The sequence below is a fragment of the Opisthocomus hoazin genome, chromosome 4 (genome assembly GCF_030867145.1).
Source record: "Opisthocomus hoazin isolate bOpiHoa1 chromosome 4, bOpiHoa1.hap1, whole genome shotgun sequence".
NCBI classification, from domain to species: Eukaryota; Metazoa; Chordata; class Aves; order Opisthocomiformes; family Opisthocomidae; genus Opisthocomus; species Opisthocomus hoazin.
The window spans coordinates 24,732,386-24,876,564 of record NC_134417.1 but is presented as its reverse complement, the minus strand read 5'-3'; the positions used below and the strand labels follow the sequence as shown (position 1 = coordinate 24,876,564).

General features: G+C 40.3%; 3 protein-coding genes across 7 annotated transcripts; 2 read left to right on the top strand and 1 right to left on the bottom strand.

Moving 5' to 3' along the window:
- Positions 1-45,393: 45,393 nt before the first annotated feature.
- PDCD10 (programmed cell death 10) lies at positions 45,394-60,451 on the bottom strand. 2 transcript variants are annotated; one of them, XM_075418374.1, is made up of 8 exons: positions 60,323-60,451; positions 53,740-53,954; positions 53,048-53,101; positions 51,578-51,695; positions 50,774-50,900; positions 50,321-50,399; positions 49,940-50,022; positions 45,394-48,236 (listed from the first exon to the last, which is right to left on the bottom strand). In XM_075418374.1, the coding sequence occupies exons 2-8, from the start codon at positions 53,833-53,835 to the stop codon at positions 48,155-48,157; spliced, it is 639 nt and encodes a 212-aa protein (XP_075274489.1). In that variant the 5' UTR covers positions 53,836-53,954; positions 60,323-60,451; the 3' UTR covers positions 45,394-48,154. The 2 variants fall into 2 exon arrangements, with proteins under 2 accessions (XP_075274489.1, XP_075274490.1); XM_075418375.1 differs by lacking the exon at positions 60,323-60,451 and adding an exon at positions 59,667-60,222.
- A 179-nt stretch (positions 60,452-60,630) lies between these two features.
- Positions 60,631-113,878, top strand: LOC104334393 (neuroserpin). Of its 3 annotated transcripts, none has more exons than XM_075418371.1 (9): positions 60,631-60,695; positions 87,841-88,108; positions 89,864-90,094; positions 92,995-93,189; positions 94,031-94,235; positions 101,837-101,934; positions 107,973-108,059; positions 109,367-109,456; positions 111,087-113,878. In XM_075418371.1, exons 2-9 carry the CDS (start codon positions 87,859-87,861, stop codon positions 111,161-111,163), a joined length of 1,233 nt encoding a protein of 410 aa, XP_075274486.1. In that variant the 5' UTR covers positions 60,631-60,695; positions 87,841-87,858; the 3' UTR covers positions 111,164-113,878. The 3 variants fall into 3 exon arrangements, with proteins under 3 accessions (XP_075274486.1, XP_075274488.1, XP_075274487.1); XM_075418373.1 differs by having other exon boundaries at positions 60,675-60,764; XM_075418372.1 differs by lacking the exon at positions 60,631-60,695 and adding an exon at positions 60,969-61,243.
- A 13,757-nt stretch (positions 113,879-127,635) lies between these two features.
- Positions 127,636-139,549, top strand: LOC104334448 (uncharacterized). Of its 2 annotated transcripts, none has more exons than XM_075417383.1 (7): positions 127,636-127,768; positions 132,810-132,960; positions 134,030-134,123; positions 135,161-135,222; positions 136,159-136,301; positions 136,996-137,193; positions 139,199-139,549. In XM_075417383.1, the coding sequence occupies exons 1-7, from the start codon at positions 127,743-127,745 to the stop codon at positions 139,308-139,310; spliced, it is 786 nt and encodes a 261-aa protein (XP_075273498.1). In that variant the 5' UTR covers positions 127,636-127,742; the 3' UTR covers positions 139,311-139,549. The 2 variants fall into 2 exon arrangements, with proteins under 2 accessions (XP_075273498.1, XP_075273497.1); XM_075417382.1 differs by having other exon boundaries at positions 135,161-135,279.
- Positions 139,550-144,179: the final 4,630 nt, after the last annotated feature.

The following is a 144,179-nucleotide window of genomic DNA, read 5'->3' as shown; positions in this document are numbered from 1 at the left end:
TTGTAACTTCTATCTACCATTAAGGACTAAAAAAAAAAAAAAATAATCAAATTATCCTCTATTGAAACAAGAGCATTAAAACTATTCACTGAACGCCTGCATGACTGAGCAGGTTTACCCTGCAACCATTTATTTACATATATACAGCAGGCTGATCTTCAGGGATTCCTTCAGTCCCAGATTAAGGACAAGATTCTTTCTTCTCTTGTGCATATATCCTGCCCACTAATGTCAGACTAGTTCATGAATAAGAATTAAATTATATTCACTGAGCTGTTACTATGACACCTGATAGTATCTCATTTGAGCAGTGTAGGCTGGAAGTCTGTACTACTTTCTTTGGGAAAGAGGCCTGAGGAATTAACTTCTTAAGAATTTCATACACTCATATATTGTTAACAAAATGATGAGTGTGAGCTCATCAGAATGTGGATATGCTGCAGAGATCAAAATTGCTGCAACCATTCAGGCTGAAAGTTCACTTGCATTTAACAAGCTATGAATCCAGTATGCGAAGGCTGAGTTTTATTCCCACGTGACTATTAACACTGTAGAGACTGTTAAAAATAATAAAATCGAAGGTACGCAATACTCGCTGAGCCCGGCTCATTACTGCTCAGGCAGGAGACGACACCCTTTGTGCAGAGTAGGGAACCAAGAAGCAAAAAATTCAGGACAAGTGTTTGTCCAAACTGTGGAATCTCACCTTACAGCTATAATTAGACGTTCTTAGCTCTTGCGAAAGCTACGGGAGTTTGTCTATTGATTTTGGTAAGCTTAGGATGAAAGTTGCAATGATTTAAAGGATTAGAATTTTAAAGATGTAAGCTGCACTTCTGGGTTCAGTTAATTAAAAGGAACATTAAACTCAATAAAACCCCAAAAAGCTAATTAAGACATTACCAGGGCTTAATACTTAAATGGTGTATTTCAAGTATAAGAAAGCAACTTAAACACGCACTTAAATGTGTAGAGTTTTGTCTAGGAATTGTTGTTTAACGCCGCAAAAAGAATCTGATACCAATTTACTGACACCTCGCTCCAAAAGGCAGCAGAGAGCCGCTCTTGGCGTCAACAAGAGATGGTTCAAAGCCTCAAACAACAAATTGCCTGGCAGTGCCTCTGTCTACAGCACAGCCATTGCAGGAAAAATTTCAATAATCAGTGTCCTTGAGACGGGACAGTCTCCACAATACGTTAAAAATACTCAGTGGCACAAACTGGACCGATGTGACAGAGATTCGTATTAACAGTCCAGCTGCTTCCTCTCTATAGCAGTCACTGAGAAGCCAAGTCCACTTGGAAATAAAATACAGCTTTACTAATAGCTCTATGTGTTTAGTTTGATAATGGTGATATTCACACATAGCAATTACACTTCATTCCAGTTTTGCTTTTAAAATCGCACTGCCCCCACGGTTTTTATGACATTACCTTTGTTACCTCTCATTTTGAGCAGCTCACAGTGATGAGGGAAATGCAAGACTTACTCTTCTTCTGCTTGGCGAGAATAAGCTTTGGATAGTTAAAGCTAATGTAGTGGGAAAGTTCTGAAATGCTGGAATCATCTACATTAAAAGCACGGTATATTACACCTTGTCTTTCACAAGAAAAGCAGAGAGGCAGAGAGAGACAAGGAGTGAGAAAGACACCGCCAATGAAATCCTTACTGAGAAACAACATCCCTTGGTCAGATGAGAACAGACACCCGATTAAAAAAAATTAAAGCTCACATGACAATTAATTCAGCTTCGAAGTATTTAATGTAAAGATTGCACATTTGGCCTTGCTGAGTCAGCTGCAAAGCATCTGACACAATCAGGTTCTTTCACCTCATTTCTCTCCACGAGCTTAGCGATTGACCTCTGCTATCCATCTCCCCGAAAGCTGATAGTGTCTCACAGCCGAGCACCAAACACTGACCTTCAGAGAGCCGGTGTTTGTATCTACAACCCATGATCAAGTGAATCTCGTAACGTGTGTGGCTAGAAGTGTCGTATATCCTTCCCACCATAGTCAGATTGCTAGCTATTGTGTTTTGAGAGGAGGTTTTCTGCAGGATAGGGACAAACTGCAAAGCAAATTGCAAAGCCATCAGAAAGCCTCATCAAAGGTGCGAAGACACTAATGAATGCACAAGCCAACTTCTTTAATGAATCAGATTTAGCAGTTATGCAAACCTTGCCAAGAGCCAGCTTGACTTGAGCAGTGGAAAGGTCTCACTGAACCAAGACGATGCCTGGATAGGAAATACCTATTTTAAGGAGACGGATACTGCTGACATTTTATTGGGACTTTGCTTGTTTAGTAGGAACAGGTAAAGCAGAATGTTGCATCTGAAGGTGCTTGGAAAAGGCAGAATTACAGAAGTAATTGGGTTTTTCCAGCTTCCTTTTTAGTACTGTGTTTACTTTTAAAACATTTCCAGCTTTGATCTGTTTCATCAGAAATTTCGTTTTAATAAGCAATTAAGCCATCACCAGGCACTTACACGTTCAGCGTTGGTCAGGGAAATGAGGAAAGCTTCTGATGCTGCTGGGTTTTGACCATAACTACACTAAGGAGAAAATTGCTTCTCAGTTTAGCTGAAGCAGCCTCTTTCCCAGCTTTCATTCTCCAATCTCCAGTCGTTTGACAGTTGAATGAAGCTCGTGCTTTCCAAATGGACTGAGGGAAGTCTCTCATCTTGTTAGACTTGGGCAGAAGTCATCTGGTACAATATATAAATCTCTTTTTCCTCTCATACTCATGGATATATTTTTTTAAAATGTGTTCACAAATTAAAATCCTTTGTCTTCGGCCAAACAAATTCAGAAGTTGGTATTTCAGACTCATTGCTTCAATTAACCTGTAAAGCTTGATCCAGTGCTTGATGAAAGGACTTCTGATTTTTCCAGTCAAATTCAGTGGGTTATGGAACATGCCCTTACAAGGTGAGACGTTGTTGAGATCAGATTATATGTCTTACTACTTACTTGAAGCCTCAAATCAGCTGCTAAGCAATAAATCTTGGAGTTCTGCATTACCTTCATCTCATTTTAGCACAGATGGTAAAAGCTAGTGACCTTTATTTTTTGCCTTTCTGTCCTGAGAGCTGGAGTAATGAGAATATAATGAAGGTCTACTTATTTTCCAGGAGGCTAGGAAGACTCAGACTTTTAGAGCACCACTCCTCTATCTTTTCCCTAAAGCATTTCTCAGGAAGAACAACAAAATCATATTTGTTCGTGCCATCAGTCTCCTTGAGGGCTCCAATATTCAATGACTTAAAGGCACCTTAAAAATCCAGGTTTACTGAAAAAGCTAATGCAGTCGTGTGTCTATTAGTTAACTTTTCTCATCTAATCTTCATAATATTACTCTACCAGGCAGACAATATAGTTACAGGCAAAAAATGTTCAGGACCTGTAAACAGTTGTGTAGGATAAAAACATGATTAGTTTTTGCTCCTTAAGACACAGTCAATTCTTTACTGTCTTTTAGGGGGGAAAAAGTTACCTTTCTTTCCTAGAACCAGCTTCTACTTCAGTTAAAATCCAGAACTCTGCCTGCACTAGATGGGATCCTTCCCAAAGGAGATGAACACAGCTAGTACAGCAAGTGCTGGGAAATGGGGCCACCCTCTTGAAGATAACCAGTAGCGTTCATTACTGCTTTGTTTTGTGAAAACAAGTCTGTAGCACGAAAAAATTAGGTGCTATGTTTGATTTGTTGCTGAAATATTTAGATGTCGTTCGAAACAGTGATAATAAGAGAGCCAGCTGGGCCCGTATCAAAAGCAAAAATGTTTGTGGCGCAGCTGAACTAAATCTGAACCTGGGTGCATGTCCCATCGCTTGCGGACTGCCCACGCATGGCAGACTGGGTGCAAGCATCTCCCTCGAGGTCGGGCTCGCAGGAGGAAGCTATCCCTGTTGATCCGGGGAGCTGTTATCCACTGTTTGCTTGCTGATACCCACGTTTAGATGCTGCACGTGCTGTCACCTTCAGTCTTTTTCTTAGCTATAGAACTGGGAGATTCATCCATGTTTGAGAAGCATTGGGAGGGGGAAATATTTCACACATATGTATATATACACACATACATACACATAGCATGAAGCAGACCTTTCAGGAAGACTGCAGAATAAAACCTTTCTTGCCTGCCAACTAACTAGTAAGCTTTAAACAGCCACAAGAACACTTACGTAGTGCTCTGCTCTGAGACAGATACCTTTATAACAGAGCTGAAGAAAGAGGTTTGAAACTATAACTATCCTTCAGTAGGCAGGCTCTTACTTTCTTGTTTTTTCCATTCTGAAAAGACAAATTAAAAACCAACCCCCGAATATTCTGTGCTTAGACATACATGTAGCTAGGGAAATTATGTCAAAATAGCCATTTACCACTTCACTGCTTCATGTTGTTTTGGCGTGTGAAAGTTTCTTTCCTCTTTGAATTTTTCGCAGAAAAATGAAGCACTTTTTGGCTAAGGCATAAACAGAACATGCAGAGGGTAGCGTGTACTCTATCCTTACCCTGAGATGGCCGCTCCTTTCAGAAATAACCACAGTTTCCACAACAGGATGAAAAGATGCGACCTACAAGTCTGTATGCAAGCCTCTGCAGCTTCTGTTTCAGCAAGCGTAAGCAACAGAATTAGCTGTAGAGACTTACGGCCGGATCAAAAGCGCTTTAAATCCAAGAGAAAGTTTCTTCCTGATTTTGGAGGCCTTCAGACCAGGTAAATAGCCATTTGCAAATCATATGTGAAATGACCTGCTCATACAAATACAAGCTAGATGTTTAGCAAGTGAGACAGAAATTCGACTTACGTAATAAGGCTCCTGATCGTCTTTTTTTAATGAAGCTTTAATTATGTAAAAATTAGCAACTGGTCTAGAGGTTTATACATTACCATAAATGTCTCCCAAAAAAGAACATAGTCTCAGAAATGCCTCACATCACTGAAGCACTGGAAACTAGGACATGTTGATGTGATCCCAAAGCAATTTTTACTAAAAGCACTGTTTCTGAGCAATCTGGCTCTAACAAAAGAGCGAATCCCTCGTGAGGCCACTTTCTAGTAAAATATTTACCAGAACCCCCAAAAGCCAGTTTCTTTTTCATGTGCTTGTAAAAATGTACCAAAAGTGGAGCAACTTCATCTATTTATCTTTAAGCACTTCCAAAACTCAGACAAACAAACCTCTGCCATCCCCTCCGTGAAGCGATCTACCAAGGTACCCACCGGGCTGGAAGGTGGGAGATGGGGCTGGCACCTCTCTGTGGCCGTCACCTCTCCGTGGCCGTCACCGCCGTTGGGAAGAGGCAAAAAACGCCAATGCCTCGGAAAAATGCAGACCTCAAAACAGCACTTATTTTGCAGTTTGCTATTTTCCTATCAGAATAATAAAAACTATGGTGTTGGGCCCAGTCCAGATCTGATTTCTAACTGCTTCCTAGAGTGAAATCTAAGGGGAATGCGCTGAAAGTAGATTCTACATTTGGAGTATATTAAAAATGTTTTTCATTCAGTGTTCTTTTTATTTCCTGCTCAGTCTTAACCAAATACTTTATCTCATACAGAAATGACCCCGCATATAACGAATCACAGAATCACAGCATGGTCAGGGTTGGAAGGGACCTCTGTGGGTCATCTAGTCCAACGCCCCTGTCGAAGCAGGGTCACCTACAGTAGGTTGTAGAGGACCTTGTCCAGGTGGGTCTTGAATATCTCCAGAGAAGGAGGCTCCACAACCTCTCTGGGCAGCCTGTTCCGGTGCTCCATCACCCTCAGAGGGAAGAAATTCTTCCTCGTATTCAGACGGAACTTCCTGTGCTTCAGAAACTACCTTCAATTTAATTCAGATGGTATTGCTGAGATTAAATTTGTCAATGTTCTCTAAAAAGTATTTTCATACTGTAAGTGTTTCAAGATTTTATGCTCAGCAAATGTAATGCAAGGAAATATTTTAGTACAATCGCATTTCACTCTGCTTGTATTTCATATAGTCCATGCTACAGAAGGTTATTGAAGAACGAAATGCTTAAAAGCATACCAAAGCAATAAAGATTAATACATCAGATTGTCAGCAGGTCTCAATATTATCTTTTGCAATAGCATCTGAAAACCACACATCATTTCTGAGGAAACAGAATCCCTCAATGTAATAGTAAAGCCACATATGCTATATCAGCAAACAGGCGTTACACCATCCCGGGCCCTTTCCATCTGAAGGAGACAATTCCTAGCACAGAGCCAAGATGCTCTCAGCACTGGCTGAGAAATTCCATTTGCTCTTTGCACATCGCATGAATCCATGTTCCTAACTGAACAGTGGGGAAAGCAAAGGATGAAAAACTTGAGAAAGCACATTAATTTACTGCAAAATATAATTTCTGTTATGTGACCAAACAAATGGTTCACATTGGAAAAATTTCAGTGTTTTATTATAACACAAAATGTTGAAGTCTTCCAACATTCTCAAAAAAATTTGGTCTGAAGTATCCTATATTTTTTGGCTTTTTTTTATTTTTGACATAATAGGTCAAAATGTACCACTGCATAAGCCCACCTTTTAGAAGTTACTTACAAGTAAAATTACTTTATCCTCCATATCAAAATTAGGAGATTCTTCTTCAAGAAAAAGAGTCGCTTTTCTTTGCGTCTTCATCCTCATCGGCCTTTTTTCTTGGACTTGTTTTTTGCAAGATCCTTCCTGTGAAAGGCAAGAAGATTTTTGATTTGCTGTTTTTCTTCCTAAAAGTATGGAGCAAAGAGTTGCTTGAAGCTTGAATAATTTCTTGTAGTCTTCAAATAAAATAGGCAGACTGTCCTATATATAAATATATCAGCTGTCATCTTTTTCTGGAAGGGAAAAAAGAGACAAAGCAAGCAAGCACATACCTCCCCCGAGACACCCATAGAGCTGTAGTATTTATTTCTGCCATGGCAGTCCTTAAAAGTGTTGTTTTTCAAAGTCAGAATAACTGCTACACCACAGCTACTTTTTATTTGTGTTTCATATTTCTACCCAAGTGCTGCCTAAAGAGGGAGAAGTTACTCCTAAGGTATTCCGGCCTTCTGCAGAAAGAGCTCGTAGGGCTGAACAGAAGGAGCGGGCTGGGGACCTTCTCACTGGGACCCAGACAGCCATCCCAGTCGGAAAAGAAAATACCTGGGTACCTGAGTACAGACAGGAGGAGTCTGGAAGCTTCCCCGGGACCATCGCTTGCTGCTTGGGATCCTGGAGGATTGGTAAGGAAAAGTGTCCTCCTGCCAGTCCCTTTTTGGGGTGGGTGGGAGGGAGAGAGAGTTTTCCTTTAGCTGCCTGGTTGAACACTCCTCAGGATCAGTTAAAGGGCTCCCGTGGGCTTCACTCTGTAGCTTTGACCTGAAGTTTGAAGCTTCGCTCCATTTTTCCCTTCACTAAAAAGAAATAAATTTTTTAAAAAGCCACAAGTAAAACGCAATTCCTTTGCACTTCTCCTATCCATCTAGAGAACAAAAGATAAAGTGGACTGATTTCCTTGCACTCTGCCTGTATTTTCTGCACTTCCACTTGCCTGACCTGTTAGGAGATACTGACTCGCGTCAGCCGTGGCCACGATAGCAGAGCCAGCTCCAGCACGAGCATCCCACCCTGCCAGCAGCTGCCTCCCTGGGGGAAGGCAAAGCTTCCACGGGAAACACGGCTTGCACCACACTGCTCCTGAAACACGAGCGTGGCCAAATGGGCAGGCTGAGCAACTCCACGCTGAAGGATCCTCTGTTGTGCATGATCTCGTGGTTTCAGTCACTTTTTAAACATCGAACGGGACAAACCTGCAAATAAATTTCATCCAGATGAAATACATATTGCAAGTTGGTTGCTAGAAGCATTCATTTCCCCCAGCAATGCGAAATGCAAAAGAGTTACAGCACAAAAAACGTTCTTTCAGAAGTTAAACTTTTATTTTCTATTCAGGAGTATCATGATTCAAAGTAAATCTCTGTGCAGTTTTCTTTACAAGAGCGAAAGTAACCAGTGACACTGCACATAGATTGGGGGGGGGGGAGGGGGGGGAGAAGAAATCAATAGCCCTGTGAATAGATTTCTTTGAACACTGTAAATAAATCCACAGCTTTTCACATCGTTTTGTAGACATATGATGCAGCTTCAAAGAATGCCCAGTAAAAACAGCAGAGAATATGTTTTACATTCTCAAGGCAGAAAACAGCTGAAGATACCGGTACAAAACCAAAATGTGCCATGACGTATATCCAATGCGACCTCACTGACTTTAGAGCAATTTCATGGGCTGTAAATCTGTACATATTATGATTCATACATATGCCAGACTGGGTTTAGACTGTTTAAATTCCCTGTCAGTATCAGTTATGGTCAAATCATGTCACGTAAAAAGTGAAATGGATCCACAACAAGACTTAATGCTTCGTTGTTTGAAAAAACTATTCCAACATGCAATTAAAAACTCCAAGGTCTCTAATTGAACCATTTCTTCTGGGAAGAGAAAATTAAAGATCGTTACATACTTAATAAATCCGAGTCATTAATAAACCCTCTTTTCACTAAATTTCATTTTATTCATTATAGACAAATTGAGCCAAGCCAGTGCACAAAAAATACTTTAAAACACCTGTCAGTGAAATATTCCTTCTACCATCTATAAAGGAAAGCCTCATAACAGCTTGCTGAAATCAGTGTCAGTCATTAATATCGCCTGCAGACATTGTATGCCTTCTAGAGTCCTTTAAGCATAACAACATTGTGGTTTTAGTCACTGCCTATCTACAAGAGATATTCCCAGCTTTTATCAAGGAGCTTGTGTTTGTAAATAGGCATTACAAAAACTCACAGCTAATTTTCCCATTTTTGTACTTAACTGCTTTATGAATCCCAATATCTTTTGAAGAGAATTTGCACATTCATACAATTTTATTATAACGAGCTAAATTCTGCCATCCTTCATCGTGATAAAGCGAATCACGTCCCGGAGATTAATCACTGAATTTCAATGGAACCATTCATTGACTAATGATCAAACTCAACAAACAAGGCGGCAGATGGTGGCCATGTGAGATTTCTAGTGCCTTCTTTAATGAGCACAAAACAGAGTCGCTACCTCATTTGCACATCCCAGCCACTACGTCAATGAGTTGTCTACACACAGGCAGCTGTCTGAACGGGAAGAGTCTTGCCTAATTACAGGGCCAGCTCCTCAGCTAACGTAAATTGGCCTTGCTCCTTTTAGATCAGCAGAGATGGAGAATTTACAGCACCTAAATACTGGGTTCACGACTTCTGGCAAGGGTCCGTGGGAGCGCGGGATCAGCAGCAAGCCCTCTCCAGGGAGCCCCAGGGCTGCAGCACCCGGCTCCTCAGCACCGTTGGCAATAGCTCTGCACCAGCTCGCTCAGGATCCCGGCAGCGGGCTGAAGAATAGACCCCTAAAAGCTCAATAAGCTTATTGTTCCTTTGACATATTGGTGACATTCACGGCATTGGAAGCCTTCCTCATCTAAAATATTTAGCTCCTTAGCAGCAGTCAAACAGATATGCATCCTCGCTGGCATCTACACGCAGTAGATCACTTATTTATTTCTTACAGCCCTCCTGGGTGCTGTATGCGCAGAGACAACTGCATTCCTAGAAACGGGCATAAATATCTGTATTTATATTCCCATCATACTGACTGGGGAGCTGGGGAGAGGGAGCTAGAGTGAGAATCAGAGAGAGAAAACAGCTTGACAAATACTCTCAGTACACTTCCTTCAGTGGAGTACTAGACTCCGTTTCTCGTCTGCTGTGCCACGGTTTAGAGTGGGCCATAATTACAGACTTCCAACTGGCATGATGATTATTATATATTAGATGATAGTCTGAAAAGACTGTCAAACCAATGAAATTTTCAGGTTTTGAGTAGCCTCCAGGGTAGGGCTCTGCAAGACTCGGTTTCGTGAGCAGTTAGTGTTATTTATCGTCTAGAGCTAAACAAGGCAGAAATTAAGGGAGCGCTCCTCGCTGAGGGTAACGATATGAAAATGCTGATGCAGGTCTGTGACAGCAGACAGAAGCAATAGCCCTGAGAAAATATTGACAGCGCGGAGGTGAGCAGTGCGAGCACACATCCTGTCTCTCTGACAGGACAAAGGCGTAAAACATCCCCCCCCCCCCCCCCCCCCCCCCCCCCGAGTCTACACTCAATTACCAGTAATTTAGTAGCACCTGGGATATTATATGCACAGGAAAATATTGCAGGTCGCCTCCAGTTCTCAACAAAATCACTTGGATAAGTTGCTTTTTTACCTGATTTGGATTGCGGAGGCTTTGGAGGATTGAAGCACGGTTTAAGGCTGGCATTTTCCATACTGCTGTTCCAAACAACTTTTCCACCATAGCTCCCTGGACTAAACAATGCTAACTTTAATTTAATCAGCCCATCTTGAGCCAAACTGACAGGAAAAAAAAAAATTGCCAGAAGTAATATATACATGAGCTATATGAAAGTTCACCTTAAGAAGGTTAACCGAACTTGCAGTCCTATACGGGTGTAATGCTGGTCACTGCAAAAAACCAAACAAACAGGAAAAAAGTGATTTTATAAAGGTCAGACTATTAAAATACTGGTAAACATTTTCTAGGGAAGTGAGAAATGGGTCTTAAGGCCTTTGCTGTTCTGTATATCACTAGCAACTCCCAGTCCCCCACCCTTCACCCCTCTCTCTCCTTGGAAGGGAAGGGGTTTCCTTGCAGGTTCTTACCTCGGAATGAGCCCAGCGTGTATGATTTAAGGGTACTGCAGAGTTATGGCACAAATGTGAAGCTCCGCGTTACAAGGCTGACATTTGGGACGGTCTCAGAAGTGCTCAGTTCTGGCTGCCTGTAGACTTTGGGCTAGTTCCCTGCCCAGAATGATTCCCTCAGTCCTTGAGACGGGAGGATGGGGGAAGCGGGAAGGAGCGAGGCATTTCCCACTGCCCCTGTTAGGCCAGTGAGAAGGTACGTTCTCAAGGGCTTTCAGTCCTGCCTCCCAAAAGTCAAGGCACGAGCTCTGGCCTGCGTCTTCTTTCAGTGCCTGTGTAATTGCCAGTTCTATTACCAAAAATTGAACTTGCAATCTTCAGTATCAAAAAAGCATCTAAATCAAAGGCTGAAATGCTTTACCTGCTACAATGCTGCCGGCTATCTCTGCCACAATGAGCTGCTAAGGAACACACGCCAGCTAAGTCCGTGAGTTATTTAAACAGCTAAAAACATACCGATTCAAACCGAAATGAATGAGGAGTAAAGATTACATATAGCATTACATTTGAAATATTTTCAAAACTTTTTGTGTGTACATTGTACTTCCATGCAAGATTTGCTACACAGAAAATGTCATTTTGATGCCCGTACCCTGATATGAACCCGACTTTCCTTTCAGTCCCTCTGCCGCAAATTACAGACATCCCTACGCACCTCGGCCGAAAAAATATATATATATATATTTGAAAAAATACTTGTCCACAGTACACAAACTCAGTATAAACATACGTTTGTCCTTGACTCTCAAAATGAGCTGATTTGGTCCCGTCTAGTAAGTCACACGGCTTGGCCACCAGCCAGTGCCTCGGCTCTCCGCGCAGCGATAGAGCCGGCCTCGTGTGATAACGATGGCACCTTCCCGGCTGATCAATTAGGCAATAAACATTCTGCTATCTGTAACGAGAGTACGTGGCAGTGAAACGCAGCACAGAGGGTACGATACTGATACCGACCCCCCTTTCCCTTCTTCAGCTTGAACAGAAAATTGCTTCACGTTGTTCAGGTGGAAGCCCGTAATTACCCTCATAAAGGAGGCACAAATAAACCAGTCACAAACAAATTAATCTAGTCACGCCTTACTACTACCGAGAAGTGTTTTACCAGTATTGTCTTAAACATGATTATTATTTCTAATAGGTGGAACTGAATTTTGAACTGAGTTGCCATAAAAATGCTGTCTGCTGACAAATCAAAGGATAAAACAGTAACTGCCGCAAATACTATTTCTCTACCAGCACTGAGCACAGCATCCAGCTTGCAGCAGTATGAGCCTTACGGGATAGATGTTCTTGTCAGCAGACATAGCAGTGGTGTTACTGATATTGTGGCTACAGTGACCCAAATATACGTATAACCATAGAAGTATCTCATAACATCACAACATATCAGGCCCACCTCTGTGCCTGGGAAGATGATGGAGCAGATCCTCCCAGAAGCTATGCTAAGGCACATGGAGGATGGGGAGGCGATTCGAGACAGCCAGCATGGCTTCACCAAGGGCAAGCCCTGCCTGACCAACCTGGTGGCCTTCTGTGATGGAGTCACATCAGTGGACAAGGGAAGAGCTACAGATGTTGTCTATCTGGACTTCTGTAAGGCCTTTGACACAGTCCCCCACAACATCCTTCTCTCTAAATTGGAGAGTTATCGGTTTGATAGGAGGACTGTTTGGTGGGTGAGGAATTGGTTGGATGGTTGCAGCCAGAGGGTAGTGGTCAACAGCTCAATGTCCAGATGGAGATTAGGGACAAGTGGTGTCCCTCAGGGGTCTGTACTGGGATCAGTGCTGTTTAATATCTTCATCGATGACTTAGTGTCATTGAGTGCACCCTCAGCAAGTTTGCAGGCGGCACGAAGATATGTGGTGTCGTTGACATGCTGGAGGGATGGGATGCCATCCAGAGGGACCTGGACAAGTTTGAGAAGTGAGCCTGTGTGAACCTCATGAGGTTCAACAAAGCCAAGTGCAGGGTCCTGCACCTGGGTCAGGGCATGCCCCAGTATCAGTACAGCCTGGGAGATGAAAGGATTGAAAGCAGCCCTGCCAAGAAGGACTTGGGGGTACTGGTGGCTGAAAAGCTGGACATGAGCCACCAAGGTGCGCTCACAGCCCAGAAGGCCAGCTGTATCCTGGGCTGCATCAAGAGAAGTGTGGTCAGCAGGTCAAGGGAGATGGTTCTGCCCCTCTGCTCTGCTCTGGTGAGACCCCCCAGGGAGTCCTGCATCCAGCTCTGGAGCCCTCAGCACAGGACAGACATGGAGCTGTTGGAGCGGGGCCAGAGGAAGACACAGCAATGAACCAAGGGCTGGAACCCCTCTGCTGTGAGGAAAGGCTGAGAGAGTTGGGGCTGTTCAGCCTCGAGAAGAGAAGGATCCGGGGAGACCTTACAGCAGCCTGCTAGTACTTAAAGGGGGCTCATAAGAAAGATGGGGACAGGGTTTTTAGTAGGGCCTGTAACCATAGGACAAGGGATAATGGTTTTAAACTAAAAGAGGGGACATCTAGAGTGGATATAAGGAAGCAATTTTTTATGAAGAAGGTGGTAAAACCCTGGCACAGGTTGCCCAGAGAGGTGGTTGATGCCCCATCCCTGGAAACATTCAAGGTCATGTTGGATGGGGCTTGGAGCATCCTGGTCTAGTGGAAGGTTTCCCTGCTCATTGCAGGGGGGTTGGACAAGATGGCCTTGAAGGTCCCTCCCAGCTCAAACTGTTCTATGATTCTATGAACATCTGTTACCAGCAAAATACAGTGACATCCTAACCTCAAATCACACTCAGACCTACCACATGGTTATGTAGATGTTACCACCAGAAGAAGTGGTGTCGATGCTTTTCCAACTATCAGTGCTTAGGAAGATGTCAGTACTTACACAGAATTGTGCAAAAGCCAAGGAAGATTCAGTTAAGCATTTCATTGATAGAATTAATTCCATTTCTATTTATCTATTGATTGCAAAGAGACAAACTGAGCCAGATCGCAAAATTTATGTCTCCACAAGGGATCACAATAGCAAGATTATATAGGCTACAGGTGGACATGGCAAAGTTACACATCAGGGAAAACAGACAACTGGCGTAGTAGCTATGATAATTTAATAAGACCATGCTAGATAGAAATAGGAGGTAGAAATAATGAGTAACAATAATATTTTCTTTAATTTTACCGTTTGCTGTTAGGAAAGAAAAAAGGCAAGTCAGTCAAGTGATCCCAGCTGAAAAGTGATAGGCTCAATAGCCTGCTAGGAAGAAAAACAGCCTGATCTTCACCAAAATAGAGGCCTTTCAGTCCTGTCAAATGTGGAGCTTACAAACACAATTTAGTCTGCCTGCAACGATATTTTACATAATACAGCAATGTTTTATTGTCTGTAGATTGACATTGACTTTCTACTCACCGTGCCAAATAAAACTTCACTTCATTGAAAAGAATCAAAGCCATTGTCTACAACTGGAGGAAACAACAAGTCATTGAAAGGACACCGCAGAAAATAAAACAAACTCCATCGCTCTAACTAGAGCCATAAGTGCCTGTGCAAGAACAGAGATGAGTTGTTCTCAGGCAGAAGCCAGCTGGGACATTGGCCTTGTAGCACACCAGAAAGCCCAAGAGGACTGACTGGCTCCAGAAAGCTCAGGCAGAAACGCAGTGCTCGAATGGTTCCAGGGATTTGTTTCATCTAGTTGTCACTCACCTGTATTTTCACTGTATCTAAACCAGTGTCCTTGTCTCCTACTATGGTCAATGGCACTTCAGAGAGCTGTGTGTCCCACCCACGTAAGCAAGCTGAGAACATAGTCAGCCAATGCTGGTTGGAGACAAAACCTTTCCTTGCTGGAGACAGAAAATAAAGAAAAAAATAATCAAGACAAGCATTTAGATGATTGAACTTGGATGAGGTGAAGTTTAGACCCAGGTCTCAATTAAAAACCATGTAATAATGAATATTATTCTCGGTTCATTGCAAACGTCATGGATTCAGAGGCTCTGGGGGAGTTTTAGCTACTTACAAACCATAGTTACTTGCAGGCATGTGTGAACAGTAACAGTATATTCCCACCTTGCAGGTGAGAGTTATTACATAAAACCAATAAGTACTATAAAAATGCAGTGCCAAACAGAGAGAGATAATAAAAGGCATTTTTCCCCGTTTCTAGTGCATGGCCAATACATTGTACCGAGTGTGCTTTTGGCCATAACTGGGTATTTGCCTTGCTGAATTTATATTCTAAAAGGCACAAAGATATCTGTTTTGAAAGTTTCAAAGGAGACAAAGACACAAAAGCAATTTATTCCTTTTTTTATTCCTCACCTCACAGGGAACAACTGCTGTGTAAGTCATCTCCTTAGATAAAGCAACATCTGCATTCTTTGAAATTTTAAGTTTACAAATGAATTGTTTGCAAATTATGTCTCAGTATTTTTCATAATAATGGTATAAAAATTTAGCAGAGAACTGCTGTTTGTAATTTCAGTTCTTTGATGATCTTGAACAATTTTCAAGTGCACTTTCTTCTCTGCTAGAAAGCAGAGAGAAGAAAGCCTTAGCAAGTCAATCCTGTGGCAACCCCACGCTGTAAACACCAACCTTACAATAGCCGACTATGGACAGACCCATGGCTCGAAAGAGGGTTTGTCATGCAGAACTGGTGCCGTAGTTTGGAAGAGATCCGGTAAGGCGTTGCTTCAGCTGTGCCACAGCTTTTAAAGCGATATTCGGTGATGTGCAGCCAGACCTAAACCTGCTTCCTGCACTGAGTCGCCAACCAGCCAGAGAGGTACTAAACTTTGAGAAAATTAGACTTGGACTTTTGTCTTAAGAAAACTGAAGCAAACAATGTATTTCAACAGCATATCTCTTCCTGCTTTTTCTTACAACACGTACAGTACCTGTCCCAGCAGGTAACCGTTACCATCCTCCATGGCACCAAGATCTGGGAGATGCCGACTGCTCAGTCCTTTCCAACGCTAGGTTTATGATGACAGTGAAATCAAGCTTCTCATGAAGAAAAAAACTTCATATAGGCAAAGCAGAACAATGCTTTAGTGATTTCAGAGTCAGTAAAGCAATGAAGGAATATAGCAAAAAAATAAATTATATAAACAAACAAAAAAAAAGCGACAGGAATTACTATGACTAAATTACGTATCTCCCATTATGGATTTTTTTTCCATGGAGACAAAGAAGAAAGGAGCACTGGCAGTGTCCCCCCCTTTTTTGGGCAAAGAAACAGACAAAAAATAAATCGCATGTTGCAGGCCATAAAGTCAGACGGTAAGAGAACTGTGTGTCAGAGGCAGGATATGAACCAACGATATGACGGAAGATGTAAATTTTATCCAAATCCCCGTGCTTCTGTTTGCGCGATTTAATGCTTTGAAGGAAACTCCCCTGTTTTCAGGTAACCCCATGCATTTTCGGCAATTCTGACACCCCCAGAACACGGCAGACTTACTGCTTTTACGCAGAAGCATCCATTTCGCGTGCAGTAAAGCTAATGTGCAGGGACATGGGGGAGTTCAGCATGTGTTAGAGGGATTGCTCTGGCTACACACGCTGCCGGGGACCGCAGGATGCTATCAGCTTGGCTGACAAGTCAAAACACTAACCAGTGCTATGACAATTAGTCCTCTTTTACCTAAGCAGCGGCACTGATAGGTACGTGGGGCCTCTGTTCCCTTTCGGGGGGCTGCGGCCACCCTTCCAACTCAATGCCTGGCTGTTTCCTCAGGCACTGCTCATAGGGCTCTAGAGATACCCACTGATCTCCTTCGAGTAGCCGAAGGAAAAGTCAGGTCACCAGTATGCCCCATCCTAGATCAGTGCTCATCTGTGCTCAAAGATGCTCACATTGCATGCAGTGATTGGGGTTTTTTCCACGTCTAACTGAGTTCTCCCTGCACTAGCCCAACATTCATGTGAAAACCCAGTAAAATAGGGTCTGTACATCGCCACGCACCACTATGTGCTTTTCCAAGGTGGATATTCACTCATTTACAGTCTGGCTTCTACAGATTAAAACAGCTTTTCAAAAGATGCAGTTTGGGGAAATATTGGTAGTACATGTCATTTTAAATGTAATATAATTTGTGCAGTGATAATTTATATTGACAGTAATTTGAGAGAAGATGTATTCACCATTAAAGCTGGAATGCATCTCACCTATTGGTATTCCAGCTCTGCGCGTTTCACGGCAGGAATCTATTTCAAAGGTGTTGCATACATTTGCTTTAGGTAAGTGAGATTCAGGGAGGCTTCATCCTCATGCTTTATTTACAAGACAGTAAAACTGAAATAAGGAATTCCCTTGCTGTATCATCCCTGCTGGAAACACTTGACCTCAGCTTCAGGACAGTAATTTAAAACCCTGACTGTTCTTAAAATTTGGATTTCGCCTAGTTTATTCTTTTAAGAGCACCACCATTGCGCCTGCTTTTTTCTTATTATAACTTTAAAATAGGGCTATGGTTTTGCAATGCCACTTTTTAAAAGTCGAAATGGAAGACAGCTATAATACATAGATGACCTCCTCGACCTAATGTTCTAAGACAGAACTTTTGTATTTAGACAAGTGCTAATGTAGCATTAAGAGAAGCCTCTTTTCCAGGAAACGCATATTATTATTATTACTATTTATCAGGGCTCGCCACTTCTTTGAAGTAACCTCTCCCTGCGAGCACTTCTTGTTAGACAAAGCGGAGAGTTTAATTCGCATCAGCATGCTGGATAATGGGGAAAGGTGTAAGGGCAGGCGCCTGATCTGTGTTACAAGACTGAGATCAAGGCAGCAAGAACAAAACATTTAAAAGACTTTGCTGTTGCACAGAGAAGCTTCTGCCGGCAAGGTGCCACCAAATACCAGAACTACTTTGCACTGGCACGTACCATTTAGGCGGCCGCATTTCCTACGGCTACAGAGCGTACACCCAACCTTCAGTGAGTCTGTGGTAGGCTTACCTCAGTCCTTCTGGCCAGTCCCTGGGCTAAGCCAGATGTACAATGTTTTTGGAACCAACTCTAGTGACTTTCTAAAGCATCACCAGGTAAGTTAAGCAACAGCACTGTCTAGCAAGCAAGCACCATGCCAGGAGCCACAGGACCGATTCCTCGGCCAGCTCAGCTGCTGGATTTGTGCATTGCTTTTATTAAGCTAGTGCTCTTTCCACTGCCACCCTTTTCTCTGCAGCACTGTGAACTGTCTGCATATGGATTTGCTACTAGCAACTGCGGAGGTATGTGATGGGTTTTACTATAGAGCTAGTAAATGAAGTTGGATGCGTCAGCGCTGGCCCCCTCTGAAGTCAGTTTGGGCAGTAGGTTAGAAAGAGTTCATAGAATCATAGGTTGGAAAAGACCTCTAAGATCATCAGGTCCAACCATCAATAGTGTGCATTCAGGTTAAAAATTAACAGCGCTGCATACTGGCCAGCTCTTTGTGAAGCTGCTGTTTTCACCTGGAGCATACATGCCGAGGTCCAAGACTAAAATCTCCTTAGTTGATGTGGTGGTTTGCAACATGACCAAATGTTTGAGACCGTGACAAACCTGTTTAATTGTTGTTGCCTTTTTACACACTAACGTTTGAACACACACTGCCAGGGTAGAAACTAGCAGGTTCGGATCTTTACCAACATAGCTCCCATTTAAAAATATTTATCTTGAAGTGACCAGTGTATTCACCAGTTGATGACACATCTCTCTCACTGATGAGCGCTCCAACTAAATGTCCTGCTTTGGTTTTCACGAGTCTCATGCTACACAGAGCATGGCATGCTCTAGGCACTGCTAGAAAGCTGCACTAAAGGGCACTGAAACCCATGGAGGTCCAGTCCTTCTATGGTTTCTGACACAGCCTCTCTCATTTAGCTGACTGGAAACAATTGAGTAAGAAAAGCAGGATTTCTACCATATGTTGCACAGTCCTTGAAGCAAGGATTATATGTCATGGTTTATGTGTAAATCTAGGGTTTTAGACGAGCAATGAAATCAAACTCCCTTTTCCCAACAGCATTATGGCTTCAACATCTTTCTCAGGAAGGCAGTAGAAAACAATACATTATTGTTTTGACATTTTGTATCTGGGTAAGACTGCGAGAGAAGCCGATACCTTGAAAGGCTAAAGGAGAAGGACAATCTGTCCTACGCCTTTACGGTTCCATCTGTGCTCCCAGTTAAAAGCCTCGTCTCACTTGCATCCAGCGCCACGGTGCTGAAACTCAGCATCCCCATGACAACCCATAAATGGTTTGATTTTCTGCCCACTGCCAGTAAGCAAGAAGATAACGGTAGATCCTGTGTTTGAGCTAATTACCTAGGGGAAAGCAGAAACTGTGATGAAATATAAAGTCTTCCTATATACATCTTCATTACAGTAATCTCATACATATTTGCTCTGAACGTAGAAAATACTAAAATCTGAAATGCAAATCACAGAGCAGTTGGCATTGATTTTTGTTCCTCCCCCTTGCCCTTTCCAATTCATTAAAAAGATTTCTGATCCCACACTATTAAAGCTCCCGGGAAGACAGCGGACTCGTCCCTTTGGAGTCATCAGCAGGGGTAAAGCAGAGCATCACCACAAATGCAGCCACACGTCAGTTCCAGTTTGGGAGGCACGTCTAGAAGAGGCTGTTCGGGGGTTAGGTAGAGCTTCCTTATTTCTCTCGAATGACCCACACCTTGAGCAATGAATCACCAGCCCCTGAAAAGCAAAAATTCAATGAGACTGAGAAGATAGCAGCTGCACTTTAGAATTCATCTGTAAGACCAGATGCATGAGTTAGGAGAAATTCCATTTAAAATCCACCACGATTGTTTCTTTTCTGTGTTTTTGTCAGTGGATGTGAACTTGCTCAAAGACAACAAATTCCTACTACCCACCAGAGTCACATCTGATCGTCTTACTTCACTCCAGGGTCAAGAAACCATCCTGCAATGCATCAGAAATTGTACTATCTCAGTTATAGCCCTATTTTTATAAAATAAAACCGTCAGGCACTTGATACTTAAGAGGCATCACGGTGAGTCTTCTACACGTCAGCTCATGACGGAGCCACTGCTGGGATGAGGGTGCTTCATACTCCCTCAGCGTTGTTTCACCTCTCCAGTAAAACACAGACACTGCACTGTCCATTGCAAAAATAACTCAGGAACTCCTCCCGAAAGCAAATGCATAATACCTTCCAAACTCTTCTCACAAAAGTTTCTCACTATTTCTCTGATTTTTTTGAAAGACAATCTCATAAGATGTATTTCTTCATAATGCTGTTCAAACCTAGGAAAACATCCTGGGTTTTGCAGCTGATGCATACAACTAAAGGGGAGAAACCTCATGTCATTAACTACTGCTTGATCTTAACACTTAAGGCCATAAATATAATACTCATCTATTCTAGCAACAACTGGTCAAAACTATGCGAAATATTTTCTTGTATACTCATAAAAAAAATTCATTGAAGTGAGGCAGTGTGAAGCTGCCCTTTAGAAGGTCTTACTTAATTACTTCAACCTATTTGAGAAGCAATATAATTCATGCTTACCAAATCACAAATACTGCTTCTGCCCTTAAAAACATCTCAAGCAGAGCAAAAACTAAATTCTGATTACGAGCAAATTTCCTTTTAACACAAATGTTGGTATCTTCTTAGGTATTCTAAGCTCTTTGGCAATTATTGAAGGATATTGAGAGGGTACAGGTTGCTCAGAAAGGAAAGGGAGGGGAAAAAAAAGATCTCTCATACATGAAGAAATTACGCACTTTGTCAGAAATATGCTGGTGAAGTTACAGGGAAAAACAGAGCATGGGAGCTATTACAGCTCACCACAGATCACTAATTTCAGGAGGTTTTACACACACATACACCTATATATAGTGCTTTATGAGCAACTAGCAGGATCAAGAGCACTGAACAGTACGATGACACAAAAATGAAAGGACAAGAATTTTTTAAAAGCTATATAAAAAAATTAAATTTAAAAAATCCAAAGCACACTGCAACAAGAAACCACTTGTCAGAGTTAAAGAAAAGAAGAAATCATTCTGTAAGTGCGTTAGGAATAAGATGAAAACCAGGGGAAAATATTGGTTCGTTACAGAGAGAGTAAAATATTGGCAATGCCAGGAAGGCCAGAGCGTTCCATGCATTATTAAATTAGTCTTATTAAGGATGTCAAGCAGGTGGTTAACACCAATGACAGAAGGGTAAGAGCTCTCCCTGAAACAGGGCAGATCATAATCGGACAAGACGGATGTTTTCAAGGTCTGACCAGTGAACCTCAAAATCTGAACGATTCTAATTGAGGAATTGCGGAAAAAAAGCACAACAGCAGGAAACCTTCAAAGGCAATTCTTTTCCCTGTCTGCTAGAAAAGGGAGAGAAAAGAGATGAGAAAAGAAAAACAGGACAGCATTACTTCCATCCTGGGAAAAAAAAATGATCAGGAATAATATAATCGTATTACTGGTAGGCAGCAAAGGGTAAGAAGAGGCGAGCGGTGGCCATCACTCACTCGTCAAGAACAAAGTGCTTCTCGTTTCCTTTCATAGCAACAGAACAGAAAGAAGCACTTAATTTCGTATGTCTTGATGTTAGGCAGACGTTCTCCTAATTAGTTGTCAAGATGAAACTGTTGTAGGAGAGGGGTGAAGCAGGTGGACGGTCGCGGTGATTTACAACCGGGGCATGCTACGTCACCACACGGGCAGAGATCTGGCTCCGTTCTGTGACTTCATTTACCGTCTGGGTGATGGGACGGATTTGGTGACACGGATCTGGGAGGTACCACCTGCCGGGGGAGACAGCATGAGAAATCATGATAATTTTAGCTGTTATTCTCTTACAAAACCCAGCAGTTCACCAGGTATTTACATATCTGCAATATTTGTGAAGTATTGGAACTGGTAAGGCTTCCGCTGCAACACCAGTCCAGTGCTGGAGAGAGGTCCGGAGAAGGTCCGGATCGAGGAGAGCGAAGAGGCAATGGTGTGCGATTATTTTAGCACAGAGGGGACTGCGGTAAGGTATGATAACAATCTCCCATGACCTGGAGGCTGCTGACCATGAGGGGGGAATTGCCTTTGTCCATGACCGTGGGAGGATGGGCGAGCATTGGGGACCTCAGATTGCATTAAGGAAAATCTAGTTAGACATTAGAAAAAGCTTTCTAAAAGCTTTTTTTTTTTTTTTTTAGGAGAACATAGGTCTAGAATAAATTATTTGAGGAATTAATGGAGATTCTATTACCAGAAATTTTTAATATGTTAGAACAACTTTTAATGGCAGAGGGCTGCCTCCCGGGACCCCACTTCTCCTATGTGGCCGGCGTCCAGCAGGCAGAGGCTTATGATCAACTCATCCAAGGTAATTTAAATGAGTGTGAGAGATAAGTTCATATCCAGTGAGAAAGAAATGGAAAAAAAATATTTGAAAAAGATAAATTATAAGAACTGACACCAAGAAATGTAATCTCTGTTGCTGACTATGCCAAGGCTTCAGATAAAAAGCACAACAGACCCAGAAAAAGTGGTTGTACCCCAATATGAGAGAAAGTCAGAAAGATGGGGAAACTTGTTTAGGACTGGGCAGTTTTGGTTACAGCTCCAGATGACTGCTAGAAACTAAAGCTATGTTATTGTTCTTGCAAGATTTCATTACCAAAGCAGAAAAATTCAAGATTTACTTCACCTAACAAGTGTTTCATGTCAAAGTTAGCAGACTGGTTACTTCTGTGAACCTTCTTGAACCTGTTCAAGCTCACCCATGGCCAAGGTGGGAGCGATTCTGGACATGATCGTTAAGGATGGTGAAGGTAGCATTGAATTTAACACGAAATTATACACCTCACTTCCTAGCTTTTGCAATGACCAGCTTTCTTGGCGAGAGCTTATAAGAAGGGCTTCCACCCCCCTGTTTTTAAACCTATTTGTAATAGATATTTTTATTAATGTATTTAATTACAAACAATTTTCAGTGTATAGCTGCGTAGTTAAATCTTACCTTTTAAAGAAGGCGGGCAGTATCCTGACTGAATAACTCCGTTTCGGCAATACACGCTGGTGGAAACGGAGCATGTTGCCCAGCTCTCCCTGCCCCTCTGCCTGTGGAGGCACTGTGCCAGCAGGATAAGAAACGGACTTTTATATAATTAGATTCTGTATCTACTGATGGCAAACTCCACAGATGTACTTACTGGCAGACAGACGCTGCTCTGCTCAAGAAAATTAGCATCTGAAATTGAATGAGCAGAAGACTAAATAGCAGAGGGGGAAACAAAACACAGGGCAGGGGATATCAAAGGCCCACACACCAGGGGAAGTGAAGATGCACTCTTACATCCCAGAAAATGCATGTTTCACTGGTACCTGCCCTAGATGCCCTCATCATCTTCACATCTAAGCATGACTCCAGATATTAGAAAGCAAAACTATCTTTAGTAATAAAATACACAAGCTGTAGGGCGATAAATGAGGCTTAAATCTAGACAGTAACTACCCTAAATATCTGAGGGAAATAAAGCTGCAAGCTAGAGCACATCCATTTATAGACGCGAGACAGATATGCTCTGTGGAAGAGGCTGATTCATCTAAACAGACTACCAGACTTGTATTTTAAGCTTCTCTGAGATGATTCTGTTCTCCTTCACGTGGGCATTATTTTATTACAAGCTTTCTTGAAGAAATGCTTCATTTCAGAAAAATGAACTAAAAGTGCAACATTTCATGTCAAATCCATAATGCTCATTGCAGGCAGAATTAGCTGTGGTATTTAAGCATTTATTCCCAAATCACCATGCAGCAACATCTTATCTTGTTCCTCTGAGCCTCTCCAGTAAGTTCTGTGAAATGCTGTATGCAGAAATACGAGAGAGATTGATAAATGGTACACAGCAAGCAAAAAGATTTCTAACAATCAATAACTATCATTTTCTCCCAACTTCAAATAGAGAACTTCTCAAATTTTAAATTTAGGCTTAATTTCACAAAGGAATACTTTTGAGAGAAAGCTCAGACTATTTGAGGAGTAGGTGTTTCTTTTTGGCCAGGGCAAGATTATTTCCATGGTATTTTTCAGTGTTATTTTAGTATCCTGAAGGAAAAATCCTTTCTCCCATTCACAGATGTCAACATCTCCATCGCTCCTTCTTTAAGCATGACAAATACGCGGTAAGAGGGCCAAAGAAGCAGACAGTTGAAGGAGACTGAGCTGGAGAACCAGCACGCAGCCCAGCACTGGCACAGGTTTCCAGCTCAAGGGCTGCTCAGTGCTGCCGCGTCGGTGTCGCCTTCTCAGCAGCATTTTGTATCACAGATCACTGTCTGCGTTTGGGTATTTCACTTTTCAGCGTTACATCAGAACAAATTCATTATCCAAATTCAGTAACATGTCTCACTTTAGACTAGCACTAGCAAAAAAGGCTTACAGATGGTTTTGTGAAAGCATCCAGTGATGCTCCCGTCTTCAAGGAATCAGCCATCCTTTCCTTTTGATTCTGATTTTGTGGCTCACAGAGACTTCAGTTTCAACAGCTAAACTGAAAACATGTATCCCTTGAAAACAGCGTTTCTCTTGCTAAGTAACACTTATTACTAACAAAATTAATTTTATACTTAATATTCCAAATCCCTTTGAAGTCTTAAACAGAAAACTTACAGGAAGTGGTCCATCGCCCAGGGAACTTCTGCTGGTGCCACGATAGACACGTACGTAGGTTTTATAGCATTCGGGTAGCAAAGGAAGAACTCTCAGACAAATATAAATGGAAGAGGACTTCCACTGCCAAAATACAACAGTCATAGCTGAAAAACAGGTAGAGTACCAAGGCTAAAGACTCAGATTTTTCGCTAACTTCTCCAGCTATTGCACAGAGCTAGGCTGACCCACCATAGCTGAAAATCATTCCCTGTGGTCGCCCAGTTATCCCAACATCAAGTCCAAGTCCTGTATCCCCTTATCTGCTCAAACGCCGACTTAATCCGGATACGTGTTCCTGTAAGATCTTGCAGAAGGTTGCTATTACCTCTCCTGGCTCTAAGCCGGCACCCCTGTTTTTCTATTATGGCATGATGAATTTATGCTGAGCTCGAGACAAACAATTTTGCGCTTACATGCTGGCAAGTGACATTTTGATTCAGCTTCCCGAGACAGGAAAAAAACTCTCCAATGCCGATCTCGCCTTCGGAGCCTGATCCAAACACAAACTACACTTGAAGATGATGGATTTCAAGTGCACTGAAAGCTGTTTAGGAAAGACAATTCAGCCCACGCTCTGCAAGCATCAGCTACAACGATTCTAAAAGCTGTTTTAGCACTGAGTGATGACTGACAAAAAAAATTGTAAAGGGATAATTGCTAACCATACAGATTCCTGTGAAGAGATTGCATTAGTGTCCCCATTAATGAAACAGCAAAGTAACTTCTTGTAAACAGAGTTTAAAACAATCTTCACTTCCCTCAAAGCTTTAGGAGACGTGTTTAGGAAAGATTTGTTGCTTTAACCTCAAAACCCTCTGTCCAGAGGGAGAGGATTCTGAGCTGTGCTTTCAGACAGGTGGGCACAGATAGATGGCTTCGACAGCAAACTAGATCACCGGCTGCTTTTCTTTGTGGTTTTTTTTTTTTTTCTTTTTTAATCAGATTGTAGCACTGCTGCCATGCTACAAACATTCATTTGCACCAAACAAAGTGATGAAAAAAGTCACGCTACCCCACGTCGGAACACAGAATGCTCGAAGGCTTGCATCTCCAGTGGTGGATAAAAGATGCTGTTTGGGCTGAGCTCTAGAAAACGTTATCAGAGGCGTTCCCCCGTACAGCAACCTCGGCTCTTCATTGCAATGCAGGTAGTGCTTCGGTACCAAAGACTGCAGTGCATCATTAAAGTACTGTGAAGACAAACAACACTCACGCTGCATACCAAGTGGTGTTACGTTTAACTGAATCATTTTAGTATGAATACATCCAGGTCTGCCACTGCCAGCCGCTTGGGTAAAACGGGCTGGCAGAAATGGATCTGCACTAATTACGTTTCATGCATATTTCAGAATTAACCTCAGGGATATGGAAAGGTGGTAATAAAGAGGAATTTTATAACCAAGTTCATTTGCAATTGGCAGCCACATGAAGACTAGCTTTCCTCAGAGAGAGCCCTAGTACATCCCAGATTAGGAGTTTTATTTCCATTATGGCTGTTTCACTGGAGCACAGGACACATGAAGATTTTGTATCTGTTTGAAACACCGAACCTTTATCAGAAACTAAACCCCCTTCAAAAACAAAAGGCTGGAGGACTTCAACTAGTGTGCCAGTTCCCCTAAAATGGAGGAGAAGCAGACTACCCGTATTTCTCTCCAGGGAGTGCCACAAAACATCACAATTAAGCTACATCAGCATGAGATAATTTCCTATCCACAGTAAAGGGCTGTTTCTTTTCATCCCGCTGAACTTTCCGACATCTCTTCCAAGTACACACTTTCAAGCTTTTGTTCCAGGGCAATGCAGAAAGTTCAGTTTGCGTTTTTCCTCCACCTGCTCAAAGACCAAATTGCACAGGACACAACTAACAGCCTTCTCGCTGCCTCTGACCCTTCTACTAGTTTCCTGAGATCTTTTCATGAGATAAAGGGGCATCTCCGAGCTTCATTAAAATAGAGAGAAGAATGGGATTTCAGATCTCTAGAAAGAAGCCAGCAATCTTCTGGATGCGCAGCTGATGCTGAATGCCCCAGATCCTCAACACCTGTGAACATAATAGAGAAATCACCAATTATCTTCAGTTTTTTGGTTCAGAATAGGATTCAGAAATGAATAGCTCGCACTGCAGAAGGTCTGCTTTGCTTATTATTTTCCTCATTTGCCACTAAACACATTTTGGGTTGCTCTCTAAAAAGTTGTCAACCACCATTTTCCATTATTATTTGTTTTGTATCAATAGCCAGGGCCCTGTTGTACTATTATTCATTGCATGAATGCACATTATATTCCAGTGGTAGCCTGTTCCTGCTCCGCTACGTTCTATCTTGTGGGTTTCACATTCCTTCACAAAAGATGTTACAGTCATCATACGGAGCTGCAGAGAGGTTCGTGACTGGGGAGACGCGTGGTGGTGAGGCAGGGCGGTGGGGACGCCTGTAACAAAACATCTGGTGCAGCTCGATGATCCCCGCTGGCCCTTCTAACTCCTCTGTTCTTAAGGCTCAGTCTTTGTCTAGACAGGCTTAGGTACAGCATGTTCAAAGCAGGGGGGCAAAAAGCAAACAGGTGATTTATCCAAGGTCACGGTTTGCGGTCCATCCTGTTTCTGATCTCAGTGCAATGCCTCAGCTAATGAATCACACTCATTTTCTTTTCCACAGTTCGTGCCTTTCTTATTTGATGTGTCTGCATTGAAACGTCTTTGTTTTATAATCAGGTAAATGAGAGGAAGCAAAGCCGTTATGTCTAAAAATCTCTTGCACACAGAAAGAAATTGGAGTTATTAGAGGAAAGTTGAAGCATCAGCACTGGCAATATTATTAAGTAATTAACCTGCAAATATTATCCGTGAGCTCTGCAGCCAATAAGGCCAGCTGGGAAGCGATATTGTAAAAATCTCCTGTGGAATAGCATGGGGGCTGATGCATGAGACGAGCAGCTTAGATGGAAATATCGTGGTCTGTTGGGCACATAAATGAATAGGCAATTTCTAAACCAATATTTACTTGGTCAAGTAAGTTTAATAAGTCATGGCAGTAACAGCTACAGATTGTAGGAAATTGCCCGTTCTGCAGGGATGACAGGGGATCCATTCTTTGCAGCATTCCTGAAAACATGCAGCAGCACCATACCCATAACTAAAGGCAGACAAGTAACCGTCAGGGAGGCTCCTTCAAACAGGGCTGGCCATGAGTTTTCCCTGGGTCCCTTTCTGCAAGAGGTCATCCAGAAGAGGCAGAGATTTTGTTTAACAAGCGATTCCTTTTCTCAGAAAACGAGCGGATGACATCCTTGTTCTATTACCTCAAAATCTAAATGCTTACTATAGTGGTAATCATAGGTGATTTTTTTTTTTAATTCCATCTTCACTTACCTGAAATTTCAACAAACATTTTCCAAACAGAATCTTCTCTTTTTGCAAGCTGATTTGTCTTTTGCAATCATAGCTACCGCTTAACTGATGCCATAATTCACTCTGATGAGTAATATGCATACAGGTAAAAGAAATATTGGTACAATACACAATCGTAGCCACCATAATAAATCATGGTAGATTAGTAGAGAGAAATAATTTTAAAGTTTTTAGCATAACAGTTAAGATGAGTATAGGAACTCCTTGGGCAATATTGAAACACATAGTTGTAAATGAGACTCACTCATGCTCAAAGGCAGCACTAGTATGTTGATAACACTGGTTGCACTTGAAATAAAGGCCTTCAATGAAGAACTGTATGCAACTATGGGGAAAAAAAAGAACAAACCACCAAACAAGAGATCAATCTATACAGAACTAGGCATATAATTGAGAAAGAGATTAAACTTCACCTGCAGGCTGACACCAAGACCGTTAAAGAAGCTTCCCACATTTCAATGAACTGCATTTAGCTTGAGTCAGTCCCAGAGATGCTGGATCCTCCAAGGTCCCAAGTATTCATACTTCAGTTCCAGACTGCTCACAAGCTTAAGCGCGCTTCTGGAGACCTGCCAGAGTTCTTGGCATATATTAGATATGACTCCATGGAGAGCAAGGACACGTACGTGACAACATGCTGGGTAACGTACATTTAATCCTGCGAGGCATTCAGTGGCATCAGCCCTCGCGGGCTCAAAGCTGTAGGAGATCCAGTCTTTTAGAATGGACCAAGAAAGGAATCCACTGCGGTGAAACACACTGCACTGCTCTGTAGTATAGACGGCTTATGTAGGTAGGATCCATATAGAAAGAGTGAATGCTGGCAGCTGACTTGGGAACCACTACGCCTAGACCACTGCCAGGGAGGTTGTGGAGTCTCCTTCTCTGGAGATATTCAATACCCGCCTGGACAAGGTCACCTACAGCCTGCTGTAGGTGGCCCTGCTTTGGCAGGGGGGTTGGACTAGATGACCCACAGAGGTCCCTTCCAACCCTGACCATTCTGTGATTCTGGGATTCTGTGAAATTACCTCAATTTCATCCACACTATCAGGTGAGTTACTCTTCACTCAGCAGAGCAAGACCAGTATCTAATGTTTACGATGGACACTAATTACTCTTCCACAAATACGCGGTTACTCTACAGTATGATGACGACAGGATCAAAAAGTGTAACTACCTGAGAAATGCCCACGTTATTTTTTTTTCTAGTTAAAGCCCAATTATATTTTTAATTTTTGCTCTGCAGTCCGCGCGGAAAGACAGATGAGGAAGTTTAACAGCCTGACTGTTGCTCGAGGACTTGAAACTGCAGGGCTGTAAGTGGCATTTATGAGAAGTTGTGTTTCACAATCTCAGTAATTTGCAGTTTGTTACAAAGACATAAACTCGTTTCTGACTAAATTGTATTGTAAGTCACGCTCCTCAGAGAACGTCTGACTAAAAGGTGACGTTAAAGTAATTTCCATAACATCAAACTATGCGACAAATTAAAGACTTCATAGAGGAGAAAACTGGGGAGAAGGAGGAGGCTGAGATGGAACGAATTGCTTTACGTTAGTGCTCAAAAGGGGAAAATTCAGACATTGCACTGAAAACTGCAATGCTAAATCTCTTCTTAAAAGCACAGCCTTTGATTTTTAGCTGTTTGACAATGTCTTGCTCCATTTTTAGATATTGTTTTTCAGCAGTGCCCAGGTATTCAGCAAAACGTCCTCCAAGGAGCAGACACCTGGCCGGTACACACCAGCACAGCCTCCGAGGCTCGGGAGTTTCATTGCACAGGGATCTGGCCCCCAAAGCGATCTTGCGAGAAGCAAGATGAGAAACAATTCTTACATCCTAAATAACGAACTGAATCTGCATGTAGTCCAGCAATCATAACTGCTCACTGCAATAATGTGCTATTCTGAGGGGAAAGATCATTTGATCATTCAAGAAAAAAAAAAATTTGCAGCCTTCCTCTTAAGAGGAATAGGATGATCATTCGAACAAGGGAACCAGAGCAGGGAAGGTATAACTCATACCTGTCAAAGAAAGACCTCACTTAAGTTTGGGGGGGGGGGGGGGGGAAAGGTTCTGTCAATCTTGAAATTTCAGATCGGGACATTTATCAAGGTAGCTGCACCAACTGCAGCATGCAGATCCCATCTCCCTAACAGTCCCTCTCTGGCAGGTCTTTACATTTCAGTATCACTGCTGTGGCTGTTTTCCTTAATGACACAGAAAGGGAGGGGTTCTTACGAGAGATCGAAAGAACTTAACGTACAACTTGGGTATGTGCAAATAAGGGGGTGACAAAGTGTGAGAGCCATTGCAGGCTGCCAACATAAACAGAAAAAAACCCTGTTTTGTGTAGTGCAGTGATTATGAATGTGAGGAATGGTATGCAGCAAGGATGAGGGTAATTTATCCTGAATATTAGAAAAAGCTCTAGCAGAGAGACTGAATTCTTGTTCTGTGCTGTCAAGGGAATGGACTAAGTGACATGAGAGGGTTTTTTTCCTCCTGTGATTTCCATCATCTTATGATTCAGTGATATATTTCTGTGCTACCTTTGCATTTCATTCAGGCCATGCATAGGCACAGTACTAGAGCAAACCTCCTCAGCCGGTGGTCAAAACCTCTGACGCTGTGAGCAATATATTATAAAGTCTTTGCAGACATTTAATAATCTCTCACTTAAATGCAGTAATGCCAATTGGATATTTTCTTGTTTGATAGTTTGTATTTTCTTCTTACAGTTCCTACTGGACAGCTGTACTAAAACTAGCTGCCCTAATGATAATTGCATACCTAAAACATTCGAGGCCATTTTATAGATGTTCTTGGGTCACTACTGTCCTTTCACCTGACTATATATTTTCCACCCCATTTATGACCCTAAAACATACATGAATGCCATCATAACCTCTCTCAGCCTAGAAAGACTTACCAAAAAACCGAACACTTTCTGCAAAAGCTTGTGACAAGAAGAATGAGAAGGTTTCTGCCCTCTCATTTACTCAATTAGATTTTTCTCATTTTAAAATTAAACGCTATTACAGATCTTTTTATCAAAAAATATTTTTGACGTTATGTTTAAAGTGTCCAAACATTAGTATCTCCAAATGTTAGAGTGACTTCATGCTGATCAGAAGCTTTGTATGAAAGCTTGTAGGTAGCAGCGCTCATATACAAGCACTCCAGTACAGCCTGTACTGAGAAGAGTTCTTGCTGGAATTTGGGTTACAGAAGCAAATCTGTTTACTTGCAGAAACAACAGCCAGAGAACAGCCACCACAAAGAAAAAATAATGCATTCAAGAACTTACGTATCTCTCTGACAAAACGGATTGTACAGAAACTTCCATGAATCAGTTACTGGTTATTGTTGCTACCAACTGGTAGTCGCATGCCTGATTGCTACAGGCATCTGCTCTAATCTATTCTCAGTTGACCCCTTTCACCCTGGAGACTCTAAAAGGGCAAGAAAATAACTACAGTATATTTTCTGTTGCTCACAAACCTAAAATCATATTTACCAAGGAGCCAAACCAGCTTTATTCAGAGTTGTATCCATGCCACCAGTTCTTAAAGATCCCCAAATGTCTTGATTGTTACTGTATTTTAACTAATCCATCTGTAATTATCATCACAAAATAAAACACATTCAAATAATAATTCTTGTCAGCCTTGTCTTTAAAAGCATAGAGAGAACTCTGAAGCTGACACAAAAGCGTTCAGACTCAGGAGACCAGTCCTGATCTCACCATAAATATTGAAAGGCTGTACCAATGTGTAATAATGATGCAGTCAGATCAGTATTTGTAAAGAAATAAGAGGCACATACATATTTTTAACTTTAGACAGAACTGATAGTTCCAGAGACTTCCCTGACATTCAGGGATGGGTTTATTCCACTGTAAGGGATGAAGCACATATGCCACCACTTGCTATAATCTATAACTGTAGTGACAGGACTGAATTTCATACATTCTATTTAGCTCAAAAAAATGTAGTTCCAATACTTTTCAATTCCCTAGGGAACATAGAGTGGCATTGCCTTCTCTGTGGGTTTTTTTTGAGCTTTGGACACCTGAGACCACGAACTTCTTTCAGGCCATCTATTGAATAGCTGTCGGATGGTAATGATTTTTGGTTGCTGGGCTCAGCCTGACCCCGTGATCCTGGCCAAAAGCTTCTGCATCTTATTAGAAATCTCCTAAGCAATTTTCTTACAGCCCACATTTTTGCCTTAGTTTCTTCAGTTGTCCTTTGCTAGCAAGAAGTATGTCCTTTGGGCAGGGGGTAAGGGGAGGGCGGTGGAGAAGGAAGCTAGGAATACAATCCCATCTCTTCCTGACAAATTCCTGTCTATACTTCGTAAATGCTGACTCTTTCATTTTTAGATTAACTAAAAATAGGAGAAATAAAGTGAAATTCAGCTTCATAATACTTGTATAGAAAAATCACAACTGATTCTTTTATTAATGCTATTAGTATTTTCTTATTGCTATTTCCATTTGTCTATATTTTACATTATCATGATAGTCTCGACTTCAAATGATATATCTGAAGAGTAACTTATTTCACTCATGAGAATGAGGATCTCCACTTTATGAAATGTAAGTATACCCTGATTTTCTAAGGTGCTAAGCAATCCACACTAAATGCTTTGCCAGCAGGACAGTAAGAGCAGAGACAGAATGACTCATGTTGTGTCTTGGTAGCTGAAACCTGAAGGAAACAAAACAAAATCATTTTTCTCATCATGATGTATAAAAAGTCTTCAAGCTGAATCATGAGTTTTCTGCTACTAGAAATGTTTTAATTCAGACTTGAAAAAACTGCCTGAAAATTAATGTAACTTTTTTAAAAAGGGTAAAACTTTTGCAAGTGTTGAGCTAAGTAATCTTGATTTTTTAAAAAATATTATTCCCCATATTTGCACTTCTATTTTGCTAGGTAAGTGTAAACTTTGATCCATTTTTTACAGCTAGTTTCAATCAGTCCAAAGTGGCACTTTCTATTCCAAAAGAATTTTGTTGTTGAAGAAGCCTGCTTAGCTTTACACGAGAATGAGCCTTCAGTACCTCTATTCAATATATCATCACACGCTCCAGGTCACAGCCCCCTTCCAAGCAATTTACAATTTATAAAGCCTCTACAGAGCGATAAAGGGAACTGCCTTTGTCTTACACCCCTGTAGTGCATCACATACGGATACACAATGAGTTTACACTACCAGGCGCTTAAGCGTTTACTCCCGTAGGAGCACCAGCTCGATCTCTAGCTGTCTGCAGCCAAATTATTCACTTAGAAAGCAAGAAAAGTCCAAACGTCCCCCCTGCCACACACGTGCACACCAAAAATAAACAAAAAACCTACAGCATTCTGTAGTGAAGAAGTGAATTCCTGGCCCCCACCAGTGACCAGCAAAAGCATGTGCTGGGTACAGTGCAAATATTTGTGTGGGCAGCGGTCACTCAATAGCCTTTAACCCTCTTCCCTTTGGTATAGATAAGCCTCGGGTATTTATAGACGTTATCTAATTTCCTGTCCCCAGAAACTCTCCCGCTCAGTTACACAATGCCTTCCAAGAACTCAGACTCCACCTAAGGCCATTTAGGTGCTTTTTCCTTGTAAGGTGTTTGGAAGAACACACGACTTCTTCCTCATATAAGCAGGAACCCCCACTTTTAGTAGCTAACATAACTGTAGTCATCCTACAGTCATAATAATTTGATCAATTGTATCAGCTTCTAGTGGACGCAATTCTTTTTACCTATTATTTTACCTCTATTTAAGTAGAGATTCATAATCTCTCTTCTGACCTTGATTAGATTTTAAACAAGCCAAACCCTTAATCTCTCTTCACAAAAAGATTAATCAATTCCCTTGATCTTCTTAACTGCACTTCTCTAGTTCCATTTCTATTCAAGGCAGTCTTTCCGAACAGAGGTAGCCAGAACCATACATGGACTTCTCCAAGTCATCTTACCACTGTCCGTTATAATTATAAAACACTTCCCTGACTCTAAAAGTGTTGGGGATGCTTCATCTACTCTGTTTCAGGAGAATAATCATGGGATGCTTTCTCTGGCTCTCACACTGGGGACCACCATCGTCCTTCAATCAAGACATACCCCTGAGATGTTCTGCAGGTAACCAGTCTGCCTAGAGCCACTGAGATATGAAAAAAAAATCTGCCTGTTTTCCAGCGCAGGACTCTAAAAATGTCACCTTCTGGTCTACCGGTCGTCAGGCTGCTTAGAAGTGTTACTCTGTAGCACAGAGAAAAAGCACTAATTGTTAGTTACTACATGCATATTACACCAAAAAACCATTAGGGCAATGATTTCCCAAGATATGCACCACAGTTTCATTTTTTATTTTAAATAGACACGGTATTTAAGCCTTGATTAGGCAAAAACAAACAATTTGGCATAGTATAAGCACATATTTAACCACAAAGACAGTATGTACCAAAACATCTTCAGAGCTGGGTCTGTAAGGCTAAGGTCCATAAGGTGCTTAATGTAAAAACATTTGCTTCCATCCCTTCTGACACCACCACCTTCCTCTCACTTCCCTCATTTTCCATTCCATACTACGTGGGTCAACTTGTCTCAATTATAAAGTGCAATTTTAATATGAAATTGTTAAATGAAATTGTACAGCAGAATTGCTGCCATCTCCTGTGAATAGCTTCTGAAGCAAAAGGTTAGATGTACTGCTTTAACACAGCCAATGTGCCCCGCTCTCCACTGTGTTCACCCGGGTATCAGCGCGTAATGCTAACCCAGGCGTAGGAAGAGATAGAGCGTATGACCACACTACAGCTGGAAGTCCAAAGTCAGCCTGTTCCCCACCTTACATTAAGGGATTTTTTAAATTCTTATTATTTTAATTAAATTTGAAACTGGAAGTTATATTACTTTTGCATGAGTTTTCTGTGACGTCCTGTCCTAACAGTCTTTATCACTGAATTCAAACAATAGGACCTTTTTCCCTTACAGAGACAGGCTGGACTATAAAGAAGTGACATAATTCAATAGTTTGGACAAAAGAAACCTAGTTTCTACTTACATTATGCCTGTGATTTTTGGCAAAACTCTGTCCTACTCTGTGAGTCATGCTGTTTTGAACTCCAAGCTCTTTCACCCCTGATTTGTTTTGTATCTCTGCACAAAAGGAAGCGTAACAAGACCCCATGCTGAACTGACAACTTTCAGTATTACAGTGCAATAAATAATGCTGTATTTCTGGAACAAGTTTTAAACAGAGACCACCTAGGAATCGTGTTTCATAAGGATTAAGAGCTCCTACTGTATTCTTAAAACAGAAAAGATGATAAATACGACATTTTGTTCAAGCTTTCAATCTTTACGAAAAAGATGAAGCTCAGAAATTCTACCTATGGCATAAATAAAACCTATTTAAGCATATAGGTAGGGTGGGTAAGACCCTCTTTCCAGTTCCCATTCCTCACTTTGGCAAAAGGGATCTAGCACATTATTCAGCAGCCCCAGAAGCTTTGTATCTGGACAAAAGCCGTCATCTCAGCCAGCATTGTCTCAGAGGGAGACGTGTGTTTGGGGACTGACTGATGCCACTGCTTGAAGCCAGGAGAGCAAGGGCATGCGAGCAGCAGCAGTAGGTTGGCTGTAAGATGTCCAAATAACGTCACAGCCCACAGAGGAGCGCAGAGCTGCAGGGAACCGTAGATCAGTTCCACCTGGCACCTTGGCAGGTACTGCAGTGAGCAATGAGCAATTTAAGATACCTTCGCATTTTCCTGCTCTGGGAAGAAAACATTTTAATGAGATAGAAAAGATTTTCACCTTCCACACAACTGTTTTCAACAACTTATGACTATTCTCCCCCAGTATTTGCTTCTCTGATTTTCTTCTGGCAATGTAATCTATGGAGAAAAGTATCTGAGCTCTTTAGCTGAAAGATACTCACTTATTTACCTCAATTCTTAAATATTTAGAGGATACCATCTAGTTTTTGAATGTTCCCATACTGCAAGTGATTTGCCTTTGCTCACATTAAAAGGTTTCTCATTCTAAAGACTATGCAGCACTCTCAAATATGACAGACTCATTGGCTTGCAAATCTTTCCTTTATGCTTGGGAAATTTTATTATTATTACAGTAATGTAGCTGAAATCAGGGCCCCGTTGTGTGTACTACTTAAATAATGAACAGGGAACTGAGGCACGGAGAAATGAAGCATGTTGATTGAGGTCAGACAAAGGTTAGGATCGCTGGAACCGCAGTGACTGTTTGAGACAAGGCCACCCTTGTTCTCTGCCGGTCTTTGCCGTGATGTCAAAACTGCACTGAAACTAGAGCCGAAGCGACTGATCCACCGCTTTTAAGAAAAAAGGACCACTGACACCAGCCACAGGGCAGAAACATGAGAACAACGAGACGAATGCACGCACGAGTGTGGTGTAGACTAGACACGCATGGCCTCACGTCCCTGTTCTGCCAGGCTCTGTCCCAGCTACTACTTTATCCTGCCAGAACAGGTAGGAATTCAAGCTACCCACTAGGCCAAAGGAATGCTGACTGGCAATTCCCAGCAGACATTTCCAGTTGTGTCACATGCAACGCAAGATCTGACTTTGTTCATTTAAAATGGGAAATAAATCTTGTGGTGCCACAAATTTGCTGGCAGTTTCAAGATCAAACGTCTGATTTTTGTCGTTGAGAAGACCTAGGAACGGGAACTAGGTGTTCCGTGAATGGCTAAAAGATACTGAAGGGGGTTTATATTTATTTTTGAAGTGCCACACTGATGGCAGTTCTGACTTGAGTATTGAAAATATTGTAGCACAAAGGAGGGATTTTTCACAATAAGAGAACTGGCCCTCTAACAACAGTGATCCAGGAAAAAGGAAACTGAATCCTCTCTGCACCTGCAAGTGACACTGGGGTTTGATTTTCCTTTTCAACTTAAGAGTTACCTGTCGAGTGATGTTCTACACATTGGGAAAAAGTTGATATACTTTGGATATACAGTTATATAGTGTTTCATAGAATCAAAGAGTGGTTTGGGTTGGAAGGGACCTTAAACATCATCTGGTTCCAACCCCCCTGCCATGAGCAGGGACATCTTCCACCAGACCAGGTTGCTCAAAGCTCCATCCAACCTGGCCTTGAACCCTGCCGGGGAGGGGGAAGCCACAGCTTCTCTGGGCAGCCTGGGCCAGTGTTTCACCACCCTCGTGGGGAAGAATTTCTTCCTAATATCTAATCTAAATCTGCCCTCTTTTAGTTTACAGCCGTTCCCCCTTGTCCTATCACTACACACCCTTGTGAAAAGCCCCTCTCCATCCTTCCTGTCAGCCCCTTCAGGCACTGGCAGCTGCTCTAAGGTCACCCCAGAGCTTTCCCTTCTCCAGGCTGAACAGCCCCAGCTCCCTCAGCCTGTCCTCGTAGGAGAGGTGCTCCAGCCCTCGGATCATCTTCGTGGCCCTCCTCCGGACCCGCTCCAACATATCCATGTCCTTCTTATGTTGGGGGCCCCAGAGCTGGACGCAGGACTCCAGGTGGGGTCTCATGAGAGCGGAGTAAAGGGGCAGAATCCCCTCCCTCGCCCTGCTGGCCACGCTGCTCTTGATACAGCCCGGGATACGGTTGGTTTTCTCGGTTGCAAGCGCACATTGCTGGCTCGCGTTGAGCTTCTCATCCACCATCCATTTTTTGCAAAGCAAAGATACAGCTTTTTTAACTACAGGCACACCAACACTATGAGTAAGCTAGGTTGGAAGAAAACAATCGCAGGAATTACAGCCATGCTAAAGCCAGTGCAGATTTCCCTACACACCAATGCTTCCCTACAGAAACAGGCTTCCAACTGTCAAATCTGGAAATCTTTTAACACTGACAGAGGCAGCTCTCAGGGTTAAGCTTCCAGTGCCACAATTTTTGTAAGGAAAACTTCAGTACTTACTTTAATACTTAATTATGGAATTTCAAACATTGTCTTTCATAGCGTACAAGTTCCATTCACAACAGCATTAATTCTTGTGTCCAGCTTTGAGTTCTTTCACTGAGATGTGTCAGCAGAAAAGCAGCCTGTCACTGCAGACACTGAAAGACAGAATTTGAGGCTTAGCACCCCTGGGAGATGTAGATTGTGTGTCGGCTCTAATAGCTCAGGGATGAAATGCAAAATTATCTCCTTGGTTTCTGTTAATCCAGCAGCTTTTACAACTCCTTTGCTTCATGGGCAGGCGAGATCATTACAGCAAAGCAGCGACAGTCCTGCAATTGATCCTAAACATGACCACCCAAAACATGTAAACTCCCCACGTTAAACTATGCTAATACACTATAGTTTACAGTTTGTATACCGTGTCGTTAGACTACACCAACAGTACCGTAAAAGGCAATTAGAAGAGAAGCAATGTCATTCCAACAACCAGTAAGCATACACAGTATATATAACCAAAAATCTTAACTAGCTTCCATTGTGGTGAGTAGCCACACAGAATCACAGAATGGTAGGGGTTGGCAGGGACCTCTGTGCGTCACCTAGTCCAACGCCCCTGTCGAAGCAGGGTCACCCAGAGCAGGCTGCAGAGGACCTTGTCCAGGCGGGTCTTGAATATCTCCAGAGAAGGAGACTCCACAACCTCCCTGGGCAGCCTGGGCCAGGGCTCCGTCACCCTCAGAGGGAAGAAGTTCTTCCTCATGTTCAGACGGAACTTCCTCTGCTTCAGTTTGTGCCCCCTGCCCCTTGTCCTGTCGCTGGGCACCACTGAAAAGAGCTTGGCCCCATCCTCCTGACACACACCCTGCAGACATTTATAAGCATTTATAAGGTCCCCTCTCAGCCTTCTCTTCTTCAGGCTGAACAAGCCCAGCTCCCTCAGCCTCTCCTCATAGGAGAGATGCTCCAGTCCCCTCACCATCCTCGTAGCCCTCCGCTGGACTCTCTCCAGTAGCGCCTCAACTTTCTTGAATTGGGGAGCCCAGAACTGGACACAGTACTCTAGATGAGGCCTCTCTAGGGCAGAGTAGAGGGGAAGGAGAACCTCCCTCGAGCTACTGGCCACACTCCTCTTAATGCATCCCAGAATGCACATATTCATGAACTTAGACGGAAACATCTTTAGACGTTACTTCAAGGTATAACTAACTTGAAGTCATCATTCCCTGACACTCTCACCCCTCCCCAGAAAAAGATAGCCACAAGACTAGCACTCACCACTTTGGATAGTTTTCAGAGGCCAACAAAACAAATGCCAAGGCCAAGTTTTTCATTCACTTCTACCACAATGGTCTCCTCCAAATAGCCTTTTGGAAATACAGAAATGACAAGCAGTTTTGCCTGCAAGGCACACAAGTAGCAGAAGGTACAGGTTCTGAATTAGCTTTTAAGAAGTGAGAAAACCCACAAAGCTGCCAACTGCTAAAATTCTAAAATTTAGTTCCAGGTACTTGATTCAGAAACACTGACTATCTGGAGTTAAACAGAAGTGACAGTAGTTTGCAGCTGGACCGTTCTCCTAGTAAAATCCATTTACTTCAGGCATTTCTGATAGTGAACTTTTCCATTTGTTCCTAAAGTTAGGCTCAAAGGACAGTGACTAATAGCTTGGAGAAGAACTGAAATTGGAGCTCGCAGTCTGAACACACAAACCGAAACCCAGCGACTGCTGCTATGAAAATTAATGGCAGTGCGTAGGTGTGCCTTGTACAAATGAACTCCATCCATTTTAAGCTGCCTCAAAGGCTACAGGAGCAGAAGACTCTGGAAACAAATAAAAAGCCTGTGCTGAAAGTTATGCCTCCGAGCTACGACTGTTGCCTTGCACAGAGCGGGGAGCCACACGCGCTCTCCAGTCCACCTGCCCTCAACCCCAGACCCAGAGACCACAGGTGCTTGCTCTGAACACAAGAGCTATACTGAGAGACACATTTGTGGCCTGTAGAAATAATGATTTTGTACCATAATCATTAAATAAACAGTCAAGAAGTCATGATTCTTCTTACATTTTAGAACTGCATTATATAGAGTGTGGAGGAAGACGCGCTAGCTGTTCATTGAGTGTTCCAAGAACTGGGCAAACAAAGCAGCAGCAGCTCCTACTGGGGGGCTGCTGGCTTCCTCCCCCAGTACAGAGAGCAGAACACCGAGCGTGTCCCGCTGGGCTCAGCGTCCTTGCAGCTGAAGCACTGGTACAAGGTTACACATCACACTTGACACCTCAGTAAATGAGAATTGGCCAGATGGCAGGTTTGATCTCTTAATTATTCCAGTGCATCAGCCTCGCCATTTAATTTGTGTCTAACGGACATGATTACAGCAGGGTTTTTTGCACCTCAGCTGTATTCTTCTTATGCTGTACTCTGCTAATGCAAGTTGCTTCTGTATATTGGCAGAGAATCACTGGAGCATTATTGCATGTTCATGAGAAAAAGCTCCAGAAAGAAAGAGGTCAACAGGTTGAACTCCACTTACCTTGGCATCATCCTCAGCGGTTCTTGCTTGTATTTCATGATATAAAGGTCTCTTATGCTGGAAGGAAAAAAAAAATACTTAGCTTTTGTGTCTCGGTAATGTGGACATTCGGTTTTGTCTTTGAAAAGAACATCTCAGCTCTCCTTCAGCTATTTGACAGAAAACATCGACTTGCACAAGGCTTTACTGTTAAACGTTTGCTTTGGTTTTGATATTTAAAACCACGTAAAAAACACAAGTAAAACTCAGCTCCAGTTATGTTTTCCTTTGCCCCTTTAACTTTGTAACTCTTATCAAATAGAGACAGATACCATTCTTTTCTCCACTTACCTGCAGCAACCAAGGCTCTTTGTGAGGCTTCAGAGGAACTTGCATTAAATTTGAGTTTGACAAAACTCCGATCAGCAGCCCAGTTCCCTGAATAGCGGTGCTGGGGCAACTGGTCACAATCTGCCTACAGCTCTAGTGTTGCATGCATGGGAATTTTACTTGGATATAGCTATTGTAGAGGCTGTCTAGACTCAGAGGAAGCTTACAGCTCGGATTGAGTTTTGCTTCTTAATCTTCCTAGGCAATATTTATTATCCTTACTGCATTACATCCTTGACAGGAATTTCTGAGCTCCCATTACAAACCGCTTCAGAAAATTCTGTTTGTCACGCATTAAGCAGATGTAGAAAAACCACCCAAAATTATTAATACCGCATGGCTATGCAAACAGCAGTGAAAAATAGTTACCACATTTTCCTCAATAAGCGAGGCAAAATCCTTCCAATTAACATTTTAATTAGAAAATTCACTTACCATGAAAATGTCCTGCATTTTCTTAAAGGTTATAACTCAGTCTGCTTTCAAATTCCTCCACAGTATTTTTCACTGTGGCTCTATCAGAGATTAGATACCCAGGAGCAAAAAGGGAGTTTAGGTGAATTATACTTGTAGCTCATACTTGATTCCCTGTATTTTAAAACTTCAGGCACTCAGGCTTCCATTTCACCCATCGCTTGTCCTTGGAGACTAACACAGCTTTAGGGAAAAAAGCAATTACCTACTGTGAAAAGTGTAGTAGTTACAGTTATGAAATAATAAAATGTCAAAGATATGTCTAATTTAGATATAGTGTTTTAAACTTTATAGCTTTGTAGAATAGTACAAAATCTTCTTTAAAAACATTACATCCATCAGGTACAATGACCCCTTTGATTGCGATGCCGAATGCAAGTTCACAAACATCTGCACAGCATATCTGAATGAGCATTAGAAAACAGCAGCTGAAAATCTGTTTTGCTCACCTCGTCACCAATAATGGAATCACAGCACTAAGAAACACATTGCTTTCTGGAATACAGAAGAGTTTAACATGCACTTTCGCTTCCCTTCCTCTTGGTGCTCACCAGCGTCACCGTCCCCACCTAACCAGCTGAACTTCCCTCCATGGCCCTTCTTTGGTTACTTGTTAAAAAAAGGAAGCACCAATGAATCTTTAATAGCAAGAAACAAATTCCAAAGGAATAGCAACAGCAAAATCTAAGCAAAGGAACTTTTAACCAGAATTTTCTGACCAAACTAGTCTTTACCCAACAACGCACGTTTTCTGGAATGACTCCTAAATTGCAAATTCTCAACTGCATACGCTGCCAGGTGTAGTCTTACTGATTTTAACGGTTTGACCTGTGATAAGAAGCACTGCAGGGCAGCAGAAAAGGGGAAGAGATTAAACCTTTTATCCTACAATTGTATACTCTGATAGTGTCCAGGTATTGTTATCGCAGTTTAAGCTTTTTACGAGTGCAACGCAGGCACAAACAATTCTGGCACCTCAAATGTTGCCAAGCTGCACTCCTCATCCTTACAATAGGTATTAAAAGAAGTGATGTGGTTGCACAGATCTTGCAAAAATAGTTGTGAAGCAAGCATGCAATATATACTTAATTAGAGAAGAGAATCACACACGATCGCCTAGGAATCAGCCCTGGTGTAAATGCCTACTGAAGAGCTTTTCTCCGTCCTGGGCATGGCAACGTGCTGCCCACAGACCCCGTCACACGCCTGTTATGCTGCCCGAGCCCTCACCGCAGCCCCACGTCTGCACGAGGGGGAAGGAGGACAGCGTGCAAAATAAGAAGCTATGGAGATGCTTATGCCATCCAGCAAGACAATTGCTATGTGCTGTACCGAGTCAGAAGCATTCTGCATCATCTCAGAAATCAAGCACGATGTCTACAAAATCATAACCAGGTTGTGAAGCAGGAGAGAGGGACAGAGAAAGGACGGACATCACCTCCACAGAAATCTCTAGATGAGCCAAATCGTCCTCGTCTGCCACAGAGAGACCATCACCAATGAATTTTGTTGCAAAATTCAAGTTTGTGTTACAATCATGAGGGAAAAAAAAAACCTGTTCTCAGCCACAAAGGAGAAGCTCTAGCATTGCCTATACCTCTGCCCTTCTTAGAAAGGACAGAAAACTTGTGCTTGTGTATCTTTAAAAAGTGAAGCCCAAGATGATATACAGGTCCTCCCAAAATGAAGTGAAGAAGACGAGAAAAAGAACAATTGGTTGTGGACAAGATTAGTGAACTCTTCATCATAAATTAAATTTATGCAGCATATCAAACTTTGATATTTGAAGGTGGGTTTTTTTTCCAGACTGTTTTAAAATTGTATCTAACAAGAGGCATAAGGACAAAGCAGCTGGCTTTAAAACAGAACTTGACAGATTTATGACTGACATTACATACTACTTTTTAACTTCTGCAACAGGAAGCCAAGCATGATGACCCAGGAGCATCTTTTCAGCCCTATTTTTTAGCAGTAACTTTGCTGCTAGGAAGCAGTTCTGTTCCTGAAGCACATTTCCTACTAGTCGCTTTTGAACACAACACCTGCCCAGAAGAAAACCAAAACAGCTGAGTGAAAAATGACAAAGTGAACAAGTGCACAGAATCATTCTGCAGAGCCAGAAGAGCTCCCAGAGCTCAGGAGCAGAACCTGCCTGCGATACATTTTTCAGAAGACACTGGTTCTTCCGGTGGGAAGATGAGCCAGACTGAGCATGGTAAAGCCACGTTCTCAAGCAGAACAGCCAGTGCCTGCTCCAAAGGTGATAGTCAGTACAGGCTTGGGACGGATCTGCTGGAGAGCAGCTCTGCGGAGAGGGACCTGGGTGTCCTGGTGGACGACAGGTTAACCATGAGCCAGCAGTGTGCCCTGGCTGCGAAAAAAGCCAATGGAATCCTGGGGTGCATCAAGAAGAGTGTGGCCAGCAGGACGAGGGAGGTTCTCCTTCCCCTCTACAGTGCCCTGGTTAGGCCCCATCTGGAGTACTGTGTCCAGTTCTGGGCTCCCCAGTTCAAGAAAGATGAAGAGCTACTGGAGAGAGTCCAGCGGAGGGCTACAAGGATGATGAGGGGACTGGAACATCTCTCCTATGAGGAGAGGCTGAGGGAGCTGGTCTTGTTCAGCCTGAAGAAGAGAAAGCTGAGAGAGGACCTAATGAATGCTTATAAATATCTGCAGGGTGTGTGTCAGGAGGATGGGGCCAAGCTCTTTTCACTGGTGCCCAGTGAAAGGACAAGGGGCAATGGGCACAAACTGAGGCAGAGGAAGTTCCGTCTGAACATGAGCAAGAACTTCTTCCCTCTGAGGGTGACGGAGCCCTGGCACAGGCTGCCCAGGGAGGTTGTGGAGTCTCCTTCTCTGGAGATATTCAAGACCGGCCTGGACAAGGTCCTGTGCAGCCTGCTGTAGGTGACCCTGCTTCAGCAGGAGGGTTGGACTAGATGACCCACAGAGGTCCCTTCCAACCCCTACTATTCTGTGATTCTGTCTCTGCTCTGCCAAACCTGGTTTAGTATCTGACATATTGTTACATTTATTTTATCTCCCCTTCATTTCTCATGAAGCATGACCCTGCGTAAGGGTGTTTTGCTTGAGTTTTCACAAGTAGCTCACTAGATGCAGCTCCCGGCTGGAATGCTCAAAGCTGACACTGTGCTCTAGTGAGGCCCCATCTGCAGTACTGTGTCCCGTTCTGGGCTCCCCAGTTCAAGAAAGTTGAGGAGCTACTGGAGAGAGTCCAGCAGAGGGCTACGAGGATGATGAAGGGACTGGAGCATCTCTCCTATAAGGAAAGGCTGAGGGATCTGGGCTTATTTAGCCTGGAGAAGACAAGGTTGAGAGGGGACCTTAGAAATGCTTAGAAATATCTGCAGGGTGGGTGTCAGGAGGATGGGGCCAGACTCTTTCCAGTGGTGCCCAGCGACAGGACAAGGGGCAACGGGCACAAACTGAAGCACAGGAAGCTCATCTGAAAATGAGGAAGAACTTTTTACCTCTGAGGGTGACGGAGCACTGGAACAGGCTGCCCAGGGAGGTTGTGGAGTCTCCTTCTCTGGAGATATTCAAGACCCCCCTGGACAAGGTCCTCTGCAGCCTGCTCTGGGTGACCCTGCTTCGACAGGGGCGTTGGACTAGGTGACCCACAGAGGTCCCTTCCAACCTCAACCATTCTGTGATTCTGTGAATAGTCTAAAACTTAGATTTGTGGCAAGTTTGTCTATATAACCTTCTTTCCATTCCCCACCCAAATGAGAGCAGCATGCACAGTCTCTTTGTACAATAGACATCAGATAACACCTGCAGAATAAACAAGGCATGTCTCCCCTTGACATAGAAAGATCCAAAAAGAACACTGAGAAGGAACACTTCAGTGGTAATCTAGATAAGACTACATGAAAAGATAACGCTGGATCAAGACTGGTACTATCTCATCTTACTGTCTGGATAAAAAGTAGTTCTGACACCAGAACACTGTGAAATTTCATACTTAACACTTTATGTCAACTCCAGATAAAGCTTGTATTAAGCTGGGCACCTGGCACATCTTACAGACTTTTAAACAAAACTTTATATCAGTACTAAAACAAGAAGCTTCTAACCAGAAATAATTCAGTCTAAGCTTTTCTTCATTTCTTTATAGGCCGAGAAAGATCAAGACAAGTGATTAAGACATTGCTTTGCTTCATTAACAAATATACAAAGTTTTATTTTGTTTATCAGATTGGTTTTCTGTATGTTAACATTATCATATTAATTATAATTCACATTCACAGCAGAAATTTTCTAATAGCATTTTGCAACACTAACTGCTGTATTAGAAATTCTTAAGAGACACTTGTCTTTAGCTACCCAGGTAACTTGAATAATAAAGTGCAAAACCACAATAAAATTTGACAGACGTGCTCCAGCGCATACTCAGTGGAAAAGAAAGTTTGTAAGACCACTAGATATGGATTCACTGCACACAACAGAAGAGTGTGACCTGAAGACATCAAGTTCTCTCATTACCAGACATTGAATACGAGTAATTTGCCATTACTTTTAAGGGTAACAAAAAGAAACCACAGTGAGGTTATGAATAAAACATATTGGCCAGTTGACCTGCAGCTTAGCCCTGTACCTTTTACCCAATGAAATTTTTAGGAAGAACTGATGATCATTTCTTGATAGCCTCTTTGATTTTAACTTCAAGGAATCAATGCACAGGGTATAACACAGCATCTTGTTTGGGACTCAAGTAAATTTTGTTTTTTTACTACACCTGCAGACATAAACATGATATCATTCAGCTAACGATTGTCAACACTAGCTACTGTCCCTCTATCCAAGAAGACAGAAAAATCTCAGAATTTCATTGGAATTAAGTCCAATTCACAAAGCATAACCCAAGCTTACGTGTCTCTCCTTAAGAGCCACTGGTACAGTCCCCCCAGTACCAAGCACTCCTTTCCAGACAAATGAAGTATCAGAAACTCTAGGTGCCTTTCCCTTTCTTCTACCTGACTAATTAGTTTTCATTACGCCCTTTGGTGCTACAACTTAAGTTAACATCATCCGCAAAGAAGACTACTCAACCTTTTTACTTACAGAATTCCAAGATGCAAATTAAATATTACCGTAATTTAGTCAGACTACCTCCTTAGTAGCTGCTAACATTGCTTCTCTTCTACCACTTTCCAAGAAATGACAGTTCAGCATGCAAAGCTTTAAATAACAAAATTTTTAACTATAAATTGTATATGCATCCCTTTGTCATGTTACTAAGCTCAACTTCCTAGTAAACACAGAACACCACTGTCAAAACAGAAAACAGCCTGAGCAGCAAGGTTTAAGGACCACGTTCTGTTTATAGCTTTATGTAACCAAGAAATTCACACCACACACTCCCAAGAACTTATTTTTACATCATACTCTCCTTCACATTTTTGTTTTATTTCACTACAGTCAGTGCTTTCATCAAGGAAACATTTCCAAGCACAGATACACAGCAGAACATCCCATGCTATTTTGGAGGGCTGCAGATATCATTGTCCCCTTTTAGATCATTTAAGCAGATAAGCAAATTCAAAGACCCAGCTGTTGAAATCCGGATAAGGCACTTGCCCCACATGAGCAATACGGCACCTGGCCAGTGTGCAAGAAAAGTCTGGCTGTACCTTTTCTTCGTCATTTATACCTAAACAAGGAAGAGTTCTGTAGCAATTGTGCTCTTTCAGTCTGAAGTGATCCTCCTGCAACAGCTTGTGCAGCTTTATAAACTGCTTCACCTTCTTCCCAAAAATTACTAGTTATGGCCATGTAAACACGGTGAAGACTTTCAGAAGTTTATTCCATAACAATTCTATCTCAAAATAAACTCAAGGTGCACTTCAAAGGGCCATGCAAGATACTAATCAGAACTTGTGAAAGATTACCATGAAATCACAATGATAAGATTTGACTCTGTCCATCAGCTCTTAACCACCTACATAGACAAGTTTTTTCAACTGAGGTCTCACATGATATCAGTCCCTGGAAAAAAAAAAAAAAAAAAAAAAGAGTTGCCTTATGGCATGCATAGTATAGACATCACCAGTGCTACCTGGAAGAGTTCTATCTTCTCTCCTCCTCTCTCTCAAAAGGGTACCAATACAAACCCCAGTTAGCTTAGTATTTTAAATTCACCCTTTGGTGCACAGTCAGCTGCATAGGTTTAGAGTAATTCTCTGCTCAAAACCTCAGCGTAGTCTAGGAGTAAACACCTGTTAATTCACCACCAACAGAAGATTAAGAAAGAAACGGGATTTAGTTTCTATCAAAAACAAAAGCACACCTCACTTCCGGGGTTCTTTATTATTTTGCCAAAGACATTTTAATAGAATTATTCTGGTATTCTGGTCTAGTATTAGATCACAGTCAAAAAAATCTCGGCTTTAAGGAAAACCCCTCATTTTATACTGATTTCAACTGCCAGTAGCTTTAAGCACACAAATAAATTTTTCCATTTAATTAATGTTCTGCAGTTCTAGAAAGATGAGTTATGCATTGTTGTTCACATACAAAAAGACAGTCTAACAGATGTAAACTATTTATTGAATATTTGCCACCAATATTGTTAAATACATAATCTTGCAGTTTTCTGCTTTCAAGTTAAAATGTCAGAAACAGAACACCAAATATTTACAATTCTTAAAAGGAATGTTACATAATGACACATTAAGGCGTAAATTCTTTTGGCTTATAATTCTGAAAAGAATGATAATAGCAAAAAGTGATGCAAAATCTTCATTGTGAGATTATGATTAAGCTACAATGTTTTACAAAAATATGGTGTAAGATGGCAATAATCCCATTCAAAATCCTGCATTAGGCCCCTCAAGAGGGGCTGATAATTTATACAGTCAAAACTTTAAAATTTACATATAAAGGTATCCTATCCACCATTGAAAAGTACAACTCTCAACATTTACAGTTTTCAGGCCACAGTTTTGAAGGTCTGGAGTATCAAGTTGGTTTGATGAATTAGTCGGTTGGCACTTATGAAAACATTTATTGCCCTGTTGAAAGAGAAAGATATTGCTTCAGACATTTTTAGAAACATGTCATTCAATAAATACAGCATTAAGTTTAGGCAACTAAATATACTGGCATCTAGGCTCTGCAAATTGGAAATGTATTGATGTTTTACCCTATCATGATCTACCTGAAGCTTACTGCTGGCAAACAGATAGACTTATTATGTAGCTAATCCTAGAAAGACTATGTTTATTGGCATGAATTTAAGGACTTTGGCTCTCAATTGTCATTGACATACCAGTCATTTAGTTCTGGGGTTTTAGATAACCAAGAGTGGAGCAGATGATCATTAAATGCCTGTTCTTTTCAGAGCTGAACATTTCATCCCCTAGTAATTTCAGAATTTGCAACTCTTTCCTCAAGAAATACCAAGTATGCACCCATATGGAAGTAACATAGTACCTAATTACCTTTTTTTTTCAGAAAGAGGTGTGGGGTCACTGAGTTTCTCAGCTCAGTAATGATGCCTGTTAGCATGACTTTTATTTAATGCTGTTACCCTCTGGTGAGAGCAGGGTATTGTATTCAACATGCACTTCAGATTTAAATTACTTCTGATTCCACCAGGATATGAAATACAAGCCTTACCTGGGACTTCTTGCAATACTGATAATGTCCAACACACTTAAGCTTATGCCCACAATACACAGCATTCACTTCACATTGGTCTAAACAAAGCTGATCTCTCAGTATGGTTGGGGTACACACACAAACACATATAACCCTTTCCCCATTTTTCAGTCAAATAGTTTTCTAGTCAACTGAGACCATTTAGACCGAGCTCATATGAAAACTTATCTATACATCTGTTCAGTAATTATAAAGCTACCAGGGTCTAAATTTCTCCTTTTGGTATCATAACCAAATTTAGGCCCAGTTTCAACAAGAGGTAGAAAAAAACAAAAAGAATGCTTTGATAGGAGCAAGGTATTATTCACAGCTGGTCTCAAGACTTCGCTCTCTTTTAGTAATGCACCATCCCCGGGTGCCCTTAGTCTTTACCAAGCTCAACAAGACCAGGCATGAAAATTAGTTCTCATCTTAAAAACAGTAGCACATAGAACACTCTGGCAATTGTCAAAATCCGAGGGGGGTAAACTCATCCAAAACAGTCACTACAGGGAATTATACAAGAACAGTGACTTCAAAACCCACGGTGAAGACCCAAAAAAAGCCTCAGTTTGAAGACTAAAATGTTCAAATATGAAAAGATTAATCAGCTGAGAAACTCCAAATACCGCAAAGCACTATGAAGATCTATGAAGAAATGCCAATAAAAATGTAAATCAACGAAAACACTGCACAGATGTTTAGTGTTTGCAAGTGATATTTCAAATAGGTAGATCACTTTCCTCAATACAGCAGTCAAATTTTTGGTCCTTGTATATACACTGAAAAACACACACAAGGCCGTGAAATTTAACGTCACATATTCAAATTCAAAGCTAATAACGTACATGGATCTTGTATGGTGGTGCATTTAACAGATATCCCTTTCCTTAAACACATTACAAAAAGAATAAAAGTATTTTAAAGCAGTCATGATGGTCTGTGGATACAGGTGAGGAAAAAAAATTGGCAAGTCCTGAAGAAGGTAGCTTACACCCAAAAGCTTGTCTTCCTTTCCCCCATTCATCAACAAGACCTTTCACTACATAAAATGTTAATATAAAAACATACTTACTTTCCATCTTTAAAATAGGTTTTCAGAGTATCACTGAAACTTTTGGAGTACTTTACAAACTCTTTCTTTTGGTGCTCAAGTGCCTAAGAAACAAAACCACCAGGAACGGAGTCTTAGTTCACATATCATTTGGTACAGTCAGAATTTTGTTGTTCAACTGAAGATTGGCTAACATTACATAGTTATAGAAAATTTGATTTATTTTTTTTTTAGAACACATGCAGAGAAATCACCCTCTTCCTATAAAACTGCTGAAACCTCCCCTACAACAATCCTGAAGTATTATGCCATTGACCATTGAAGCTCTCCTGTTCATCCTTTGATCAAAAGGTTCCTCTTACACTATTAAAAATATTGTATAAAAAAAGTTATTGCACATACCCGCCGGTTCTGGTATTGGTATTTCTTGAAGACATTATTTACTGTGTCAAGAAGTTCCTTTATTGCACTCGCGATGTCCCTATTTGGCAATAAAAAATAATTTGTAATATCCTTAAGCTATCCTATTCAAATGTTGGAATTTAATCCCCTTCTAGTAGTTAAATACTTCTTAAACCAGTCTCTACAAAGTGCCAAACAGGATGTAGGAAGACCAAATGCAAAGAGCTAGACCAGTGACACAGGAATTCAAACTAGGAATCAGCAAGTTCGGTCTAGTAATGCCAGGCTCTCGTTAAAAACCTCTCAATTCCGTCCATTCATTTGTAAGTGAGGATCAGCCTCCTTTCCAACGGGAACAGTGTTGCTATCATCTCCTACAGAATTTGAACGTTCAGATTTAAATAAAAAGTTTGACTCCTCATTCTGCAGAAAAATACGTAACAGAGTACTTACTTGATTGTCTGAAGAAACCTCACTCTGTCATTGATCTCATCAGGAATCTTACTAAGAATCTGTTTAAGTGCTCGTGCCTTTTCATTAAGATCTTGGAATTCTGGTTCTGGTCTTTCAATCATATACTCTAACAAGAAGAACATATTTAAAAATACCATTAGTTTTTCCTCAAGTCCCTAGTGACAGCTAAAAACACTAGTTCATAAAGCGCAGCAGTATTGCCCTGTTACATTTGAAGGCAAACAGCACGAAAACAGCCATGACCAGAAAACTGCAGTGAATACACTCTACACCAATAGAAACATAGTGCAACAATAATGTTTCTTATTGCAACTTGGAAAAAGAGCCCATCTTACTTTGAGACACTGAAGACACTACACTAATCAAAGCAGTATTAAAGTAACTTAAAGCCTACTGTATACTCCCCTTCTCTAACAGTATAACTACCACTTTTAATTTGAAATATAGAAAAGGAAGGTGAATATTATACTCCATATATGCTTTTATTCTGTTAGCATTGCAAGAGGTGAACATGCACCCATATAAACATAGTTCTAAACATTCATTTTCTTTCTTTTATTAGCCAAGTATGTTTTCCAGGGAGATTAAACTTCTCCAAAAGAGGTATTCAGAAAATACAAACATTCTGCTACCATGCTGGAAAAAAAAAAAAAAAAAAAAAAAAAAAAAAAATCTATTGAGAAACAAATAACCTCTTCTGAAAACAGGCATAGAGAATTGCATGTTCCTACTTAACAGGGTATTTAAACATACACTTGCTCAACGTAAGAGATATGACGTTACCTTCTACATCATCAGCTGCCATACGCAGGAGAGACTCTGTGAAGTTCACATCCACACTTTTTTTCTCCAAAATTTTCATAATGATGTCCTGTGTAAGACCTGGATTTTCTTTTTCAGCCTGTATGGCAAAGAAAATCTTTATTCATAAATATGCAACACCTAAACATTACAAGCACAAAGGCAGATTTTCATATAACTTGCTTCATACACTGCAGGAGTTTGCTAGAAACTTTAAAAGTCTAATGGCTTTAAACTAGCAGATTACACTGAAAGGCATTCTTCCATTACAACATCCACTTTTCTTGGATTACATCAGTTGTTTTGTATAAACAACTTTTCTAATAAGCCTTTCCACTCATTTCAATTTGAATAAAACTCTCATTAAATTCTAAATCGCATTACATGTCCATAAACAGTACGTTTTGAGACAAAGATATTGTATCCATTGGGATTTAATTCACTCAAACACAGGTGCTACTCCCCCGTCTTCCACATGACATTTTATAAATGTGCCTTTTATGAATCACATCATATGCTCAAACATAATCTTGGAATTGCTTTTCCAGAAAAAAACCTTTTGACTGATGACATATCTAAGTAAAGCCAAGCTAGACTAACATTGGAGATAATCACACTACCTGTGCTGCTATCAAAAAAAATTATGCTGCATTGAATAAGAATGAAGGTGTGTTTTTATAGCTAGCACTACCATTTCCACCAATATCTAAGTTTTTACATTATTCGCATTCAACTTTACTCCTTACCACCAGTTATAAAAACATTTAATTTGCATGTGCTCTAGCTGAGACTTAAGACTGTCAAGGTACGCTTAAATCTTAGTGTATAAACAAGGACGTATTACTTAGTTGCACAGCTCACATGTTAAGATACATCATGTCTACAATTACTTTTATTTAAAGAATTTCAGAAGATCACCACTTCAATAAAGCAGTATAAAGAAATATCTGTATTTTCATTCTTTAAGAGTATAACAGAGAAGTTAGAAGAATCTTTTTTCCATTTACTGCTGGATGCAAATACAAGCATTGAACTTACCCTCATCCACAAAATAATCCCATTACCATTCACTTTGTAAACCATTTTCAAAGTCTGCTACAGGCCTACTTCTCACGAGCATCTATTCTACAAAATCATATCATATTTAGACTAAGCTTATTACCTTATTACCTTCACTGACTGATTTATCATTTAAGCTTCTGTACTACATGGACAAGACAAGATTCTGTTTGCTTAAAATTGCTCTATATGCTCGTAGCATTCAGGTTTCTACTCAAAATTTACAGACATCTCAAACTTACAGTCTATGCAATTGTGCACTTTATTTTCAGACTATTGGATCAAGGATGCGGTCTTCAAACATGAAGACACAAGGAAACAAGACAGCTGACTTTTTAGCATCATTATATACGGTTTACCTTTTAAACAACCATTCTTCAAATTACTTCTCACCTTAATAAAAGCTGCTCTCAGTGTCTGAGCTGCAGATAGATTTACTCTTTCTAGCTGCAATAAAAGTTTAGAATTATTAACAATTCTAATGTCATCAGAACAAAGCAAGTCAAGTAGTCATGCCTTGCCTTATATAGCATAATGAAAAAGGGAACTGACAGAAGCATTCAAATTACTGGTCTCATTTGAGGCAGTGATACTATAAAGTTTGATCCCAAAGGAAAGACTTCCCCCCAAATTAAAACACACTGAAATCAAACACATCACTGGACATGTTTTGCATTTATCCAGCCTACAGCAGAAATCTGACAGAAGCTTTTGAGAACAGCTTGACCATCTCATACTCACAGAAAAACAAATATCTTATTAAATTATAGCCATTAGCAGCAAAATTAAAATGTATCAAGCTGTTCACAGGTGCACATTCAATTGTACATTACTTCCTGACACAGAATGCAGGACCTAGCAGTTTTGTGAAAATCCTCTGTAAAAGCTAAGAAAAAAGATCACGGCCAAGACAACTAGCAATCTTTGATGAGCATGAAATTGTATTCATGGAAAAAAGGGTAAACCAATGCACAGAAAGAAGATGGTGTTTGACATGAAGCTTTCCCAATCAAGATGAGCAGCCTGGTGATCATACTTCGCAACGTAAAGGGGATTATGACATTGTAAAGCAAAATGTGGCTTACCTCGTTAAAGACAGGGTACATAACAGCATAGAGAGGCATGGAAACCATAGAAGTGGTCTCTGCTTCATTCTTCATCTCTTCCATTGTCATCCTCATTCAAAGACCCACTTCTGAAGGAAAACACTATAGAAGCAAAAAACTCCTCATTCACTGCAACGTTTCTTTTTTCTCCTCGTGGTGCAAGAATACTTGAAGAACTTGAAAAGTATATTGTCCTTAGGTTGTGCAAGGGAAAAGCCAAAAAACACACAAAATTATGAATGCTCATGACTGGTAAGTTATAAAAATGAACAGGCACAGAATAACATTAATATTTTACTGTATAGAAACAAAGAATTACTTATTACATGAGTTGAGTAAATACAGAATGATTACTTCATGTAACTTCAAAACCCTACCTGCAATCTGTTAAGTGAACAGGTATTTTAAAGGGTAAGGTACTACCAAAAGTGTTTTACTTCCAGTTCTTAGGGAATTAATTTTCCTGAAAGAAACAATTTTATTTTATAGGTACTACAAAAGTCTTGCCACCATTCGTAAGCAGCCGCATTAAGATTCCTGACAACTCACATACATAAGAAGCATTACATGCTGTAAACCCAAAACCCAGATACATTATGAAAATTAACGTTAAGACTACCTATAAATACTCCGCATTTTTGCATATGCATCAAGCTGTGATTCTGCTGGAGATCAGTGCCTACTTCCTACCCATTTTAATTCCAAATACTACATCTTTGTTTTTATATAAGCAAAAGTCTTAGGTCATGTTTCCACTCAGGGTGTGTCAACAGCTATGTTAAATCAACGGAAAATTATTGTTCCAGTAACTGAACCTAATTTTTGGAAGTTCTCCACCCAGTCCAACTCATCATATTCAAAATGGAGTGATCATTGCTCAGACTTAAAAATTACATGGAAAAGAAAAAGGGTCACCCTGCAGTTCATAAGAAGCCTTTGTTACAGTCTGCTATATCTTCTGTTCGTAAGATTCTTTTAAAATATTTTTATATAACATAATTGAATTTGAAGACCTAAAGTCCATGTTAGGAATAAAGATACACAGAAAGATATTAAGTTTTAATTTTTAGATTTGCTTGGAGTATTTAATACACTAGAGGAGGGTTTTTTCCCCTCCTAAAAAGCTTCAGACACCAAGCACTTCTACATTTGCGTACTGATTTTATTGATATTTTAGTAAGAAGTGAAAAAAGTGAATTTTTTAAGAAACAGAAGAAGCGACTACAGTAATCAATATCACTTCTCAATAGTATGAACCGGTTAAAAAAAAGGCCAAGATATTTCTTCAAGCTATATTCCTCACAATGCTCTGCACTGGCTCAAAATCTTCAGGCTGTTTAAACAGAAGAACAGATAATTCTTTTTTGCCCAGGGCACGTATATAGCAGTTTAGCTACAAATTATACAAGTGAAATTTGTTATTGATTACAGTAAGCACAGAGAAGAACTTGGATGACTACAAATATCATGCATTCTCATCTAAGCATGTGATTAGGCACACCCAAAAGTGAAAAAAACCTGAAGAACTGATCACACTACAGAAACAGCCAGCCGTTAAAACACCATTTGAAGAAAAATTAAACATGAATATAGTAACAAGCAACAGCTCCTTATACAAGTCTGCTGACATGGACTACTTATTGCAAAATCTCATCTTTGTTTCTCTTACTGTTCCAACCCTTCAACATGACATAAATGTGCAGATTCCTATAGCCATAGAATTACTGAGCCTTTAAAAAGGGGTCTGTAGAGATGAAATACGTCCACATGGATGGAACTGCAAAAATCATGACTCTCACATTTTTATCACCTACCCATAGATATTTTACAGCTGTCAAGAACATGGAAGAATACCAGTGAATATTTATCATTCCTTAAAAAGTTGAGTATCTTTTAAGAACTTGTTTCAGAGTTACATAAATTCATGCAAGGTCTACTCACATGGGGGGGAAGGGAACTTGTCTGAACAAGTTTTCACTCACAACTGCAAGTACTAGCTGTGCTATTTATTATGCGTGCATATTCCCTGCACTAAAGACTCTGGCATGTAAAGGGCAGAGTGGATGGAGAGCTGTTTGTTTTACTGTTGAATTCTGTGTTTCTGGAAGTTCAGTAAAAACATGTACTCATGCAACATGCTACACTAACAAGCACCACTGAAGACAGCATTCACAGATTAATTTACTGCAAGTTTCTATCTAGGGTACTGTATTCTCAACATAGTAAGTTTTTGAAACAGTTAAATCAGGTCGTTGAACATTGCTGAACATTGTTCTAGTCTACCCAAAAGATTTTTGATCATAGGAAGAAGGGCAAAAAAGGACAAAATAACCATTAGATACAATTACTCTGGTTTTATGGGTTAGCAGTAGCCACAAAGAAAAGGAAATACTAACTGAAATGATGGATTTTTATGATGATGAAAACCTATTACACTGTGGACTACAATGAACTCATTTTCTCCTGAAGAGCCATAAAGCTATTGTTACTAATCCACAGTACAGTTAAACCTTCCATATAAAAACAATTACACACCATCTATTACCCCTTTACCAGACACTGACAGTCTGCAAACAAAATACAAAACCTTGGGTTTATATGAACACAAAGGATACAAGCGTTGCGACTGAAGACAAGAGGTAGATTCAAATACACATGCACACAGGAAATCACACAAGAACATCAAATACTTTTCTTGCCAACATATGAAAAGGAATATCCTCAATATATCACACTGGTGGTTTGTTATTCCAGAAACCTTCCCATTTTCCAGAAGATACATCAGGTAGTGTCATGCAAGTATCTGACTACTAACATTGCCAACTATTTGTCTTTGCAGCTAGAGAGCAACTTCTTCACATCTTCCACATGTAACTTAGATGCACCACAGTCTCTGCTACTGTTAAACAGCAGGGATAAAAATCTTCACACACACACACCCCACAAACATTTATTTGTATTACAGAAAATTAATTTCTCATAGCTGCACTAAATGACATACAAATATCTGAAGAAGGTCTCAATCCAGATTATTGACCAAATCTCCCTATTATTTTGACAAATTATTAGAAAGTCCATTAGCCTTCAGAACGGCCTGACTAAAGACAAAGTTTAACACACATTATGAGGCAGCAACTAGGAGCTTTCAGCATTTCTTTTGGTATGTGATCAAAAGCAGCCATCTGCATAGCTGCCAAGCTTTATGCAACACTGTCTTCTGAAAACTTCAGTTCACTACAATATCAAGAGAGTCTTTTATTTGAGATGAGTTTACCCCCGTTTCACCTGCCAATCGTTTTTTTTACATCCTCGAAAAAAAAAAATGGAGTAAGATTCCATGAGAAGCTATCTATTAGAACAGCACAATGAAGGCACATGGTTTGGAAAATCCCAGCAAATTGCTAAGAGATGCAAAAAAGGTGTTAGCTGACAAACTTGTTAATTGGTCTGGGGGGAAGACAGGGAAAGGATAGTAGGATATGCTGTCTAGCATAGACAGACTGCCAAATATTCATCTACAGGCAAGCCTGATCTTTTTTGTTACACTGATCCCACAGATTCAAATCTGCATACGTGCATTTAGAAGTCATGCTTCATGCTACATCCTCAGGAGAAATCAACCATCAGCAAGAATGCACAGAATGGTACAGGGAATTTAAAGAGAATCTAAGTGTGAACACTATGCTAAGATTCCAGCTAATACAATCCTGCTGCATCAAGCTGTATTCCAAGAGATGTACTAACATGGAGTATATATATTCACTGTCAGTATAAATTTTACATTCTAACCTGTAAGTTCCAGCACTAAAGTATTATCCCAGCTATTCAGCAAGCACTGAGAAAACTGGTATATTTTAGATGAGGAATAAAATTTGGAAGGATTCTTTGATAGACCTGTTCCCCCATACCCATCCAATGATCTCTGAAATCATTCAACTGAACTTTATCACAAAAAAAAATGCATTAAGATAAACTTCCAAAAAGGGTAAATAGCAAAAAAACACACTTCCCAAAATGTACAACTGCTGTTATCAGTATCTAAGGTGACCATCTGCTTTCTCTAATTGCGCCGTTTACTGACAGACTTTTGGTCATGCACTACTACCAAGCAGCAGACTGCAGAGCTACTTAGTAAGAACGTAATGACCACAGAGAGCAGTAACCTTCCCCAAACCCACATCTGCTCATTGGCCAGCATGAAAACAAGCAAGGTACCCATGAAAGAAAGGTGTTTGTTTAAAGCTATCTTTTGAAACAGCGTTTAAAGAGAAGAGTGCTCAAGATTACACCTTTTAAAGAGTTTTACACCAACAGAAGCATTAGGTATCAATCAGCAGGGTTTCAATCTTCAGTTATGTCACCAGATCTACTTATGCACTCCCGTTGTCTCTATTCCCTTCTCCAGACTCCATCTACCTTAGATCTGGAAAACTTTAAGCACTTAGACATTAATATTCTTTTTTTAGAAGAGTACTGAAGAGGAACAAGGTCTAAGGCAGTGATCTACCAGAATGGTTATTTCAATGGTTGGCTTCTAGCAAAAGTTACAGCTCTATTCCTGCTAGAAAAGGCTATCCTTACTGCCAAGCAGTTCTGCTGCACTTTTTGCAGTGAGGATTCAAAAGGAGGCTTTACCTTTAAGCTGATCCGAGACCCCTGAGTTACCAGAAAAAACTCATTTAAATTCAGGAAGAATGAGTGGGGGAAGGGAAACAGCAGCATGAATTCTAGGCTGAATTCAGAGGCAAAGAGCTTGGCTCCTATTGGCAAAGCCAATGTGCACGGGAGGAGGGAGTTTAGGTAATTTACTAATTACAGTTACAAATTTTACAGAAGCAAAAAGAATTGCAGAGTATGTTCTACATGCATACCCCACACATAGCTTGGCAACTAAGTTTCCCTCATTAATGGTCACTTAAATCAAAAACCTACACTCCTTTTTCCTTGTCAGACAGTAACTTAACCTGCCAGCACTGTATTTCAATTATAGATTGCAATTATTTCCCCCTGTATAACTTAGACTATATGGTACAAAGCTTAAAGGCTTTGTGCTTCTGATACGGAACTACCTTCTTTTTAAAACCGACATGGCTTTGTGACAGTGTGGTTGAATTCACTGAAACTGGCATACGGATCCACTGTTACAATAACAATCTCTGTATTTTCAAAACAGTAAAGATAACAAGAAACTTAAAAAGGTACTCTACTGCACTGATTCCACATTCTACTAACTCTTACACCTAGCATTTTCACTGAAGATTTAATAAAAGGAATGTCACCAGAGAATAGCATTGAACGTTTAAAAGTATCTTTAAGCACCTCTCACCAGAATAGGGAAATGTGGTTTTCAAACATCTCCATGCAGATACAATAGCCACTTACAGTTGAGTTCACTCTGACAAAGTATAACTGCTTATGCATTTGATTATTGTACGAGCAATTTGTATGACTAATTCAAAAATCACACAAACTCCCAATAAACCAAAGATGTCTATTTTTAGAATCTTATCAATTTAAAAAAAAAACAAAACAAGGCTACACTGAAGCCAGGCTCACAGTTAGTCCATATTCTGTTGCGAGGCTGAACTTCAAAATGGAAGTGATTTAGTCTCTCCTAATACACCCAGCTTTTTTCTCTGCCTACCACATGGGCAGCTACACCCTCCTGCACTGTGTTCACTAGTTGACAACGTTAAAATTATTATACAGTATAACTGAAATGGGCCATGGTTCTTAGCATACAGAATCACAACAACACATCCCCATTTCTCTTCTTTCCTCTTTGGGAACCTGAAAGTACAGCTATTACTCTATCAGGCAAGCCAGTTTAAACGCACAAATACGTTCCAACAAGCAAACAAATACCGGAGGACAATTAGTGCCTCTGATAACAGAACAGCACAGACCTGGCCGAAGGTTCCAGCCTGCGCCCCGGTACGTGTAAGCGACAGGAACGGAGCCGACCAAACTCACCAGCACAGGAAGCAGCTTACTGGGACACCCGGGCCCCCGCGGGGCGGTCCCGGGGCCGCCAGCTTGGCGAGGGAGGGGAGGAAGAGACACCTTCTTCTCCCACCTCCCTGAGGAGGCACCGGCTGCGCCGCCGGCCCCCACCGCGGCCACCTGACAGCGCTCGGCTCCGGCTAAAAATAATAACACATCCGGCCCCGGGCGGCCTCCTCCCGCCGGAAAAGGACGGGGAGAAGGACGAGCCCAAGCCCCACCGCCCCTGAGAGGAAACGGGGCCGCCCACCCGGCAGGCCCGGAGCCTCTCCGCGGCGGGGAGGGGAAGGGACGGCCTCCGCCTTCCCGGCACGGCCAGGCCCGAGGCCGCGCTCACCTGAGGTGGGAGCGGCCCTGTCCCCCCCCCGCGCCTCCTCTCAGCCAGGCCCCAAAGCTGGAAACAGCTTTACGCTTCTAACGCGGCGCAGCCCTGCAGGGCGAGCCAGGCCCTGCGCACACTAACGGATCTCCCCCCCGCCCTCCAGACGCGCCCGCTCCTCCGCGGGCACAGGCCGAGAAGGGAAGCAGGGCAGCTGCGAGGCACGGCACGGCACCTCACCTCCCCCCGACCCACGGAGCCCTCGCAGCTCTCGAGTGGGCTTCGCCACCGCGCCGGAAGCGCCTGCGAGGAGGAAGCGTCCACCGCGGTTACCACACGCCAGGCGGTGCCCGGAACAAACCGGTAGCCGCGGGTGCCCCTGGGGCCTGTAGTCCGCCACGACGGGCCCCACAATGCAACGCGGCGGCAGGGGCGGAGACTGGCGGCGGAGGGGGGAAGGAGGCGGGGAGAAAGAGGCGGGAGCGCCCAATCGGAGCGCGGGGCCGGCGGGGGAGGGCGGAGCCTCGGCGGGGCGGGGCGGGGGTGAGACTATCCCGGCGTTGGCGGCGGTGGGGGGGAGCAGAGCCGCGGCGGAGCGCGGAGCGGTGGGTAGGTGAGTGCGCTCAAGCGGCTCCGGTTCGTCTCTTAAGTTGAGCGAAGCTCTTTTCTCCGCTCCGTTTCGGTACGCGCGTCCTGGTTAGCGGCTGTGCGGGGGGGGGGGCCACCGGTGGGAGTGGCGGCACGCCCTGGGTTCGCGCCGCGCCCTGGGTTCGCGCCGCGCCCTGGGCTCGCGCCGCGCGGGGAGGCGCCGCCGCGTTCCGTTAGCGCCTGAGGGGAGGGAGGGAACGAGGCTGCTCCCGCCTGAGGGGAGGCGGTGGTGGGGAGAGGAGAGTAGGCGGCCGGGAGCCGAGCCGCTTCCCCGGCGGTAGGAGAACTTGAGAGGGGTTGAAGCCAAACGCGGAGCTCCTTCGGGTGTTCCGTCTCCCTCCGTCTCTCCGCCGGCGGCTGCTGCCGGCCGGCAGCGGAGGGGAGCGAAGCGCCGGCTCCCGCCGACGAGGAGCTGAGGCGGCCGCGCTTCGCGCCGAGCGCTTCGTTTCCGAGTTGTGCCGTGGGCAGTGTCTCGCAGCGGTAGTTCCCGACAGCCCGTCGGTGCCGGAGGAGGTGAGGAGGGGGTGCGGGTCCCGGTGGGGCTTTGCTGGCCGCCGCCCGCCCGGGGCTGAGCTCCTGGAACCCGTTTTTGAGGGGCTTTTCTCGCGTGGGGCACGCTCGCTCTGTCAGTTTGCTCTGCCGTAGGTGTGCATGGAGTATTTTGTCTTTTGACTACTAAGAAACTTAAGTAAATTTGTGTATTATTTGTAACTGTGTTACTGAAATGCTTTAAGATTGAAAGTTTTAAATTATATTTAAAATTAACGCTGTTGGTGAAGTGCTGCTCAGTTGTGGATTTGTACCTGCCTTTCTGATGCACCACTATGAGAATTTGTCTCTTGTTTCTGTTTTGTAAACGCTGATTAGTGTTACCTAATGCTAACAAGACACATGAACTCCGGTGCGAACGGGTGGAGGAATAGGTGAATTGTTAAACTTGTCAAGTGTTGGCTGTAACTTCTTGCAGCACTGAGATGGCGAAGCGGGAAGACTGTGGTGTCTGGCTGTGGGGACACACAGATCGTGGGCACGTGTGTAGCCGTGTGCGTTACCAGTCCTTATCACCTTCGAGTACATGAGCAAGAACACTGGGGGGGGGGGGAAAGCACCTGGATTGTATTTCTGTACAGAATTTCCGGCTCCCTGAACCAACTTGTTATGTTTTAATCAGATCTATGTATGATCAAATATTCCATGCAACTTGATATTAAAGGACTCCTGAAAACTTGCAGAGTGCGTGTGAGTTGTGTATTATTAATCACCTGCTACCTCCAATTCCTCAGCTCTTGTCTCATTGTTTTTGATGTGGTCAGTACTTTAGTCTGATGGAATGCGGTGCTCTGCTGCTTAGGTGAGAGATGTTTACCGAAGTGTTATAGCGTAGATTCAGCCAAATGCATGTCTGGTGTTTTATCCTTTCAGTGAAATTAGCGTGTTCTAAAGTAAAGCTAGAAAGCTGCAGTCCTGCTGGTGCGAAGGCTTCAGATGGAGTATGCTGTCCCCCTCTGTCAATTTTGTGATGCTTTTCCAGATTCTTTTTCTTTTTTTTTTTTTTTTTTTGTTTTTAAGCAGAGAGGTCTTGAACCAGATTCATAGTTATCTATTTTTATGTCCATTGTATTTTTCAGAATTATTGTGGCTTGGTTGAGTGTGATGAGGAATAAGTGTCAAGGAGGTGAGGGGGGAGGAATGGTTGTTGCTTTTTCTTTAAGGTGTGGCTTATCTACAGAATTATGTAGGGCAACTTAAGAGGTAATACAAGGTGAAGGCTTGTTAAGTTTGCTGTTAAATGCAGCCATTAGTTCCAAAACTTATGTTCACAAGATTCTCCGTCTTGTGTGCTCACATTCTCAAGTTTGAGATCAAGTTTGGGCTTTTAAATTTGCTTTGACTTTGTCTCCTCATCTGCTATTTTCAGTGAATGATTTGTTCACATGTATGTGACAGTACTTGTGAAGTTGTCACTCATCTACTTACTTATTCATTGTTGAAATTACACAATATCCCGTGTTTCTGTTGGCCTAACAAATGCCTTAGCTAAGGCGCTGCTGGCTCAAGCTGATTCTAAAAGTGGCCTGGAATTAATGCGCCTGTGGGCTGCAAAGTGGCTGCTGTGATGTGTTTCTGTCCTCGTTCTTAAGACTTGAGTCTCTTGCTACCTTTCATCTCTTTCTCTCATATAGAAGAATGTGTACGTGTTCATATGTAGTCTGGCAGAGTTCTAGGAGCACTTGTCTGTGAACACTGCGTTGTTGTGATAACTTTTGAAATTTATTCTGTAGATGTAAACATCATGCTTATGTGTAGTAGTTCAACTTCTTATGTGTCACAAAATGTAGCAGTGGAGAGGAGTTAGTACTGGTAGGATTCTTCACATCAAGATCTAGCTACTCTTAGCTTTTTAAAGTCCTTTTCAACTAATGTATTGTTGCAAATGAGTGGTTAGATTGCTTAAATGATCACTCAGAGGTCTTACAAGGAAAGATTTTACTGAAAATTTAGAAAATGTGATATTACAGAGTTCGTTGGCAAGGTTCACTCTTGCTTCTTAAATGAATGGAATACAAAATCAAAGGGGGTTTTGAGTAGAAAATGATTTATACAGAGTGGAAAAAAGGTGTAAGGGTGAAAGGAGACCCTCCTCTTGAGTCACCAGGTTTGGACTGGACCCCCTTGCTTTCTAAACTCCTGCTCGGAGAGGAGCCTAGGTGCAGCTGGATCCAGAATCGGCCTTAGATCACAACGGTTTATGACTAAGGAATATGCTTAGCGGCAATTCAGGGTGTGTTCACAGTTTAAAGAGAATCACAGGAATTTAGCAGCTATTAATCACTGTTTAACTTAGCATTTACTGAGTGATTAAGAAGAATTTGCTATTACAATCAAAGAAATAGAATACTGTGTTTTGAATCGATTCACACACTCATGCAGTCATAAAAATTCCCCTGGAGTTCAGTGAAATACTTGCTTCAGCTCAAATGATTTCTCAAAGGTTGAAGGTTGAATCTCAAGGAGATCAGCTCAGGTAGTTCGTGAGTTACTCTGAGGTGTGTCCCGCTCAGAGGGAGTTACTGGGTGCAGCCTGCTGCAAACCAGAACAGCTCAGAGGGCCTTCCTTGGTACCCCTGTTTGTAGGGTCTCAAGGTAATTGACTTTAGGCAGCAGTAATTTTCCATGCCGGTCACAATCCACATGGTGCAGACAGCAACTATACAATTTCAGTACTACCCAGAATGTACAGTCTGATGTTTCCCAGGCAGATGCGACTCCAGGCATCAGGAGATTCAGGTGCAATCAGGGAATGCCTGATCGGCCCAGCTTGCTGCTCTCATACAAAAACAAGAAAGGTGCGAAGTTGTCCCGATTCACCGTGTGGCAGCTAGCTATTCTTGCAGTGCAAGGAAGAATACAACATTGGCTGGTTTTGGGATGACCAGGTGTGAGGGGGGGCTGCACCACCACATGTATCTGATTTTTTTTTTTTTTTTCCCCTCAAAATTTCAAATTTAGTATTTGGTTGCTCATCATCCGTGAAGACGTATTTTTGGAGCGGCTGAATACCTTTTAAAATTTCTGACAGTCCGTGTTCTGTGTAGGCAAGACGTTATTCTGCCTTTGTAAAACACAGCCCGAATATGAATTAATGTAGGGTACATCTATCCTCTACTCAGTCTTTAGGCTGTCCTCACCTGAATTATGCTATGTGTTCAAAGTAATGTTAAAAATAGGTGTGTAAACATGACTTTGAAAATTAATGCCTGATTTTTCCTTATTTTGTGTACGCTTGCATATCCCTGATACAGGCAGTATCTCTGGTTACATGGCAGTGTAATGTCTATGTAGTCAGCTGTGATTAGTGATAACTTTGTATTTTTCCTCAAATACGTGAAATACCAGAGTAGCTAAATTTGGAAATATCTTTAAAATTTTGGGGTTTAATTAGTGTCTTTTGAGCACTGCTAATCTTGCGAACCAGATGATAAAAGGTTAGTGGAACTTGGGGTGGCAATAGTGACATGCATTCCTGCATGAGGAAGGGCAATACTTCCTGTATCTTCAATGATTGACTTGACGTAAGAACATGTTTTCTTTAAATTTCATTGTAAAATTGTGCTGAAGATAATGAAGCTTTCTGCTTCAAGACAAATAACAACAAAAAAATCACACAAATAATAAGGGTAAACTTTTGGACTTACTTTCCTTCCTTATTTGGTGTTTAAATCAGTATAAAATGACAGGGTGTAAATAAATTGCATCAATCACATTGGGAATATGTATTTTTTATAGTCTAAATAGCTTAGTACAGTCATTGGAAAAGGGTTTTGTGTTGGAGAAGGTCTGCAACAACATAGTACTGTGAGAATTCAAGCAGGATGAATGCCTGTATGAAATATCTTCAACTTCCTGACTTCTCTGAAAGAATGTCATCTCTTTCATTTTCCCTCCCCAAAATTGTATTTCTAAAAAGGTGCTTACATACTGTACTAAACATGAATGTAGATATGATAATTAGTGCCTTTTGCTAATAAGTAAAGCCATATCACATTGCATTATTTTAAAACTAAAAGCTTCAATTTTTTTTGCTATTAGCCTCGTACACATGCATGTGTTCTGCTTCTAGTTTATCCCTCAGCCCAGCCAAGATGAGCGGTACGTGTCAGAAGTTGGCTGGTGACTCTGCATTTACAAGCAGCGAACCCTCCTTGTAGTGGGCTTACTGCCTGCTTCACCCAGCTGTGCAACAGTAGCGTTCTTTTCTGCCTGTTAGTGTTTTGAGTAGTTCTGCATAGCATCTCGTTTGGTGGCCTTAATAAAGTGTGTATGATAAAGAATTGCTCTTATGTGGTATGATTACAATATCAACTGTAAGGTCATGTTCTGCTTTGTTTAGTATACTTCAAAGCTAATGGTTATGGAAACTGCAGACTGTGGCTAATGTGATAAAAGCTGTGTGGGTTATCTGCATCCTTTTTTGTCTTTTAGAGTCATTGCAAAGCAGCTGTAGCTATGAGATGGGAAAAGGGAAAATTTCTTATTGATACAAGCTAATGAGTTAAATATGTGTCTGGCTTTTGGGTTAATAAGATTTGACCTGTGTTGTAAAGGATTTTTGGTTTAGTTGAGTGTTTAAATATGATAATTCTGGAGAACTATTTTTTCAGACCTTGAGACTATTCTTTTAGGAAGAATCAGTAATGACAAGTAATATTCTGTCTAGAAGAAGAAAGTTAAACAATGTGGTTGTATTCAGTTTTAACCAAATAGCTAGCCTATTAATCAGGAGATACCTTTCCACCTATGTACTTCAGCCCTGCAGTCTTTCACCATTACATCTAAACAAATAATTTCTAAATAGTGTAAACTATTTCTAATCTGCTGTGTGTGTCTGACAATTCTAAACCCATGAATTGATGGGACTAATGGACAATTGGCTGTTTCTAGAAAGATCAATTCTGTCAGAATTGAAATTGAAACTGTACCATGTGTGCAGTAGGATTTCTTAAATATACAAAACCAAGCATTTGCCGGCTGTGAATGATCTCTCCAAACCTCGGAAGAACTTCAGTTCCTGTACTCTTTTGTTTTCATCTATTTTTGTCATCCATGTTTCTGTATGCACAGTGGGTTTGGGGGACTTCCTCATCTGAGAAGAGAGAACTATCATTTCCTTTCTAACTTTTTTGAGGAACATATTTAAGGCTTTATTTTGCTTTTGGAATTCTGACTGAATTCTGAGAATTTTGCTCAGATGCTGCAGGAAAGCAAACGCCTTAATGACCTCTGCAGTGAGATAATATGCCCAAACACTTGCTCACTAGTTGCACTTTGCATCTGGCACTTTTTGAGCAGCGATGCCATTCTAGCCCTTGATTTTCCATGTAGACGTTTGGAGTAGGTTGGAGAACTTGGCATCTACTTTTCAACATGATTTTTTTAACTGACTGTGGCATGTCAAGGTAATGTTAGGAGCATGGGTGCTTTGCTAAAGACAGCCTGTCTGAACTCCTCATGATCACTTAGCCACAGGAGGTTGCCTCCTTCCTTGACAGTGTAGCGAAGCATCATTTTTCAGGAGCTTTTGATGTCTGAGGTAATATTTGCTGCCCCAGTTTTCCCCATACATCTCAGTTATGTAAGTTGTAGTTAGACAGAAAACAGGTTTAAAGATTTAAGACATCTTTTTTAATTGGTGCACTGAAACTGCCTTTTTCAAATGCTTTTCTATCCACATTTAAATTAAAGCCATTCTTGGAGCATTTAATGATTGTGTACTTCACATAGCAACTTGAGTTCACTGAAGCAACTGATGTTTTCTTTCTCGGATATCTTTTTTCAAAAAAAGCATTTGCTCTAGTTTCTAACCTATTTAAAGATATTAATCAAAACCTAAGACAACACAAACAGCTTACTGTAATATCAGGTCTTCGACTTGCGATGCTGTTGATGTAAAGGAAAGAGGTCCCTACCCAAACTGCTGTAAGTACATGTAAAGCCTGTAGGTGAACGATAACGTTTTAATCTGTAAAGAGAGATACGAGAAGTGGGAGGAAGAAGAGAGGTGAGCCAAGTTATTTTTATTGTAAATATGTCAGTTTATTGACTTCTTAATTTCGGATTTATTCAAAAAAGCAGGAGGAGGAAACAGTAGTGTCTGCCAAAAACAAAGTAATTAGTGGGAGTTGAAAGATGTCTAATGATTCTTACAAGTACTAAAGAGGAATAAACTAGTTTCTTATTAAACTGATACGGACTTTTAAAACACTGTAGTAATTCTGTTTTGTTTTTAAAAGCATGTGCACTTACATATGGTGAATAAAAACCTTTTTAGTGAAGTAACATTGTTTATTCACAGTAATGTTACAGGCAGCAGGTCTTTTTGTAATTAAAAAAGAAAAAGTAAAAAACCAAAGCTGACTCCACACTTTTAAAATAGTGGCTTAGATAATATTTGACAAAACTCATGTTTGAGTTGAAGGTGACAGAAGAGACTTCTAGTTTAATGCTTAATGTGCCTGCTACACCTCCATGGTCTAGCATGAAAAATAAGATCTTGTTTCATGACTGCATGTGCTATGTCCCGTATTCTTTTGTTCTTTGTCCTATGACTCTGGCTGCAATTGGTCCAGTCACAGAATTCGTGAACACATCTGTTCTCCCAGTTTTCTCTATCCAAAGAAGCTGTTAGTGGAGGTCTGCAAATTGAGGAGCTGGGAAGAGGACAGCAATGTCTGAGAATCTCTGAAGAGAAGGAAGGCGAGGTGTTGAACAGCCATTGAGCGCTTACAATGTAAAAGTAGGAGATGCAGAGCTGAGCCCTTTCAACACTATTTTGGTCTTTGGTTATGATCTTGTTTTCATCTTGCAGTAGTGTTGACATAAGTATTATAGGATAGGGATTATGTGTTGTACGTAACTGATAGTAGTGAAAGTCTGGAAGGGATGTTTTGCCTTTGCCTTCAGTTGTTCCTCTGTACCAGAATTGGGCCTTCCCTCTTCATCTACTTACCTGTCTTATCAGTCTCCCTCGGTGCCCAGACCTAACCGTGGAGATCTCCCTCCACAGGCTCTAGCGTTTCCTCTGTTATGCCCGTGGCGCTCTGTGCTCTGGCGGTGTGTGCACGTGAACCTTTGCTTCCTTTCATCTCCAAGGGGCGTTGCCCACCGTACTTCTGTCATCAGAAAATGCCATTGCAAGGAAGCAGAACTGTGAGGAGTACTACCTGTGGCTTTCTTTTTAGGGTAAGACGGAGCAGTTTTATTACTACCAGTTCAAACAGAAAATAACAGTGGTCTGTGAAATACCACATTCCCATGTGAGCTTGTTCAGACATGGGGTTTTTCAGAAAGATTTTTCTTTTTAAGCCAGAGACAAGAGAAATGGCTGATGAACAACTTCTTCCCATGTTTCCCCCTGCCCCTTGTCTGACAAACCCAGCTTGTAACAAGCATCTCAAAATACCTACTGGGAATTCAGCAAGACAGGAGTAACATCCTTAATGGAAGGGTGATGCCTGATAGGATTGAGCAGACTGAAACAATGTTTGTGGTGCTTTGTAGCTGTGAGTGTTTTCGTTCTTTTTCCTGGGAACTGGTTCTGAAGTCTCGTGTGCCATGCATGCCTGAACACAGCTCCTCAGTTCACTGTCACCTGTGCGGGCACTGCATGCTACAGCCATGCTTGTTCTCAGTTTCTTCTCCAGCATCTCTGAGGCATAGAAAATGTCATGGTAGCACAAAAACTCTTTTGGATTTTGGAGTCTCCAGTTGCACAGAAGCTGCGCAGTGTCATCTGTAGCTGGCAGTTTCCATCTCCTCTCCCTACTGTGCCTGTGTTGAAATACTAAAGAAAGCAGGATATTAGAACTACAAGGAGAAACCAAGAAAAACAAATATCAGAAAAACAAGCAATCAGAAATGTCTAATTATGGGGAATATGGAGCAGCAGGGCATGTAGAGAAGATATCCATGAAAGTCAATAAGAAACAAATTGACTGTAAGTAGATTTATTTTGAGGGGATGATATGCATGAAGCGAAAAAATGCCATTGGTAATTTTTCATATAAAAATGTGAGGGAGGAAAATGTGCATACAATATCAAAACACAGTACGCTTGTGAATTTGACATAACTGATACCAGCTCTTCAAATATGAAGTGACAGCAAAATACCCTTTAGCTTCAAAAGGACAAACTTCCACTCAGTCACAACAAAAATAAATTGTTGAAGTGATGGAAGCATATTGCTCAAGAACGTTAGCCTATCTTGTATTTGAAAGGAGAGGAAAGCAACATAAATTCAAATCTGTGTGTAAGAATTGTTACAAGGAGCTAGGTCTGATAGGGTATCATCTTTACCTGTAGTGAAAGCCCTATGGAGGCAGATATATAATATGTGTTCCCACTGTTTATCATTTCAGGATTGGTAGAGACTAATTGAATTGCTGTTCACCATCCTTTCCTAATCCTTATCTGTGTAACTTTGAGCTATTACATAATTCCTTAAGAATTGTAGGGTTTTAGAAGAATCCCCAGAAATATTGCTGAAGCACCAAGAGAGCAAGGACAAAATGAAAGGCTCTAGGATTGTAGTGGGAGCTCAGAGAAGGTAACGCCAATGGGTAGGGTAGTTTTAAAGGAAGAAGAAAAAAGTTTACTGTTTTTTTTTTTTAGATCCTTTGGTAGGGAACAAGTTGTTTAATCTATACTTAACCTGCGTTTCTCCAGTGTAAAATGAAAACAGACTCTTTGTACTCATAAAATAAAATCCAGTAATGAGTGTGAGGCATCTGGGTATTAGTTTGTTAAAAGGTAGAGGTCTATTTGGATATGATTAATATTTTTAACAACCTGAATGTATTGTATGTAAGCAACTAGGTGGTCATATTAATTCATCAGGCGTGGCAGTCTTTGCTATCCTAGAACAGCTTGCAATAGATTTTTGAGAGGTATTAGATCATTCATATTACTTACTCTAAGGATAAATGGTAACATTTATCATACACTTCCTGTTTTTATTTTGTAAATCTTTCAATACAATGGTTGAATAACGCTTTGAAAGCTAACAATTGCAAATCCTAGATAGTTTGAATTGTAGATGTATTTTGCATTGGCCTGATCAAAGTAGAAAATATCATCAATAGACTTACACGGCACATAAATGTTATGTACGTTCAAGGAGGCTGTTAGAATACAGCATTTGTTTAGAAAATATTTGAGATAATAATGTAATGTTCACTCACACGAAAATTTAGTGTTGAATTGCATTTCAATCAAGGCTCTGAAAATACTTGATATCCTTTTGAAACAATAAATTGTGCCATCGCTCAAGTCTTTTGAGGTTGTGCATAGACAGGAAGCAGCATATTGACATGAAATTTCCATCTTTTTTCATGCTTAAATGGAGTAGATCCGAAGTCAGTTTGTTCAACAGAACAGCAATTTGGAACTACTTTCAGAGCTCACTTCAGGCAATTTGCGCTTCCTAGCTTACTTTAAATATGGATTATGGAGACTCCTGAAGATTTTTTCATATTTAAATTGTCACTAGTTTTATTTTCTTACGTTTTACCTAGTTGACTAGAGGAATAAAATTTTTCTGTCTCTCTTCTGGCATATACAAAATGCAGTTAATTAAGACATGCTATACTTTCTCCCCAGAGTCAAAGTATAATGTTCAGCTGGCTGACTTGCATGAATAATCCATCACTGTGAATCATTAATTTAGAAGACAAGCTATGTAATTGATATCTTTATGCAAGCTATGGAAATGCTTAGGGAAATCACTTATTTTTTCTTGTTGGTACATTTTTTAATTTGTTTTAGAATATTCCTAGGCCTGAGTAGTGTTGGGCTGTAGCCTATGAAACAGATTCACCTGTGATTAACTGTGTGGGAATGGGATCTTTTTCTTGGTTTTGAGTAAAAAATATGAATATTTTTATTCTGAAAAACTATTAAAATTGTAAGACTTAGCCTTGGACTAATCTTGTGTGCATATGCTGGATGCACCACTGGTTAAGTTTTGAAACTTTCTGGTAAAAAGGCCTGCCATAGACGTATTAGCAGTAGCCTTTGTGGTAAAAATGCCTTTAAAAACTCATGACGTTATTATATCTGGTAACGCAAACAGGGATTGCAAGCACTCGTACATAGTGTGTAAGTTGGTATTTAGACCATCCGATATTCTGATATGTTGGAAGTGATTACCTGATGAGTTGATAGCATGTTTCTGCACCAAACTAAGCACATCAAAGACTTCCAATGAAATATACATGTCATTAGACTTACACTTGAAGATAATTTAGCACACAACTCAGAGTTCTCTAATGTTAAATTATGTGGTAACCATCATGTTTGTATGGCAAGAAAAGTTACCAGTTTTTGTTTCCTTTTCACTGATAATTGAAATATTTGGGTTTGTTAGTCTACAGCGGTGCATACCAATTCAGAGTTATTTTGTCTGTCTTTAAAACAAGAAAGATGCAGCTAGGTCGGTATTCGAATGGAAGCTGACAGCTTGGTGGTGTTTCGGTAGCAGTTCAGAAGTGGAATGTCAGTGTCCTGTAACAAAGGACTCGGGTTGCTGAGGTAAAAACACCAAGCGGCAATGGGTTTTGTATTGTTACAGATCACAGTAGTTTTAGCATTTTTTTTCTCTCGTTGCTGGTCTCTGATGTTTGAAAACAAAATGTGTATTCCATCTCTAAATTCCTCCTGTATCAGAAACAAAAGATGTTTGTCTTCAGCTTGAGTCTTTCAACTTTGTACGTTATATTGCAGTTGCAGAAGGGTTACGTACTCATCCTCAAATAGACTTGACATTTTTCATTACATAAAAAGAATTTTGTGAACTTGAGAGGCTTTTTGGGTGCACGCAGATTTCATGTGTGCAAAATATGGTAGAATTAAAGTCTTTCAATTGCTTGTAATGAGTCTTGGGCTCTAAGTATGTAGGACTGTGGTGTTTTCCATTCCATAGATGAAACTTCTTAAATACTTCTCAGGCATTCAGTAGCTGACATGCAAAGAGGACCATTTCTACATAGTCTTTAAGGTGTAACAATTTCAAAAACAAGCAAGCATACTTTTTTGTGTTTGTTCTGGAATATTTACTTCCCATTTAGGCACCAAACTAGAGGCTTGTTATGTCCTGTGCTTGGCAACTCCTGTCTGTTCTCAGCTGAGCCCTAGCGTGCTGCACTCGCGGAAACCCAGCCCTGAATTTTGACATACATAGGAACAGAAGGAGAACATGTTCACAGTAAACTGGCATTTGAGCTAAATTCAAGTAGGCTTTGCCATTTTGGTTCAGTTTCATAAGGTATAGAGAAGTATCATATTGCTGATAACTTCTGTTACTGAGAAATGGTAATCACAACACTTATGAAGTGAAATAAACCATGTTTATTAATGTTTCCTGTGGACACACAGTGACTTGGCCCTGGGATATTAAATATATAGTTGGGTTATGTAATTAACTTTTTTTCCCCTATGGATTGAGTGGTTAAACAGGCAGATTTTTCTGAGTAGCTCACAAACATTTTTGTAATACTAGTTCAAGCCAAGGGAAAAATTTGTAAATTTTCAGGCCTTTTAAGTGAAAGCAAAGATGCGTAATGAACAGAACTTGGTTTCTAATGGGGTTTATATGCCAGCCATCAAACTCACAAAACAGTGACTACTTCCGTGTTTCCATACCTGACACAGGACAGAGATTTGAACCTTACTTGCCTGCTTTGCCGAAGAATTCCAAAATCATTCAATCAAAAGAGACTTTGAGCTGGACTGTTTCTGATTTTCCCTTTACAGTTGTTTCGTTTTGCATAGAACATGGGTCGGGAGCAGGTTTATATAGGTTTTTTTTCCTCTTGCTTTGCCTCTCGTGCATCTTCCGTGTGAGATCACTACTCATTAGATAAAGTCCTTTTCAGCACTGTTTTTCAGTATTTAAGAGGTACATCGTATTTTATTAAGGGAGCCATAGAATGTATGTGGGTGGGGATGTACATGCGTATGTATACATGCCTGTGTCTGTAAGTATCTTTTTCAGAACACGGAAGATGGAGAAAATGTAAGTTGTATACAAGGAACTCACTCCCCTAGTTCATCTACTTTCCTGAGTTAGTCAACCATTTCTTGACTGCTGACATACTTGTCGAACCTACTTAAAGGGATCTAACAGATATGAATAGATCCAGAGATCTTCCCGGGCAACCTATTCCAGAGCTTCATTGCTTTTGCCAGCAAAATGCTATTGTTAAATGCAGCCTGACATTCTGTTACTGCAATTTGAGACTTTGCTTGTCCCATCCACTGTGTGCACAGAATCAGAACAGTATTTTAAATTTTTATTTATTTAAAAGATTGATTTTTTTTTTTGTCCTTCCATGATTGATATCAAAGATAGAGACTGGAACAGAACATCCTCAAACTGGCAAAATCTGAGCTTTTAAATCCACATTGTTTTCATACTTGTCTACCTCAACTGGCATCATTGTTAGTCCAACTGAAAAATAAGCACCTGCCTTAAAGAATTCATAGCTGGACTGGTGTCACAGTCAAGCTTAGGAGAAAGTTACTTGGACATGGAAAATAATTCTGGCTTTTGAAAAGCAGTGCTTTTATTTCACAGTAACCAGCTCGACCTCTGTGATAAATCATTAGCAATATCATAAACCAAATAACACTGAGACATCCACAGTTTGATCAGGAGATTACAGGGAAAAATGTCTGGTATGCATTCCTGGATAAAGTGATCTCAGCAATTGTTAGAGTGAGTGGTGAGTTGCCGATGTCAAATAGCAGGTGAATATGGTTGCCATTCCCTTCCTGCAACAATTCAGTAAAAAGACAGTGAGACCTATGGAAATCCGAACAACCTGAGGACTTTGAGGTAGGTAGTGCTCTAATTTTGTAGCATCATGGTGTGACTCTTTTTATATAAACAGGTTAAGCTAGTAGAACCTTTAAAACAAGCACAAGCAAATGTTAGTTTAATAAGGCCATGGTAAAGATTTTTTTTTCCCTGATGCAGACTCACTGCATGGGAGTGTAAGCTGTGTTTGAGGTTAGGGATCAGCAGTGGCCATTCAGGCTTGTAATTACAGCTGTGGTAAGTGTGTTTTCAAGTCTTGCTGCACTGAGAGTTTTCTTAATCCATTATTTTACTAGGCCTTTCATTGCCCCTCCTAGTACATCATAACAATTCCTGAAACCCCATGAATCATGGGAAAACAAGTGTTACGCTATTAACTTCTGGCTAGAGACATAAATTTAAGTCTTAGCTAGGCAAGTGTGTGGTCATGTTTGACATCATTATTATTGTATTTAGTAGCCAGAGTAAGCATTCAAATGTTACAACTCTATATGCTGTGAAGACCAGGTTGTTTTAAGTCTAGCTTTATAATTTAGCACTGGGAGAAAATCTGTGTAGTGAACTTTTATTTCATTATTATTAATAGGCTCAGTTACTGCGGACTTTGGGAGCTAGAAAAGACATGTGTCCAGTTTAAGGTTTGTTTGGTGCAATTGGCATCTCTATATTTTTATGAAAACAAGCACGAAGTTGATGTCCCAGCTGATTACTCTTTGCTCATTAAGCTGTGCAGAGAGATCCATGCCATTGAATGTCAGACAGGATTGGATGCTTGATACAGTTGAGCTGCTTTCACCTGTACGCAGGCATTTTACTGCATCAACCACCAAATCTTTGAGCATTGTTCTTCCCTTGGAGAGCCTGTATCTTCTGCCTTGGATGACTTTTAATGAAGAAGTAATAAACTTAAAAAGGACTTTACATGAATAATTTCGTAGTGTAAGTAATGTTACCCCTTTAAATTCCACCACCATGCCTGCTTTGCTCCCTCTAAGAGGTGGGCTCACTATAATTTTAAGCACTATCTCGTTTATCACAGTGAGAATCTTTATCTGATGATGAGACAGAGGTGGCTGGGGTATACAATCTAGTTTCCACAACGTATACAGTTGATGTGTGCTTCTTCAAGGATTTACAGATTCTTTTTGCGATTTTAGAGATGAGCTTTTGCCTGTTTACACACTGGGGTACATTTGGATCCCATAGAATAACTATTCTGTGGTGAATAACTAAAAAGATGTGCACACTTTGGGCGACTTTCTGTGTACAGCTGCACCAGCTCCAGGAGGTCTGTATGAGGCAACGCGTTATGGTTGATTGTTGGCTAATGAGCTTGCAGCTGAGATATATTGATTGAAAATTAAAATCTTCTCTGCTGTGTTAATGGAACTGGTTGGCACAGACAGGGTCAAAATTCCTTGCTTTGAGGTACAGCTGTCCACCTTGCCTATTTAACCATTTAATTTAGACGTAACAACAAGGTAACCTGTGGAAAGCTTGAGAATTGGGACCTTATATACAGACACAAGAATTCAGGTTAGCCGATTTAGTTTTCAAAGCCACGCTAATTAAAAAGATTAACCTAATTTTTAAGAAGAATGTGCATATTACCCACCAATGTAAAATACTGGACGCGCATGAATCATAGCATATAATACAAAAAGTGGGAGTAGTATTGTAGTCTCTTTAATAAAAGGTAGAATTAATATTAAATTGCCATAGGAAATCCTAGAGGAAACACCTAATACTTGCTGAAAAACAGATAGTCTGTTTTGGGGAGGGGGAGACAATGATTTCAACTGTCATTTTTCATTCTGAGTGTTGGAATGGCTCGATTACTTTCTGTAAGGTATTAGAGTCTTTGTATTATAAAAACCGATTTAAAAATCTTAAAAAAAAAAAAAAACCACCCCAAAAACCAAAAAAAGCCCCAACCAAACAAAAAACAACAAAAAAACACATCAAAATGCCAAAACTAAACAAACCACAAAAACAAACCACAAAAACAAACCCACGAAAACCCAAAACCAACCAACCAAAAAAACCCTAACACCTCTCTGCAAAACATACCACAAATGTGTTCATATATCCGCGGGGTGATTGTATAGATACAAGCCAGTGAACAACAGAAGGGGACTGTTTTGTTAGTGCTTCACAATTGCTTTTGTTCATGTGAATTGCTTTAGCGTGTAGAATCGTATATATGATACAAACTTCCCTGTGTGGGAGAATAAGCAAGATTAAGACAAATTCAGCTCCCTACATGTGGTGTTTAAATGGCTCATCATCAAGAGGATACTTGGAACAGCATCAGTTCTCATAAACACAAACCAGTGAGGCTTGAACAGTGATCCGCAGAAGTGCGCTTCAAGGCCGGATTCCACTTCCCAGGCGCAGCTTGAACACTGGACTCTAAACTGAGCTGTGTTGTCTGTGGTGAGCCAAGACAGATATATCAACAGCTATAGGTCTCGAAGGCCAGGGTAAACAGAACTATTAGAAGAAAAATGTGAATATTTTCTTCTTTTTTTTTTTTTTTTCCCCCCTCCCAAATAGAAGAGTTTTGTTTTTTGCCTCTAACTGAAAAAGCTGTATTTGTGTGATTGCTATGTATCTTCTGTTGTGGATAAGATACCTGCACAGCAGAGATTGTTCAGAGAGAATATTTGGAATGGCAGCAGCTTCAAGGGATAAATGGGAAAGCTGGAAACAGAAAGAGAGGGGGGAAAAAAACAAAACAAAACAAACAAAAAAAAAAACAACAAAAAAAAAAAAACCAGAAAAACCAAAAACAATTTCAGTAACACATGCAGGGTGCTGAATTTGCTGTTTGTCTTCATATTCTGCCAGCTCACCCAGTTTGAACAGTATGAGGCTACTATTGTTTCCCTTTTTTTTTTTGTTTTTTTTTTTTTTTTTTAAGCTGTTAAGTTCATGGGTGCTAATGAAGAAGCAAGAGAGAGGAAGGACTTGCATGATGATGTGGAGAAAAAAGTGAGGATTGTAGTGCCAATTCTGTTCACTATGCCACGCTAGCTGTTTTTTTTGTCCTGTCCGGATACTATGAGTTGATCAGCTGCCTGTATTGGTTTCTGTAATCATGTCTGTAATGCATCTGCCCTGGTTGCCTTTTTTTTTTTTAAAAAAAAAAAAAAGTTCTTGGAAGCAATATAAAATTGGTATTCTGGAATTGAAGAAATCGTGGAGATAAGAGAGAAAAATGAAAATATTAGAAAATATATGGAAACTACTAGCAGAGCAGATAGCAATGATGCTGAAGCCTAAAAGGCAAGAATTGCCATTGGCCTGAGGGCAGGAGGAAGGAGAAGGTTCATTTTCCTCTGTACGTGGTCTTTCCAGGCATCTTGCTCCTTTGGGAAGATCAGTGGTCAGCATCCTTCACATCAAAAAGAAATGATCATATGCCTTGTTTGGAGTTTTCCACTGTGTGAAATAGAGGGTGAAAAGTCCTACTACTGGGTGAAAAGTCCTACTACTAGCTGAATTTTGCATCCAGCTTATTCTGTAGATTTTAGGAAAAAAAGTCTCTATTTTGTAACAGATGTTATAATGGTATCTTAGGGTAATATTTGAAGTGGTGAAGCTTACATAGTAGTGCTAAATTTTTGTCTGAGTTACTGATTTTGATGAAATGTACTTCATTGACTCCATTTTGGTGGTTCTGAAGTAAACACCTTTTGAGTGACTCTTCTTTGTGGTCCTTTTGTCTCTGGAGTTTTTGTGCAAGACCAGCTTTACAGGCTGTTTTCATTTGGATTTTTTGTCTCAGCTGTGGCTCTGTGTCAGGCTCAGCACGCCTGCCAAAACAGCTCTTTCAACTGGTTTTAAAAACAGTCTGTTACAGGCCGTGTCCAGCTTCAGCTGCAGTGCCAGGACAGCTCTATTAAGGTGATGGTGACGGTCCCTGGGCTGGCTCCAGAGCGGCTGCCAGCACTGAAGATGCCAGGGCTGCCAGGGTGCTGGGGAGCGATGCTGACACCCTGCTGGGCTCCATGGTGAGCACCGGCCAGCCTGCAGCCCCTGCTCGTGCTGGCTGTCAGGATAGTCTATCTGGTAGGTGCAGTTGCTTCTAAGAGAGATTGCAGCTGGTTGGAAGGTCGCCTGCGACGATCTTGTATCTTCTGTATAGAAATGGACCAGAAAACTAAGCAGCATTAGAGAAACAACATACTTTCATTATAAATAACAATCCTTGTAATAATGAATTGGCATTTGTAATTAATCAGGGTATAACATCTACTTTTAATGCTAGGGTTAATTGGGGGGTTTCTGTTTTTGTTTTTCTACTAAAACAATCTGTAAATCTTATTACTGTAAAGTAAGAAACTAATTCTGATCTAAGTAGTGTTAACGTAAGTGAATGATAACTCTCCTGGCAATAGTGACATTACCTAAATGTAAATAGGGCCCAATGTTGATTGCAAATCTGAAGCCAAGGTTGTTTTGTAGGAAGGCAAGCTGTTTTGTATGTCAGACTTGCATTCAGTTTATGAAGCAATAGACTTCTTTCTGAAATCATGATACATTTTAATTAACTTTCTTTATCATCTTGATGCAGTTATATCTATAGCCTGATCTTTTTTCTTCTGAAGTCCTTGTGAAGCAAGCTGAACAATCTGTTGAAGTATTAAATTCTGCTTTGAACTTTTGATACCTTGTCTATTCAGTTATTTTGGGATGATTTAAAGACTATTGTTCTTCATTGCAGTTTGCTAAAGACATTAAAAAAATTTCCTCAGTTGATTGGTAGGCTTTGGCAATGCATCCAAGTCTCCTCCAAAGAGAAACAATTTTAAGGTACTTTTCATGCAGTATTCCCTATTCCTGTGAATCATTAAATAGTGAAGGGCTCGCGTTCTATTTTTGTTTATCCCTAGTTAATTGTGTCCTTCAGTTCTCCAATTCTGAAGGTTTAAAATTGGCTGTGAGAGCTTGTATAATGCCAGGTGAAATATATAGTCTAATGTAACTTATCCCAAGTGGATTTATGCATATATATGGAGTTGCAAGAAAGTGTATGGCACTTGAAACATTGCATTCCAAACTTGCTTGCTATAAATGTTTCACAAAATGTATTATTAATATTTTTTTTGTTCTGCTGAAACTGTAATATCGAGCATTACAGCGAAGTCTGTGACATAAGTGACAGCTTTCATCGCTTATAAAACTACGCTCCAGTACATGAAGTGATGTCGCCTTTAGACTTAGCTGCAATGGTTGCGTCTGGCAGTTGCATATGGTGAAACTTAGCTGCTGCCCTTTTAATTAAATTATAGTTGGGAGCTTGCTTCTGGGAGCTTGCTGATCAGCTGAATTTCACAGGAAAATAACAGAATTGTGACTTATTGTAAGTAAAGGAATTGCAGTATACACAAGAGCAGGCAAGAATTTATTCTTGTGTCTAAAATAACTGATTGGATTGTGCCATTTCCCCTGCTTCTGATAGAAAACAACTGCTGCCAAACCAGAGCGCACCCTTCCTCTTTCTTCCTTTCCCAAACTACCCTAAGGAAATCTGAGAGGGGAAAAACAATGCTACTGTCTCATCTGGGGTATCTTCCCTAGCTGCTTGCACTGTGAGTGGAGTACTATGTTGGCTTGTTCATTCAAAAGAAGAAAAGTCCAAAAGTAGAACTTGTCGAAATTGGTTCTTGAGAGCCTGTAAGACACAGCTTCACCTCCTGTGTCTGGATGCTGTCCCTCCTTCCATAGTAAAATGAAGTCAATGTCTTCACCGTAGGACCAACATGCATGAGAGTAACCTTATTCAGAGTAGTGTACAGGACTGACAACCTTCACTGAAACATAAATATGTAGAAAAAAAACCAAATTTCATCTGTGCCTGATTAACCTGCTTCTGTGGAACTTGACAGATAGACCCCCTGCTTTTGATCTGTCGAAAGCCGATCCTATGTAGTAGTATTTCAGTCTCTAGCCTGGAAGATCTCCCCCGTCAGACTTTATTGACTTTCTCAGAAGGGCTATGTGCACATCTCCAATTCTGAGCCCAAATTCTCTAATACTTCAAACTTTCTCCTTCACAGAGCTTGTTTGTTTTGTGTTCTCTTATTTAGAGGTTTTACTTTGTGGAGCACATTGTAGCTGTCACAAATAAACACTCTGCCAAAGAATTTCTAAAAATTTTTTTCTTCTACACAGAGAAACAAATAGAAAAATTGTATATGGATCCTCACAATTTCAGGCCTTATAGTAGTAGTTTTTGAAATAAGACCACCTTTTCTTAGCTGTCTAGACGTGGATTTAGATGTTTGCTTTAGGCTATTCAAATTTAAGTATTTTGGACATGGCTTCTCAGCATCTCTTTTTATTTTTTAATTGGAGCTGAGGGATTATGCTTGAGGAAGCTCAATTAAGAGAACTTTGGCTTGCATAATTGCCTCGGCAGGTTAGTGACTCAGTGCCAAGCTCCATGAAAGTTTAAAAACGTTTGGGGTTTAATGGTAGAAATTGTCAATATGGAAGTTTTCAGCGTACCATTTTTCTTTCAGGTTTTCTAGAAGTTGCTGGTGTTACGGGGCCATTTAAAAAAGGAAAATAAAGAATCCTGAGGGGTATGCCTTGCTGTGCGTTGATGAGCAAGGTTTTAGTATGATCCAAATGTTTTTTTACAGAATGACTCTTCTTTGTCTTAGTCACTACATACTAGAGGTTTGAGTACCGCAGTGTTTGCTATATTGTTATTGTGCTGCTTTCTAATGAAGTTGACCGCAAGGTTTCCTGCTCCAGAAGGCAGTGACTCCATAATTGGCAGATGGTGATAAAATTCCATAACTTTATTACTGATGTTTGTGCAGACTGAAATACGGATGTCATTTCACATCTCTGAAACAAACAGGTTTAAACAAGCTTAATGATTCTAGATGTGTCTGTAGAATCTCTGTTTGACAAGATCATACACTCACCTAAGCTAAGGATAAACATTTTTTGCAACACAGAAAATGTAGATATGTATCCCAATATGAAGGAGTTGACTTGCTGGCTAAATGTAACGCACGTCATCACTAGCATTTATGTGCCTGCCTGGTGTCAAGAGGCATGTATAATTTCACATTGTCACCACTTCTAATAACCAAAGTACTTTGTAGATGACTTCATGTACTGCTCGCACTGTCCACAGTAGCTGTAACTTAAAACATTTTGTGCACATCTAGTTATTCTCCCATTTCATTGTGTGTATTCTTTGCGCTATAAGCAATGGCTCATGAGTTGCATATGTGTTGCTCTGAGAACTGGTACTTTCATTTACCTCCTAACGCCTTCAGGCAGGCTCTCCTGTATCTCAGCTCCACATGTAAACATGCCCTAGTGCATTGTGTAAGGAGACCCTTATAGCAGTTGGCAGGACGTGGATTTCCTATTCAGATGCTTCATTACAGTGTTCGGCCTTTGCGCTGCTGTCCCCTGTATACCTGCCTGCTTTCAGTTGTTACGTAAAGGAAATTATTTTTCAGGTTGTCAACTCAAGTTGCAGCCTGGTTTCGTAGTACACTTCTGTCAGTCCCCGTGCTGGAGGAAGAGAGCAGCGAGTGAACGGGAGGAGGAAAGGGACAGTGAACAAAGTAAGCGGCAGGTGGGAGGAAGTGCCGCATTACTTCTGTGGGATTTTCTCGAGGTAAAACAACAGTGTTCCAGGTGTGAGAACAGGGGTGCTACGTGGAGATGCAATTTTTATGCAATCTTTAAATAAATAAAAACCTGAAAGACTGGATTCCTGGACAAAGCAGAAGGGATTGAAGAAACAATTCTTACATTTTTTCTGCAGGTCGAACTGTTTGAGTGGATTTGTAAGAATTTTGAGATTGTGGTAGGAGCCATGCTCCCTTCTTGTTGCAGGGCAGCATGCCCGAGGCAAGCCTGAGCTGGTCGAGGAGCTCTACCTTATGCTGTGTCCCTCCTTTGCACATCGTTCAGGGTAGCCATGACAACCACTGCCTGGTCCTCGGTGGACAGCTAATGATCTTGCTAACTGCTCAGTGCATCTATGCTTAACTGATGTTCACTGGTTTGTTTTTGGAGGGAGGGTTGTGTTTATTTTCTAAATTCTTACTACTAGTTACGCAGTCCCTCCCTCTTTTATGTTGTATTGCTTGATAGGATTGCCAACAAGAAATCAGCTAGAGTAAAAGTGACTGCAGCAATTGTTGTGTTTACGAACGGGCAAAGCAGTAGTGGCTGAATTTCACCAAACTCGTATCCTTTCATAATTAATGTCATAAACATGATGTGGTTTTGGTTGGGTTGAGGGGAATGAGGAAGCACCCAGCTCCTACCTAGATAAATAGTGGTTTTTGTTTTGTTTTTTTTTCCTCTGGGCAGCAGGGCTTGTTCCCTGAGTAAATTCATCTCTTGCTTTATAAAATTGTTCTTCCAGACTTCTGTCTGTGCCTGCAGATGCTCTTCTTTACAGGAGAGAATGTTATCAGTCCTGTTACCGCGCTTATTTTTCTCTCCAAGCTTTTCTTTTGCACACTGATCAGAAGGAATCAGCAGTTTTTCTCGTTTGTACTTTCCACACCTTTGGTGTTTAGCTTGCATGTAGCCAAGAGTAATCTTTAAGGCAACTAATCTTAGTTCAGTTTCTGTGTGCTGAGGAACTGAGGCAATATATCACAGCTTTATTTTGCAGGTTTTTAAAGCCATAAATGAGTTGCTTTATAAAACCCACATTCTGTAAAGGTGTAAAAGGCAAGGAAATTATAACCCATTTTTTCAACCTGTCTGGCATGCAGAAGGTACTAGAATTCAACACTTAATTGAGTTTTTGACACCTTCCTACAGTAAGGTACTTCATGTCTGTGAACTCAGTTTGAGTTTGTTGATATGATACCTCTCAAAATATCTTGTCTTACAGAGGATGCTTGCCCCTTTTGCATTTTTCTGAAAGCATATGTCCTGAACTGAATAGTTCAGAATTTGTGGGTGTGAGGGGGCGATGTTCTGCTTCCTCTTAGTCATTCCAGCCTTATGCTTGGGGAGCAAGAGCTGTAGTGAATCAGTCCTGTATTCTAGCCTGTGAATCTTTCTATTCAAACATTATTAAAACTGGTGTTCCTTCTGCCCGTGCACAGGAGTACATCTGTGCTGGCCACAGGGCAAATGAACAGGAATGCTGCCTTGACACGGAGCTGGTTGTGACCTGTCGTTGAAATGCAGTAGCCTGAATTTCAGGACTGGTGAAATCTTTACAGAAGGTTTCTGAAATTTTGAACGAAATGGTTATCTGTAAATTAAACTAGTCATGACCTCAATGCAAGTACCTACTGAATGACATCTATCTGGAATCTCTTTTTTATTATTAAGTAATGTGTGAGAAGGTGACAAAAAATAAGAACAACAGGAGTGCCTTTCATTTAAGTTGTATCCAAGAAACTGTTAAACCCTGTACAGAACAGTGTCCAAAGGCAGAAGAAGCCCCCAGACAAAACAGGCATGTCTCTGTACCTAGAGCAGAAACACGAGAAGAATAAGATAAAATAACACAGAGCTTAGATTTCGTCGGAGGCTGGCCCTCAAACAAATTCGTATTTTTGGTCTTAATGTCTTTGTGATTGAGGAGTGAAGGTAATTTTAACAACTTTTTTCATTCATATTGGTAGCCAATAAATGCAAAACGCACGCAGTAACATCTGAAAGTAATGGTTCTTGAGTTTTTTTTTTTAATTATTGTTCAGTGTGGACTATGACTTCTTTTCAGCTGACACAGTATTAGTTCACTAGATTTCACTGATGCGGAACAGCTGTGACAGACTGTACTGCTGATGACTCTGAGGAAGAGTCTAAAAAGACTGACTAAAAAGTTTGACGATACTCATGGGAACTGGTTAACTTCCTGGACATACATTACATAATGTTCAGCTTCATTTCCTTCACTTAAAGTATGTTTGTGCATAGGGTACAGGCAGTTTAAAAAATGCTCTCCATACTGCTGTGGAAACAAAACAGAGTGCACTTGACTCTTACTGAAGAGAGATGCTGAGAATGTGCTGCACCGTAATAAGTGCTCAGCTGTTCGTTGGATCAAGACCTGCTGCATGAAGAGGCATGAGGAAGCATAAAACCAAAAGTAATATAGCCTAAAGTGAGACAGAATCAGAGAAGCAGTAACTGCTAGGACTAGAATGATAATTAAGAGCTGGATTCCCAGTTGTCAGTAGAAGAGTGTACGCTTGTGCCAGAAGTGCAGAAAGAATTGAACTGCAGAATTTACCCCAGACATCTCAGATTAGACCATTGTCACATTGGCTGGCAAGGCTCGATCAGATGTCTGTTCTGTTTTACAGCCTTCTCCCCAATGACCATCTCCCACAGGTCTTCAGTTCGCTTTAAAACATCTTCCCATACGTTGTACTCTTGTTCAGACATTGTGGGGAAGTGATTTTTATAAATAACTTCAGAGCACTGCCAGCAAACAAGCTCGTCGCATCCTCTGCCTATACCTGCGTGCTCATTCCCACCTCCCTGGCTCTCTTCCTTTTCCCTGGACGTGTGTGTGGAAGTTCGCTGTGAACTCTGTTAGGAAACCTCTCTAGACTGAAAGTGATGTGGAAGGGGCAGCGGGGGGAAATCTAGGTGGTTTGGCAGTAGTTCATTCCTACAGGGAAATTTAATTCTGTGCAGCTTCACCTCTTGTATTGCCATCAGTGGGATTTAAGCGTGTATTTAAAGACTAAGTGCAACTTTTTGGTACTTTGTCTTATAAAAGCATTTCGGTATAAATCTTGTTTGTCCCCGTCTATGTAACTTTTCTCTCTTGTGTCCAACAAAGTAATTAAAAATATTGTAAGTTGATTATTTCACATGGGGAGCTGTTCAGGAGTGGTCAGAAAGAAAGATGACTTTGATTTGTTTATAATTATTTTTTTAGCATTGTCTGATACCACATATTTTATTAGCATCCAGATAGTCTAACCTACGTGTTAAGCACTTCATTAAGATGTATAAGTTTTCCTTCTTTCTCCCCCTGCAATTATTTAAGCCTGTCTGGCAGTAGCACATAGGACAAAGATCAGTGATGGAGTGCTGAATAGCTGCCTCTGCAATTAAAAGGCTGGGGAAATTTTCTTTTTTTAAAATTGAAGATTGTCTTATGTCTATTGTAACTTTGTCAGGTCTGAAAGTGAGGTCAAACAGTTCTTGGTACGGGGGGAAGAGCTTAGCTGTCTGTATAATTGCGTCTGCATTGAGCAACGAAACCTGTTGTCTTAGATTAGGATGTGAGATTCCCCAGAATTACAGGCTAGTTTACAAGCGGTGATGACGCTTTGGGTTCATCCTCAACAAAAGATAGATGAGCTTCCACTTGTGTATCTGTTTGGGTACCATTTTTGACACTGCTGTAGACCTCCTGCGTGATTTATATTTATGAGCCTTTCTTCCCTCCTACACCTTTTAGGATGAGAGACTAATACCTGGGCTTGGTCTATCACAGTGATGTGCTGAATGAAGTCTTGTATTATGTAACATTGGGAGATATGTATGCTCTTGGTTTTTTAAATAAGGAAATCTAGAAAGCCCAGAATCACAAAGAAAACAGAGAAATCCAGTTATTTTCTGTAACAGAAACCTTAATATCCTTAAGTCAATAGTTAATAAATGGACAGACTAAAAAAAAAAAATTAACTGCTATTAAGAACAGCAGTTATTGGGGAAGTTTGTGGTATGGTGATGATGTTTTGGACAATAAAAAGTTTGTCTCAGTCTTTATCAAGTAAGTTACGATGGTCGTGGCTCAATCTGAAGTGTTTTCCGTTGGGCAGCGGTGAAGTGCTGGGTAGTTTTGCAAGTGTACTGAAATACGTAGTCATCAAGCAATGAGCACAATACAAAGCTGGTGCTTTAGGCTTATATGACTTATTTTGTGCCATTCTTGAATAGAATAAGTGCCCACGGTGGAGATTTTTGATATCTTGCTGAGAATCAGAGAAAGGTTGATCAGGTAGTTCAGAGAGATGAAGTGATGCCAGCATAGGAGAGGGCTTATTAGAAATTGAGAAGAGAGGCATATTTCATACATATACGGAAGCAATCAGCAGAAAGGAGGTGTGGGGCAGGGGAGAAACAAGGCTCTAGCTCTACGAAGAGCCTGTCCTGGTCCCCTGAAGCATGTGATTGCAGCACTGGCTCATCTATTTAGTTTTCTCAGTGCAAAAATAAACAAAAGGCTGATCCACGGCTAGGGGACAGGAAGAATCTTAATTAATGACTGCATGAGTTGCTGCCAAGGCATGTATGGGTACTCTGTTGCTTTTTACAATTTCTCAGCTATAAAATGTGCGTAATAATGCTTAAATTATGTATCATTCAGTGTAGTGTGAGTTAATTAGATAATGCTACATAGTCCTTTGAAGATGAAATACGTAATGTAGATGTTGTCTAAAGCTCACTAAGGGTCTCTGTCAGGTATATAGAAACCCGTGGTAGCTGCAGACACAGGAGAGCTAGGAAGCATAAGGCAGAGGCACTTGGGCTGGATGCATGCGAATTGACTTCAGTCGAGCAACAGAATAGCACATTCACACAAATTTGTCCCATGCTGACAAGCCCTGCAGACTGGCACAACAACTACAACTTCTGGACTAAAGCTTTTAGTCTTGTACTGTCTAACGTACTGCTTCAGGAATCTTTACTTAGTTATGTGTTTGAGATATCGTCAGCAGCGAAGAGAAGGAATTGAAATGCGAGCTCTGTTGGCTTGATACTTCTGACCCAAGACACTTGGCTGTAGTGGGTCAGATGCCACGGCAGCATGAAGTTTAAAGGAAAAAATGGAAGGATGGAGAAACACGTACACTGCTTCAGGAGCTGGAATGTTAATACCAGTAGGTGTGCGATGAGCTAAACTGGGACAGTGAGAACTGTTCCTTACTGAAGCAGTTTAGCAAAGCTTGGAATATGGATTAGTCAAAAGCATTAGTGCTAACCCTTGTTTCTATTTAGTTTACTTTTTTGTTTCCCCTTTTGGATCTTTCTCACTGGTGTCTGCAGTAACTTTAACCTCTGAAGATCTCTGAGCAGGTATTGTCTCCTAGCTAGCATAACTATCCAACCTCTCACCATTATTTACTAACAAAAGGGATTTCATTTGGTAACTAAGGCACGATTTATTTTTCTTTCAAAGAATTTGTGGCTGCTTGCCATGTGCTTTGCAACTGAGCAACATCATGGTACATTTCGGTTGTCACTGGTGTCAGCAAGGTCTCTTACAGTGCTGGAAATAGTTTTATCAGTTTGGGGCTTAGAGTGACTTAGATGAATAAGTTGCATCTTACTGGAAGGTCAAATAAAAGAAATGTGGATTTATAGGTCTCCATGGTGAACAAGTACAGAAACATGTACCAATTCCAGATCAGCATTGCTTAACGATGACAACAGCAAAATTAAAAAAGTAGAAGTAGGAAAGGCGTTGCTGTGGCTTTGTGGTCTCTTTCTGTAGAAGCTGTGTTTTATTAATCTATTACTGAAAGATTTCAAAAGCATGAAGTCACATAACAAAGCAGGTTATTTTTTTCAAAATAGATCATTACTAATATATGTATTAGTTTCTCCTCCAAATAGCTGAATTGTGCATTGAACTCCATAAGTAGGTTTTTTCCCCACACATTTAAGATTAAAAGTTTACTATTCTTTTTTCTCTCAAGTTGAATCTCTTATTGCTTGAACAAGGTTAACTTATTTTCTCCAAAATTTATCTTGCAGATCTTAGAATCTGAAGACATGTATTTCCTTGGACTGTTGTCTTTGCTTGTTTTGCAAGGCAAAGCCTTCAAGACAAATTTTCCTGATGAAACCATTGCTGAACTTTCTGTGAATGTTTACAATCAGCTACGAGCTACAAGAGAAGATGAGAATATTCTTTTCTCTCCTCTGAGCATTGCAATAGCCATGGGAATGGTAGAGCTTGGAGCCCATGGAACCACTTTGAAAGAAATTCGACATTCCTTGGGTTTTGACAGCTTAAAAAATGGTAAGGCCTTTCAGTCATGTTTTACTATGGGGCTTTTTGTCTTTGAAGCAGCAGATGGCAATGCCTGAACAACGATGGAAGTGGCCTGGTCATGTCCATGGGTTATTAATCAGTAGGCTTCTTGGCGTCCTGTTTGATGGCCTGAGCACGCTGAAGCGTGTTCAGTGGATTCTGCGTAAGCTGAGAGATGCTAATGTACAATCCTGGCTTGGGCATCTGAATCTTAAGCAATTGCAGTTCGCTGTTGATCTTGGTCTCCATCTGTAAAATAAGCATGCCTTTGCCTGTAGAGTAGTAAGATTTTTAGAAACATCCTTTTTAGGGATTATAATGAAATTTGAAAAGGAAAGCCGTAGTTCTAGCAATATTGCTTATAAGAAAGTATGAAAATCTTAGTATTTTAACTGGAAATGTCTCCTACTTTGACACAACTTGTTTGGTTCTTTTAGGTAAAACCTATATGTTCTTTACCCTAACTATGTCGCTAATGTTCTGCCTGCATTGCATAATGTCGCATACAGATATACAAGCTAATGTAGGAAACACAAGCGTCTTGGCTGTTTCAGCACGATACGCCACATGTTCCCATCAGCCTTTCTGGGAAACAGGGTGCGTTTCTTGAGCAGAGAACAATATTGCCACACCGTCCCATTTGTAGTATGGGATAAGCTAAGCCGCGCGTCTGGGTGTAGTGCTGTGCCGTGGAGCACAAGCACGCTTTGTTACTGCAGGCAGCTGTGATACGACTGCAAATGGAGGGGAGGAGTGAATGGCAAAAACTGACTTTGAAAAGGCAATTTCTATGAATTTTGATGTCAGAGTAATTGGTTTGAAACATGAATGAAATTTCTTATTTGTACAATGTACTGGACTTTAAGTTCTCAATGAAGGGAGCTTGGGGAGGTATTTCTGAATGCGATGTTCAAGATGTGTTCAACAGGACCACTGCACAGATGGTGCCTCTCTGTGGAGACTACAGCACGTGCTGCAGTTTGTCTCTAAAACATGGATAAATTACCCCTTAGCTATAATTGAAAAAGTTATGCAATTGCCTTGAGTTGCGCCGTTCACCATTCTTGCATAGGAGTGGTATTCAGTGAAAATACTCCAGTGATTTCTGTGTGGAATAGATCATTGCATTCAATTTTTAAGTTTGGGGTTTTTTTTATTGGTTTTATTTTTTAATCAGAATTTTCAGCTTCAGGTAGGTAATGCAACAGTACAAGCTTCCTATCTTAAAGCAGACTAATCCTATTCAGGATTCCTTGTTACCCAAGTAGACGTTTCTGTACTATGCCGTGCAGGATCCTGGGAAATTCTAGACCTGTTTTTTGCAGAGAGAAGTCTATGAGGAAGTCCTTAGCTTCAAAACTGGAAGCTCATTTTTCTTTAAACAGCTGGATTTTAGGATGTAACGAAAATCCTGTTAAGCATTTGCAGTGGCAGGACAGAAGTGTGACTTATAATTTTTTTTAATCACTCTTTTGGTGTTGAGAGGATTGCCATTGATAGCTTTGTGATGAGATCCAAATGTCTTGTTAATTATGCTAATTATAGGTAGTAGAAAAAATAAGCTTTAAATAATATGTTCTGCCTTATAGATTGTTCTTTCAGATCTGAAGGTGTGTGTGGGTTTAGAAACAAGTTTATTCAATAAAAGACTTTTTTTTATAGAATGTCTTTGTGAATTTCCAGCAGAAAAAGCAGGGAAGAACTTTCTTTTCTGAAACACTGAATCTGTTTTTCTTTCCTCAGGTGAAGAGTTTACCTTCTTGAAGGAGCTTTCTGATATGGCAGCTACTGAAGAAAGTCGTCATGTTCTGAATATTGCTAACTCTCTCTATGTGCAGAATGGATTTCATATCAGTGACAAATTTCTGCAGTTGGTGAAAAAGTACTTTAAAGCTGAAGTAGAGAACGTAGATTTCAGCCAAAGTGCAGCTGTAGCTACCCACATCAATAAGTGGGTGGAGAATCATACAAATAGTAAGTCCACATATTTCTTCTGTACACTTCCTGCAGTAAGTGTTTGTGTTTCCAAAGTTATACAGTGTTATTGAATTGTTGCCTTGGGTTTTATCTGTTCTGTTTCAGACTAAAATATCTCCTCCCATAAAAAGAATGCTGGTATCAGCTCTGTGTGAAATCATGGGGTTTTTTCGTGTGCAGGAATGATCTGTCTTAAGTAATATTAGCCATTGCTAATCATATAGTAGTATCTGTCTAAATATTTTTTCCCCTCCTATCTTAAATACCTGTAACAGTTGTTAAAGGAGAATGTTTGTTTTAGTGGTAGGCATTTTAATAGTATTTTAATACTGATTTTGGTATTAAATTACAAAAAAAATTAGGTAAGTACTATTGGTAACTGCAGATAAGTTGTCTACAAAGGGGTTATTGGCCTATGTTTTGGCTATGTGGAGTGTCACTTCTTCTCTGAGGAACTCATAGTTACAAGGTACTGAGAAATAGAATACTAAGCAATACAAAAGACAACTTTGAACCACAAAATCAGACCCTCTAATTTAATCTTTTCCAAAGTGCGGAAACTAGATAGCATGTTGAGAGAGTAGTTGATTTTAGGAAGACTGTCAACAGTTTCACAACAAAAATTTGCAGCAGGGGAGTAAGCACAAAATTACCGATGTAATATGCATATTCAGATATGCATGATGTAGTGCTTGCTTTGCTTGTGGAATCCCAAAGATGCAACGCTTTAAGGATACGTGCAGAGTCTCAAGGTATGGGAGTGAAGTTAGTTCCCTGTTGTAGGGAGCAAAGCATAATCTTTTTGGTTCATCTGGCAGACTCTGGAGGTTGTTATTTTAACTGACTCAACAGGGATCTGGCTCTAACATAAGTTGTACCATTGTAAATTTGCAGGTATCAGGATCCCCTGTAAGGAATTAATGGATCACCATGTAATCTGAGCACTTAAGTCCATAATGCTTTATGGAACTGTATGGCACCAAAGTAGAAAAACACATCATATTGTGCTTTTATTCCATTGTGGAAATTATCTCTCTTTTCCAAAGGAAAATAGCAGCTATTATATTCATGAAAAGTTTTACCCTTTATCTCAAGCTACAGAAATAGAGGGAATGTAAGTGATGCAGCAGATTGCAGAGTGTTTTCCAAGAAACGTGGCGTCTGTCTGAAGGAAAAATCAAATTTCTTTTAGAAAGAACAGCAAGTTCTCCTGCTTAACACCTGCCATGTGCGCTGACCGAGCTCCTGACCATTGCCCTGGAAGGAGCTGTGCAGAGCTAACAAAGGCAGCTGTGGGTCTCAGCATTATGTTGCGATAGTAACAGTCCCTCAGCTTAGTCTCTGACCACTAGATCTCATTCTCTCCTGCCTGCCCGCTCTGGCAGAGGAGGCTCGTTTTCTCATTAGCAAAGGGGTACAAGACAGGCAGGTTTCCAATTCCAGCATGTTAAGCATGATGGGATGCTCGGATCAGAAAGCGTAACTGTCAAGGTTTCTCTGACCAGAAATATTCTTAACCTACTTTAGTGTGTTAACAAGATGTGGCTGAAAAATATAAGGGAATATGATGTACCAAATAGAAATGGAAAAACTGGAAGTGTATTCCTTCTTAATTTTTCCTTTTTTTCCAGCTATGGGAAGTGAGTGTGGTGGTATTGGTCACATCTCATTTCTGAGAACCTTGTAGATAAAATGAAGTACAAACAGAAACCCAGAAGAAATACCATTATATGATACACAGATTCCTCACCAGTTAGTCGGCATCATATGCTCCAGAAAGCAGAATTCATTTGTATTTTAAACCATGGATTAAGAAGTAATAATCAGACTGAGGAATGTGTTTATTTTAACACCTTGTATTGCAATGTCAGTTAAAAATAGAAGTGAGGAAGAAAGCTCTCTGAAGTAGGCTGTAATTCTTCAAAGAATAGTGACAAATCTGGTCAGTGCACCATACTTAAACTCAAAATTTTTTTTCTGAAAAGCAAGACATTGAAGATGAGCTAAAGCAGGTAACAGACTGTATTCTAATATAAATGACTTATTTAGAAATAGGAGCAAAGCAGCTGCCACGCTCAGCTGACATACCTCCCATGAACAGAGCAGATGCTAGATGTTTTTTCTCTTTTGCTTTTCAAGAGCTAATGTCAGTGAAACCCATGGTGTGAATTTAGGGTTTTTTTTATGATTAGTCCTTACTTTGAAGTCAGTAGGACATTACTGAAGCTGAATGCTTCCTTGAAAATCGGCCCAGGTGAAGTTCCAGTGGATATCCTTATACACTTTAAATTAAGCACCCATTTAAGTGCTTCTTTGGATTGGAGCCAAAACTTGTAGACATTCTGACCTGAAGAGGATAGTGCTGAACTGTATTATAGCACCAGTGTAAACGTTCCGTATGTGACCCTGACTCTTACGTGAGGAAGAACTTCTTCACTCTGAGGGTGACCGAGCCCTGGAACAGGCTGCCCAGGGAGGTTGTGGAGTCTCCCTCTCTGGAGATACTCAAGACCCGCCTGGACAAGGTCCTCTGCAGCCTGCTCTGGGTGACCCTGCTTCAGCAGGGGGGTTGGACTGGGTGACCCACAGAGGTCCCTTCCAACCCTGAACATTCTGTGATTCTGTGACCTCTTTTCCATTTTGTTTCATTGTAGGGAATATGTAAGTAGTGATCAAGACACAGTTGAGTAACATGTACTTGATGGAAGGGTTTATGCACTTACACTGTGATTTAGGTTTACAAAACACTGGCGCTTTAATTTGAGATTTAATGGAACGTCTGAATTGGAAATTACATGTTAGCACAGCTTTTTATTTTCTTGCATTTTTCAAGCTGTCTTAAGTTTTGATTTAATGCTCAATTTGACATGCAGACTGACAGTTGGCTTCCTTCTTAGGCATGATCAAAGATTTCGTGTCTTCAAGAGATTTTGGTGCTCTGACTCATTTGGCTCTCATCAACGCGATCTACTTTAAAGGCAATTGGAAATCACAGTTCAGACCTGAAAATACAAGAACTTTTTCTTTCACTAAAGATGATGAAAGTGAAGTGCAGATTCCAATGATGTACCAGCAGGGAGAGTTTTACTATGGTGAGTTGGAGCTTTAGCAATTTAAAGCTAATAAGTCTTCCCTTAATAGCTTTGCAGTAATACTCATTTGTATTGTTGTCTGTTCTTTCACCTAGAATTTTAAATGTGGTGTATGTCCAATGGACGAACTCTGATTTTGATACCTTTTTGTATTGTGAATGCGTATGTATTATGACTTCTTTCTTGACTGCTTTTTTAGGTATGTGTTTTGTGCCACATGGTAGACTTCAGAATGTGTTTATCCATTGTATCTAACCTCTTCACAGTTCTTGAGCTAGTCCTGCTTCTCACTAAAACATTTTTCTTGTGCTGTGCTAAATATTAAAATGGATAATGTTTGTTTGTTACAGTTGTAATACCTTTAAAAGGTAAAATAGGGGTTCTGTGAACAGCAGAAATAATGGTCATTTTTATCTTGAACTCCCGGTGGGTTCTACAGTGTCTAGCATTGGCAGCATTTCACTCTGACTCAGCATTGACAAATTCTTTCTCCTGAATAACAAAACTTCTGCTCATTTCTGTGAAAGTTATGGCAGCCTTAACTTTTAGACTGCTCTCTGTCTAACCAATGGAGGTTAGGCGATTAGGTTCAGAAGTATGATTATCTGCAAACTGCGATTGCATCAGCTTGTTTTCTTGAAGAAAGCAGATGTAAGCCTCAAGTCCTGTAGTGAAGAAACTCATATAAATTTTATACAGAATAGAATGAAGAGGGTCATTTTTACCTCTGGTGTCTAGTAAATATTGCCTAATATTAACCTTCTATTTTCCCCAATCTTCAGTAAAACCAAAACAAAATACTTCTAACAGCTTTGTTGTTGTTGTTTTTGTTCTTTTGTAGGAGAGTTCAGTGATGGCTCCAATGAAGCAGGTGGTATCTATCAAGTTCTGGAAATACCGTATGAGGGAGATGAGATTAGTATGATGATCGTTCTTTCCAGACAAGAAGTTCCACTGGTCACATTGGAACCACTGGTCAAAGCCTCGTTGATTAATGAATGGGCTAATTCTGTAAAGAAGCAAAAAGTGGAAGTGTATTTACCAAGGTGAGAATATGTTCCCATGTCAATAGAAGGGGAAAGGCTGCATTCAAATAGATCGGAGTAGCAGAATAGGTAGAACCTGAACATCTCGATCAAGTGTGCAGTTATGTAGCAGCTACATGAAGGTTACTTTGACAAGAAAGCCTGCAGTGCAGAATGATGGTTGGTTGAGCAACAGATGAGCACTGCTTTCGCATCCCTCTCGTGTTAGCTGCAGAAAAGGAGAATTTCATCATCGGGAGTATAGGCAGTCTGAATGATGTTCAGAGTATCGCAGAACTCATTATGGATAAGTTCCATTTAGATAGAAGCTGTAGAAATAATGCAAGTCTGAAATAGCAAAAGCTAAAACGTTTCATTTAGGTCCTAATTAGATTTCCATGTGCTGCTAATTTAAAAACTTCTAATGGTGTGTGTCTGTGTAGTTACAAATGGTTGAGTGTTAAGAGGTAATTCCAGTCAATTTGTGTCTTGTGTCTTATTTCTCAGTTGTAATAAGTGCTGGTTTCTTTTTCCTTAGAGGAGCGATATAATCACAAGACGTTACTCCCAGAAGGGATGAAACTTCTGTCAGTTCATTTGTAGACATGAGTTGTGTGTGCTTAGTGGCGTATTTGCTCACATATACCACTTAGTTATCTTTCCTAGAATTCTATTTTGTCTACCTTCAAATATTTTTCATGCTTGCCCTACACTTGACTTGGTAACAAAATTGTTTACTACTAAATGTCACTAATAATGTATAGCTGGATCATGATGTCCTTCAAGTGATTCATAATGATTTCACTGAAGTGTTCATAGAACAGTATGGCACAAGTTTGATGTGGATCGCTTCTACTTATTCTACTTTTGTGGCACTGTGCAGCAGGTACATGGCAGCAGAAAAAATAAACTATGGTGAATCCTTTTAATCATTAAAATAGTTCTTTGTTTTCAGGCGACTTGGAGATTTGAGTTTGTTGTATTTCATATTTACAGAGCAGGGCAGGAATCCCTGCAGTTTATCAGCTTCCTTTCCAAAGCAAAGACCACTTTCGAGAACCTGACTGCAGCGGAGCACGATGAAGTAAGGCTAGGCAGGAGAAGTTAGACTGAGATGGACTGGTGCTGTTGGCTTGTCCTGATTCCAGCTCAAGGTGGAATTCCACTTCTCTTTAAAGCTGTTATGCTTGGAGTCAGATTGGTGAGGGAACAACAGTGTTTTGGGGCGATTTTTCCGAGTCCCGTAAGAAGAGTTCTCTTATTTTTTAAGTAGCATTTCCTTTGAAGAAGCAGGGAGAGCAGCAAAAAGCTGCATTGCAGGTTTTATACAAACTGAATCTACTGTACACTGTTCCTGTGATGTTTGTTTTTCTCTTGGAGCTTCAGGTCCCAGGAGCTTTAGTATTAACAGTCCACTCGGATGCAGGGAAGGGGCATTTCTCCTAGGCTGTTTCTCCTCCTGGCTTGGGCAAACCTTACCTAGATGTTAATGAGAAGTAAAATCTGAGGATTCTGCCATCCCTTAAGCTTTTCTTTTATAACTGGAGCTTTTCATGGCCTGTGCATCAGGTGGTATAGTTAGACATCTTCTCTCAAAGAATTTCTGGAGTGCGAGATCCACAATAGAAGTCTCTCTCTGAGATTTGTATAGGGGAACTGTGAAAACTACCTTCCAAATTTAAGAAGCTTAGGTATCTACAGTTAAATACATAAAGGTAATTGAAAACATATTAATTATGTTTATGACTTGAATTAAGTTTGTGGAAGTAGTTCTGTGGGTTTTTTGCTCTTAACCAAAAGCCAAGAGTCCAGGATTCTCTGTAGCCAGGTTCTCAGACATGAGTTTGAGGCTTAGGTTGTGTGTGGTCATATAATATCCTTATTTATTCTCTCCTCAGGCTAGTCATCATGCCTAAGAACCTGAAAGTACTTGGTAAACACTGTGAATTAAGGCTATATAAAGGCAAAACAGGTACAACCAGGTGCTGATTACCTTCAGTATTTTCACATTATAAAAGACAACTGTCATGGGCTTGAATTTCTACGTAGTAATACTGCAGTTTCCTTACAAGAATTCCCAAGATTAATTGCACGCTCCCAATGTGTTGGACTTCCGTTGGGGATTCAGAGGTGATCTGCAGGATTTTATCGTTGCTCTAAATAAACACTTCATAAATATTTTATGTTCTGACTCAGGAAGGCATGTTATGAAATGTGGCCTGCAGGCTCTGTCCACTGAGAAATTGAAAGCAGCAGTGGAATAAAATTAAATTTTTATATCCTGAAAGATGCTATCCAATTATAAAGTGAACATTTTTTAAACTTATACATTTGTAATAGGACCTGAATGACTAGCCAAAACAGAGTTAATCACAGCTTTCCAATTTCTGTCTGCATTATCTATGTGCAAATGAAATTGTGTATTATTCCTTTTAATAGCAAAGAAGAGATTTGTACAGAATTGTTAAATTATACTTTCTCGTTTTCATTTTTAAATCATTGTTTCCAGCTTAACCCAGACGAAAGTGATCAACATTTTAATCCACTTCTTGCATAGGAGTGAAACAGACCATGAATCTAATTTACAAAGCTGTCTCTAACATAAATTATTTGAAGATTGTAGGAGGAACCAGTACCTAATAACAGTGCTACAGTCTGTGGATCTCCTCTTCAGGATTGCTCCAGTGTGCCTGCCTCTCTGTAGTGCTTTTTTGTACATTTAAAATATCATAAAAATGCCTTAGATGGCGTTGAAATGCTGTGTGTCTTTAGCTGAAGGTTGTTTTCTCAAACAAAAAAAAACCCAGACAATCTCTTTTTTTTTTTTTTAGCGTGCTCTCATGAGTCACCTTTTCATGAGGAATAGGCCAGTGCTGATTGTTCTTGAGATATAGTCATGAAAAAGGCATAAAACTGTCCCATTGAAATACACGCTTAGCCAACTTCTGCAGCCCATATTTAGCCCTGGGTAGAAGGACCTTGCCAGAGAAAGAGCCATAACCTTGCTTCACCTGGTCAGAGCAGCTGTATGGGGTTTTTTGTTTGGTTTTCTGCTATTGGGGTTTTTTGTTGCTTGCTTGTTTGTTTTCAGACTACTAAATCATGCAGGCTAATTCTAGCATCTCAGGACAGCTTAGCTGAAATTCCAGCTGAAATGGTGGAATTGATATCAGCTGGAAACTTTGTATTGTAGGCTGCTTGCTAGGTTAAAATAGCGATTCAGATCTTGAGGGCCGGTCTTCCAAGCCAGAATTTTGTTGATCTCAAGCAACAGAGCCATTCCTTTGTTTGCTTTTTGTTCTGCAGACTGTAATGTATTAGAATCAATCTGAAAACCTGGACTTTCTTGCTTTTGCTTGTTCAGAACTCTTAGTAATTTTTGAAGTTACAGCCTTTGGGATGAATCACGCTAGGCTTTAGATTGTGTATGTTGTATAACTAGAAAGTGTACCCTTAATCCTTCTTGACTTGGTGGATCCTGAGTGTCTAAAGACTTCACGAAAAGTTCAGCATTTCAAAAGGGTTGGACAGCATCGTACAAGACGAAACCATTTTTTTCTGCTTGAAAGTCTGTAAAATAGAAGAAAGATGGCCTGATGTGGTATGTTAGTTATTATCTGAACCTTTAGGTTTTGGATAGAGCATTAAGGACACCGCTGATGATGTAAATGCATTGTTTTAATGCTTGTGGAAGTTTTAAATTCCATGGGGATATCATCATTCTCTGCTAAGCTCTCCAGAGAGCTGTTGATTAGTTTCTCAGTCTAATTCTGTTTCCTAAGTGTCTTGTTCTGTTCTTCATTTTGTGTGGGAGAGATCCAGAGAGGGTGGAAATCAAGGAAAGTGTTTTTATTCACCTATTTGGACTGCATTTTACATGTAGGAAGTAGAAAGACTTTACAAACATACATTGTAAAAATAAATGTAGAGCTAACTCACATCCTCACTTCTCCTTGACGTTGGCTAACAGCTGAGAGGCAGAGTCACTCTCTTATTGATATCTTTCTGCTCAGTACTTTCTAAGGTGGTCTGTAGAAGCAGATATCCATGAACATTGTGTTGGTGAACCATCTAAAACTGCTGAAGTACAGAAGCTCTCCTCTTGACTCAACAGACCAGTCTTTCTGTTTCTGTTCTGATCCTATGGTGAAAATACCTCATCTTTTCTTCAGTGTCTGACCTCTCTCAGACTTCCCGTTGTGGTTTTTAATGCTCCCAGTTGGAACTATTCCATGACTTCTGATACTGAAATATTGAAATTGATTTTTTTCTTAGTATTTTTAGCATCAGAAGCACATAAAAGATCGTGGGGGGAAAAAAAATATGACCATCTGGTTTAATATGAGACATCCACTGCAAATAAGTATGTGTCAGGCCTAGTGTCATGCCGCTCAACATTTCCAAGGCTGGAAATACAGCAGATGCCTGGCCTGGGAACTGAGACTGAATGTCCCTTCTAGGTTGTGAGCTTTGATGTTGAATACCTACATCACTGCCTATGAGGAACGCAAAGAAAACCAAATATGACTGGAGGGTAACTCATACCGAATGCTTATGTCGGTTTGCATAGCCTGAAATTGTATTTTAAAGTGTAAAGCAGCCCTATTATTTTTCAAAAGAGGCTAGTTATGATGTCAGCTAAAATATTGGAAATGCCATTAATAATAGCTTATCTGTAACTCTCGCTGTTCTTGAGAGCATGTGAGGAAGGAGGGGAGATGCTGGTTTGAATAGTGCTTCAGAGTGGGTTTTTACCATATGACAAAACTAAAAGGGGAGAAGGGAAGTAATTAATTTCATTTTTGTAAAGGGATAGTTTGATATTTATACAGCTGATGTGATATTTTTGGCCTATTTTATTTGTCATAAAAAGCAGGAACTTGTTTTTTATAAATGAGACCTTCCCTCACGCACCTGTTCAGCATTTGCCTTTCCAGAGGTTTCAGTCAGGGGTGTAGCTGCCATCCAGTAATTGACTGCTTCTACTGTTCATGGAGGTATTATGGAGCAATATAACCAATCAACTTGTTTGCATTTTCTTTTTTCAGATGTATGTTCAGCTGAGGCTTTATGGTTTTGTTCTGCTTTGGTTTTTTCTTTAAAAAACATCTCCCAAACCTCCTCTTTGATTAGTATGCAGAAGCATTTTTTGGTCATGCTCTCTTTCTAGGTCACAATTCATCGCTTAGCAGAGAAGTGTTTTCTGTCTAGTGGTCCAGAGACTTCAACCCACCTGATTTCCATTTCTATCTGATAGAAATCTCTGCAGTTGGAGAAAATGCTTTTTTGCAGTTATTTTTCTTATTTATGACCTCAAATTTGGCTTTTCATTAAGACTTTTCTTGCTAGACTCCTATCCTGATAATCTTTACTAGTTTGCCATTGCTACTTAATAGCTAAATTATCTTGAAAGTTTGATACATCTCTTAAATTGTGGTGAAATAAAAGCCAAAATAGGGAAAAATACACCATTCTAAATTTTTTATAAAATGCATTTTAACATTCATTTGCTTTTTCTGTGTGTTTGTAGGGTAGGTACAGTTGGATGTGTTTTTCAAAATGTTATAATATAGTTTTAAATATAGAAGGAAGTATTTCTGTATTTATTCAATATGCACAGACAGAACCTTTGTACTGTTTAATTCTAGTTAACTCTGGCATCAGGAATGAAATCTTAATTCACCTTTCTTAGGGTTTTTACTGAAGTCTCTAAAATAGATCTGGACTTGGATTACAAGTGTGTAGCGAGAATAAAACTAGTCTCTAGTTTTGGAGACTCTAAGCAAACGGGAAATTTGAATGAATGAGCAACTTGCAGATTTGTCTCTCAGCTTCAAGCTACAGTTGCGCAAAAGATCTTGTGAGCTCACTGCCTGTGGTTGTTGACCAGTGTCAGTGTCCACAGCTTTCTAAGCAGAAAGTGAGCGATGATTCCTCTTGAAGAAAACTAGCAGGACACGTTTCTCTTTCATAAAATCTTGTTGGCTGTTTTCAGGTCATTTCATCTGTGTACTTACGTTTTGTTAAGATAATGTCACTTTTTTTTAATTCATGTGCACTTGTGGTGTCAGAAGTGATTTATCAATCCTGAACTATCTCCAGATCTTATTTTAACTGACATAAAATTCTTCTCTGGGTGATGACTAATATCTATTCCATCATAGTTTTTTGGCTTCTTACGGCATTTCAAAGTTAATTATGAATGTAGATTGTGTATTGGATTTTTATCATTCTGTGTAAATGTTGTAAGTGAGGAAGATCCACTTGACTCTTACCCAGCCGTCTTCTGATATCCAGGTTATTCTTCTTCAAGCTGCCAAGGCTTGTCCGTACTGAGGCATTGTACATCTCAGCTCTTTATCAGCTGCTCTCTGCTCAGAGTTCTGGCCTGATCTTTCTTCTGAAAAGAACATGTTCCTCCATGTAGTCGAGGAAGTTTAGTACTGAAAAATAGTTGTTAGAAGAAATTACACAAAAGCACATTTTATTTTATATTTGATTCTAGCACAGGTAAGACCCTTCTCTAAGGACTGCAGTGTAACTGCAGAGTTGTTTCTGACTGAATGGCTGGCTGGAGAAACTGTAACACCATCTTATTGCCTATATATTGTGTGTTGTACAGTTATAACCAGTCACTGTCAGCATAATTTAAATCACTAATAATGTGTTTGGTGATTCTACAGAGAACCCACATCTCGCACATGACAAACATTTGGAATTAGTCTCTTGTGTTTGTCTGTAGACTTCTGGTATTTTCTGGTTGGGGCTGCCATTCTTATTAATATTCTGACATGTTTCTTTGTCTGGCTTTCCAGTCTGTTTCTGGCCATATATAAAGGACTTAAGTCTTTTTTGTCTTACTGACACCAGGCATGACTTTTATAATTTTTGAAAAGAGCAAGCTTTTTGCCAAGATCTTGCCCTCAGGATTAATCCCAATTTGTCCTTCCAGTAACATAGCCTAGAACATGGCTTTGCAAGTTAACCCTGAAACCCTGCCAGGTTGTAATCCCATGTGCATTTGCGCTAACAACTATTTGTTTTCCCTGTCCTTTACTCACGATCAAAACCCAATTAAAATTTTGCCACCAGAGTAATTAGAAGCTGAGTCAGAAATGCTTTATATTCAGGTTCATAACTGCTGGTCTTTGCTTATACAGTCTAGAGAAAAATGGAGTATCTTTCTTACTTTCCTACTCCTTCTTCTCTAACAGCTGTCTATGAAGTTTCTGCTGTCCTTTGCCTTATTTGATATTCTGTTCTAGTATATGTACAATTAAATTCAGTTTTTATAGTAAACCTTTTTTATAAAGTAAGCATTTACATTAGCTACTGCATCATTTTGCACTGAGGTTTTATGGTCAGGGAATATACATTCCATTAGCGTGTATTTGATTGCTTCTGCATTAGGAAAAAAAAATCCACCTGTGAAAGTGAAGTAATTTGCTTGTAAGCACTTTTGTAGAAGGTGTCACGAGGCTATACTACCTGTGCTGAATCTCCTACTTTACATTATTTACCTCAGTGTTTCAATGGTCATTACCTAGAAATCTTAACCTTCTAATACCAATAAGTACTGCTTACATTCTGGGCTTTTTGTAATTTTTGATGACGTTCTCCAGGTTCACAGTGGAACAGGAGATCGATCTGAAAGATGTCTGGAGAGGTCTGGGAGTTACAGAGCTGTTCAGCAGTAGTGCTGACCTCACCGCGATGTCTGGTAAGAGGCTCCAGTGTGGTCTTTCAGGGTATATGAGGAAGTACTAAAATCACCTAAAGATAACAAGCTCTTCAAAGTGGTTTTATGGGGGAAGGACTGCTAGTAATTTTTTTTTTGATCCTTTGGGTTTCGAGGGGTGGGGACTTTTGGCCAGGTAAAGTCCACTCCGGGCATTTTGGAATTAGATCTCATTCGAAATGTAGAGAAAGTGTAATACTATGCAAGATGCAGATCCGCATTAGAGCGGTATGTGGCTTCGGTGCCTTGATGGCAGATGGGATTCACACAACAAGGAGGTTGTCATCTTTTATCCCCAGAGGCTATTTGTTCGCAGCGTTAAGAACATTAAGCTGTTGTACAATTAGTCATCTCCCCAGATACCTGCTGTATAGAAGCAGCACAGGAAAGAGAGTTCTGAGATAAAAGCAATTTAGTCGCATATGCTGCTTGCCTGTTTCAATACATTGTCAACACTTTATTTTCAGAAGTTGAAATATCCAGTACATTTAGAAATTCAGGTGGAAATGAGATATTTATGCTTTTTATACCTCTTAAAAGGTACTGAAGTGGCACAAAAAGTAGTTGAGCCATCTTGGCCTGAGAAGTTTTTTCACTTCTGCATAACAGAAGTAGCCACGCGAGCAGGATATTTAGTACAGTCTGAATTTTTTGCAAACCTAGTTGTTCGCAACTTAGAAGCATGTGCCAGTGTGAGATTACTGTCATGATTCTTGTAATTTATGCTTATATGCTGCTGCTCCCTGTATGTCTGTCTTCGCTATGGGTTACTGCCTGATCAGCTAGATACAGTCTTAGATACGTATTTTTAATTATCTGTCTCTGGAAGCAACCACACCTGTGTGGCTTTTTGAAACTAGGGGTAGTGAAGGTGAACCTTCCTCTAAAATTTACAGCAGAAATGTTTGTGATTTTAATATCCTTTTCACTCTTGCTAAGTTTGAAATATTGTTTATAGTGTATCGTGTAGCTTATTCCACTGTTTTGCCACTTTCGCTTTTCAAGTGAAATTATGGGAAAAGCTACAGTTAGCTAATGTGAAAAGAATTTGAATAAATGAGAAATACTTTAAAAAAAAAAAAAGCCTTTTTTCTGAAGAAAAACACCTTCAATTTCTCTGCCACCCTAAAGAAAAGTAAGCTTTCCAATAAATTCTAGTCTGTATATATAAAAGTATTTACGTGAAGAAAAGTACTAAGGCGAATGGAAAGTACACAGGGGAGACTGAAACACAAAGGCAGTGCTTGGATCTTACTTGATTTCATGTAAAATTCACCTATGCATCAGGAACTAATTCTGGAGTCAAGAAGTTAGTAGAAAGATTGGAACATGCGTGTGTTTTAATCCATGTGACTAATGACTTGTTTAAAGTTTTATATTTTTGACAATTGTATTGTACAAAATCAGAATGCCATGTCTTGCATGATGGAATTAACTCCTCTGCCATTTAAAGATTAACTTGTTTATTAAGTAATGTAGAGCAGTATATAGAGAAAATTCATGGGTTTTACTGTAACATTCTTGTTTTTCACTTGAAAGGGCTTGTGACACCAGGTGATGGAAAAAGTGATTTATAAATTAAGAATAAGAAAATGATTTTAATTAATTTAATGGAAATCCCCATGGTTGATGCTATGGAGGTGAAATTTTACGTAATTAAAGAAAAAATTTCCTATTTCTAATTTTCACAATGTAAAATGGGAAGGGAGGAGGAAGAGGAAAAAAAAAAATTGTGAAAAAAATCATGCTGTCATGCTGACTTAAGCATGAGTAGGCTTGGATTGAGAGCTTGCTTTCGGAAATACCTCAATAGTATGCCAGGTAACAGGGAAGTTGAAGCCAGAAGCTTACGTGCTTCTCGGTGTCAGCCCTCTGAAAAATTTGGCACTTCATGATACTTTAAATGCAACTACTTTAACAAAATGTTTGTCTGGACACCTTTATTTTAGGAAGATACAAATCATAAGAGAATCTAAGGAGATTTTTTGAGAAATTCTGTTGCATTTAAAAATACTCTTCACCCCCTCTGCTGTTGCTCTTGCCTTTGGATTATTGTCAAGGAAAGCCTTCTGCAGTTTTAACAATGGCCCTAATCCTGTAGTCAGATCCAAGCACAGATTGTTGACTTCAGTGAAATTCTGTGTGGGCTGAGTGGATATAAATCAAATTGCAGGATTACAGACTTTATTTTTTGATATTTAGCATTTTTTGCTTTTCGCACTGAATCTGAAAACTGGAAATAGATGAGTCAGCTTTACTTTCTGGGTTGTCTGGATTGTGAGCAGCCAAAGAGAAGGTATTCATCCAGATGCATATTTTAAATGTTACACTTTTGCAGAAATTAAGTTCTTTGTCAATTAGCACAGGTGAGTAGGAGGACATTCCTACCTGTCTGTCTAGTTGCATGTATTCAGACTCACTTTCAGCAAAAGACTTTGGCAGCTTTTACTTGCATCTCTGGTTCCGTCAGGTGTTCAAAATAATCTTGACATAGCTTCTGGTATTTGAAATTTTATAGTATATGCAGTACGTAAACTTGCTACTTGAGTATTTTAACACCACCTAGGAATTACCCTTGAACTAATTTCAGTACTAAAATTCCCCTTCCCTTTCAAATATTATAATATGTCTGACTGTTGTATAATGCCTTAAATGGCAACTGCTTTTAACCTTAAGGTGACTTGCATTTATGTAAGCAGTGAAGTAATCTTAATGACTTACTTTCACAGTATAGAGTAGTTAGAAGAGCCACCAGTCCAATAAATAGTTCTTCGAAGTTTTGCCTGAGGTAGGTGTAATTTTTCTGGGACAACCTAAGCTAGAAAAGCCAGTAAACCTGCATGCTTTTTATAAATGAGACTTGCAGAGCAACCAGTTGGCAGCTGTGAGTAGGAGTTTGCAAGCATATGGAGTGTAATGACAAATGAAATGTGATGCTAACAGTCATGTACATTAGAAGTAAGTCTCCGATTACTCCCACACATTAATGGGTATCTAGGCTAGGGTCCTGCAGAAAGCTTAAACTTTAATACCAGATCTCCATGGGACTCTCTTCTGAGGTGCTAACAATCGAATCGTGTTGGTTCTTATGAAAATCCAAAGAAGCTACTAGAGAAAAATTATGTGATAAATAGATACTCAGGTAAGCCCCACCTTATTCACAGTGAAAGCCACTTGAAAAGGGAAGATGTATAACAAAGACAAAATGTGTGTATGAAATATTGCAGTCAGTGATTTGACAATCATAAAATAGAGCAAAGAGAAGAATGCCTGAACACTACGTGACAACATTATGCTTCCATGTGAAAACAGATTCATTCACTTCAGGGGGAGATGAATGAGGGGGATGTGATGGTGGCAATATAAAGAGAAGAGTCTAGAGGAAGCAAAATGAGGTGTAGAATTGCTCTTTTCACCATCCAAGGACAGAGATATCCAAGGAAATGAAAGACAATGCATTGAAATCAAATAGAAAGTACTTCTCTTTGGGAAAATTTAACCACAGAGATCTTTGGGTATTCCTTCAGGTCATCAGATTGGTAGGATTAAAAATTGCTTCGGAGGAATCAAAACTATCTGTACTACATTGAATAAAGGCATTCTATGTACTCTGTGGATTAGAAACTTGGTTTAGGGTATAAGGCACATGCTGGGTGAGAGGATCTTTTTCTTTTGTATTTGTGTTGTATTTTTCATTTGTGAGGCTACTTAGATCTTGTTCTGAAGCAACAATAATACGATAGCTGGAGCAGTGTGCTAGACTCATTGGACATACGGGTCTCATCTGCAGTGGCACTTCTGGTATTCCTGTTAACAAAATACTGGGGTTTTTTTAATACTCAGATCCTGAATACATTTACAAGTAAGCCTACTATTATACCTGATGGGAAATGTTTGCAATGTTTATGTTGTCTGAACTAGGGTCTATACGCTTATCAGATGGAGGGCAATCTTCCAAGGTGCTAAGTGTTCTGATCAGAAATACACCTTGGATAACCATAAGCACCATTGCACTATGCAGAACAAAGCATTCAGGATGAAAATACGGAGTATTGTTGTGAATGTTACAGGTCACAGGAGCGGGCTGAAGTGTTGTAATAAAAAAATCCCATGCGATTAGGCTAAGTGGACATTTCTTTGTCTGTTGTTAAAATAAAAAATTAGTTGGATTTAAGATAAGGAACTCCAATCCAGTATTTTTCTGTAAAGGCTGCAAAGTTATTGATTTCTTTCAGTGAGTGTTGCGTAGCTCAAATGCGCAGTAGAGCTTTGAAATGATCTCATGCAAGGATAGCAAAATACAGCTGCCTGGAAGCTAGAATTTGCAGAACTGACCGATGCACTTGCAAAGAATCCTGTTAACTGACATGCTTACAATGGCAGCACACATAACATGAGGCATGCATGACAGGAATTACTTATGTGCATGGATCTGTCACCCTTTTTGCCTTGGGTATCTGTCCGTTATCACCTGTGTAAATGTTCTTGCACATCCAGTGTTTGGTCTAAAACATTTTTTGAAAACTTGAGTCTTAATGGGTCCATAATGGAATGGAAACTTCAGGGAATGGCTATTTAACCCTTGCTTGTAGTATTTTGGTAGCTTGTGATTTATTTTTACAGGTAATGCATGAGGCTTAAAGGTGATGTTAGTGTTGGAATGCAACCACATCGTGTTTTCAGGTGGCCTCTCTGTTACAGTCAGGGAGACCAAAGCCGTGAGAACTGTGCTTAGTGTTCAAGATAAGCAGAGGCTGTATGTCTGTGTCTTAAAGCAACATGGTGGAAACTTTATCCTAGCTTTCAAGATAGCATTGCTGGAGGCTTGGAACTGAAGCCTCCGGCTAGGACAGTGTTTAGCAATCTGATATATGTTTTGCTGTACACGATCCCAAAGGCAATGATTTGCGGCTTTTGTTGGTGAGATTCAAGTTAAGCAGCTGAATAGGGAGGTTTACTTCAGTTCTGAGTGTGTGCAGCAGTAATGAGATCTGCTGGGGAGAGACATTTTAGGCTGCTGTCTCTTGTGATTTTGGCTTGCATTAGTAGAAGAACTAGTGGCTGTTGTTGCGAGAACCAAAATAAATGGGTAACAATTAGGTGAGTACTCCCAAGCTTTCCCTCTTTAGTCAGCCTCCAGCTAGAGTTTTGGTGTTGAACGTTTTGCAAAGGATCAGAAATGCGATATCCTATAGCTGTCTCACCGGGGTGATTAGATTAGATTTTCATGGTTGTGTATCTCCCTGTTGAGACAGCTTTTATTCCTTTAACTGCCAGTGTGCTGTGTCATTACTGTGGGTTTTATGCAGGTACAATAAATGTATATTTAATCCTTGTTATGTCTTTCTGATAAAACTTGGTCAAACAGATTAAATGGTGTTACGTGTCTTATTTCCTGCAAGGTGCTGAGTATTCCAATAGGTCTGATCATTTAGCCAGTGAAGAAAAGTAATGAAACATCCACTGACTTAAGCATGAGTAGGCTTGGATTGAAATAAAAATACTGACAAAGAAGGATGGGAAACAAACAAGACTGGAAAAACCTAGTCCCGTGGTAGCTTATGCAATAAATATTTATCTTCAGCTTCTTTAAAGTATAATGACAACAAGAAAGAAAATACCTGATTTTCCTGGAGGAAATCAATATTGTAGCCAATGCAGAAATAAAATTCTTTGTGTGTAAGTATTTGCCATGTAATGTAATAACCTGTTTTCCCAGTGGTTGCACTTAAAATCTTGTGTTCAAGGACCGTCTTTTACTCTGACATACTGGTGCTCTGGGCAGTGCCAAGGTGTTTTAATATCCGTAGTGTAGGAGCTTAAGCTAGGTAAATGGTGCTATTAGAGGTATTGGCAGAAGGTATTTTAACGCAACTCCTATGCACAAAAAGCTCTTATCTTTCCCTGCTTGGTACAGAAGGTGAATAATAGCATTGGGGTTTTAGGCAGTGTTTGGGGCTTTTTTTAAATACTGCAATCTTATTGTTGAGCTACTTGAAATGTTTCCTTTTCCTCTCCAGATAACAAAGAACTTTACCTTGCAAAGGCATTTCACAAGGCATTTCTAGAAGTTAATGAGGAAGGATCAGAAGCTGCTGCTGCCTCAGGTACCTTGACTGAAAAGCAGAACTAAATCAAATGTCTGGTTATTTTGTGTTGTGTTTTTGTTTTTTTTTTTTAACTGACTTGCCGTACAGCCAGGAAAGCTAAATAGCATGTGGCGTGAAGACACAGCACAGCAAGTATACTGCTTTCAAGAAGAGAATTCTGGAAATTAAGTGTTAGTTTTCTTTTTTTAACGTGGTGTGTTTCACAAAGAATTTTGAGCAACCTGTGAAAAACCTGTTCTTCCTTATTTTGCCTCTTATTGTAAGGAGGATACGGACCGCAATTTGTATTTTGCTTATGAAACTTAAGCATTTGTAGTTTTTGGTCTGGTAATTGAGATAGTCAGAGGTATTTGGTATACAATAGCTGTTGTGTTGTGTGACATCAGGAGGAGCTAAGAGTTATTGCAATTTCATTTAAATAAGCTTGTATACAGAGATGCAAGATGGGAAGTGCTAAATGCAAAAACATAGCTGGCCACTATTAATGCTAGGAGGCCAGGTGGTTGGTTTCTTGGTTATCATCATATGCTTTTCCTGCAAATAAGTTACATTAGTTGCCAATATGTATCATTAGGTTATTTCTAATTGCCTCTACTTGTATCAGTCTTTGAGGAAAGGAAGAATGACTTCCCTGGTCATGAATATCAGTAACTTAGTTGGATTGTAACTGGACAGAGATTACTGGCATGCCTGAGTCTTTATTAACAGTGCAGTGAAAATGTAACAGTAAATGAAACGCTGGGAAGTAATAATAATGTCCTGGAGAAATCCATGCATCTCCAAATAAAAAAAAAAAGACCCTAATTCTGTCTGATTCTCAGTTAATCTTACTTTCAACCTCTGCATTAATTAAAGACTCAAGACAAAGGCTGAAAGATCAGCCCACTTGGTTGTTGCGTATTCCATGGTTATTAAGGGTTACCTTTTACTATCAACTGCAGGCTTGGAGCTGTTTAAAACAGGTCAGCAGTGCTGTCTAATGTAATGCATTTTCTTTCCCCAAGTGAGCGGAAGTCATAACTCCCCTTAAGGTTCTGGATCTTAAAATTTATAAGCTGCTCCCTCAGCCTGAGAAATTGTGCCACTCTCCATTATTAATCATTCTTAAAGCACAAATAGGCACGCAATTACTCTGTAGGTCTCTTTCATTTTCAGTTAGATTTTTCATGCTATTTCTTGGTGACGCTTAGTGCTGAGCGTGTGGGACTTCAGTGTTTGCTCATGAGCTTCACAAGTATCTCTCATGAAGAGCAGGAGAATGTGCAGTGATATTTAACAAGTTGCATATGTTCTTTTTCCTTTAGGAATGATTGCCATTAGCAGAATGGCAGTGTTGTATCCCCAAGTTATAGTTGATCATCCCTTTTTCTTCTTGGTCAGAAACAGAAGAACAGGTGAGAATATTGCAGACTTTTCCACATTTTTCACAGTACATCATCAAGCATACCAAAGAAAATTACATATTTTGATTAATGAACTGGCCTTGTGTTACGAATTCTCATTAATTTGTCTTAAAATCCCTAATACTGAAAGACTGACCTTTTCTATGTCCCCTTAATGTTTCTCCGAGACAAACACCAAAATCTGACATAATCCTGAAAAATATTCACAAGTACGTTATTAAAAACCCTGGGGAAGAAAAATTCAACATTTTTCTTCAGAGAACACAGTGTTACTGCCCTGAATATCCATAATCATTGCGTTCTGTAAGAGCTAGGCTGTAGTAAGACCAGTGAGATATGTTCCTGGTACCAGATGATTTGCATAATGGACAGATATTACAGCTATGAATAATTCTGTTGTGCTCTTGAAGTGTTCTGTGGCAGGCAAGGGATGAGAACAGCACTCACTAGCAAGATGGGCAATGATTAAGTAATTCCTTAGTTTCATATTTGTAATTTGTCTTAACAATGTGGATGTGACTGGGCGACAGAATATTATGGTGCACCCACAGACTATCGTATGGGTCTGTGTGCTGTGGTGATACCAACTCTTAGGGATTTTTATTTTTTCCACCGAAACTGAGTATCCCTGCTTTTGCAGACACATAATTAGGCAAAAATGGAGGAGGTTATCTGACCTTTTCCCTACTCAAGATTCACAAAATTACTCAAAAAGGAAAGTTCAAATCAGAAAAGCGTAAGCTTGGTAGCCTTGGGGCAATTCTTAATGTTGCAGTGGCCTTGTTGCATGTGGAAAGAGGATTCACCAGCAAATATAGTTAAAGCCTGAAAGCTCACTACCAGTCTGGAAATACAAAGTTAGAAATCTTTTGATAAAATCTGTGGTGAGTTCTCGTATTCTCAATAATACTCTAAGTGCTCATGATTGAGAACTGTGTATGTATAAAACGGGAACAGTGTAAATGGTGATTAAATAGCAATAGTGGAGCGGTATGCATATAGAGAATTCCTTGTTGTGGGTTGCATGCACTAATGTTGAGTAAATTTGTGAACTCGAACTATCTACCTATTAATATTCGTTCAGTGATCGGTGTGGCAGCTTCTGGGACTCAATTTCAATTCTTTGAGGAATGTTGTCCAGTGGGTCAGACATACGAGGGTCAGAAGCGATGATGAAGGCTGCTCTGATTAGGTGTTTGTACTCCAGTGAAGGTTAGCTGCCACCTTTGGAGCCCCCAGGCCTAGAAACCAGCACTGTCATGACCACTTGAGATCAGTGGCAGTACTTAATGGGCCTTCATCAGAACCATCGAAATGGAAGTGAACCTTTGTATTGATTTCTGGTGTTTTTTTAATCAAGCTATTAGAATAAGCAGAAGGGCAGTGAAATGCAGAGGATTTCGCTGTTCTTGTCTGTATTGTATCAGTTCTGAATTCAAAGAACTCCTCTCGGGCTATTGATCCATTGCCTTTCATGGCTACCAAGGTCTCGGAGACATACTTTCCTGTAAAGTTCTAAAGTATGTGGTGCACAATTTTATTATCAGTATTTTTCATCTTATAACCTCAACTTTTCCTCTTGGTTCTGACATCTTTCCTTCCCTTCCTGCTTTTTCCACAGGTACAGTGTTATTCATGGGAAGGGTAATGCACCCTGAAGCAATGAATACAAGTGGCCATGACTTTGAAGAGCTTTAACTGCCATCAGCTACCAAAAAGAAGAGATAAGCACATAAAGTTTGAAGTTAATATATTTAAGGTTTGCTGTGTTTTCCCCCCAAGATATTGTTTAAAATGCTTTCAGACCTAACTGTGTGCAAGGCAGTTTCCAGAGGAAAGCTTACAGTATTAAAGTAATGGTTCTGTTTCTGTCATTGTGATTGCTGTGTCCTTAAAATAAAATTGTGTACGTGTCAACAACTGCTTCTTGTTCTAGTGAATTGTAAAGCAAAAAACCTTGCAAGTCGTGGATTCATCATTTTTTTACAGTCCAATGACTGACTTGATCAATGAGACAGGAGTGAACGGAATGTGTGCAGCTCTGAATAATGCAAATGGCAAACCTTGATAATTTATAGAGTTGAAGATCTACATCTGGAAATTTTTATCTCTTCCTGTTGATGTAAAAGTAGTAAACAGACTGTGATACGCTGTCTCATCGAAGTTAATGGAACAAATTCAGCCTAGTGGATTTTAATCTGTTCAGATAACTGTGGTAGACTTTGTGTGAACTATCCCACATGTGATTCTAAAATGTTGCTTTTATGAGTGCTTCTGCATGTGACTCTGCAATTCACCTTCCATAACTGTTGATGCCAATAAAATTTGATCGCATGAATATTTAAGACTAGTCAGTGTAGAATAGCTATGTATGTGGCTGAAGTAAATTAGTGGAATAGTAACATCATTCGTGTGGACATATTTTTCTCCCCTAAAGTAGTTGTTCTATTTTATCCTAGGCTTTGCAGTATCTCGCTGCAGGGATCTAGAATGATCTTTCTCAAAGTACAAAAAAAACCCCAAAAAAACAAAACAAAAAAAACCAAAAAAAAAAACCACCACACCCTTAATTTTAAGTGTCTAAAAATGTTCTATTCATAAATAAATGTCTAAAGGAACAATATAATCCTTTTTATTCCCTACCTTTTATTGCAAATAAGCTGACAAAGAGGAGAATGACGCATACCACAAGTAAATATTAGCAGGGAAATTAGTTGCTGTTTCCATTTGCAAGAAGAGGAGAAGTACCAGTTGTCACCAGAGAAGCATATAACTATTTCCTCCCTCATTGTGCAAAATACAAAAAGAACAGAAGTTATTAAAAAGGTAAGAGTGAATAGAAGAAAAGAAAGGAGGAGCTCCTTTGAAACAGATCATAAATACAAACTTTTGGATAATGAGTGGTTTTCTTCTCAGTCAGTAGGAGTTCTGTCTTTTGAATTCTATGAGAACAAATGTGGATTGGCTGAACTTTGTAGTTATAGGCTTCTCTGGCATACATTCACTGCAGAAAAGCATAGATATTGCTCACAAGATTATTCATGGAAGGAGAACTTCCAAAATTTGACACATTGTTCACTTTTTTATACTGCTGGTACATATCACACAGGTCAAGCTGTGAAGTGATGGATGTTCTCTGTGGAGGCTGGTTATACTTCCTCGGAGAAAGGGCATTTGAACACATTTCTAGCCCTGCCTCCTTGAATTGTTTAGTTCTATTGCACAGAAGAAAAATTGAGAGAGTCTGGACTTGGTGAGGCAGTTTTTGTATTGAAATTTAGACAAAAATTACAATTTTAGGTTTGTATAGCTGAAAGTGTTATGCTTGGGAGGGGGAAAAAAAGGGAGCGCCTCTAAGAAGGAGCAGGGACTACTTTTACCAATAGATACAACTAGTTTTACTGCAGGTAGAACCAGCTCCTTTGACATGGAGTTACGCAAGGGCTGGTTCTTCATGTTTAAATGATTCTATGAACATGACCTAATGTCTGTAAAGGTGACCCAAATGCTAAGGATCTCTTGTGGTTTTGACCTTACAGGATCCTGATTTTTAAGCTACTACATTTTTTTTCAGGCTAGTTTTTGAGATGTTCACTCTGATTTGGAAAGACATGCAAAAGCAGGTGACAACCCTCAATCATCTTTATTTTCAGTCCGTAGAAAGTTCTTCCTAACCAATTTTGTGTTTTCTTTGCACTAGTTCCCTGCAGCGTAGGTGCTCCTTAACAAGGAAAGGACTGAAGGTAGATTTGAAGTAGAGCTATGGAATTATGGAAGGACAGATGCCAGTCAGAAGTATTCATAGAGGATATCAGGCAAGTGCACAGAGTTTCCTAGCAGCTGGACTGAGCATAGACGTGAAGTGGAATGATGCAGAATCACATCTTCCAGATCTGATTCTGAGAAGTGCCTCAATGGGCTTGTAGGAAAACCAGCAGAAACAGAAGTGCAAACACTAGTTGTTTTGCTTGATACTGTGGTAGTCCTTACAGATGCAAAATAGCTATTTATGTTTCTTGAAAATTGAGAACTATCTGGTTTTCAACATGAATTGATTTATTATCACATTATGCAAAGGTGTTTCTTAGTTGTAGGCCATGAGAACAGCTCTCAAACAATACTGGTTTTTAGTAGCGATAATACCTTAAGTATTGTTACTGATTTATTGAGGTATATGAGTACTATTCCATTGTGGTTTTTAATCTAGATTTTGTATAATGTTCTTTTTAAAGATACTATTGCTTTTTTGAGACAAAGCTAGCAAAATAATTTTATCTTTGTTTGGATTTTTTTGGGTAAGAGGAATTTGTCAAGTAGTGGCTCGTATGTGAGTTTAGGTGTACAGTCTTTAAGAAAATTAAAAACTGTATTTTGTGTTGGAGGCTATATCAGAAAATAAATTACTGAAACTTCTATAGTTGTACTGTGTAAGTGCCCCATGATGTGACAGTGTCTACTGAGATCCTTCTGTGATGCCGATGGAGTTTGAATGTGAGATGCAGTTCCCTAACGTTGTCATCCTCTGTCTGTCTTGCATGCATCTACTGGAGTCCAGGTGGAAATGTTTTTCAGAGCTGCATCTGGAAAGACTGATTTCCCTCCAGATCTGTTTAGTAGTGGTGCTGCCACTGGAGACTGGCTGAGTTAAATAGGAAAATCCCACTTTTACATGACCATGAGCACCAAACAATTTTTCCAGATTAGGACTACGTTCAAACAAAAATTTGTCATGTTGTATGAGTTAAAATATTTCAAGCACTAATTCATTATGCTCCCCAAAGCCTTGATGATGGCAGAGTAAGATGATGTTTTGGACACCACCACCTGTACTTCTTAATGGGAGCTAGACTGACTTTAAAAAAAAACCAAAACAAAAAACCAAAAACAATTGCTTTCTGTAAATCAAGTATATGATATTACTCAAACAAATAAGAACTTAGAGTTATACCAGAACCAAAAAACAATTTAGTCAAAGCTTTTGTGGCTTTTATTTTTCAATGATGGACAAAAGAAGAAACCACAAGATGTCACTCTATCCTAAGAAGCTGAGAAGTGCTTTCTCAGTGACAATGATCCTGTGGGACTGTTGGAAAGCTGAACATTCGGACTGGGACTCAACTGTCTATAGGTCTTGGTAAAACCAATGAAAGCTGCTTGAGTTTGAGAGTTTAATTAGACCCAGGTGCCTGAGGTTAATAGTTGGGGTCAGGGAGATGGAACCAAATAAACTCTGTTTTGTGTTGCAAATTATTCTCTGATTCTTGATAACAGATTGCTGGATTAAGTTCATTGCTCATAGGGAAATTTTTGTCTGGTTCATACCCTGCCTGATTGTTTTGTGTACTTTGTGTGGGGTGAAATAAAAGCAAAAGTTTGGGGTTTTTTCAACCCATCTCCATGAACAGCAGTAGAGCTGTGCTGTGGCTACCTCAGACTCAGTGCTACAGTAGGAGACCCATCTTTTTGACAGGTAGAGTTGAAGTCATTGATATGATGGTCCTTTTATTTTGTTGTCGTTCTCTTTTGTTTACCTCCTTTAATGTCCCCCTTCCCTTGCTGCCTTACATACAGTCTGTAGAATTTCTGCGTGAGCGGATTCCCAGCGTGTTCTCCCCTTGTACAGCAAGGTCCCACCGCTGTCAGGTGTCCTGCTCTCTTCCTGCGGAGGAGGCAATATTTTTCCCATGAGAATTTTTTAAAAGAGACAAGGCATACTCAGAAGTGGTGTTTACAAACTATTTCTTGAATTGTTTCTGTCCTTTTTAATGGGCAATCTTTGCTTCTGTCCCTACAGTGAAAATACATGGATTCAAAAAGAGATGGATGATTTACCCCCAAAACCCAGGGCCAGGGAGGAGGAAAGTGGTACCTTGGTAACTCAGATAATACCAGCAAGAAGTGAGTTCACTTCCCCTGTGAGCTACTTTGCATTTGCTGACACAATTGATGAGAAAGTGTAGATTCATTTAGCTTGTAAAACTGCCTGTGGTCCCCAAGGATTTTGCATCAAGTTACAGTAGTTAAAGGGCTCCAGACAGAGCCCTGTACTCTGCCTGCTTCCTGGGGACCTTTGTTAACTGGTTCAGTAGCTTATCTTTGGCTTCCAGCTGGCATTGGTTAAGGGCTATAAAGTAAAGTTACACATGAGAAACCATTTGCAATACACAAAAGTAGTTGGTACTGTAAAACTCATTAACAGTACATATCTGCTACCTCCATCAACCAAGGCTTCTCCAGTGATGTTCTCTCTATATAGGACTGCTCCACATGAATGTTTTTCATTACACAGCAGTAATTAGAAGCCTGAGTCATGGGCCGATTTCTCTAGGCATTAGGTAAACTGAATAAAAAGATGGACAAAAGTCATGTAATAAAACACTGCTTAAGTTGCAGTTTGTAGACAATAGCATAGTGTGATAGTCAAGGCTTTAAGGCTAGTGAAGGATATCAGACTTACTCACAGTCACTCTGGCAGGTAGGTAAATGGAGAAGTATGGTGAAGATAAACATATTATTCAGACTATAGGTGAGTCTCAGCTCCAGTTGACTTTAGTAGCTGTTCAGACTTTTTCAAAACATCTTACAACTGCAGCCCCCAAACTCTGTTAGTAGCTGTGCCTGGAAGTCAGGCAGCTAATGGTTCTCAGGTAGGTGTAACTCCAAACCAAGCACAGCAAAGCTCAAAACACTGGCCACTGTTCCCAAAAAGCATGGTATGCAAAAGTCTTCATGGCACTCTGCTTTTGACTGCGATCAAATAGCCTGAAAGATTTTTTTCTTCTTGATGTGTTTGCAACACTGCGTTCTGGAAACTAATCTGGCAGATAGTGGTAGTAACGTTCTGGGTCTGCTAGGACCTGGATGAGGAAGAAGATTGAAATTGTTCTGCAGCTGGGGAATTTAGCCCATTGCCTGAGATTTTATCTTTTCAGCCACGCAGAATCATAACATGAATGATGTTTCAGATATGACCAATGCTTTACTGCTAACAAGTTGGGTTTACTATGTAGCTCTCAAACACACATCTTCTCTTCTCTGTGGAAGGCTCACATCTTGGACAAACTGAGGGAAGAACTCCTACAGAAAAATCGTTCTGTATTTGTGTAGAAGTGTTCTTAAGTAAGGAAAAAAAAAAAGCATGCAGAGGAAATCTGTATTGTGTATAAATCATGTCTTTTGTGCTCTTCTTAAGGGATTAGAATTGGCAATTGAAAAGTCTTGTTTTTTCTTTAAGAACAATTTGTTTAGATGGGCTTCAACTGTTCCTTCAAGTATTCTAATGCTACCAGAAGAGTTTAGATCCAATTATAGTTTAACATTTTTACTCTATTTACATGTATTTATAAGGAGTTATGTTTTAAAACCAAGCAACTTGCAGTGCTGGAATGCTTACGAGTGATAACTGTATGATAGCGTTGCCTGAATAGAATGAAAGAAATATGTCAAAACATGCTAAAAAATAAAAGATATCAAGAAGTCCGTCTTGCCCTGAGACCTGGAAGGATCGTGGTCTGGACAATGCCAAATCTCACCAGTTGCCAACAGTCTGATACGAAAAGTCTATTCATTTGAAGCATTTGTCATCATCAATTTACTTTGTAAATGGCGTATTTCCAAAGGTAAAGCTGGCATAGCTTGACACAGAAATTAATAACATTTCTGAAGTTTATTACAATAGAAATGCTAGTTTTAAAATTCATCGTCTGTCCTGGGAAATGTTATCTCTGGGCCAGGCTGCAGCTTGAATTACCAGCTTGCAGTGACACTCTGTCATTTTCCAGGAGCAGGACTGTATAAAACTCTCCTGCCAGCTCTGAAGCGAGGATATGTCTTCATCAGCTGAGCTGCTATTAAAGTCCTCGGTGAAACCCACAAAGAGGTAAAAGAGGCCAATTCTAATGTTGCTGCTGCCTGTTTTACATATATGTCTCCACTGATTTTTCCTCTACAGAATTTTCTCCTTGGTCTAAACAGAGAATTGGAGACAATGCGCTACAGTATATAAGTTCACTTCAGGTTTTTTGAACAGAAATTATTTACAAATTCTCACAATATTTCAGTGCTAGTCTTAACTACTACAGTTTCATAGGATGCAAGCTGAGCAGGCTAACCTTGAATACTTCTAATTCATTTGTTTTCCAGTGTCGTTCCAAGCTTACTGTGTCTACATCTATGGAACAAAGTGTTCTGAGGAGGTGATCTCTTGATTACTGACCTTTTGAATCATGACACATATGGGACAGAAAGCTTGGAACCACGAGTAAAATAGCTTGCCTTGTATCAAGCACTTACATAAGCCAAGGACGTTACCAATTCTTCCTCTTCACTATGATGATTACAGTAAGGTAGGTGTAAACCATCCTAAGGGAGAAAGTGCAGTTACCTCTGAGCAGAAGTTAGGGAATGTCTAGTTCCATAATCTTAAATGTTTAGATCAAGCAAACAATCACATAGTGTCCAAAACACCCATAGCAAAGAGCGTCATCAGAAAAAGCTAAATTTAATCAGTCACCGAGCCTGTTCCAAATCCCTTTATGGTCCATAGAAAAAAGATTGCGGTAGTTTCAGTCAGTTTTGGACCATGTGCAGCTTTCTTGCAGGCTATGCCCTGAAGCGTGAGTACAAAGAACTAGTGTGAACTGACATACCTGTGATTCTGTGTTGTTAGTAAGAACTCAATTTTTGCCCAGTTTGCGAAAACTACTTCAGGCCATTTATCTGAAAATATGGAATGCACTCCTAATGACAGTGTTTCTACATAAAAAAAAAAAAAAAAAGTCTTTAAGTGTGCAAGACGTAGAGTTTATAAAGTTGTGTTTTGTGTGTGCATACGTGTGCATGCACTCCATTAAATGTGGACGTACTCAGAATCACAAATACTGTTACTATTTTACCATTATAATAAGTAAGCAAAACCTAACCTAAATATCTTTGCATGAAACCATAAGATAATGCAGTACAAAATAATGAAGCCGCTCTGTGCCTCTTGGTTTGGAGGACTTTTCCATGGTGCAGGATGCCTATAAGGGAATAAAAGGGTTGTTTGCCCCTCTCCCTTTCTCAGTAACTGTTTGGGGAGCCTAGCTTGGCTAGGTTCTTCTCTTTAGGTCTCTGGAGTTAAATGAGATGAATTCAGGCCTTGTGTGACTGTTGGCAGCATATTCCTCTGCTTACAACCATTGCACAGATTTCACAAGGTAAATATAAGTAGATGGATGAAGGCAGAGAATCCTGGGGAAATAAAGGGAAGTCGGTGTTTAACACGATGGGCAGTGGCAAAGCTCGCCAGCCGTCCAGCCACCGTCAACACAGAGGGCCCTGAAGAGGAGCCACGACCCCCATTTGAGGAGCTTGCAGAAAATTATTCTCTTCTGTGCTGCCTCTGTATTACTTTACATGTATTTTCTAGATACAGCAACTCATTAGATTTGTTGGCAGTGTACTGAGAAGTATGTTTAAGACAAGTTAATTCAGGCTTTCTTAGTCTTGGTAGCACCTGCTTGAAATATGTTTCCTTCTATGACCGACAAGAGTACAGAGATTATATTACGATAGTTCCATGACAAGTGACTTCCAAAGGCAAAATAGAAGGCTATTTTTCAGAAGGGCTATTAACCATCTGGCAGCCCATTTTCCACCCTTCATTGTAAGGATGGTAATCTGAACAGCATTCAAGAAAAAGACAGATCAAAGTCTTCACTGTTTCCCCAGGAAATGCATCGTGATGACTCCATAGACAAAGGTTTTCAAGTGGAAATCATGTTCTACATTTGTATTTCCTTCAGTGCTGTAAAGCCCTGCTCGTTTTTTAGAGTTTCTGTACAAAGCCTTTTTTTTTAAATGGAGCTCGAAGATGATGAATGTTGCAGGTGTGTTCCCATTCAGCACAGAAATATGGAAGACACAATCTCCTGATAAACTAAGGGGTATCTGTGACAGCATTGTGCTTTTGTTTGTCATGCCATCGTAAGTATGGCAATAATGCTGCTGGTGACATAAGCATCTATCTAAACCTGCACAGACACAGCAGTTAGGACTCACTTTTCCCTAACACAGTTGGTAGAGCAGTATAAAATCAGAATCTTTACTTCTGTGGTGAATCTCAGAACTTGCCTAGAACCTTGGAGGTTAAAATTTTGCTTCACATGAGGCAAGGCTATTGTGCATGTAAATGCCATTTTACTGGCTTGTCAGCTAGGATCCAAGGAGAGATGGTGGCTTTGCTGCGAGGCTCCTTTTGGCTTCCCCTCAGCTCCTGTGCCTGCAGTTGCTGGCGAGCGTGTGATATGTTCTAGTGGTTTGCATGCCTGCATTTCCTTCCCGTGGAGGGGGAGATACAGAGGGATGGTGGTTTGAATCATGTGGGTTTGCTCCAGTGCACAGCTGGAGCACTGCCAGGGCACACACTGGGCTCACAACTGGTCTCTGGTCCACCCGTTTGACTGTAGCCCAAAAAACTGGTTCCACAGACAATAACCTTGCTGGAACAGAGAAAGTCCCCCTCATGCCAAGTGACCAACAAGTACAGTTGGTCTAATGCCCTTGTGGCAGGGGAGGAAGAATCCTGCTGGTTTGGCACTGGGTCAAGGTCCCTGCCCTTTTAAACCCTCAAGAGGTCTTTCTAAGGCTGAAAGCTGGAACAATATAATGCTGTAAATTGCTGATCATGAAACAAGATGGAGACAAATGTACATTTGCCCACTGTGTCCCAAGCTGCTGTCCAAATCACTGACTCGCCTTGGTGGGCCAAAGTGTCAATGGATTTTTGTGGTAGGAAAAGCCAGTGAACAATCAAAACATTTAAAAATAAGCCAACAAATATGAAGCATTTGGGAGCAGCAGCTGATGTTCCCTCGGAGATGTAACACGTGATTTCTATAACCACAAAAATATATTTAATTTTGTTTATTTAATAAACCAGACTGTGTTTTGCTGTAAGCATTAATCATCTGGTGTCACACAATAGCACATTAAATGTCACACATTGAATCACTTCTCCTGCGACACTGTTATGAATATTCTGGATGTACTCCACAGCTGTAGAAAGAAGTACTTCATGCCTTGCTAGCTTTAGAGCAAACACACTCTTGCAGCTTCATTTTGTATTCAGTAGCTCTACAAAACAGCAAAGGCAGCATACAAAATGAGGAGGAGTATTGCTGAAGCTCAGCTGCTGATCTTTCGCAATTCAACTGCAAAAACTATGAGGTCTGAAAGAAGACATTAAAGTGCAAGTATCAGCAGAAATATTAAACTACCTTAATCAAGAGAATTGCACCTGATCACTTAGGTTTTTAATAATTTTTGCTTGCCTGAAGAAGCAGCAACAACGCATGATGTTTCCTGCTGGAGTTAGGGCCCCCTTCTTCCCCCAGTGTGAGTCATGGAAAAAAGAAAATTCGTATTTCCCAGCTGCTGGAATATAGCATGGAGCTGGCAGAGCAAGACAAAGTGGAGCACCTGAAAGATGGGTTTAGTTTATGTTTGATACTAGTTCAGTGGCCTGGCAGGTCTGTGACTGGAGACTCTGGAGACATAAAGTAGTTTAACAGCACCTGCAGAACTGCTCCTTAGGTCAGCAGTGGACTTCGCCTCTTTGACGTCCAAAGATCAGGATGGATCTGAATAGTATGGGTTTTAATATTTTTTTTTTTCTTAAAGAAAAGCTGCTGCTTGTATCACCTCATCTCTGCTACAGCAAAATGTAAGGGGGGGAGAATGAACCTATGAAAAAAAAATCTGGATTTGTCTTCAGAGGGGATTTTGGATGAAAGCAACTAAAGCAGAGAGAGGCACTGGGTGAAGTCCTCCCATTTCAAGCCAGTGGATTGCCTTTACTGGACCCTGACTGAAAATAATCAGTTGGCAGGAAGGACAAATGCATATTGATAGTGTGCTCCCCTTACCAGTGACTACAAACACATGCTCTGGGAAGTCCTGCCAACAGATTTGGTGTCCTCCAGTACCAGAACCTGGGTAGAAGGACAGTGGTGAAAGACAGAAGTGAGAAGTACAGCCCGAAAGAGAGAGTAAGGGGGAGGTGCATCATTCAGCTGGAGATGCTTTAAGGTCTTCTTGTCTTTTGAATATATATGAGTCAAGAATTCCTTCTCTCCTGAAGTCAGTAGACCTGATTTAAAATGGATATTTGTATCCGTGCCTTGTGAATGCAAAAGGTTTGTCACTCAGAAATTCTCCGTTCGGTGAGGCCAGCGCTCACACCTGCATAGCAGCAGGTACGAATACTTAGCTGAGGGACAAAGCAATGGAAAATCAGTCCTGAGAATGCTCAGATACCCCCAGTACTGCTGAAAGGAGAACGTCGTGTAGCTCTCCGGACACATATACTGTGATACAGCAAATGCAGTCTCTGACATTGACCAGAAACACATTTTCATTACATTTCATTTCTTTTGGCAGGACATGCCAGTTTCTAGCTTTAAATGCAGGAATTGTGGACAGCTACAGTGCGTCTGTCTCCTGCCTATAAAAGAAGCACTGGAGAGAAACAAGGTTGTTTCTCCTTGCTTGTAACACAAGGCTGCCATTTCTTCAAACTGAAAGCAAGTGGGAGCAAATTATTTGGATTTCCTGACAAAAGCTGCAGGAACAAAACACCTTCAATAAAAAAGACAGTTCTCCTCATAATGCTTCTCTCTTCCCATGATCATAGGAGGCCCTGCTTTCTGTTTTCAGCTAGAAAACATCTTTATTATCCTTGCAGACAGCGAGTAACGACATTCATTTGAACTCCATTTTTTTTGGCAATAAGACTCGGGGACAGAATAGGGATAAAAAGTCAGAGATGTCAGGAACAAGTTCTGCCTGCAAACACACGTTCAAAGTTCTAAGCTCCTTCTTTGGTTGCGATGGGGGCAGGTGTCTCTGAATTTTAAATGACTGAATTATGATTGTCGTTCAACTGTATGGCTTTTGCATGTGTTCCTGTTCTTTCACTCCTTTCTTGGCATATGTAGAGCTGGGCAGTTTTTACCATCTTGGCCTAGCAGTGGAGTAACATCGACCAGAAACATAGTTCAGTAAAACATATTGTATCAGTAAAACAAAAGTAAGAATGAGTAGGTCTCTGAAAGAAAGTAGATAATTTTTAAAGCACATTTGTGTTGAAATTCAATGGTCTTCCACAAAATTTTCATCTGTATGAGAATACTTACACCCTGTTCCCCTGCCTGCCTTTGCACATTAGTTACACATGTGTATGCATGCTTGTCTAAACATGCACACACATGTGCATGCACATATGCATACAAATGTATATGCATATACAAATATGCATACCTGTAAATATGCGTGTAAAAAGGATTTGCTGTGGAGGTGTAGTTTGGTATATTGTGTGCATGCACACCACTAAACCTGTTTCAGTGTATGAATGAAACAGATGTGCATGTGAGGCAGGAAGGTACCGGGGAGGAAGGGATGGAAAGGTGCAAAGTGCTTCAGACAAAAGGAAAGGCTGTCCAGTATAAAAAATTTGAGAACTGCTGGTATTGACAGTGGCAGATTGAATGAGTCAAATGTATTTGGCGTAGTTTTCCCATTCCATACTTAAAGAGATTATGCCTATCTATCTTAAATATCTAACATATGACAAATTCGTAAAGCCGGTTTATTAAAGGAGTGCTTTAGTGACTCCTAAGTGTTCCCATATTTGCAAGATCTGAGTTTGAGGAAGGCAGAGTTTTGAAGGATGAAGTGAAACAATTTTTTCAAAGTAATTCAGGTAGTCTATCCTCCACAAAAAAAAAGGAAACATAACTCTTTAGCACGTGGCAGCAGTTACAGAAATAAATATTTCAATTTATGGAAATATGGTGGCATCTGCAATTCTGAAAGTTAGGCAGGAGAATAACCAGAGATACTGCTTCAAATGACACAGTGTAAAAGGAAGCTTGCAAGACTGCAACAGGAAATTGTCTATCATCAAAATGAATTTAGAATTATTTTCATATGATTAAAATTATCTGATGAAACTTATGTTTAATAAATTAGGAAGCACTTAATGAGTGTTGTTTTCCATCAGGAATTATTAACAATCAACATATGAAAAGATGAAACATGAGATTCATAATAAAGATGTGGATGGAGGCAAATGAGACTGCCCTCATATCAAAGATTTCATCTCTGGGTGGTTTCATCAAATATCTGATCTTGTTTGTTTTGGCAGGGTTGGATAAGATGTTTCAAATTTTGAGAATTAGACAGAAATGGCATTCGGGCAAGTTAAGACTGACAGAAAGCTCATTAAAATGGATGGCAGTTTGCCTATCAATTTCAAGGAGCTCTAAACCATGACCCCTGTAAAAGAATGCTCGGTTCAATTTCTTGTGAAAAATCTGGCAGATATCTGGCAGATACCTTTTGGGTTTTTTCTGTATGCACATACAAGCTCGATTCTGCTCCCATTAAACTCGATGGCATTACTCTTAGGGGCTAAAAGGTTAAGCGTAAGCTTGTGTGCGTCTGTGGATTAGGGATGCAATAATTTTGTTCAATACAAAAAGCCATGTTTTAAGGTGAAAGGGGAAATATATCTCATCTTGGTGAGACGTGTAATGGGAGAAATCATTCTTGCACATCAATCAACAGGCGTGCTGCATGCCACCGACTTCACTTGGGATATGATTTTGTTTTCTCTTTCATGCACCCACAGATAAGTTGCCAAATGCAAGAGAAGGCAAGTTATGTCTGGGGTTTTTTTAGAAGAAACTTTTGAGAAAAAAACTTCAAAACATTACTTATACATGATCTTTCCTTAGTGTCAGAAAAAGTCTACTTCATCCAGAAATTGTTGACCTACATTTCATTAGAAAAGTAAGATTTGATCCTGAAATAAGTCTCTCCTAAATCAAATAAAAATCTCATTCTTCATTCCAGAAACATCTCATTTTATGCCTTGATCCAAAGACCATAAAATCAATGGAAAGACTCAATCTTCAATGCCAGATACTGTCCTTATGACTTGCAAGCCCATTGTTTTTCCAGAAAAGAGGACAAAGTTTCAGTACTTGTTGCTTGGTTACAGCTCCTCCAACCCTCTTGGAATTCAGGGGTTTATAAGACCTTAGAAAACCAGACACATATAGTTTCCCCTTCAATTATTTATGCAGCTAATTGTTGATTCCTTTTTGTCTGGTAACCCTGACGCAATGTTTCACTAACTCTGGTCTTCTGCTATCCAAGGCTTTATTCTGCTGTACTTGGCTCTTCCCTGTGAATGCTCTCCAAGTCCTACCAGTGGGAGTCACATAGCTTACTGGAATCCTGAATGGGCAGGGCAGAAAGACATTTGTTGCCTAGGTAACTCGGCAAAATAACCAGTTGGTTTATGCAAGTGTGCCTGCTTGTCTGCTGAAGCACAGATGAGCATATATGCGTTTAATATTGTGGGTTTTTTCTAGTGCTTCCTGTGAGTATCCATGCAGATTACACTAATTAAATATTCAAATAAATTCTTTCTAACTGATTCATCCAACATGAGTGCCATGGATTCCTGGATATAGTCAGACTAGGTAAGATCAATATAGACATTAACTTTCTGCTGTTGCCATAATGTCGTTAAGTTTTTAGATCTGATTTTACTGGTGGCATCAACCTAATTTTTTGATATCACCAGTAAATATCAAGCTAACATGAAGTAAAGTAAGAATTTTACATAAAAAACATGAAGTTACACCAACAAACTGTTTTTACAAGCTGCTGTATCACTGAATCAGAAAAATGTTATAACAGAGAAATGTCATTTAAGTATTCTTTAATAATGATTAACATAATGTCAGATTAGAAAAACTCAGCCATTTAAATTCACAGACTTGAAAGCCAGATCGTTCATCTAGTCTGGTCTTAACAAAGTCAGCCGCTGTGAATCCTGTGTGAATGCCGACCCTGTTCACATTTACAGAATTTTTGCTGCTGACTACCACAGAGCCAGGATTTCATGGTCTGAGCATTTCAGTTATTTCTGTACAAAAGCGGGAGGGATAATATTATTTCCTTTCTCTTAGTCTTTGTCTGTCTGCTCTGTTCAGTTAGACTACAAACTCTCTGGAGCAAACTCTATTTTACTGGCTTTCTGTGCTGCCCAGAACAATAGGGCCTACAGCAGTCATAATAATTTAATTGTTTCCGTCATTCATCAGATCTCGGGATGAGACGTATTCTGCCCAGTTCATACATATTTCAGGAGTGCACCAGCTCTATCTGTAGGACATGCAGGGAAGCATCTGATGGGTCGAACATCGATGGGAGAGACACGTGGCTGAGACTGATGCCCACCCTGTATTTGCCCGGCTCAACCATTACAAAGACAGAATTACTGGTCAAAATGAGATAAAGTGGGAAAAACTTTGTTGCAGGGATGGGACATGCTGCTGAATTTCTTGGTGGAAGGACATTTTTATAGACAGGTTGTAAAGATCTGAAAAATAGCGTTTATCATGGAAAGGCCGACACCACCTGAAATATGTCATTTCACTGAAACAGCACATAAATAATTTTTCATGTGCTTTGTGAGGAATGCATTTGCCACAGACAATCTGAAGCCCATTAAGCTGTAATGTGGACTAATACCTTTCCTCTTATATAGAGAGGAAAAATGGTAAGTAGAAAGGACCCAAATTACAGTCCTGTTTAATTCAGAATTTTTTTTTTTTTCTTAGCATGGAGAGAAAAGATACGCTGAAGTGACCTGATGAAACCCTTAATATCCCATCCTCTGCCCACCCTGTAATAAACTCCATTCGTACCACCTAAAGTTTTAGTGAAACCTGTGTGGGATGATCACTTTGTTAGATTTCAGATAATGATCTGACAGTTCAACATCTGGAACCACAAAATACCTTTGCATAGGAGCTGACATTTTCTGATAAACATTATGCCTCTGTATTTTAGTGGCACAGTGAAGTTTGCCAGCAGAATTTCTAACAATGTTTTGAAGACTTCAGTCACTGTTGGGGAAAGCATATGCCTTTATACAACAGAAAGATTATTTAATGATCAGCCTTTATAATGACCAAGAAGAAGAGAAAGGAGAAATCTGAAGGAGGGAGAGGCTAGGGAATAATTTTTCTGTGAAGAAATTGAAAGGTAGGAAGGCTGAACCATAGAAATTTGTGACTATATGGTATTTCCAGCTGAATATACCTGGGTAGAGGGGTTTACTGTGTACTTGTCCACATTGATCTTCATCTATTTATCCCCTCTTCTTTCAGTATGGCGCCTAGGAGCTCAAGTGAAGAAGGAACTATGCCTCTAATGTGGGAGATGCAGATCAATAGGGCATGATTGACTGCTCTATTATAACCTTACGCAGCACGGCACTGAAACTTGGTTCCCGTAACTACGGTGAGAGTTTAAAAGCCATCTGTAAACTTCAGCAGGGACTAGCCAATGCCTGTAACAATACTGGGCTGCTGCAATTCCGTCAGTGGCACACTGCCAGTGTCTACACTTTGCCGGAGTGAACCAAACAAACATCATATCAAGCATGTTTTGAAGTGAATAGCTTCACTAGACTTATTCTCACAACTATAGCTTTAATGTTTTAAGGAATATATAATATAAAAATAAACACAAAACTGACCTGTCAGTTCCCACCAAGAGAGGAGTCTCTTGTTTTCATTCTCAGATGCAAACTGAAAGAAGGAAGCCTGGAAGATTGTTTATGAAATCGCTGAGCATGTTCAAATGAGGCAAGGACATTCAACAGAGTGAAAGAATGCTCATGAAGAACTTTCACGAAAGTTATATAAAATACGAGATGCTCTAAGTATGTATTTTCTTTTCATCCAAAATTCTTGGATAAATTAATAAGTCATTGAACAAACAATAATGAGGCAGGGGATTTTTGAAGCAAAGAAAAGATAAATTTCAAGTGGGCGAAACTGGGAAAGCAATTCAGAAAAGAGAAGTCCGTGGAGTAAGAACACCAGAGATTCATCTGGATGATCACGTATCTTGCTACAGGTATCACCAATCTCTCTTTAGCCACCTCCTGGAAAGATGGTTCATTGATACCAGCGAGATCAGCACAGGAATTTGTTTGATGTGCTTAAGAGATTGGTAACAATAGCTCCTAACCTGCCTGCGTTGCGAGGTGACAGCGTTTCCTTGGAGACAGTGAATCCATACAGCCCCAGCCAGGATCCTCGCAGGTCGCCTCTCTTCAGAGGATGTAGAACTACCTCCCTGTGCAGGGGCAAAGATGGGAAGATAAGCTTTGGCTGTAGACAAATAGCCTTATGCAAGATGTGAGGATTTTATGAAACAGCAAGACATGTCTGAAAGGTAGGAGGGTGAAAGAAGAGAAGTAACTGCGGTCATTGCGCAGCTGGCTTGACATGCTTTGACAACTGAGATAGTGTTACAGGATTGAGTATCTTCGTAAAATGTACCGACCTGTATTGCTGATGGAGATTATTCTGCAGTGAAAACAGGAAGAAAAATGGGGTTTTTCTTCGTGTCATTGGCTGATTACTTTCAACAAAAATGTATGTGTTGTAAAAATGTGTGGAAGGCACATTGGTTGGGGTGTGGAGTTTGCATGGTTGCAAGTTAGATCCATGAAGACTTGCATGGAATGTTAGTAGATATACTAGAAATGCATAATTATGATGATAAGATGTAATTATGTTAATTATGTCTTTTGAGGGGGCAATTTTATGATGCACAAAAGAAGAGAATTGATGATACAGCTAACAGCAAGGATGCATTGTAGCCATAGCTTACAGGTGTGTTTGTCACTAAATTATGCTCAAAAGAACTGCTTCCAAAAGTTGCATAATGTCTCATAAAACTGCTATAAAAAAATAATTGAAACGTAATAGACCATGGAAACACTATGTCCAAGTCCTCTACTATGCTAAGTTCAGAGAGTTCTCATAATAGATGTTTGCATACAAGCAGCAGCTGCTACCTAGCAGTAAATTGTGTGCATTTTGAACAAAGCACAACCTGAATTCTGAGCTTGCTGTCTTTTAAATACCTATACAAATTGCGTTTGTAAGTTAACCCAGAAGTTCATTTCTGTTGATCAGCTTTGGTACATGCAATTGACTGAGACAACAGAAATAACTGGGTGTTTGTATCCTGCAAGCAAACAGGTATTTGTGCAAGTGGTTTGGACAGATCCACAAGCAGCTCTCTTAGCGCCTACGCAAAATCAGCAGCTCTGACCTAGTTATAAGAACTCTTCTACTTTGGAGGATTTATCACCCTGTTCTTAGCTTGTTTGGGTGGGTTTCTTTCTTTTTCTTAAAGATGATCTTAAAATATTAAATTTGATTCAGTTTGTTTAGAGTGGTCCATGCTTTTCACTTCCATAGCAGCAGGACTGAAGGAGCTTGGAGCACTTTGCTGTTAAATAGCAATCCGAGCAGGCTTCTGCTGAGATCACCCGCACGGGAGCATGGGCCTTTGCATCATATATGTTCTGTGATTTGGTGGGATGTGAAGCTGTAGCGAGCAGCATAGGAATTCTGACTCTGAATATATGAAGAGGTAGTAAAAACAGCCCGACTACTTGTTCCCAGATCTTTTATCAAGGGCGTTTCAGATCCATGGGAAACAGACATGGTTCAGTGAAAGCTGAGCCTGCTCAAGGCTGCCGATTCATGAAAAGTAGCGGGGGATAAGACTACTGGAAGCTAGACCAGATCCCAAAACTGCTCAGAACACTGGGACAAAAGCCTTTCAAATACCAACTGCATGAGTTTGTTTACAACCTTCTTTATTTTTCCTCCTCTTCCACTGAGTTTTCCATCTGACATTTTCCATGAGGCAAAGCTGAACCTGTGCTGTGGAGTCTAAGATGTTTGTTTGTCGAGGCTGCTGGTTATATCAGGAGAAAGGAGTCTTTCAACTGACAGTCTTTTCTTAACAGCCAAATATCTAAAACAATACACTAGAGGAATGTTTTTGACTCAGAATTATCTTTCACTGGTGTAGTTCCAGAAGTAGCTTAGCTATAGCTCCTCGAAATATTTCATGGGGTTTTAATACATTCTACCCTTGAAGTCAGCTGGACTCAAATGTACTTGCACTGCAGTTGGAAAATTTGCAGCATTTTGTTGCCTGTGAAAATTTTGCCAAGATGTCAGTGGGAGGAGAAGCTGACCCATTTCACAGATACATGACTGACACTGACATCTTGATAAAGTGTGACTTTTATCAGTGAGCTCTGTAGGAGAGCATGATTTTCCAAGACATGGCCTGATATCTCATAAATCATGTTTTGAAAAATGCAGTAGCTGTTCAGTACTCATTCCTTCCAGTTTACAAAATATTTCAGACACTTAATTCCCCACTGGGACTTCCACTGAGGAAAATGCATAGAATACATTGGGTTGGTCATGAGTATTTTCACTTACCCCCACAGTCTGTGCTAATGCCATTCAGCTCATATGCAGTACTCTAGATGCTAGCAAAGAATTGCTTTGTACAACTTGCTTGTTTGTTTGTTTGTTTAATTATTTAGATGAAATGTCTATTTTATCTATTTCAATGATTCTGCATGAAACAGAATAGTTTCCTTGAGTTTTTTTGAAGTGATCAGTGCTTCTATCTCAAAGCAGCCTTCAGACACGTAAAGTGGGATCCTCCTCATCAAACTTCAGATGCCTTGAAGTTGTGTCCACTCTCAGGGAAGCCTGTGGGCTCCTCATGTAGACAGTGTGGACTGTGGTTCACTCCAGCTGAAACTACTAGGTGCAGAGGCTGGGTTGAGTAAGTGGGTATCTGGACATACCCGCTTCTCTCCACTGACAGTAGAGGGAGCCAAGAAAATTTGCTAAGCCTGGCTTTGCAGGCTGACGACTCCAGCTAGGTGGGAGAAATCATACTTTAACCAGATGCTGACTTGAGTATTCTGAAATTTTGCATGTGGATTTTATATCAGTGGCAAAGCTGTAGCCATGATACCAACAACTAGACTGAAGACCAGGCTCAGGAATTAGAAGTTGGTCACACACAGGATTTTTTTCCCTCCTTACCATTTTATGTTTCCTTTTCAACCCTCTTTTACAGGATTCTTAAAATATAGTCAAGTATCTCTGCTTAAAAGACATCTTATATACCCCACCCCCACCCCAAGAAGAGAGAGAATGGAGGAATACTATCGCCACAGAGGGTTTCCATTAGTGAAATTAATTCCTCTCTCATAGGAATTTAGGTTTATGATTTATGATAACCACTGATTTCTCACTGCAGGCAAAGTGAGAGGAAGTGACTCAGCCTAGACAGACATCATGAATCTAATTTTTTTCCCCCTAATGCTTGACATAAGCTAGTGTGCTGCTCCCAGAGGTGTCATTGGAGATTCATATCCAGCCAAAGGGCCTCGCAATGAAGGCAGAAAATGTTGTTACTTTCATGTATTGTGTGATCTGTAACTGTTTAGAACTGCATCCTGCCTCATTCATTGCCATTTCTTTTGCATCAATTTTGCAGCAAAGTAGTAAGGAAAGCAAAGCAAGGGAGAGAAAAGCAGTGTTGCACTTGCTCCTTCTGAAAAATCTTCTGTGACATAATCATGGGGTCCAGCTGGTGCTTGTTAAACTCAGGCAGTTTTGAGATGAAAAATGCTTCCTTCTGTCACTCTTTCCAATAGAAATCTCACTACCCACCTGACCGGAGAAGTCTTATCTATCACATATTGATTCTGGAACTTTGTGTTTTATTTTCTATCACCGATACAGAATTTTGTGAGTGGGTTCCTGCGAAAAGATCAGAATAGATATCGTGTTAAATTGTCTGCTAAAATGTTTTATCCCATATTTCAAGGGACTAGGAGTGTATATTCATGTCTCAGCAGAGGTACCTAGCTGAGAGAAAGGCAGGTTTTGAAAAGTCTTGCAGTTACAAATAGTCATTTGAATACATCCTAACAAATCGCTTCCAAAACTGAGAAGAGAGTTACTACATATCTTTTTGGTACGACCTCATTTAACATACAACGAAGCAGAAGAAAAACAAATACCAAGATAGAGCTAAGCAAGAGTTCCCAGCACTTTTTTTTTCTTTTCTTTTTTTCATATAGACCAAATGTAAATCCCCTGTTTGCAGGGTGGCTGTGTGTGTGAGTGCCTGCTGATCTGTAGCAGCACACACACATGAAAATGGCCTGTTTGCCTGAAGATGACCTCCAAAAATGCCTAAGTAAATAGCTGTTATTTTCAGAAATACTGAGCTTGCTTAGCTTCCTATAAGTCACCTACAGTTTACTGTGGCTGTTTTGATCCTGTTAAAAAAACCCATAAAGCATGAAGGGAGGAGTAAACCATAAAGCATGAAGGGAGGGGTAGTTCCGTATGTCAGTACTGTTCTGTGCAGGCTGTGCGCACTGTCAGGCAAAAGCCAGGAAAGATGTAACATTGGGTTTTAATGATGTTTTAATAAAGGCAAAGCAATCTTGGTAAGGTCAACAGAATGCACCTCTTCATGATTATTTGTCAATAATCTGTTATCATAAGTTTTAACTGATGTTCCATTTAGACTGTCTGTTACACTCAATATGAAACTTTCATTACCATCCTCGCTAGACCATTTATAGGCTGCATTTTTATTCTTCATTTCTGCTTCTGACTATAATTGTTTTAATGATGCTTACTGACAGCTGATACTTTCTGGCAAGCTCTCACCAAACTTATACGGTAAAAGTCAAATTATAGTGCTGTGTGCACACACTTACTAAGTTAAAATTATTTTTTGAAGTATTCCATGGTAAATTTCTAAATTGCAGCTGCCAGTCTGCAAATTATTCAATCTCTCTGAAGCACAATTGGAGAAATTGCATCATTTGAGGTAAATAAAAAGTACTTTTGAACGTGTTCCTAGGCAATGAACTAGCAAAGCACAGAAGCACGTGACTTCAAGACTCTGTTGACCAAAGTTCAACTCTTTTTTGGAGCCTTGACACTCTACTAAAACATACTCAAGGGATTAAAATAAATATGTGGTTGAGGTATCTTCATACAACCTGGATCCATAAAAACAGGGTGGTACAGGATAGAAGGGGATATACCATGGTGTTGAACATGTTCAGTTCTTAATTTTCTCCAAGATTTTTTTCTAAAAAACTGCCAGCAAGTTCCTCTTTCTAAAGTTTGAACATATCTGTGAAAGCCTCATATGTTTAAGTAAACAGTGCTTAGGTGAGAGGTGCTGTTGAGGGGCTGGAGAAGATTGCCCTACCTATGATTTTATCTCAGGATCGTATGGCTATTGTCTGTTGGTAAGTTCTACCCCTTGCCACTCTGTATCTCCTGTTATTATAAAATAGTTTGTATTTCTCTGAACGGAATCGATTACTGATTTAACATATCCTCTCTAGTTCCTCAGGTCTGACTACAAGCAATCAAAAAACCTGTAAATCCTATTCATCCTGCTGCTCCATTCTAAGCGACACACACACTATTCCATCGGTGTTATCGCAAAACAGAGGATTCATCAGGCAGAACTGGGATTCTGGGCTACCTTCCCCAGTAAGTGTTTGGCTTACCAGCTTATTACATGTTTATAGAAGAGAGATGCTGACAAAGAGTAACTAAGGCTGAAATCTCCTCCTCAGCTTCAAAGCTGATTATGTTTTGCCTCCTTTTATCTTCCAAAGCTAGATCAGATTATAAATAAGATTATACGATGCAGTGTCAGCAGTGGCAAGGGATTTGCCTCAGTGCCGCAGGAAGGCTTTGAGCACTGTGTACAGACCCGGATGCAATGGGCAAGTATATAACAAACCCTGAAGAGGCTGCGTACTTTTGCTATAAAATGTCATAACCAGGAGTGCTATGAAAATCGACAGTACAGCTATTCTTTGAGAATACCTCCCTCTGGTATTTGAGCCAATCCGTAGAAGTAAACCAGAATGGGCTGTGATGAACTACCCCTAAACAGTGAATCACCACAGCATTTACCAGCTTCTGGAGGTGTGTATAGCTCAGCTCTAACTGGAGGGTATGAGTTAGAGGTGCGTGCTCCATCTCTTCTCCCCCCTGAACCCCATCATCATGGCTTCCACTGAAAGAAATGCTGGAATTTCAAGCAAATAACCAAGCTGCATTGTACTGAGAGGTTCCCCCACTGCAGGCAATCATGGTGCTCTGTCTGTTGAGCATGACACAAATCACACCTACTCTGTACACTACAGGCAGAGTTAGAGACTTCATTCCTTGCTTCCTCCTGGGAGACTGATGCCCTGGAAATTATAGAACACGTTTTAGTGGAAAAGCAAAATGGGCAGAAATCTCATATCCTGGACTGCAGTGGCAGATTTTCTGTATTTAGATTTCGTGCCTCTGTTGCATTCAGAATATATTGTATGAAATTTTGTCTGAAAGTGTGTTTACATGCATATGCATACACAAATGCATGCCATTATATCTTCGCTTCCATACATCATTTTGCTATTCACCAGATGGTATTAAGGCAGAAGAAATTGTAAATATGTATGACTATTCTACTGTAATAAGGCCAGAAATATGAGAAAATACAGTGCAAGAAACTGAAAAACCTTAACTGATTCTTTTGTATCTTTACTTTGCTGTTTTTAAGCTTCCTTCTGATTCCTTCAAGTATCTCGGCTGGGGTGACATAGACGACCATGATGTTCGAGGAAATCAGCTTCATTGTCCCCGAGTGAGAGAAGGTAGAGATCAAAAAGACATATTCACATTTAAGCCTTAACTCTATTTACTCAGACAGTATGTCCTTAAATGTTAGGAGATTAAACCACAAAGTTTGACATTGTTTTGAAAAGGGGCAGGATTTCATCCCATATTGTATATGTTTACTTTTTTTAATCACTAGGAAAATACTTGTCATGACTTTGAAAACAAAAGCCAGAACGGTAATTTGAAAATTTTTACTATTAATGTGGTGTTTATTACTTCTCTCAAAAGTTCATTAACTTTTAAATGTTGCTCAGAATGCAGTAGCCATATGCCAAACAAGAAGACAAGAATGAAATTGAGTCCTGCATACAGTGGTACATATAGTTTATTTTAAGACTGAATTGGTCCAATTACAGTCTATAGAAACAATCAAGAATGAGGAATAAAAGGCGGATTTTAAAATCCACTGTTTTCCTATTTGGAACTAAGCATTGGAAAAATTCCACCTGTCCTTGCTTTAGGTAGGAAGTTGAAGATGTGCATAGCTTTAAGCATTTCAGTAGACTCATTGACTTTAAGTCTTCAGCATGTGCTGTTCTTAATACAAATGAGGTTTGGAGTACAGCTATTGATCCCAGTTGCAGTTGCTGTCAGTGAACTGAAAGTTACAAACATATCCCCTTCTCAGGACAATTAAAGGATGAGAACAAAACCATCATATGAACTCATAGCATGTGAAAGAATACACAGAAACAGTATTTTAGAACTCAGATGCTTATGTTCAACTATTTAGAAAAAGCTTGTGTTCTGAGCTGTAGCAGAAATGTCATTTACTAACCATGTACCAAATCATCATGACCTGAGATTACTTGCTGAATTGTGAGCCTAGAAATGGTAGAAAAATCTTCACATTAATTTACCTCTTGGAAGCCTGGAAACCTACACACCTATAATATTACATATATTTCTTCATTTCAGATATACTCCCAGACATATATATAATCTTTCAGGAAGTAACTAAGTGCCACTTCCCTATCTCATCCACTATTGTAAATCTTTTTTTTCTGACCAGGGCCCTCAGAAGAAGAGCTATTTTTCAGAGGAGAAGAACATACTTTGAAAAGAAGAAAACAAGTAACTGACGCAGAGAAGTGGCAAAAGAAACTGCAAGAGAACTGGGAAAACTGTGCTGTAAAACTTTCTCATTAACATTTTGTTCTGTGGTAGTAAATTAGGCAAATAATAATGTGCTGGTTCTCACTGCAGTTAGCAGTTTTAAAGCTCCAGCTGGCACCATAACATTGTAAACTGGAAGTTTTTTACAAGCTGGAAGAAACACTGGAATATACTGTTATTTGTGTTGTGATCCAAAAGAGTAAACTCCTGTGTTGTGACAGGGTTTCATTTGTGCTCAGGCATGTAAGAGAGCGTGACATTCTTTGCCCACTTAGTGCCTTCCTCAAAAATTGATAATAAATGAACAGTTACAGAATGGAGTAGTTTTCTTTCAGCTCTTTCACTCTCTCCTCATACCAGCCTGAGCAGTGTTTTTGGCTGGAGGTATTACATTATTGCTGGTTCTGACCTCCCTAAGATAAAGGAGGAAGCCAGGTAATAACTTAATCTAACGCTGAGACCCAGTGATCTTATGCGTCCCCCTATGCATAAATATGTGATACAGATTGTAGAATACAGATATCTGGCTGCTGCACAACAGCTTTATCCCAGATGAGTTTAGAAGCCAAACCAATGAGCCAGGATCACTGAGTCCTGCCTTCTCCACCCAGAACACACACACTGGTGTCCCCGCTCAAAGAGGAAGGAGGGGCTGGACAGTCAGATTCACATGCTTAAGAGATTGTTTCTTTCTTCTTCACTTTCAAAGAATTATGCAGTGATTCTAAGGCGAATTTGGCAATTGGCACCACCAATTGCTATAAGAGCAACATAATAATATAGATTCACCTTTTAACTAATTCTGACATTGAAAAGATTTAATTATATAGTTCTTAGAAAGCAAGGAAAAAAAAAAAAAACCCTAAGTGATTTCTCTTATTTTTCCCTTCCCAGGAGCTGAACCTTTCATTTCAGGATCTGGGTGATCTTTACCAGGTGGAAAACTTCAAAAGGATTCTCCAAAGATTAATTCGGGTGGAAAAACTTTGGTTGGTGGACAATTCTTTGACAGACCTAAGTGCCATAAGGTTGCCAAGGTAGACTATATGTCCTGTTTCTATTGTTATGCAATATCGTAGAAATAAAAGTTCTTATTTACTGAAGTAATAGCTGGAGCCGACTCTTGAGAACCACCAAAATTTGATATTTTGGGAGGCATTATATTGAGAATCCATCAGTATATTGTTATTCTGAGTTTGTGTCATCCCCAAGTTGAAAATATTCAGTGAGGAGATCAGATGATGTCCCCTTTATCCCTGGTGAATAATTAATAAGTCCCGTAAAGTTCAGTGATATTTGTGCCAAAAGGGAAAAGTGTTGAACACTTCAGGAATCTGGATGAAGCAATAGTGAACATCACCCAAGCAGAGAGGCACAGTGTGTCCATGCCAACTCTATTTTTACAATCCATCTATTGCTACTATGTTGATGTATGTCTATGGAAAGTTGTAATACTGAAAACAGGAATAATGATGTATCCCTTGTACAATATAAAGAAAGCTGAGGGTATAAAGTGTAGGGATCTGATCTTGTACTCCATGGGTAGGCAAAAATAGCACAAATGTAAAACCAGCGTGAAAGCAGGTCTCGAGGAATCAAATTCTTGTATCTCTCATTGGAAGCCCTAAGCTGCCATGACTTGGACTACATGAAGAGCTATCCCTGTGCTGGCTTACAGGTATATGCTATCACAGATGTGATTGGTGATGTCGTACACTTTGTACTTTACAGATGCAGAGAACTAAATGTCAATAAAAACCACTTTACATCCTTCAAACAGCTGCCAAAGATACCTCAGATTCAGCACTTATCACTCGCCGAAAATAACATTATGACGCTAAGTGGAATATCAGCCTTCAAACACACTCCACTTGAATCTCTTATACTCAAGAGGAATCCCTGTGAGTTTCAAGAAAGATACAGACAACTGTAAGTCTTACCATCTCATGGTCAACAAAAGTTGATCAACACAAAGAAATGTTTGTGAGCTTAGGATGGAAGGAATAGGATGTCACAAGGAATAGGATGTCAAATATGACACGCTCTCCCGAGCAATCTTTTTATTGTCCCATAGTCTTGACTATCACAAATGCTCCAGGAACACAGGCTGGTGAGCCAATATCTGATAATAGTGACAAAATATTCAGAAACTGCCTAGGAGGCTTTCTAATCACATGACTGGCAGTTCTTCAACTGAACTAAGTTCATGGATCAAGTTTAGAGAGAGTAAGTAGGGCAGATAAATTTGATTCCCTTTTATTAATAGAAACTACCTATTACTCAAACTCTCTTCAGTCTCATTGCGTCCCTCATGTATTCTGAGAGGAGTCTAAATTGCATTACATGTCAGAGCTGGAATCAGAAGGATGTGTTGAAAGATGTGAGCTAAAGCAAGAGAAAACTAAGTTACCTTCATTTGATTTTTCTGGATTCTTTGTTCTCTGTGGCAGCACAGTGGAAGCTGCACTGCCTTGACCACCCCACTCGGGGTAGGTATGCATTGCAGGCCGTGCAGTGTAGCGTAGATGTAGCAGAGCTGCCTCGGACACTGGAAACGAAAATTTGAATCTGAGATAAATAACTGAGGGGAAGGTAATTTATTCTCAGTCTCATGCATGTTTTGACACTCACACCCCTATTCCGTTCTTCCCCAGTTGTTTTGATTACAAAACCCTGTTGGAAGGAAAAAATGGCACACAGGTCAGAAAGGGGAATGAAGCATATTCCTTCTGAACCCCTCAGAAATCCGCATGGCTGCATGTTTTTCCCCCACTCCAGAGTCATGTCAACCATCTACAGAAGGCATTGTTGATATTTTTGAGATAATCCTTACAGCGTATGCCTAAGAAGTCATCTCTTCCTGGGAATGGAAAAAAAAGAAGTTTAAAAGAAAGCGTTTGATGAAAACCTTTCTGAGTTTCTAGTACGCTTTTTCCTTCAGTTTAGTAGGCATCCCTTTGACAGTGTGATGGTGATGCTTGTGCTGAAGGTAGACAGGCAGATGTCACAGTGAAAGTTAAAAAGTAAATTTAAAATAATGGATTTCACATTCTATTTGCATATGAAAAGGTCCAGGAGAACAAAAGCTGAAAAGCATCTTTAAACTATTACTAATTATGTTTGCCCTACCAGTTCTTAAAGCAATGAAATATTGGTATTACTCTTGTATTACTTTCACTGCCACTGTTGGAAGACAGAATGAATGATTTTCAAGCACAGATAAAGCCCTGAGTTACACGCTGAGATTGACCACTGGAGTCCATGCTCACCTCAAAAGTCACAGGAGCAAATACCATGGCACATGGGCTAACGCCCTGTGCGATGCTTACGGAGGGGCTCCAGCTCCATCAAACTCCTCTGAAGAAGAAAACAGCAGTCTTCACGGCTGAGGTTAGAGATACTGGTGTGCCATTTAAAAGGGACAGTATATTAGGAGGAGGAGCCATTCGTTTCGCCTTGGCATCATGCCCACAAAATAGGGACTTCTTTTCCTTGGGAGAAACAGAAGTGCAAAAGAGAGTTTGCAGAGAGCCTGGTTTCTCTATCGCAGAAAGATGAAAATTGAGTTGTACTTCTTGCAGTCTAAATCTTTGCTTTTCAGTAGTCTAGGACGTTCAGTCTAGGCTAACACTGTGTCCTCTTTTTTGCATTAGACAACTGGTTTGGTTCTACTCTATTAAAAATGTAGACACTTGCAGTGCTTTACTGAGTCTGAGGATATGAAACTTGTGCAACAGAGTGAAACCTGAAAATTTGTAATTAGCTCTTTATCTGATAAATTCTGCAGAAAATGACAAATCAAGATTTCCAACAAGACAAATCTATTCTGGATATGTTTGAATCCAGTATTTGTTTTTATTGGTGTCTGTTTTGTTCTCAAGATTTCCCAAAATTATTTATCTCAATTTCTATTTTTCTTTTGTCTCTCTTTAAGTGTATTCTCCAGTTTGCCAAATCTGAAAATGCTGGATGGCATCCCAAAACTGCCAGAGGACTGTTCACCCCCAGATACCAGTTTCTTTTTCAAAATGTGTACTATACTCTAGCACTGTATTTTTGTAGGATCACAGCTGTACTAGAACCACCTCACTTAAAAGATACAATAAATCCTGTGTATGGAAGTCACTGTTTTTTTCTGATCAAAGAGATATTGAAGCAGAACTGTAATTTTTTTGAACGCATTTGTGATACCACAGACTTCAAGTAAGTGTGGATAAATGATATGTAAATAAGACATAATGTGTACACTGGGTGTCATGAGTTCGGTGTATTAAAAACATTGGGTGACTTTCTTGTCTAGGACCTCTATGTAGACAACAACTCGCAATTATTGACTGCCATTGCATTTACTTAAAACATGTCCAGGTTCAGACCATATGTTCATTGTGCGAAATGGTACAGGGATTAACAGCCAGGCTGTGAAGAAAAGGAAGAAAAACCCATACCTGATAAAAGAACAGGCTATGCAGTTTCCTTTTTCATGTCCCACCAATTTCCTAGTGCTCTTTAATGCACTTTGTAGAGGGGAAAGGCAAAGCCACCCCAATCATTTTGACACTTTGAAATAAAAAAATAGTGCAAAAAAGTCCTCGCTTGGGAGTTTGGTATGGCTAGAGAGTACTGGGGAGGTAAATCTTGAAATAGGAAAGAAGTTTTTTGACTCATTGCTGGCATTGTTTAGGAATATCTCTTGCTTAACAGAGGTTCCTCAAACCACAGGCACAATGAAGGAAAAGAGCTATGGAAGTTCAAAAGGGATTTGTAAGGGCTCCCCAGGATGTCTGATTGCAGCTGTCTTGAAGAGGTATCTGCCCTTGTCTTTGATTCATTTGCCATTCAATTCTAGTTTTTTTTTTCCAGGCAGCTCATGCTGGCACACAAATAGCTGTGCCACTAATGGTTCAGGAAAAGAATGACAGAGTCCTGGAAAATGAAGACAATTAACAGAATCGCCTAATTCCAGAGACAGTCAATAAATTCTCTGCTGGTTATTGGCTGCCGGCAGGGTTTGGTTCAGCTACAGGAGGAGGAGTAATGACTGCTCAGCCCTGTAGAGCTCTGCAGTGCAATGACTTCTCTGGAGAAGATCGCAGCAGCTCTGTATGATGTCTGCATTGCATCTGGGCAGGAGAAATGGCCACCTTGAAAAGTTTCCAGGCTCTCCCCTAAGACTCTCCTTGCCTCTCCCACAGCCTAGCAGTCAAAATGCTTGATGAAACTATTGCATGAACTAGATCACAAGATTTTGAGTGTTTAACAGCATCTAGCTCAAAGTATTTTCTACAGCTGTGAAAGGAAAAAGACCATGGATCACTGCAAAGAGGTATCAGGTTGAGGGCTCACACATATGCTTGCAATTCATAGGAGCAGGCGAGTTCCTCCACAGTACTTTCATGCTCACAGGGCTTGATAACTAGATCCAGTCAGTGTAGGCCACCCCAGCAACGGGAACAGACCATGCTATGACAAACCTCTCCGTAAACATCCTACAGAGTCAAGAGGGTACAGTTCAACAACACACGGCAACAAGCTTTTACAGATTCAGAGAGAGATTATGTGGTTTACACAGAAAGAGCTTTGAAACAGGAAAAGCAGAATATTGTGTGCTGTACAGCATGGCAAACTGGTCCAGAGGAACGGGAATCTTTCACACGGGGATGATAAGAACAGAAGACCTGAAAGCTTGCTGAGGATTGAGGCTAGTAGTCTACCTCAGATCTAGAAATTAATCCAGTTATAGTATAGTACAGTAATCAGCATAAAACCCCACTGTTGTGTTTGGGAATGGAAAGCAGAAAAACAAAGGAGGAAACATAATCTTCTCAGCTGAAGATGTATGTGAGAAACCACCGTGTCCTCAGAAGCAGGGCAGGGACTAAAGCAGAGGGGGGACAGAGGCTGAAGGGCCGCCCTTACTGACCCAGCCAGAGACAGACGGCAGCGAGCAGCCGGACGCTGACTGCTGTGAGGCTGCGCGTCTGGAGACAGGGGAGTGAAACAGGCTTGTCCTGAGGCGTCAGACACTGACGAGCATTCAAATCAGCAATGTTCAAATCACAACAAAAAGCACTTGAGGACTAGGCTGTCTTCCCAGAATTTGGCGTTAGACAGTGAGAGCGAGATGGGAAACTGCTCCAGTCCCACAGGCAGATATTTCGGTTACAAGCTCCTACCAAAGCTACCACCCACTGCTTGCACATGTAATTAGGAGCTGGTCGATTCTCTCCTGGGAACACCCTCAGAGGCTTTGCTCTTCAGACTTGAGTCCTTGGTCGGTCACAAGAAAGAGGCACAGACACTGATGGATTCTTTCCGGACAGGAAGCTGGTTCTACTCTCATAATTTTTCCTTTCATTATTTTAATGGTCTGGCTTTGGAATCCCAGAGAAATATGAGGTAATATCTAGGGAGCCTCGCTGATTTTATTTAAAGTGCATCCAGGAGCAAGAATGTACTGATGATGTTTGAGTCACTTTGCTGCAATGAGATTTAAATGAGAGGTACACTATTAGCAATGTCACAGGGGAAACTGGGAGAAAAGAGCAGTTCGGTTCCAGCTGGTTGACTGGCCAACAGCCGTAAGACCGAGGGAGCACACTGGATACATTTCAACATTACCAGTCAACTAGAAACCCCAGCAGCAGGAACCTTTTGAAACTGGCCTCAAGTTCATGCCAAACTGGGGAATAAATTAATATACATTTCTAAGTTAGATCATTACTATCTAACTTTCTATTCCTGCCAAATTTACACTCAGCTTCATTCAAGAAAAAATGGGCCTCCGGCGAATTACTCTTGAGTTTTACTCACTTGCTTTTCCACAGTTATGTTATGGAGTGGTCTAATCTAAACCTAATCTATGACTTCAAGAAAATCTGGAAGGAATGGAACAACCGTAGAACCTTTATTTTGCTGGAGCTTTTGAGATTTCATCTATTGTGGCTGCACTCTGAAATCCAAAATAATGGCTACCACCTGTGAGCTCAGTATCAAAATATCACAAAATCAACTTCCAATTATTCACAAAGAATCCTTCAAACCTGACATTTGATGAAAATTTAGCAAAGTGTTCCCAAAGTCTTGCCTAAAATCATGGGACAGGTCCAGGGCTGACAGAGCTCAGAAGTGAGTTCCCAAGTCTCATTTTGACTGTCTCATCATTTCTCATTGTGTCTAAATTTCCCACTACAAAATAAAAAGTGAGCAATATGAAATCAAAAGACAGATTCCTTAAATGAACCCGAGAGAAAATAAGACTTTTCATTTCATCTGTTTATTATGGTCCTAGGAATTCCAGAGCAGTGTTTAAAACATCTGAAAATATTACAGTACATGGATCATGGAAGCAAACAAAGCTGTAACAGAAAAGGGATCATCAGCTACTGACGAGCATTTCAAAGACCCTTTGCTCATACACACTTCAGCCTCACAGAACACGAAGCACAAACACCCTATGTTCGTAGCAGTCCAAATTATTCACATCACTCGGGATGATGATGATGAAGGATATTGAGCCAATATCCTTCTCCAGGACTGTGCATTGCAGCACCAGTATTAGATGTGAATACAGTGAAGAGGAAAGCAGTGGCTCACCAGCCTAACTTGCAAAAATGTCTTCTTTTAGTTCCTTACTCCGAGCTTCAGCTGCTGAGGGAGTGCATCAGAGGCAAATCTAGAGCTCATCAGTTAAGCCTGTAGTTCATCATTATGAATGTTAATGCAAATGGCTCAAGCCCAAATTTATACACCTATATGGAGTAAATAACTTGTCAACAATTCCCTAGAATGTAGCCTGGTGGTGCTGGAGCACAGAACAGTTGTAAGGACATCATAAGTGACTTCCTGAGGTCCTTGTCAACTCTCAGGTCACTGTGTCTGTAAGAAATTTGCCTGGCATGCACTTTGAAATACGCTGTGGGAGAGGACCTGGGTGACGTGGTAGGTCATGGTGCTTGCTGCATCATCATAAAGCACGGAACAGCTGGCATGGAGCACTGTGCTCTGACAGCTGGCTGGCGTCTCGCCGCATGGCAGGCTGTGCTTTGCCTGCTGCTGAAGACAGTCCAGCTTGTCCTCCATGGACTGGCTTGTGTGTTCCTGCAGCCAGGAAGGGCATTAGTTTTCTTTGCTTGGTCTGCCCTGGCTTCTGTTCATGCTATTCGTGTATTAGTGATGCCAGGACAGCGGTGCTTTCGTTGCTTGCTTATTCCCTCACTGAACACAAGTCACTACCAAAGTCCTTTCTGCGTTTAATTCAACAGCAAAACTTCCAGCAGAAGGAAGTCTTTCTTCCTTCCAAAGAAAGGAATGAAGGAAAGAAGGACAGGTGGAGGGACAGACCAACTACTCCCAAATCGGGGATCAGGTTACCAAAAAGGGCACAATGAGGCTGTTAACCTTTGAGAAGCAGAACATCAGATCAGAGTGTATTCATTTGTTTTACCATTTTCTTCCCGACTGACTAAAATCAAATACCTTCTGGTCTATGTAAGGCAGCTCTCGATCGCTGCCACTTAAGCTTTGCTGTCCGATAAAGAACCTTCAGCATTTTTGACAATTTCCTTGCTATCAGCACTAAAAGAAAAAATGAATTTAGTGAATATACTGACTGATGTTTTGATATATTTGGATACATGTATGACACACGCAGAGGCTCATTGCCAGGAAGCATGAGTGGAAATAAGTTACTAATATGTCCCAGAGCATTCATTTTTCATTTGTAATCTATCATCCAAGATACACTTGCTTTGGAATTGCCTGGTACCATGCTACATTATGTAATTGAAAGCACTGAAGATAAGGAAAGAAGGCCATTGACAACATATGCTTTGGATAAAAGCAGCTATAAAAATAAACGTAATGACCATAACAGGGATGAGACAAGCATGGACAACAACAAATTGGGAACGACCAGA

What these genes read in the sequence shown, in the direction of transcription:
- PDCD10 (XM_075418374.1), bottom strand. Translation starts at nt 53,835, where the DNA reads ATGAGGATGACAATGGAAGAGATGAAGAATGAAGCAGAGACCACTTCT. An exon ending in AGGTTTCTTCAGACAATCAA is followed by an intron (nt 50,400 to 50,773) that starts GTAAGTACTCTG and finishes ATTGCCAAATAG; the next exon opens with GGACATCGCGAGTGCAATAA. An exon ending in ACCTATTTTAAAGATGGAAA is followed by an intron (nt 48,237 to 49,939) that starts GTAAGTATGTTT and finishes CTCTTTCAACAG; the next exon opens with GGCAATAAATGTTTTCATAA.
- LOC104334393 (XM_075418371.1), top strand. Translation starts at nt 87,859, where the DNA reads ATGTATTTCCTTGGACTGTTGTCTTTGCTTGTTTTGCAAGGCAAAGCC. An exon ending in TTTTGACAGCTTAAAAAATG is followed by an intron (nt 88,109 to 89,863) that starts GTAAGGCCTTTC and finishes TTCTTTCCTCAG; the next exon opens with GTGAAGAGTTTACCTTCTTG. An exon ending in GCAGGGAGAGTTTTACTATG is followed by an intron (nt 93,190 to 94,030) that starts GTGAGTTGGAGC and finishes GTTCTTTTGTAG; the next exon opens with GAGAGTTCAGTGATGGCTCC.
- LOC104334448 (XM_075417382.1), top strand. Translation starts at nt 127,743, where the DNA reads ATGAAACAGCAAGACATGTCTGAAAG. An exon ending in TTGTCCCCGAGTGAGAGAAG is followed by an intron (nt 134,124 to 135,160) that starts GTAGAGATCAAA and finishes TTTTCTGACCAG; the next exon opens with GGCCCTCAGAAGAAGAGCTA. An exon ending in CAAGAAAGATACAGACAACT is followed by an intron (nt 137,194 to 139,198) that starts GTAAGTCTTACC and finishes TCTCTCTTTAAG; the next exon opens with TGTATTCTCCAGTTTGCCAA.